Source organism: Centropristis striata, chromosome 5, assembly GCF_030273125.1.
Source record: "Centropristis striata isolate RG_2023a ecotype Rhode Island chromosome 5, C.striata_1.0, whole genome shotgun sequence".
NCBI classification, from domain to species: Eukaryota; Metazoa; Chordata; class Actinopteri; order Perciformes; family Serranidae; genus Centropristis; species Centropristis striata.
Genome location: NC_081521.1, coordinates 16,907,293 through 17,043,408, shown reverse-complemented (window position 1 = coordinate 17,043,408; position 136,116 = coordinate 16,907,293). Strand labels below are relative to the sequence as shown.

General features: G+C 38.6%; 4 protein-coding genes and 2 non-coding genes across 14 annotated transcripts; 1 reads left to right on the top strand and 5 right to left on the bottom strand.

Annotated features, from left to right (window-relative positions):
* Positions 1 to 27,493: 27,493 nt before the first annotated feature.
* ppdpfb (pancreatic progenitor cell differentiation and proliferation factor b) lies at positions 27,494 to 34,452 on the bottom strand. The gene is made up of 5 exons (XM_059333267.1): positions 34,288 to 34,452; positions 32,575 to 32,670; positions 31,596 to 31,673; positions 29,244 to 29,337; positions 27,494 to 28,038 (listed from the first exon to the last, which is right to left on the bottom strand). Exons 2-5 carry the CDS (start codon positions 32,627 to 32,629, stop codon positions 27,924 to 27,926), a joined length of 342 nt encoding a protein of 113 aa, XP_059189250.1. The 5' UTR covers positions 32,630 to 32,670; positions 34,288 to 34,452; the 3' UTR covers positions 27,494 to 27,923.
* Positions 34,453 to 35,446: 994 nt separating this feature from the next.
* trnas-aga (transfer RNA serine (anticodon AGA)) lies at positions 35,447 to 35,528 on the bottom strand. Its single transcript has one exon. It is a non-coding gene; the product is annotated as a tRNA-Ser (tRNA).
* Positions 35,529 to 36,449: 921 nt separating this feature from the next.
* Positions 36,450 to 36,521, top strand: trnae-cuc (transfer RNA glutamic acid (anticodon CUC)). Its single transcript has one exon. It is a non-coding gene; the product is annotated as a tRNA-Glu (tRNA).
* A 939-nt stretch (positions 36,522 to 37,460) lies between these two features.
* On the bottom strand, positions 37,461 to 76,200 carry tpd52l2b (tpd52 like 2b). 9 transcript variants are annotated; one of them, XM_059332361.1, is made up of 10 exons: positions 75,977 to 76,200; positions 68,940 to 69,106; positions 65,692 to 65,840; positions 63,033 to 63,092; positions 54,560 to 54,607; positions 49,093 to 49,194; positions 43,970 to 43,996; positions 43,104 to 43,148; positions 42,273 to 42,321; positions 37,461 to 41,708 (listed from the first exon to the last, which is right to left on the bottom strand). In XM_059332361.1, exons 1-10 carry the CDS (start codon positions 75,993 to 75,995, stop codon positions 41,622 to 41,624), a joined length of 753 nt encoding a protein of 250 aa, XP_059188344.1. In that variant the 5' UTR covers positions 75,996 to 76,200; the 3' UTR covers positions 37,461 to 41,621. The 9 variants fall into 9 exon arrangements, with proteins under 9 accessions (XP_059188344.1, XP_059188345.1, XP_059188346.1 ...); XM_059332362.1 differs by lacking the exon at positions 63,033 to 63,092 and having other exon boundaries at positions 75,977 to 76,197; XM_059332363.1 differs by lacking the exon at positions 63,033 to 63,092 and having other exon boundaries at positions 43,104 to 43,145; positions 75,977 to 76,197.
* A 1,928-nt stretch (positions 76,201 to 78,128) lies between these two features.
* LOC131971233 (uncharacterized) lies at positions 78,129 to 96,765 on the bottom strand. The gene is made up of 12 exons (XM_059332560.1): positions 96,757 to 96,765; positions 96,294 to 96,500; positions 91,836 to 92,017; positions 91,578 to 91,755; positions 88,058 to 88,153; positions 87,454 to 87,531; positions 87,191 to 87,346; positions 86,597 to 86,619; positions 86,394 to 86,518; positions 84,889 to 85,328; positions 83,152 to 84,045; positions 78,129 to 79,493 (listed from the first exon to the last, which is right to left on the bottom strand). Exons 1-12 carry the CDS (start codon positions 96,763 to 96,765, stop codon positions 79,350 to 79,352), a joined length of 2,532 nt encoding a protein of 843 aa, XP_059188543.1. The 3' UTR covers positions 78,129 to 79,349.
* Positions 96,766 to 103,593: 6,828 nt separating this feature from the next.
* dnajc5ab (DnaJ (Hsp40) homolog, subfamily C, member 5ab) lies at positions 103,594 to 135,883 on the bottom strand. The gene is made up of 5 exons (XM_059333957.1): positions 135,672 to 135,883; positions 109,243 to 109,409; positions 107,147 to 107,360; positions 105,937 to 106,108; positions 103,594 to 105,126 (listed from the first exon to the last, which is right to left on the bottom strand). The coding sequence occupies exons 2-5, from the start codon at positions 109,347 to 109,349 to the stop codon at positions 105,029 to 105,031; spliced, it is 591 nt and encodes a 196-aa protein (XP_059189940.1). The 5' UTR covers positions 109,350 to 109,409; positions 135,672 to 135,883; the 3' UTR covers positions 103,594 to 105,028.
* Positions 135,884 to 136,116: the final 233 nt, after the last annotated feature.

Below are 136,116 nucleotides of genomic sequence, written 5' to 3'. Positions count from 1 at the left end.
TACGCATAGGGACTGAGCCCACAGCTTCGTGCCCGACGTGGCCTGCGCTGACATCGCCTCCCCCGACGGCTCCACTCGGCTCGGTCCCGTTCAGTCCTGTTTACAGGCCTAGTTAGGGACCGAGCACTGAAGGTGCGAGGACCCTATTGTTATTGGTCCGTTTATTAGGGACCGAGCACTAACGGTGCAAGGACCCTATTGTAATTGGTCTGTTTTTTATTATACTTTTTCTTCCTCAAAGTAAATCGCCTTTTTGGGGGCTTTATCATATTCAAAAAGTCACCATTTTTGGAATGTACATAAATCTCCACTTAAATTTACATATTCTAGTGGTCGTGGGAATGGGCGTGGCAAAATGACTCAACAGCGCCCCCTTGAATGTCAAGAAAATTCAGCCCCTCGCACAGGAATGTCGTATTGGCATGAAATTTGGTACATACATGTATCATGCCCAGACGCACCAAAAAGTCTCAAGAACCCATACCCTAAAACGTACAGGAAGTTGGCTATCTTGGATCGAAAATGACGTTTCCTGTTGTTTTTGCCCATTTCCATGCCGCATACTTTAACGAACTCCTCCTACAGATTTCATCCAATTCTCTTCAAACTTGGTCAGTAGCATCACAAGGCCTTTGGGATCAAAAGTTATTGAAAGCTTTACCGACGCTCACACTATGTGGGCGTGGCATGGCGGCAAAATATGGCGTCTCGCCAAAAAACAACTGATGTTGATAACTTTTACATACTTTGTCCGATCTGCTCCAAACTTCTCATGCTTCATCAGACTCCAGCCCTTAACACTTCAAAATTACAATATTTCATAAAGCCCCGCCACTTATGCCTTAGACACGCCCCCTTTCATAAAATGACCACGTTGCGTACTTTACATAACTCCTCCAACAGATTTCATCCCATTTACTTCAAACTTGGTCAGTATCATCGGAAGGCCTTGTAGAACACAACTTATCAACACCTTTACTGACCTTCACACTATGTGGGCGTGACATGGCAGCAAAATATGGCGTCTCACCATCTAACACCAGACTGGATAACTTCACCATACATTGTCCAATCTGTCCCAAATTTCTCACACGTGCTGAGGGGCCAGCCCTGAACACACCTACGTGTCAATATTGACACACAGCCATAGCGCCCCCCACTGGCAACAGGAAGTCACATGTTCTACACCTAGCCCCAGCAGTAGGTTTCAGGTAGAGACAGAAAATTTGCTATACATATGAATCATGTGGAGACGCACCAAAAAGCCTCTTGGAGCCATACCTCAAACGCAACAGGACGTCCGCCATCTTGGTTTGAATACTGCACTTGTCATCGTTTTTGCCCATTTCCAGGTCGCATACTTTAACGAACTCCTCCTACAGATTTCACCCGCTTTACTTCAAACTTGGTCAGTAGCATCACGAGGCCTTTGGGATCAAAATTTATTGAAAGCTTTACCGACGGTCACACTATGTGGGCGTGGCATGCCGGCTAAATATGCCGACTTGCCATCTAACACCAGACTGGATAACTTGACCATACATTGTCCAATCTGTCCCAAATTTCACACATGTGATTAGGGGCCAGCCCACAACACACCCGCATGTCAATATTGACACACAGTCATAGCGCCCCCTGCTGGCAACAGCAAGTAACATGTTTTACCCCTACCCCGAGCGCCGTCGTAGGAGACACACCATTTGGTACGCATAGGGACTGAGCCCACAGCTTCGTGCCCGACGTGGCCTGCGCTGACATCGCCTCCCCCGACGGCTCCACTCGGCTCGGTCCCGTTCAGTCCTGCTTGCAGGCCTAGTTAGGGACCGAGCACCGAAGGTGCATGAGAAGTTTGGAGCAGATGTAATTTTGAAGTGTTAAGGGCTGGAGTCTGATGAAGCATGAGAAGTTTGGAGCAGATCGGACAAAGTATGTAAAAGTTATCAACATCAGTTGTTTTTTGGCGAGACGCCATATTTTGCCGCCATGCCACGGCCACATAGTGTGACCGGCGGTAAAGCTTTCAATAACTTTTGATCCCAAATGCCTTGTGATGCTATGTACCAAGTTTGAAGAGAATTGGGTGAAATCTGTAGGAGGAGTTCGTTCAAGTATGCGGCATGGAAAGGGCAAAAACAGCAGGAAACGCCATGTTTGACTCAAAATAGCCGACTTCCTGTATGTTTTAGGGTATGGGTTCTTGTTACATTCCACTCAGAGACACTATGAAATGGCTACAACAGCATCACTCAAAACTCTTAAAGATATACATTGGGTTCTGTCCCCCATGGTTGAGATAATCCGCCGGCTGCAGGAAGAAATAACTTCTTGTAGCCTTAAGCTACACAGTGTCTATGAGGAGGTTACTGCAGTAAGATAACCACTCTACATGATTTTACTTCAATCCAATCCACTTTATTTGTATAGCACATTTAAACAACAAAAACGTCTCCAAAGTGCTGTACATAGAATCAACAATAAAACAAACATTTCCATATAACAATCAGCAATAAATAATAAGTGTATTACTCTAAAATTATGCTATAAATAAAACAATAAAATCAAACAGATAGTGAAATAAATAAAAGACGTAGTTTGAAGTAGTAAAAGAAATAGAAGACACAGAGGACCACAAAACTCACGCAAAGTTAAAAAGCCAGGGAATAAAAATGGGTCTTAAGACGAGACTTAAAGCACTCCACCGTGGGGGCTGTTGGGACATGGAGGGGGAGGGCATGCCAAAGTCTGGGGCCCACCACAGAGAAAGCCCTGTCCCCCCTGGTTTTAAATCTCGCTCTAGGCACAACGGGCTGGAGCTGGCCCTTGGACCTCAATTTGAGCGCTGGAGTATAGATTTGGATGAGGTCCTTGATGTACTATGGGGTCAGTCCATTCAAAGCTTTAAAAACAAACAACAAAATCTTAAGATCAATACGAAAATGAACAGGGAGCCAGTGCAAAGACGCGAGGATTGGGGTATTTACTTACAGATATCGGTCACTTTGTCGGCGCTGGAAGTCAGATATCACAGAAGGCAAAGAAGCCTCTTTCATGGGGGCGTTCCCGGTGGCACACCTGGTAGAGCGCGTACCACAGAAGCCCAGTTCTCGTAAGCGGGCGGCCCGGGTTCGAATCCGGCTCAGAGCCCTTTACCGCATGTCTTCCCCTCTGTCTCCCCTTTCACTCTCAATATCTCTCTCTCAATAAAGCTACAAAATGCCCCAAAAATATCTTAAAAAAAAGAAGCCTCTTTCATAGTGCTGCCTGCAAATGTCCCGCTATATTACCGGAAAGATCTGTCCCAGCTTTTCGATGTGCTTTCTGTTCAAGGACAGAAAATTGCAGTCTGTCCACCTCTGCTGTCACTGGAACAGGTGTCAGTTAATTCTGTTGATTGCTTTGATCTGATTGCCTTTGATCTTTGATGTGATTACAGTTACAGATACACACACACACATGCGTGTAAGCACGCACACTCCTCACACATGCATACACATGCTTCAAACGCACGCACGCGCACGCACACACGCGCACACACACACACACACACACATTCACACATTAACTTTATGTGATTTTAATTACACACACACACACACACACACATTTTGAGGTTAAAAGGCATAGTTTGAAATCTCAGAAGAATCTCATCATAGTGTATACACACCGGCAGTAGCCCCCGTGGCCCTTTCAAAATTTCCCCAGAGGAAATTTTCTAGTTAAAATTATTGTTCCATTAAGACATCACATTTTTTTTCACTAGTATAGTAGTGTCTTGATAGTCCAGTGGTGAAGTAAACTGCCATCTGTTGCATTTTAAACCATGGGACGCCAATTCGCATCCCGTCCGCCGCATTTTTGCTGCATGTCTTATTATGATTTCAAATTTAAATTGATAAATAATGTAACAGTAATACAATCCTCGTAACCAGCTGATTCTCTTATTGAAACGTTTAACAAGAGATGATGGGTAAATAGACTTGGCTACGTGATTAAAAAGGTATAATGAATAACATGCGCGCGTGTAATGCAGTGTATCACCGTGCTATTTACGCGGTCAAAGCCAGGGGGCGCATAATCAGGCTAATGTTGGTAATGCTTTTGTAGTGGAAATTTTCTCTGCTGCTGGTGAAGAATGAAATGGAGAACTTCTGCCGGCCGACAATATTTTATTTCTTTGCAAAGAAAGGTCATTCAACACACGAGCGGTCAAAATGGAGAAGGACCCTGAACAGAGGAGAGACTGCCCAATTTATACATGGAGAACGCCCACTAGGGTGTGGGGCATCTCACAATATACAACATAAAGAGGACCTTGCCAGGTGTGAGAACTTCATCTGGACATCCCATTTGAAATACAAAGGGGACCTTTTCAGGTGTAAAATCTCATCTGCATATCAAATTTGAGACACAAAAGGGGACAAAGTGTTGGCAGGAAAGGGGGAAGGGAGTCTTGCATTTCAAACGGGCTGAGATAAAAATCACTATTACACTTTCACAAGAAGAAGACTTTGAGCAGGATTCGGAGCGCGTCAGCGAATGGTGGGAGACGAAATGGATGGCCAAAGACCTCAAGTAAGTTCATTCCTAAATCTTGCTACAACTCAAAACACTCGTACTTATCAACATATATAGTGGGCCTTTGTCGGCAAGGTCGGCACTAGGGACAGCAACTCATTATGAATTAAGTGACGTCAGCGGGGATTCCCTTCAGCTCGCGCATCATTATGCGTGCCTACCTGCCGCTGGTTAGATCATACGTTGCCAATTATTGTACTTTCGTTGTACATGTTACAATGAAGGCCCGCTATATATGTTGATAAGTACGAGTGTCAAAATGATTACTGTACTGTTATTGAAACTACTGTATATGATCGATGTGTTTTGAGTTGTAGCAACATTTAGCAATGAACTTACTTGAGGTCTTTGGCCATCCATCTTCTTCTTGTGAAAGCATTACCAACATTAGCCTAATTATGCGCCCCCTGGCTTTGACCGCGTAAATAGGACGGTGATACACTGCATTACACGCACCAATGTTATCCTCAAATCATTATCATCATCATAGGGTATTTTTCATTATACCTTTTTAATCATGTAGCCAAGTCTATTTACCCATCATCTCTTGTTAAACGTTTCAATAAGAGAAGCAGCTGGTTACACGGATTGTATTACTGTTACATTAATTTATCAATTAAAATTTTAAATCATAATAAGACATGCAGCAAGAGTGCGGCGGACGGGATGCGAACCGGCGTCCCATGGTTTAAAATGCAACAGATGGTAGTGTCCTTTACCACTGGACTATCATGACACCACTGTACATATGAAAAATAAAAAATAAAAAATAAATATATATATAATAATACAAAAAAAATATATATATATATATAATATATATATATATATATAAATAATCTTATATATATATATATACAATAATATAATCTTTTTTAGGACTACTTAAGATTAATTCTACATAAATATGCTGCGTCTTAAATAGGTGAAGATTCAAATAGCTGGCTAATATGGTAAATTGGTGTATTTTAAGAAAGAAGCAGTTTTACAAACAGACCATATACCCGCCCCGACGGAGCGCTCAAAAAGGCGAGGGAGCGCACCTAAGACGGGGCCACAATCTAGCTGTCTCCCTATTGGCTGGTGAAACACACTATTTTAAGCACAGGGCGGGACCACGTTCAGTCTGAGCAGACACCTCAACCTGAGAGGACGTGCGTGTTCTGGGTGCGAGCACAAAAGTTTTGAGATCGCAGAGTTGAGATCTGAGCGCATAGACTTTAGATTTGAGCGAGCACAGGACATATTTGAGTGCGAGCGAAATGTTTGTGTCCAAGAAGAAGAAATGTGAGCACAAGCATGTGATTTTTAAGTGCACGCACACATTTTGAAAGAAAGCAGCAGAAATCTGAGTGCGAGCGCAAAATGTGAGCATGAGGAGAACAAATCTGAGCACGAGAAAGACAAATTATGCTCTCAAACTGAAAATCTACGCTCACTCCGATGACACAGATTTACTTCCATATTTATTTAAGTAATTGAAAACACAAAGAACCTTAATTATGTTAGTCAGTAAATCAGTGGTGAGGTGTGTGCATGCATGCGTTGTGACTGGATTTAGATGTGCTTCTCCAGCCTCCTCCAGCCTCTGCAGATTCATAAGAAAGGAGACCAAACAGGTACTCTAAAATATTTCCATAACATACATGAAATACTTCAACACTGTATTTTCTCACTCCCCAATATACATCTTATCAGGGTATTTCAGTCAGACTGAAAAACATAATAGTAAGGCTACCTTTAACACACACACACACAAACCCCTACAATACACCCCCCCCACACACACACACCCCTACAATACACCCCCCCCACACACACACACCCCTACAATACACCCCGCCCCACACACACACCCCTACAATACACCCCCACACACACCTACAATACACCCCACACACACACACACACACCCCAACAATACACCCCCCCACACACACACACCCCTACAATACTCCCCAAACACCCCTACAATACACCCCCCCACACACACACCCCTACAATACACCCCCCCACACACACCCCAACAATACACCCCACACACACACACACACACACACACACCCCTACAATACACCCCACACACACACACACCCCTACAATACACCCCCACACACGCACACCCCAACAATACACCCCCCCACACACACACCCCAACAATACACCCCCCCCACACACACACCCCTACAATACTCCCCAAACACACACAAACACCCCTACAATACACCCCACACACACACACCCCTACAATACACCCCCCCCCACACACACACCCCTACAATACACCCCCCCACGCACACACCGCTACAATACACCCCCCACACACACACCCCTACAATACACCCATCACACCCCTACAATACACCCCAAACACACACACATACACCCCACATACACACCCCACATACACCCCCATACACAGATACACCCCCACACACACACCCCTACAATACACCCCCCACACACACACCCCTACAATACATCCCCCACACACACACACACACCGCTACAACACACCCCACACACACACACCCCTACAATACACCCCCCACACACACGCCTACAATACATCCCGCACACACACACACACCCCTACAATACACCCCTCCCTCCCCACACACACCTACAATACACCCCCCACACACACACACCCCTACAATACACCCCACTCATACACACACACACCCCTACAATACACCCCCCACACACACACCCCTACAATACGCCCCCCACACACACACCCCTACAATACACCCCCCCCACACACACACACACACACCCCACACACACCACACACCACACACCACACTTTGAGGTTAAAGGTCATAGGTTGAAATCTCTGAAGAATCTCATCATAGTGAACACACATCGGTAGTAGCCCCCGTGGCCCTTTCAGAATTTCACCAGAGGAAATTTTCTAGTTGAACACTACTATTTCATAACTATTAAAACAAACTTTAGATTTTTATTTCCAATTCGAAACAGAGACTGCTGTAAACTGCTGCGACAGGAAGTAGAACAAATCAGGTTTCCATGACGGATTGGGTAGTGACAAACCAATGTACTCTTGCTAATTCTTGCTAATCTTGCATTTTTCATTTTCATTGGAATAAATTAATGCATGTGGAAGTGAAACTGCACTTCCTGGGAGCACAGCACCAAAAACAGTAAAGGGATGGTCACACACATACATGCACGCACACATGCACACAAGCACACAAGCACACACACACATACACACACACACACACACACACAGTATCTAATAATAGCAGCAGTGACAGGTTGAACAAACTGTTCCTGCGTTCATCTGAATAACTGTTTGCTCTGTTTGGTCATTCAACTCAGCTCAGTATCGACCATCTTTCTTTCCTGCACGTCCTCTCTCTTTTTTCTCGCTCTGATATTCTTATCATCACTACTACCATCCGTCAACTTTGTGTCCACAGAGAGTCCAGAAATAAGACTACTGACACCACTGAGTACAAACTGTTATGTGTACAAGGTTCAGTGTAATCGTTATTGTACAATACAGGACTGCATAATGAAATGCAGCCGTGGTTCCCTTAATGCTACTTACAGAAAAAATGCATAACATTTTTATGAATTATTAGAGAGTAAACCAATAATATAAAACAAATTATATAAAAGCAGCACCAAACTTCAGCAGGAAATATATGAGAAGCAAATATAGACAGACAGACAGACAGACAGACAGACAGACAGACAGACAGACTCTAGCTGAAACAATTAATCACTGGGAAAAAAACAGCAATATTTAGTGTTTACATTTTTCACGCTGGCAAACAGAAAAGCTTTCCTTTTTCTAAAATTTGTTCACATACAACTGAAGTCCAGCTGATTAAAATATAGAAAGGAGGGATCCTGAGTCATCTTTTTAACTTTAGTTTTGACACAAGAGTGACGATATCAGACTGCAATAATGTTTCCTTTTTTTCTGTGTCTGTCTCTGCAGCATGCTGACCCTGTAGGTCAGCCACACCTCACATCCAACAAACCATGACCAGCGTCAACTCTCCAGCCTGTCTGCTCGCCCGCAACCACTTTTACAGAAGTATGCACACACACACACACACAAAGCCTGAAGCAAATATTTAAGTGTATGCACGTGTTGCCTTCCTGCGGGGGTGAAGGTAGTAACTGCAGGATCACACACGCTGCCTTCTGAACCTTTGACCTCATTATGTCTCAACTGGGGTGCTTTCCAGGAGTTTACTGAACATACTCCTTCTGTTGTATAACTAATAAGTTTGATCTGACAGAGAGTTGACTGAATCTGTGCAGAGTTATTTACATGATATTTACATTAAAAAAATCACTTCATGGACACAATCAGGATCGTTTTTGATGTGGAACCAAGCAAAAACCATCATCAGAACTTATCATAAAAACAAGAAAAACTAGGACTGCGCGCAGTACTGAACGGGCCCTCGCAGTACACGCGTGTTGGGGCATGCTGCTGTCGGGGTGTGTGCGTTACAGGGGACAGTCTATACCACCCCTATGAATTTCATTGCCTTAAGTCTTATGGTCTGGGCACAGTGGCACTTATTAAATTAAACTGCCGCCAGAGCGCCACCTAGGGGCCGATCAATAAAACCTTCAAAGGTTATCCTCAGGAGGGCATTGACAATAAGTATACCAAGTTTGGTGTTAATCCGATCAACCGATTTGGAGATATAAAATACTTCAATTTAAAGAGCGCCACCTAGTGGTCATCGGCCAAAATTTTGCAGCGAGCCTCAGGGGCTCATGGGGAAGTAGTAACCTGAGTTTCATGTCATTCAGACACACCAATGTGGAGATATGCAACACTTCGTGTTTTGTGCTGAAAATAGCGCCACCTGCAGGAAGTTGTTATTTAATAACTTGAGTATTCTTTGGGTAATCAAAATTCTTTTAATAACTTTTTGTCATGAGGGTCCATAGATGCTGTGTGCAAAGTTTGGTGCAAAACGATGAAATTGCCTAGGAGGAGTTCGAAAAAGTAGGTTTGCGACATTTGTCGAATTTGCGAAAAAAAACGGTAGGCGAAAATGGGAGTGGCCTATATCACGAGATTCAGCACAACTCAGTGAACGCGTGGATATAAGTTTTTTGAATGTGCGATGAAGTATGTGGGAGTTATTAGCCAAAACGCACTTTCCTTTATTATAGCGCCACCTAGTGGTGAAAATTCAGGATGACAATAGATTATAAAATTTTTCGCCAGGTGTGACTTATATTTAAAGTTTCATGAGTTTTGGGGTATGTTCAGGCAGTGAAATATGCGATCATTTGGGTACGAGAAAAATAATAAAAAGAACTAGGACTGCGCGCAGTACTGAACGGGCCCTCGCAGTACACGCATGTCGGGGCATGCAGCCGTCAGGGTTTGTGCGTTACAGGGGCCAGTCTATACCACCTCTATGAATTTCATTGCCTTAAGTCTTATGGTCTGGGCACAGTGGCACTCATTAAATTAAACTGCCGCCAGAGCGCCACCTAGGGGCCGGTCAATAAAATCTTCAAGAGTTATCCTCAGGAGGGCATTGACAATGAGTATACCAAGTTTGGTGTTAATCCGACCAACCGATTTGGAGATATAAAATACTTCAATTTAAAGAGCGCCACCTAGTGTTCATCGGCCAAAATTTTGCAGCAAGCCTCAGGGGCTCATGGGGAAGTAGGAACCTGAGTTTCATGACATTCAGACACACCAATGTGGAGATATGCAACACTTCGTGTTTTGTGTTGAAAATAGCGCCACCTGCAGGAAGTTGTTATTTAATAACTTGAGTATTCTTTGGGTAATCAAAATTCTTTTAATAACTTTTTGTCATGAGGGTCCATAGATGGTGTGTGCAAAGTTTGGTGCAAAACGATGAAATTGCCTCGGAGGAGTTCGAAAAAGTAGGTTTGCGACATTTCGCGCATTTGCGAAAAAAAACTCCAGGCGAAAATGGGCGTGGCTTATATCACGAGATTCAGCACAACTAAGTGAACGCGTGGATATAAGTTTTTTGAATGTACGATAAAGTATGTGGGAGTTATTAGCCAAAACGCACTTTCCTTTATTATAGCGCCACCTAGTGGTGGAAATTCAGGATTACAATAGATTCTAAAATTTCTCGCCAGGTCTGACTTATATTTGAAGTTTCATGACTTTTGGGGTATGTTCAGGCAGTGAAATATGCGATCATTTGGGGGGAAGAAAAATAATAAAAAGAATAATCATTAGAAATACAATAGGGACCTCGCAGGTCGTTGCCTGCTCGGGCCCTAATAAAAAAAAAAGAATAATCATTCGAAATACAATAGGGACCTAGATTATAAAATTTTTCGCCAGGTATGACTTATATTTAAAGTTTCGTGAGTTTTGGGGTATGTTCAGGCATTGAAATATGTGATCATTTGGGGGGAATAAAAATAAAAATAATACTAGGACTGCGCGCAGTACTGAACGGGCCCTCGCAGTACACGCGTGTCGGGGCATGCTGCCGTCGGGGTTTGTGCATAACAGGGGCCAGTCTATACCACCCCTATGAATTTCATTGCCTTAAGTCTTATGGTCTGGGCACAGTGGCACTTATTAAAATAAACTGCCGCCAGAGCGCCACCTAGGGGCCGATCAATAAAACCTTCAAGGGTTATCCTCAGGAGGGCATTGACAATAAGTATACCAAGTTTGGTGTTAATCCGACCAACCGATGTAGAGATATAAAATACTTCAATTTAAAGAGCGCCACCTAGTGGTAATCGGCCAAAATTTTGCAGCGAGCCTCAGGGGTTCATGGTGAAGTAGGAACCTGAGTTTCATGTCATTCAGACACACCAATGTGGAGATATGCAACACTTGTGTTGATAATAGCGCCACCTGCAGGAAGTTGTTATTTAATAACTTGAGTATTCTTTGGGTAATCAAAATTCTTTTAATAACTTTTTGTCATGAGGGTCCATAGATGCTCTGTGCAAAGTTTGGTGCAAAACGATGAAATTGCCTAGGAGGAGTTCGAAAAAGTAGGTTTGCGACATTTCGCGAATTTGCGAAAAAAAACTCCAGGCGAAAATGGGCGTGGCTTATATCACGAGATTCAGCACGACTCAGTGAACGCGTGGATATAAGTTTTTTGAATGAGCGATAAAGTATGTGGGAGTTATTTGCCTAAACGCGCTTTCCTTTATTATAGCGCCACCTAGTGGTGGAAATTCAGGATGACAATAGATTATAAAATTTTTCACCATGTGTGATTTATATTTAAAGTTTCATGAGTTTTGGGGTATGTTCAGGCAGTGAAATATGCGATCATTTGGGACAAAGAATAATAAAAATAACTAGGACTGCGCGCAGTACTGAACGGGCCCTCGCAGAGTGGAGCCGTCGGGGGAGGGCACGTCGGGGGAGGCCACATCGGGTACGGCACTGTGGGCTCAGTCCCTATGCGTCCCAAATGGCGTGTCTCCTACCACTGTGCTCGGGGTAGGTGTAAAACATAATACTTGCTGTAGCCAGCAGGGGGCGCTATGACTGTGTGTCAATATTGACATGTGGGTGTGTCCAGGGCTGGCCTCTCATCATGTGTGAGAAATTTGGGACAGATTGGACAATGTATGGTCAAGTTATACAGTCTCGTGTTTCATGGCGAGACGCCATATTTTGCCGCCTTGCCACACCCACATAGTGTGACCGTCAGTAAAGCTTTATACAACTTTTGATCCCAAAGTCGTTGTGATGGTACTGACCAAGTTTGAAGTCAATTGGATAAAATCTGTAGGAGGAGTTCGTAAAAGTATGCGACCTGGAAATGGCGAAAAACGATGACAAGTGCGATATTCAATCCAAGATGGCCGACTTCCTGTACGTGTGAGGGTATGGGTCCAAGAGGCTTTTTGGTGTGTCTCCACATGAAGCACGTGTGTACCAAATTTCGTGTGTCTATGTGAAACCTACTGCTGGGGCTAGGTGAAAAACATGTTACTTGCTGTTGCCTGCAGGGGGCGCTATGACTGTGTGTCAATATTGACATGTGGATGTGTTTATGGCTGGACCCTTATCACGTGTGTGAAATTTGGGACGGATTGGACAATGTATGGTCAAGTTATGCAGTGTGGTGTTAGATGGCGAGACGCCATATTTTGCCGCCATGCCACGCCCACGTAGTGTGACCGTCGGGTAAGATTTACACAACTTTTGATCCCTAAGGCCTTGTGATTGTACTGACCAAGTTTGAAGTCCATGGGGTGAAATCTGTCTGAGGAGTTATGTAAAGTATGCAACGTGGTCATTTTATGAAAGGGGGCGGGGATAAAGCATAAGGGGCGGGGCTTCATGAAATATTGTTATGTAGAAGTGTTAAGGACTGGACTCTGATGAAGCATGAGAAGTTTGGACACGATGGGACAAAGAATGGAGAAGTTATAACAATCTCGTGTTTTATGGCGAGACGCCATATTTTGCCGCCATGCCACGCCCACATAGTGTGACCGACGGTAAAGATTTATACAATTTTTGATCCCAAAGGCCTTGTGAGGCTACTGTCCAAGTTTGAAGTCAATTGGATAAAATCTGTAGGAGGAGTTCGTTAAAGTATGCGACCTGGAAATGGCCAAAAACGATGACAAGTGCAATATTCAATCCAAGATGGCCGACTTCCTGTACGTTTTCGAGTATGGGTTCTTGAGGCTTTTTGGTGCGTCTTCCCATGATACACGTATGTACCAAATTTCGTGTGTCTACGTGAAAAAAACCTATATTGTGAGGATGTTTTCAAAATTTCAAGGGGGCGCTAGTGAGTCATTTTGCAAGGTCCATTCCCGCGAATACCAGAATACGTAAATTTCAAATCTGATTTATGTATATTCCAAATTTGGTGAGTTTTTGAATATGATAAAGCCCCCAAAAAGGCAATTCATTTGGGAGAAGAATAATAATAATAATAACTAGGACTGCGCGCAGTACTGAACGGGCCCTCGCAGAGTGGAGCCGTCGGGGGAGGCGCCATCAGGGGAGGGCACATCAGACGCGGCGCTGTTGGCTCAGTCCCTATGCGTACCGAATTGCGTGTCTCCTACCACTGTGCTTGTGGTAGGTGTAAGACATGTTACTTCCTGTAGCCAGCAGGGGGCGCTATGACTGTGTGTCACGATTGACACGTGGGTGTGTCCTGGGCTGGACCCTAATCACGTGTGTGAAATTTGGGAGAGATTGGACAATTTATGGGCAAGTTATACAGTCTTGTGTGTTATGGCGAGACGCCATATTTTGCCGCCATGCCACGCCCACATAGTGTGACCGTCGGTAAAGATTTATACAACTTTTGATCCCAAAGGCTTTGTGATGGTGCTGACCAAGTTTGAAGAGAATTGGATGAAATCTGTAGGAGGAGTTCGTTAAAGTATGTTACCTGGAAATGGCCAAAATCGATGACAAGTGCAATATTCAAACCAAGATGGCGGACTTCCTGTTGGGTTTGAGGTATGGGTCCAAGAGGCTTTTTGGTGCGTCTCCACATGAAACACGTGTGTACCAAATTTCGTGTCTCTACGTGAAACCTACTGCTGGGGCTAGGCGTAAAAGATGTTACTTGCTGTTGCCAGCAGGGGGCGCTATGACTGTGTGTCAATATTGACACGTGGGTGTGTTCCGGGCTGGACCCTAATCACGTGTGTGAAATTTGGGACAGATTGGACAATGTATGGTCAAGTTACCCAGTCTCGTGTGTTATGGCGAGATGCCATATTTTGCCGCCATGCCACGCCCACATAGTGTGACAAGTGATAAAGATTTATACAACTTTTTATCCCAAAGGCCTTGTGATGGTACTGACCACGTTTGAAGTCCATGGGGTGAAATCTGTCCGAGGAGTTATGTAAAGTATGCAACGTGGTCATTTTATGAAAGGGGGCGTGGATAAAGCATAAGGGGCGGGGCTTTATGAAATATTCTGATTTAGAAGTGTTAAGGGCTGGACTCTGATGAAGCATGAGAAGTTTGGACCAGATGGGACAAAGTATGTGGAAGTTATAACGATCTCGTGTTTTATGGCGAGACGCCATATTTTGCCGCCATGCCACGCCCACATAGTGTGACCGGCGGTAAAGCTTTATACAACTTTTGATCCCAAAGGCCTTGTGATGGTACTGACCAAATGTAAAGTCGATCGGGTGAAATCTGTAGGACAAGTTCGTTAAAGTATGCGGCATGGAAATGGGCAAAAAAAGCAGGAAACGCCATTTTCGATCCAAGATGGCCAACTTCCTGTACGTTTTCGGGTATGGGTTCTTGAGACTTTTTGGTGCGTCTGCCCATGATACATGTATGTACCAAATTTCGTGTCTCTACGACATTCCTGTGCGAGGGGCTGAATTTTCTTGACTTTCAAGGGGGCGCTGTAGAGTCATTTTGCCACGCCCATTCCCGCGACCACTAGAATATGTAAATTTCAGCTGAGATTTATGTATATTCCAAAAATGGTGAGTTTTTGAATATGATAAAGCCCCCAAAAAGGCGATTTACTATTAGGAAGAAAAAGTATAATAATAACTAGGACTGCGCGCAGTACTGAACGGGCCCTCGCAGAGTGGAGCCGTCGGGGGAGGCGCCATCAGGGGAGGGCACATAGGACGCGGCGCTTTTGGCTCACTCCCTATGCGTACCAAATTGCGTGTCTCCTACCACTGTGCTTGTGGTAGGTGTAAAACATGTTACTTCCTGTAGCCAGCAGGGGGCGCTATGACTGTCTGTGAAAATGGACACGTGGGTGTGTTCAGGACTGGACTCTAATCACGTGTGTGAAATTTGGGACAGATTGGACAATGTATTGTCAAGTTATACAGTCTCGTGTGTTATGGGGAGACGCCATATTTTGCCGCTATGCCACGCCCACATAGTGTGACCGTCGGTAAAGATTTATACAACGTTTGATCCCAAAGGCCTTGTGATGGTACTGACCAAGTTTGAAGTCAATTGGATAAAATCTGTAGGAGGAGTTCGTTAAAGTATGCGACCTGGAAATGGCCAAAAATGATGACAAGTGCGATAGGCAATCCAAGATGGCGGACTTCCTGTTGGGTTTGAGGTATGTGTCCAAGAGGCTTTTTGGTGCGTCTCCACATGAAGCACGTGTGTACCAAATTTCGTGTGTCTACGTGAAACCTACTGCTGGGGCTAGGCAAAAAAGTTGTTACTTCCTGTTGCCAGCGGGGGGCGCTATGACTGTGTGTCAATATTGACATGTGGATGTGTTTATGGCTGGACCCTTATCACGTGTGTGAAATTTGGGACGGATTGGACAATGTATGGTCAAGTTATGCAGTCTGGTGTTAGATGGCGAGACGCCATATTTTGCCGCCATGCCACGCCCACGTAGTGTGACCATCGGGTAAGATTTATACAACTTTTGATCCCTAAGGCCTTGTGATTGTACTGACCAAGTTTGAAGTCCATGGGGTGAAATCTGTCTGAGGAGTTATGTAAAGTATGCAACGTGGTCATTTTATGAAAGGGGGCGGGTATAAAGCATAAGGGGCGGGGCTTTATGAAATATTGTTATGTAGAAGTGTTAAGGACTGGACTCTGATGAAGCATGAGAAGTTTGGACACAATAGGACAAAGAATGGAGAAGTTATAACAATCTCGTGTTTTATGGCGAGACGCCATATTTTGCCGCCATGCCACGCCCACATAGTGTGACCGACGGTAAAGATTTATACAATTTTTGATCCCAAAGTCCTTGTGATGGTACTGACCAAGTTTGAAGTCAATTGGATAAAATCTGTAGGAGGAGTTCGTAAAAGTATGCGACCTGGAAATGGCCAAAAACGATGACAAGTGCAATATTCAATCCAAGATGGCCGACTTCCTGTACGTTTTCGAGTATGGGTTCTTGAGGCTTTTTGGTGCGTCTTCCCATGATACACGTATGTACCAAATTTCGTGTGTCTACGTGAAAAAAACCTATATTGTGAGGATGTTTTGAAAATTTCAAGGGGGCGCTAGTGAGTCATTTTGCAAGGTCCATTCCCGCGAATACCAGAATACGTAAATTTCAAATCTGATTTATGTATATTCCAAATTTGGTGAGTTTTTGAATATGATAAAGCCCCCAAAAAGGCAATTCATTTGGGAGAAGAATAATAATAACTAGGACTGCGCGCAGTACTGAACGGGCCCTCGCAGAGTGGAGCCGTCGGGGGAGGCGCCGTCAGGGGAGGGCACATCGGACGCGGCGCTGTTGGCTCAGTCCCTATGCGTACCAAATTGCATGTCTCCTACCACTGTGCTCGGGGTTGGTGCATAACATGTGACTTCCTGTAGCCAGCAGGGGGCGCTATGACTGTGTGTCAGTATTGACACGTGGGTGTGTTCCGGGCTGGACCCTAATCACGTGTGTGAAATTTGGGACAGATTGGACAATGTATGGTCAAGTTATACAGTCTTGTGTGTTATGGCGAGACGCCATATTTTGCCGCCATGCCACGCCCACATAGTGTGACCGTCGGTAAAGCTTTATACAACTTTTGATCCCAAAGGCCTTGTGATGCTACTGACCAAGTTTGAAGTCAATGGGATGAAATTTGTTGGAGGAGTTATGTAAAATACGCAACGTGCTCATTTTGTGAAAGGGGGCGTGGATAAAGCATAAGGGGCGTGGCTTTATGAAATATTGTTATGTCGAAGTGTTAAGGGCTGGACTCTGATGAAGCATGAGAAGTTTGGACCAGATGGGACAAAGAATGGGAAAGTTATAACGATCTCGTGTTTTATGGCGAGACGCCATATTTTGCCGCCATGCCACGCCCACATAGTGTGACCGGCGGTAAAGCTTTATACAACTTTTGATCCCAAAGGCCTTGTGATGGTACTGACCAAATGTAAAGTCGATCGGGTGAAATCTGTAGGACAAGTTCGTTAAAGTATGCGGCATGGAAATGGGCAAAAAAAGCAGGAAACGCCATTTTCGATCCAAGATGGCCAACTTCCTGTACGTTTTCGGGTATGGGTTCTTGAGACTTTTTGGTGCGTCTGCCCATGATACATGTACATACCAAATTTCGTATCTCTACGACATTCCTGTGCGAGGGGCTGAATTTTCTTGACTTTCAAGGGGGCGCTGTAGAGTCATTTTGCCACGCCCATTCCCGCGACCACTAGAATATGTAAATTTCAGCTGAGATTTATGTATATTCCAAAAATGGTGAGTTTTTGAATATGATAAAGCCCCCAAAAAGGCGATTTACTATTAGGAAGAAAAAGTATAATAATAATAATAAAAAACGGACCAATTTCAATAGGGTCCTCGCACCGTTAGTGCTCGGTCCCTAATAATAAAAAACGGACCAATTTCAATAGGGTCCTCGCACCGTTAGTGCTCGGTCCCTAATAAAAACTAGGACTGCGCGCAGTACTGAACGGGCCCTCGCAGAGTGGAGCCGTCGGGGGAGGCGCCGTCAGGGGAGGGCACATCGGACGCGGCGCTGTTGGCTCAGTCCCTATGCGTACCAAATTGCATGTCTCCTACCACTGTGCTCGGGGTTGGTGCATAACATGTGACTTCCTGTAGCCAGCAGGGGGCGCTATGACTGTGTGTCAGTATTGACACGTGGGTGTGTTCCGGGCTGGACCCTAATCACGTGTGTGAAATTTGGGACAGATTGGACAATGTATGGTCAAGTTATACAGTCTTGTGTGTTATGGCGAGACGCCATATTTTGCCGCCATGCCACGCCCACATAGTGTGACCGTCGGTAAAGCTTTATACAACTTTTGATCCCAAAGGCCTTGTGATGCTACTGACCAAGTTTGAAGTCAATGGGATGAAATTTGTTGGAGGAGTTATGTAAAATACGCAACGTGCTCATTTTGTGAAAGGGGGCGTGGATAAAGCATAAGGGGCGTGGCTTTATGAAATATTGTTATGTCGAAGTGTTAAGGGCTGGACTCTGATGAAGCATGAGAAGTTTGGACCAGATGGGACAAAGAATGGGAAAGTTATAACGATCTCGTGTTTTATGGCGAGACGCCATATTTTGCCGCCATGCCACGCCCACATAGTGTGACCGGCGGTAAAGCTTTATACAACTTTTGATCCCAAAGGCCTTGTGATGGTACTGACCAAATGTAAAGTCGATCGGGTGAAATCTGTAGGACAAGTTCGTTAAAGTATGCGGCATGGAAATGGGCAAAAAAAGCAGGAAACGCCATTTTCGATCCAAGATGGCCAACTTCCTGTACGTTTTCGGGTATGGGTTCTTGAGACTTTTTGGTGCGTCTGCCCATGATACATGTATGTACCAAATTTCGTGTCTCTACGACATTCCTGTGCGAGGGGCTGAATTTTCTTGACTTTCAAGGGGGCGCTGTAGAGTCATTTTGCCACGCCCATTCCCGTGACCACTAGAATATGTAAATTTCAGCTGAGATTTATGTATATTCCAAAAATGGTGAGTTTTTGAATATGATAAAGCCCCCAAAAAGGCGATTTACTATTAGGAAGAAAAAGTATAATAATAATAATAAAAAACGGACCAATTTCAATAGGGTCCTCGCACCGTTAGTGCTCGGTCCCTAATAAATAATCATTCGAAATACAATAGGGACCTCGCAGGTCGTTGCCTGCTCGGGCCCTAATAATCATTAGAAATACAATAGGGACCTCGCAGGTCGTTGCCTGCTCGGGCCCTAATTATTATCAAACCACTGATTTATTTGGTTTTAGTCCATTATTTAATTTTAAATATAACGTTTCAGTTCAACATCTTGCTGAATATAGTTTTCCAGAGCTTAAAGAAATAGTTGATTAATCAATTATTAGAGCTATAATTTTGGTACCTTTTTTATTGGCCTTATTCTCCTGGAGCTTCTGTGTCACAGTGAAACTGAACACTACATGTGTGTGTGTGTCTCTCTCTCAGACTTGCCCTCCAGTCCGGAGCAGATGAAGCCCGTGTTCAGCTGTCAGAACGACTCCGTCAGACACAAACAGAGACAGGTCACCCTCTGGGTCACCATGGCAACACCTCCTGGTAAAATTATACACAGTACAGTACACTCTTAAACCCTTTTTTTTCTAGATTGTAACAGACTGTTTTGTAACTACACAGAAGGTATAGATGTCATATGTACTTAGAAGATGGAAGGTAGGAAGGAATTGATACCAACCAAGCCATCATATCTTTTTGGAAAGGGGTGAAATAACATTACATTTTGGGGGTTTTTGGCACCAAAAAAGGCTGCAGTATTGTTCAGTTTAGGCTTCAAAACTACTTCTGGTGAAGCGTCAAAAAGTTCTTGATTAGGCATTGTAAAAGAAAGTTTAAAAAGTTCAAATTACATTGGGTTTTTTTTTGGTTTCACATGGACACAAACGATGGTCTGCTGGATGAAAGTCCTGGGTTCATTTGACACATCCACGTCCACCTCCTCCACCAGGGCCAAGAGCAACTTTTCGTGCTTTGTACTCCCTGCATCCCCTTTGATTTCACAAGTCACTTCTACAGTGGCGATCTCGTTTATAATTACTAAAGTTGGCAGAGGGTGAACTTGAATAACAAGTAAACATGCTTTATTGGGATCTTTATCAAGATATATGAAATAACCTATATCGGGGTAGAACATTTTGGCTTTATTGTCCAGTGGAACCAAAAAAAGGGTGGCGAAATGGATGAAAACAGTATTTGTTATCGAGTTTGACCTATTTTAAAGGCATTTCCTCAAGTTTAAATGACTCCTGTGGTCCTGGTGTGTAAATAGGTTAGTAGATCTACAAGCAGGTTAACATACAAGCTACAGCTGTGCTCCTGCTATACATACACAGAGACGGCAAACCTCAGTAAGTAGGTCAATATACAGTACTCACACACATGTTCACACACGCAGTCTTACATGTAGCTCCAGCTGAAAGTGACCTTTTTTAAAACCAGGTCAAGTCCAACTTTATTTTTCCACAAGCTGACTCAGGGTGTGTATTTTTCTATAATTTATTGTATTAAACAGAATAATGTTTGAATATGCAAAAGAGGCATTATCTCATGCTAACATTTGGCGAATTTCTGAGAAATCTACAGATGCAAATAGAGAAAGTTTAGACTTTGAAAGAAAGTGGAAGTGAAATAAACGTACATCAAAACAATTACCAGTGTGTTGACTTTATTCAGCAAGAAATGCAGCATAAAGTGCTCTATAGTGACTTTTATGACTCAATAATTTCTTGTTCTTCCCAGGATTCCCAGGTGGAACTGGCCCAAAAGGATTATGGGTCAACATTGTCCTGGGCTCTTCTTCTTCTCCCCTCTTCTCCACCTCCAAACCAACCAACCCTGCAGACCGGGGCGTCAAGTAGAAGGAAACAAGTGCACCTCATTGGTTCATAGACTGAAAGGAAGTTAAGAAATCAGGAGCCCTTAACTTCCCCGTCTCAAAGCACTGCTGGCTGCTCAGGATTTGACAGCCGGGGTCAAATGAGCAAGCACAGACAAAGAAATGGAATTCCACGTAAAAAGACACTTAAATATCACTGTGGCTAAAGTGCCTTAATGTTAAATATCCAAAACTGTTGATGCAGTGAAACAGTTTGATTGCATATTTGCAATTTTAGGAAATTCAGGGACTCAAGTGGTGTCAGAAGTTGCCAAATATACCTCCAAAAAGTTTGTTTTTGACAACTTCTATTTTCAACCACTTGCATCTCTGAGGTCAAGTGAATATAAATGTAATGTAGAAACTGGTCCTCTCAAAGTGATCATCTTAGTGGGCTGGTACTTTGTAAATTGTTTTGTAAGATTGTTTGCAGCAGCTCATTTAACTCCAGTCTCAAGTTAAATGTACAGGAACTGAAAACAGTAAAATGTTATGATTCCCTGCCCCGATACACAGACATGTGCATTAAAATTTGACTTTTTTTAGTTGGTCTTGTTTTTTAATACAGAGGAGGAAAGCCTGGACTGAACCTGCAAGATATAGGATAAAGAGGAAGTAGCTGCAGATAAATTTCAGACGAATTGTTGCAGCTCTAATCAATTATGAATCATTTAAAAAGCAAAAACAGGAGAAATCTGCTGTTTTCTGCTTTGTATGATTGAAATTGAAAACTTTGGTTTTGCAATGTTGCAAGCAAAGTGAAGAAATCTACTTTTTTAACTTTTACAAACTAATCAATATCAACAAATGAACACCTGTTTTGATGGTTATCACACAACTGAATGGATTTATCATTCAAGTAGGGGTATGCTCCACATCCTGGCAGGTTGAGAAGGTTCAGCCCATTTAGTGGGTGCTTGTTGAAAACGAAGCAGTTACATTTAGTTAAACGGCCGCAGTTTTCTTACAATTACACAACAAAACTACTTCTCTAAAGGTTAGGGTGAAATTCCTCTTGTCAAGGCCGGGTTTGGTGGACTCAGGAGCAGGGAAGGAGGCAGAGGCAGAGGTCAGGTAACAAGAGTGTTTATTGTAAATGGTTAGGCGGGGAGACTGGCGTCGGCAGATGCAGGTGGGTAGGAAGCTAGGCAGGGAATGGGATCAGGCTGGAGGTGCAGGCTGGCGTCCGGGCAGAGGATGTTGCTGGGGTGCAAAAAGGAAAAAGGGTTAGGTCTCAAAAGGCAGGACAAAAACAGGAATACAGGCAGGTAATGTTTAGCGAGCTAGAGACTAACTGTGAGTAGAGTCTATAATCCAGCGCTGACTGATTGTGGCCCAGTATCTTAAATAGTGTTGGTGATGATCAGATGAGCAGCAGCTGAGAGGCCCCGGCTCCAGCACAGCAGTCTCCCATCTGCAATCAGGCTTGCACACACAGACTAGGGAGCAGGGGGAGGAGGCATGACACCTCTGTTCGCTTGATCCCTCTACCTCATCTCCCACTCGCCCTTAAAACAACTTTTCGTCTTTATACTCCGTTTCCTTTGCTTGGCACTGCTCTCCTACTTCATACCGCCACTTGTGTCATTCATAATTATGACCAGGGCACCACCAAACAACTCATGTTAATATAGCTGCCCATTCATTGAGATAATAAAGACCTACTGGTGTAGCAGGCTCTTTCTTGCCCATACTTATGGAAAGATAACTGCTAATAAATGCCCATTAAATCATCTGATAACATTTGAAATCGGGTGAAATGAATCTGTATTGAAATAATCATCAGATAAAGCTTAATTCTTAATACTAATTCCAACAACATGCAGCACAACAAGCAGGGAGGCAGGGAGAAGGAAGAACAGATGTTGAGAAAAAGAGGAGGGGAGAATGAGAACAGCGAAAAGTGAAAATCGCCTCCTTCACTCCCACTTTTGGTTGACCCTCAGAGCACCCATTGACCTGGAAAAACTGCAGCGTAGGAGGACGAACAGCGGCAGCGTGGAACAAACCCCCTTTTCAACCTTTCACACTGTCATGCAGAGGGGCCACTTTGCAGCATTGTTTGTCTTTCCTCTGTCTCATAGAGACACAGAGGGTGAACAGGGGACAGCGCTGCTTACACAAACCCATTTTACTGTCAAATGGGAAAATCTGTGCATCAGGTTTTGTGCTGAGCTGCAGTCAGCAGGGAGATTTTTCTCCGCATGTCAGGATAACTTGGATAAAGGGAGTTTGTGGAACTGTAATTTTGGGGGTTTTGGCAGTGTCATCAACCCACTGTGTGCGTGGAGCAGGTGGGCCTCTTTATTTAGTCTGCAGCTTTATTATACCCACAAAGTGAACTACATACACTAGGAATTAAACAATACTTTGCAAGACTGACAATCCACGATACAAAAAAATCTCACGATTCAAAACTGTTAGATGATAACAGAATTGCAAAACTCTTTTTAAACATCCTACGTTACTCACGTCAGTAACTATATCAAGGCAGAAAGACATGGTGGCCATAAGTGAAGATTTCAAAACAGAGGATGCACCATCCTGTTTAAAATCAAAAATAAATCTAACGCAGAAATAAAAAATCTTCCCCTAAAAATCCACAAAATCCCACCACCAACAACTGTATCATGATACGTATTGTATTGCCAATTTCTCAGAAATACATATCCCTATTATGTACACTTTAGTTATGCACTTGATTTAGAAAGATTAAAAAAAATGAGAAAAATAATTTCAGTTTAAGAAATGTTATGTAACACATGAATAAGAAACAGTACAAGAGTATAAACTTAATGTTGCCAATGCAGCAGCATACATGGACAATACTCAGAGATTTAAAATGCACAATGTGAAAATGTTACAAAATTGATATATTTAAGATATTTCAGGAAAGGTAGTGGTAGTTAAGAAGGTGTTTTTTAAAACATGGGAATGAGGCGCTTAGCATCAGCAGCAGGTGAGCTACAAACAAACGGACAAACCGAACCGGTGATGCGTTTAAATATCCTGCCTTGTTACCAAGGTGACTCGGTTTAGGCAGCGGGGGCGGGGACTTAAATCAAAATAATGAATCTTTATTTATGTCCAAATGATGAGGAAATATTTCTACTTTTTTCCCCCTCAAAATAATGGCGTTGGCTACTTATCTCAACGTGATACTGAGTCATTATAATAACTAGAAAATTTCCTCTGGGGAAATCCTGGAGGAGTGTGCGTGCTTATGTGCGCGCGTGTGTGTGAGCTATGTGTATCTGTATGAGGGGTATTTTATGCCAGCACACTATACTTAAACGCCTAGAATGCGTCGCCTGTGCCAGCATAAAGTCTGATTAATAGGCGTGCTTACAGACACGCGTATTGCGAGTACACCAGATGACATGGGTGACGGGTGAAAAGTGCCACGAGCGAACGTAGTGGACGCCTGTGTGTGTGTGTAACGCGTGTACGTTAACAGTGTGTTACTCTGTGTAACAGTTCAGCTGTTACACAGAGTCTCAGCTTCATATGGTATTGTTTATAAGAAAGCACAACTTACAGATGAACTCCAAGCCCCCACAGAGCTGTCAGGATATTTCTATTATTTTCAGGCCAGTTTTTATTTTCTTGTTAACGAAATCTCTCTCTCTCTCTCTCTCTCTCTCTCTCTCTCTAGGTTTGAATGATATCGAATTGATATTTAATGATAGCAAGGGTGAAAGGGATAATTAAAATAATTTCAGCTACTTAAAAATAGTAGGCTAATAGTAAAGTGCAACGCTCACAGCCAGTTCCCAGCTTCGCGCGCGGACACACAGTTCATTACACACCAGCTGTAATTAGGTAGGTTTACCTGCCTGCAGAAGCCGTAATCGCTGTCACCCCTGAATATTAAGTAGCCATGCGGACCTATCTAATGAATATTCAGTAGCCATGTGGACAGCAGTTCACAATATGATTCCATCGGACCTTATATCTACACTGTTTAACCCAATTCGGCACTTATGCACAGTCCCATTATGTTTTACAGACATTCGTAGTTAACTAATGAGGTAAAACATTTTGTTTAAGCTGCATTTTGCTGACTTTCACTCCTAAAACAGGCTAATTAAGCCTCCGGTTTTGGTCGGAAAAACGTTAAGTTTATCTGGTAAGTACGAGATAGTCTTTCTCTTCATCTATAAGTTGTGCTTTCTTATAAACAATACCATATGAAGCTGAGACTCTGTGTAACAGCTGAACTGTTATAGGCGTACACGCGTTACACACACACACACAGGCGTCCGCTCGCGGCACTTTTCACCCGTCACCCATGTTATCTGGTGTACTCGCAATACGCGTGTCTGTACGCCTATGTAGAATTGTACTTAACAGTCACGCGGGTCTTCATGTCACGTATTTGAGGCATAGTTCACCCGTCACGCAGCCGTCACGTAGGCGTATGCGCAACAACGCGTGTACAGCGTCTGCGTGACGCCTACGTGACGCCTGTCTGTCCATTGAAAGTGAATGGAATTTACACGCGCACGTTAGACGTTTGATGTCATCGCATAGGCGCTGTACACGCGTTTTAGTATAGTGTGCTGGCATAAAATGCCCCTCATATATCTGGAGGAGTTTGCCTGCTTACGCGCGCATGTGTGTGTGCGTGTGTATCTGTAACTGTAATCACATCAAAGGATCAAAAGTGTTGGGGCTCGACCAATCAGACCAGAGCAATCAACAGAATTAAAAAAACGGTGGATTGCCCCCTCTGGGTGGGGAGAGAGGTACTGCCTCAAGCGAAGGAGTTCAAGTATCTCGGGGTCTTGTTCACGAGTGAGGGTAGAACGGAGTGTGAGATGGACAGGCGGTTTGGTGCAGCGTCAGCAGTGATGCGGGCGTTGTACCGGACCGTCGTGGTGAAGAAGGAGCTGAGCCGGAAGGCAAAGCTCTCGATTTACCGGTCCATCTACGTTCCAACCCTCACCTATGGTCACGAACTTTGGGTAGTGACCGAAAGAGCAAGATCGCGGATACAAGCGGCTGAAATGAGCTTCCTCCGTAGGGTGGCTGGGATCAGCCTTAGAGATAGGGTGAGGAGCTCAGACATCCGGAGGGAGCTCGGAGTAGAGTCGCTGCTCCTTCGCGTCGAAAGGAGTCAGCTGATGGTTGGTGGTTTGGGCATCTGGTAAGGATGCCTCCCGGGCGCCTCCCGTTAGAGGTGTTCCGGGCACGTCCAACTGGTAGGAGGCCCCGGGGAAGACCCAGAACACGGTGGAGGGATTATATCTCTCTCCTGGCCTGGGAACGCCTCGGGGTCCCCCAGGAGGAGCTGGACGTTGTGGCTGGGGAGAGGGACGTCTGGAATGCCCTGCTTAGCCTGCTGCCCCCCGCGACCCGGCCCCGGATAAGCGGAAGAAAATGGATGGATGGATGGATAAATACAACTCATGAAGGCCTGTAGTGATGTTCATAGGTGTCTCATACACATGAAGAAACAGAGGAACCTCCGTACCTCAGACGGAGATCAAATTAAGTTTTTTCCATTCAAAGTTCACTTAGCCATTTTATTTGTTCATTTATATTTTGTTATTTATCTGAATCTTCTAAAGCTGTCAAATTCACTACAAGTATACTACAAAATAAAAGCACTGTAATTAAATTCAAATGTTTATGTACTTTCACTTTATTGAAAAGACTTTTACTTGTAACAAAGCAGTTCTACAGATTATTATCATTACTTTTATTAAATTTAAAAGATATTTTGATCTCTTTTACCCTGGACAATCAGAATTTGAACTCAGATCTCACAGATGAGTTGGATTCTAAGGTTATTTTTTCTAGTTTGCTTAAGCAGCAGTGCCCACTTTGTCAACACTTCTTTTCCAATTCAGGTCAAACATAATTGAACAGATTGAACAATAGTTCTACATCTGCTTTGTCTGCAGTGCACTGTGGGAGAGGGGTTACCTGTGTGACACTGAAAGCAGGCATACCTTACATTATTAATAATTTATGTATTTTTCTAACACAAGGAAAGCAAGATATTAAACACATTTTAAAGTAAATTATGAGTCATAGTTAATTCCTAAAATGTGAGAGCTGTTAGAAATGTGTTGATTTTAGAAGAAAAAACAGGTCTGTTTGAACTTCAGGAGCTAAAATTTGAAAGTCTGAGCAGGGAGTTTGCGCAGGACTGTTTTTTATGAAACCCTGGAGACGGCTGAACTCAGCCTCCAGATGTAGTGGGTGTTTTAGACACTGAGCAAACAGTTACACAACTCCAGAGATCAGCAGCAGCAGTTGGAGGACATGAAGTGCTGTTTTCGATGTTTACTCTGTTCCTGGAATAGCCCTTTACAAAACCAGTCAACCACTCCCTAGCAAACACCACACTTTAACCTTGTTTACCTTGTAGGAATTTTTACACAGGATAGAAAAAAAATCATGTTCTTAAAACCACAGAAAAAGCTGTTGTTGCACTGGAATAAATACTGATTTCAAACTAAACTTCTCTTTTCACAGTTAATTGTTGGGAGTTTAAAGGGATATTTCTGCTTTAAATGTACACCAGAAGAACAAAAAGAGGAACACAGAACATTTAGGCTGCAAGAGTCTACTTTATTGCATTTGCAATCACAGGGTGACAAAAGTGAAAAATGTTTAACAAAGGCATGTGGATGTGAATGCACCACAGTGTGTCTAAGCAACACAGTATAACAAACACAGTACAAATGTTAAAAAACACAAAAGGAGTTCATCAGTTGCATCATCGTCTTGTTTTTTTTTTTTTTTACATTTTATTTTAACTTCTTGTTTTTTTTTGTTGTCAATAAAAAAAAAGAAAGAAAAAAGGTTACAGAAACAAAAAAACAGGTAAGGCAGCCTGTAACTACGATGAATAATAATATAAAAAGAAACTAATAAGGTTGTAAACGGGATTTCCTCCCGTCACCTAGCGTTGGTCGTTGGTTCGATACCCCCCTCCGGTCCCCCCGAGGCGCGGCGAGGTCAGGGTGAGGCTGCGGGATCAGGAGGAGGTGGGGCTTCCTGCGTCGCTGCTCTCACTCACCTGGCGCTGCATCACCATCTCCCTAGCAACGCAGGTGATCTGACCGTTCGTCACTACACCTTGGACCCCCGCCCTGAGACAGACGGAGAGAGAAAACATTCCTGATTCTGTACAATAGAAAAGGTGCCCGAGTGTGATGGATTTACACAGAGACAGAGTGATACTCAACTTCTTTTGTCAGTTTTGAAACATAACAGGATTCTAGTGGCCAGTTAATTAAAAAATATATAATAATTGGGGTTCCTCGGTGGAACACTGGTAAAGCACATACCACTAAGGCAGAGTCCTCGTAAGCCACCCTGGCTCTAAACCGGCTCGAAGCCCTTTCCTTTCACTCTGTATCTCTCAATATCAAAATGAAGCCCAAAAAAAGAACTAAAATCAAAACCTACTAATATTTACCCGACAAAATTAATTAACAGACATACTTAAAACCATCAAACTCATCTTTTTAAATTATTTTCTAGATTTTTTAGAATTAATGGACTCAAATGAAAGTAGATAAATTATCACATTGAATTATCACCCAGCCTTAAATGTAAAAACACCCAAAGGTTGCTCTGCTAGATCACATAGTCGCTGGTACAATGATTTATTGATTTTTAATCTTTAACAGATTGTACTAGTTTTTCTTACAGTTTTAAGTAGTTTTTACCTGTTTGAGGGCGACATAAAATAAAACCCAGAACTAGAGATAAGCAGTATGACGCAGCTTTGTATATTATTATGGACATGCTCTGCTGCAGGCATGCTGCAGAACAACATTCTCCATGTATTTCAGCCACTGCAGCCAATTTGTCCCAGTGGCCACATGAGGTATTGTTATAAGCATTTCCCCCTTAGAGGTTTTAAATGCGGAAAAACAACAATTTCCCACAGCCTAGAAAAGCATCATCCAAACAGCAACCCCAGAAGTTATAGAACTATTTTTGGTGTATGTGGTCTTTGAGTAATACATGCATGATCTACACTGTCATGCTTGGTTCGCTTTATTTAACAAAATTTACAGAACTGTCCTGGACTCCTCTGCCAGTAAAATACTTGAGAAGCAAAATATCAAATTGCCCTCTCCTCGATATTGAAAAATTCCCCAAAGAAACATTATGCAGCTCCAAATTTGAGAGAGCAGAAACTGGGCATTTTTACAAACTGTAAGGATTATGGCCCAGATTAGAAAAACACTGAAGCTGCAGCAGCATGAGGGGATGAGTCAGCAGTGTGAGTGTGTGAGTGTGTGTGTGTGTGTGTGTGTGTGTGTGTGTGTGTGCTGATACCTACTTCTGCTGTGCCTCCTCAGTCAGTGGGGTCATCCCAGGCTGCTTCCCAAAGAAGAAACTGGACCACCAATGTCCAGAGTCCTGCTTGGGGAGTCCTGCGGAGGAAGACAATGACAGCATGAGTTTAAGGTTAACACAGAACACACAGAGCATTTCATCTAGACTCCTGTCTGTCAGTTTGTATATCTTTAATTCAACATGTAAACACTCCAGTACGGCAAGTTTTGGTTTTTAAATTCCTCATCAGATTAAAGCTGCTCAGCTTTTCATTGTGAGCTGAGGAACAGTTCAACCACTGAAGTGAGACAGCAGCCTGACCATTACAGAGACCAAATGTTAATATGGGAATGTGTGTGTCTGAGTTGAGTGTGTGTTTCATCAGCCAAGGCTCAGGTTTCCCCTCTCGCATTTGTTTCTGTGACGCCTGTAGCAGCTGCATTAACATACAGGCAGTTACATTTACAGTAGCACTGCTGCGTGCTGTAATTAGCTTCTAGGTCAGGCCGGTTCTTAAAGTGGTGCCAGTCAGAGAATAACTGACCCGACTCTACCAAAACTGTTCCAGTGCAAAATGTGGTTTCATTTCATTGAATTAAAAAGAAACTTGTGACTTGAATAAAAACTGTCTAGCCACTTATGACCAGTCCTATTTTGATTCCCTGACATATTATGATTCATTATTTTTCCACAGTATATCAGTTATCCTGACATTTTCTCCCCTTCCAATATCCCACATTAGTCTCGCTCCGGTTATAACACAGAGCAAACAATGTAAACCCTAAAACTAAGTTTAGTCTGACATCTTTTACCAGTGTTTTTTTGTGGCTAAATAAAGCCATTTTACCACCAGTTATCTTTCTGCACTGTCTAACACACACATTTCCCCTTTCACCTACTTTAATTTCCAGCAGCGTCTCCTGTGTGTGTGTGTGTGTGTGTGTGTGTGTGTGTGTGTGCTGAAAATATCAGCCCCCTGACAACAAAAAGCTGAGCCAGCAGTTATAAACCGGCACGGTGACAGCACTTATCTGTCGGCCCAGATGGTTTTTTACGTAAAGCTGCACTGAGACGCTGATCCAGGATTACTGGTGAACTCAGCAGATCCTAACTGGTGCTGAGAGTTATATTGGTATACCAGGAGCTGGCTGAACGCAAGTGTAGTCAGAGACAGAGTGAGTCAGAACTGAAAACACGCGACTGACAACTTTTCTGCCAGATTAGAGAGAGCAGGATCAGATGTGAGCGAGGTGTATTCCCAGATGACTCGACCTGTGTAGCGGTTTGCGTTCGGAGGTAACCGCTGACTCAACCACCGCAATCAGAGACTACAGTTCTGTTTGCAATATTACTGAGTAACAGAGTAATGGGAGGGATGATGACGATGGAGAGCAATGTCATCATGTTTTTTCAGACTGTTGTCCACACTGCACACAGGATGTGGCCGAGCGACGGACAGAAACATCTGGATCTGGTGTAGAGACACGCTCCTGTGGCTGTTACTTCTCTTGAGCAGAACACGCTGTTCCTTCCAAGACCACAGCAGTTGTTTTTTTTAGCAGTGCACGTCAGTTGTCTTGCATTATTTCCTCATGTGATTACTACGAACACGCAAATCCTGAGCAGCAGCTCTGAGTTAGTCAACTCTCTGACCTTTAAATAAAACCCCTGTTGGGTTTTCTTTGATAGAAGAAACTCACTTTATCATAGAAAGAAAATGTAAAAACAGGCATTATCGCCAAGTAATGGCGATCGCCAACAACCAAAAACTGTGGTATTTTTTCAGAAGCAGTTCATTTGGTTAGACTAAAAATTAAAGCGTTTGAACTGACTAGATCTTGTTAAAAATGTTCAATTCTGCTCCTCAGCAATTCAATTCACGCTTTTCTCTTTTGTGTAATTTGTGGCATTATAACGGTTATTCTGCACAAGACATTTTACAGGTCTCCCTTCTCCTAGCCATGATTGTGCCGTTTCAGTAGAGCTGGAGGACTTATGGATGTATATAGATTTTGTATACTGCAGTGAAAATTGAGGCCACAGTGAGTAAAATGTGACAGGAGCTTGGGGGTTTAGAGGGAATTTGGAGTATTAGTGTAAAGTTATTATCTTTTTATTGGTTCAATACAAAGAGACAGGATAGATAGATCCATTTTTAATCAGTTTGTGAATATTGTTCTATGAAAAGTGTGTTTGTCAGCCCATCTTCTCTTTAAACTTTTATTAAAACAGGTTTAAAACAACAAGTTTTTACTTCCCTCCACTAAGAGTCAAAAGTCCTTTTAGAGACTTTTTCATAATGACACACATTTAATTTGCAGTGAAGCCATGAGTTTCTGGACAGATGGACACACACCTGGATGGTGAGGGATGACCTCTCCACTGTACTCCGAACTGCCGCAAGAGCTGCTACTGGACGTAGAGCCAATGCGCCCTGCACGAGAGAGAACAGGCAGAGAAAGAGTTAAAGACTTGGTCGTTTAATCAGCAGAACTGAAAAGGAGAAACGTGACAAGTACAGAGGTACATTTTATCTGGAGGACATTGAGGAGTTAAATATTTCACCTAATGCTTTAAAAGCGTTATGTTCTGGCATAATATCTACCTGTTCCCTTAAAATCAAAATTCTGTTTCAGTCAATCAAGTTATGTAACCACCGGCTGAGGGGCGAGCCAGAGCACGCTTCAGATTTAATTTGATGAGACAGGTTACAAGACTATTTGGCTCTTTGAGAAACCCCCCCCCACACACACACACCACACCAGCAGCACATACTCCTGAAGCCACATATGTAATCTCTTACGACTTTGGAGTCTAGTTTGAAGCTATTCTGGATATACAAGAACAAAAAAAGAAATCAGGAAGGGCGTTGTCTTGAAGAAGCTTACTGTCATTTCCTCGCTTCTTCTCATCCTCTACTAAAAAAAACAACAAAAAAAAAAAACTGGCTGTACACTTACAACATTACTACTTTAAAAAGGGAAATGCATCACTTGCAGCAACCATAAGTGTATATTTTTGCCGTTTTTAACTCTAAATCTTGTGTTACACAGGACACGACAGGTCAGTATTAAAATCAAATAGTACTGGATTCAATCTTGCTAAGATTAAATTTATACAAACAATGAATGTTATGAGATAAATGACTCATCCTGAGACCCAAATTCTTCCACCCTGGCCTACATACTCGTCATCTTTTACTCAGAGAAGGTGATTTACTATATCTACACTTTAATGAGGCTTTATCTGTAGTTTAGGAGTAGGTCAGCGGAGAGGACGAGTGTGAGTTTGCTGTGATCTGTGTAATAAAGGAGTAAGAAAGGAGAGAGACTCACTTCGGTAGTAGTCAGTGGTCGCCACGAGAGATCCACCTGCTGGAATAGCTGCCATTCTACTGTAGTTGGTCGTTGTGCAATGTGCTTGATGGAAACCTGGTGAGGTGAGAAAAAAAAAAAAGTATGGTTAAAACCAGACTGGGACTCATAACTCAGAGGATCAAGTTATAGTTAGGTTTATAAAATGCCAGAAAATAGTGAAAGCGTTCTGTTGCCCTATTCAAATGTCTTGTTTTGTCCAAAATCTAAAGTTATCCACTTTATTATTATAGAAATATTGACATTAATAAAAGCTGGAAGCAATTCCTTTTGGGCATTTTTGCTTTAAGAAACAATTATTTAACCATTAAAATAGATTTTTCTGACAATGTACTGGCTGTTTAATCAGATCTGATTCAAATCATAATGCATTATAAATCAATTGGTTGTTCTTCTGTGTTAAGTGTCGACTTTGATTGTTGACATGACAAATAAATTAACCTTCAGTTAACCCTTAGGGCCAAACTAAGGACTGTTTACAGACTTAATTAGTCTATCATTTAATAGTGTAATCTACAACATTGAGTTTCAAACTGGAGTCTGTCACGCCAGGGGTTTAGATTCATTTAAATTGTCACCATACACATTTATTTAATCTTTTTTTTACCTATTATTTTAATTAATTCTAATGCATTTACAAAATTTCATGGATTATGTTCTAAACGAACAAATTTTGTTTAATAGAGGACTAGAGAAATTAAGAATTTAGAAGTTTAAAATATATATATGCACATGAGGGGTGTATTCTCCATCTTGTCCTTTGTTAAACAAAAGATTAAAAACCCTTGGGCTATAACGTCAATAAACAACAACCACAGGGACATGTTGGGCTGTTTTACTTGATTAATGCCTTAGACAATTGATTTTTAATCAAAACTGTTGGTGATTATTCGATGATTAATCAATTGATCCACTAATCCTCTCAGCAGTGATGGTATGCAGGAAAACGTGACAAGTTAAACGTGAGGAAAAACATGCTGGACTCCAGCTGCAGAAAACAAACAAACCCGAAGAAATGTGGAAAACACAAATAATCTGAATATTTAATGCACATAAACTGGTCGCGTCTCACGTGCAAAATACATCCGAAATAAATAATTTAAAAATCAGAAAGATTTAGGTTTTGTTTTTCGTGTTCACATCTACAATACAATGACGTCAGCCCACGGTTTGCAGGGGTGTTGTTTACATCAAGTTATCACTGCACCAAACCGACATGTTGACGTTATTCTGTACATATGAAGAAATAGGTGAATAAAATCATATTTTAAGGAGCCGATGAGTGTTAAATAAAGCCTGTCATAGAGGGGATCAGGGATAAATCGTCAAGCTTCACCTCAGTTGCAAAGAGGAAATTTAGTCTCAAACAAACACAATAACAACATCATCAACATCTAACGGGATCTACTGTAACAATCTGTTGACATTTAAACTGTCAGTTTGTCTTTGTCACCGGAAATATTACCGTTAGTATTCTGTGAATTAAAAAAAACGAGCAAAACGAGAGGTAACTATCTTACATAGCAATTATTATTCTGAAACTCAAAACAAAGACTGCCACAGCTGCCATTATCACAGGCTAGCTGTTAGCATCGTTAGCTCGCCCACCACCCATCATCGAGAAGAAACCCCACCATTTTATTTAAAGCCCCAGTATAAAAGCCCCTATTTTACCTTTCAGGGACCCGGACGTGCTCGATGTTCGGTAGCACCCAATTCAACTCAGTCGGCGAGGCTGGGGGAGTAAACGCTAGGCGACGGGGCCCATTTGAAAATAAGTTTTGGGTAAATGTAACCCTCCAAGGTCCGAGCGGAGATTAACGAGACTTCTTCCAACGCCAACGGCCGGCTCCAGCTTTTTATAGAGGAGAGGGCTGTGACGTAGGCAGCAGTCAGGGGGCGGGGCGTAGAGATGACCGCTCATGTCATCATGCTGGAGTCAACCGATTGTTAACTGACGGACGTCTTAACGTTCATAATGATCCGTAAAAATAAATTAAAGAAACTACTGTCTGTACGTTTATAATACTCCGTAAAACTGATAAATAAAATTAAATAAATAACTGCTTCTTTTTAACCGACTAATGTCTGAACGTGCATATTGTTCGAAAGAATTAAAAAATTAAATAAATAAATATTTTTTTTAACTGACTAGTCTGTACGTTCATAATGTTCCATAAAAAAAATCAAGATTTAAAGTAATTAATTAAATAAATGTTTCTTTTTAACCGACTAATGTCTGCAAGTTTATAATGTTCCATAAAAATTAAAATTAAAAATGAAATAATTTAATGTTTCTTTTTAACTGAATGATATAATGTTCCACAAAATTATATATATATATATATAGGCCAGTTTGTCTTTATTGTTAAACATCGCTTTAAAAAAACCCACAGATGGCTCACAGATAAAAGCTTCGGTTGTTCTGTTGTCTTTATATAGCCTACTTTAAGTGTATCTTTAATTAACATTTCTTAAAATATAAGTGGTCCGAATCCGAATTAGTTAACATATGTTGTATTTCAGTGACTTTCACGCTGTCAATTTCTGCACCACATCACTACAGCTGACCGATCACAAGCATAGTGCACAGAGCGCCTTCCTGTGGTAAAATGTCTAAATTACATCCGACTTAAAATTCAATGCGTGAGATCTATCCAATAGTATGTGTCTGTAGACGTGCCTTTTGTTCGTTCGTTTGTATTTATTATCATATTCACATTGGAGAATAAATTGTTCCTAAGCCACACCTATTGATAATCATTATAATTATATATTTTACACCAATGCTTTATTTGAGTTTAGAGTGAAAGAGAAAAAAAAAAGTTTTTTCCGTTGTCGGCAGGATTCGGACCTGCGCGGGGAGACCCCAATGGATTTCTAGTCCATCGCCTTAACCACTCGGCCACGACAACTTGTAAAAATATTTTCATGATGTTAACTAGACAAATCTCGCGATACCGAGCGAAGGTATCGCGAAATGTTTCCCCTGGAGAAATTCTGAAAGGGCCACGGGGGCTACTGCCGGTGTGTGTACACTATGTAGAGATTCTTCAGAGATTTCAAACAATTAATACTAGTAATGTTATGATAGTATATTATAAACAAGGAGCACACCTACAACAACTATTCCTTTTCAAGTATTTATTTATACAGCAACTGTTAGAGAACTGCATTGAGGAAACCTTTAAAATGATGATGATCAGGAGACGTCCAAGTTCTTAATTTTTACATTTTATTACAATACGTCAAGGAATTTCTGGCCTCAAACAGAAAGCATTTTTGGCAAAACCATAAAACCTATCACGAACATTCCATGCAATACACACCCATTATAATCTCAGAATTTCTCCAAAAATGATCATGGTCATTGAACAGGGATTGATAAAAAAAAACCGATATGACCTATCGAAACGTGTATTAATAGACCAATACACAAGACTTGTGTCAACTGTTTAAATCGTCTCTAGGTGAAATTATGCCGGAGGAGTAGACGTTTGAAAATCTCCAATTATTGTTGTTTTTTGCTCTCTTTTTTTTCGGCCGTCCCATTCACTTCAATGCAAAAATGTTGTGCAGTTTTTCGCGAAAAGTTCGTATTCCGTAGAGAAAAGTAATAGCACACCGATCCCGATCAAACGTTTTGATATATACTTGATATATATAGGACGAATTGCGGGACGAAAGAAGAAAAAATCCACAGTATAACAACAGTGCTCGGTGCGATTGCCCCGTGGCCCTAATAAGCAGCATTGCGTTGCTGAAATAGCACGACTAACTGAATAAATGACGCGTTTTAAGTATATGGCAAATTAAGAAATTCGGTTACTCAGCCTTCCCTGGTGGTCTAGTGGTTAGGATTCGGCGCTCTCACCGCCGCGGCCCGGGTTCGATTCCCGGTCAGGGAACTACGTTTTCTTTTCTGAAGTAAATTTTCCTGATCACAGATTAAACACGTCACCACTCTATTGACTTGCTTAAAATACAAAAATCTGCAGAACTAAGATACACTGATCTCTTACAAGATCATCTTACAATGGACCAACTAAATTAACACAGATACACAAGTCCATTCCTCATTAAGTCTTGTAGAGGTACTAAACACATAAAGGAGCTTTTTTTTTTAACACTGTTTCTCTATACAAGGCCAATATAGCAAAATAGTTTCTTGTACCTGACAAGTTTCGGGTACCTTGCCTCTGTAGCCTTCATCAGAGGTGTCATTTGATGTTGGTGTGACATTGTCTGTGATGTGTTGCTGGCGCGTTGTGTGAATTGCTGGCGCGTTGTGTGAATTGCTGGTGTGTTTTGCACTTCAGGGCCACCGTAAATAATAAAATATATATATAATTTTAGCAATTCAAGATTGCTAATTTTTTATTGAAAAAGTACCAAAATAATGAAATGTAACGTTTGGCTGACTAATACCTGTACGTTCATAATATTCAATTTAAAAAAATAAATAATGTTTTTTTAACCGACCAAAAAATTTTTATTTGCAGACTAATTTCTGGACGTTCATAGTTTTCAATTTGAATAAACAAATTGATTTTTTACTGACTAAAGCCTGTATGTTCATAGTGTTCAATAAAAATAAATAAATACATAGAGGTTTTTAGAAGTCATATTTTTAAATGTTTTCTTGAAAAAGTACCTAAATCATTAAATGCAATTTTTAACCAATTTGACTAAAATCTAATACATATTTTCTGCTTTTTTAGTGCAAAAAATTAGTTTTTTAGTTTTTGATCATAGTATTGATATACAGAATTTAAAAAAAAAGTTTAATATGTTACATCTGGCAAATTTCAGGAAAATACAGATTAAAAATACTGGCCGGACACTCATTCATTTAAAGGAATGCTTTATTGATATCCAAACATATACAACAAAACCCAAAAAAAAAATGTTTTGTTTCTTTATTCATTCACCATAATCTTCCAAATCTGATCCCTTTTGATATTCTACATCAACTAAGCCCGGACCTAAATAAAGCTATAAGTATCTTCTGTCCTCCAGTCTGTCGTGTGCTGCACTTCCCCATTAGCACCAAAAACAAAGTTACATCACATCCTTCTTCTATTTATAGTCTCCCTCTAAACTGACTGCAGCTTTTAGAAAAAGTCCACTTTAACAAGTCATTAAATCCAGAATTTAGACATATATTTTTCTTGTGCAGAGTGAGATCAATGCCCTGCAAAAAGCATCACCTCTGAGCAAGAAAAATAAACTTTTTCCAAGTTAATTCTGAATGAAACAAGTTGTACATTTCTTGTAGTGTGCATCTAGGCGAAGCAGAAAGTCTCAGAGGCAGAAAGAGAGATTTCGTTTGTAACATTTGACATTTAAATATTGGCATCTTGTTTTTGTTATTTTCTTAAATTGATGGCAATATTTTTTGTACATTAACTTCTCTAAAAGTCCACCTCTGCTAACAGAAAGAAATGCCAAAAGAAAACAACAATTCACCTAACAGGAATAATATATTAACTACCAAAATGATCAACACAAACAAAAACAAAAACAAAAACAAGAAAATACACGTATGATGACACACTGGCAGCAGATTCTGATGGTTTTCAGTTTTTGTTCTTTGAAGCCCAGCGGATTTTAAATCATTTTTGTTAATTTTCTGCTTTTCTGTTGGTCGACAACTCCTGGAAAGTTTTGGCTTTAATTATTTTACGATTTTAGCTATACTGCCTCCAGAAAACGCGACGATGCAGGGTGCAAGAGCAACGTTTCGGAGTTTTAATGGGCGAAAAAAAACATTTTTTGCAACATTGAAACAGCTTCAGTGTCTAAAGATTTTCAGTACGTTTGCTGTGATGTTTCATAAACAGTAGTGTCACATATGTCAAACCAGCGGATACGATGTTCCACCAAAGTGATTAGGATCTTAAATCATGACTTCATATCGCAACATGTTTTTAAAATGTTAACACATTGTTTTAAGAAAAGTCTGTTATCATGTTGAGACACCAAGTCCTTTTTCTGAAGAAGTTTCTCATCATTTTGCACTTTAATTATTTGGCAACAGTAAGTCATTATTTTGAGAAAACTGTTCACTTTCAAAAAGGTTCTCCTCAATTTGAGATATTAAGTAATTATTTCTAAAAATATTTCTCATTATTTTTTGCTGTATTAAAGGATTATTTTGACATACTTAGTTACTATTTGGGAGTTATTGTGCAGAACGATTTAATTATTATGAAAATGTTCTCTTGATTCACTATTGCAAAATAATTAGAAATATTTTCAAAACAATATCTTAATATTGCAAAAGTGATTTTGAAAGATTTTCCCATTTTTTGCAATATTGATTATTTTGAGATTCTTAGTTACTATTTGTGTTTTTTTATTACTTTGCTATTGCAACATTGTAAAGTGTCATTATCTTGCAGAACGATTTAATTATTCTGAAAAATGTTCTCTTGATTATTTATTCATAATTTTGGCTAATTCTAATTATTTTTGCAATGTTGTATAATAATTTAAAAAAAGGTCACATTATTTTCCAATATTATGTAATTATTTTTGAAAATGTTTCTAATAATTTTTGCCATAGTCAGTTATTTTGAGAGAAGACATTTTGAGAAAGTCTCTCATTTTAATAACTTACAGGACTTTTTTTTTTTTTTTAAACACAAGGCTCATTTTAAACCTCTTTTCTTTCTGGCACAAATGGGCTTATGTACAAAGTTGTTCTTCTATCTTCAACTTTAGGGAAAAAGGTAAACAACCTTTTAATTTTTCATGTTGAGCAGAAAAGTGACGGTGCGTTCAGGTTCGTGGTCACCTTCAGTTTCTGAGGCCTTTTAGTTTGAAAGAGCTTCTAATAATTATCACGACAGGTGAACAACGATAAGAACAACAGTGAGTCGTTATAAAAAGTGTGTTAATTTGGCCTCATGCAGTTTGAGTGTGTGTGCGCGTGTGTGTTAGCAGGAGTGCATTAAGGGGTTTGTTGGCAGCGAGATGTTTTTAATGACGCGTTCTCTAAATCTATCACGCGACATCCCCGTCCTTCAATCCAACCAGTCTGTACAAGTCTAAACAACAAAACAAGAGAACATGAAGGAAAGGAAAACAACTATTTCTTCTTTTCTACCAGCTAAATCATAACAACAAGTGAAGCATTAAAGTGAGTAAGGCCGATAGAGAAGCGTTGACATTCACCAGGTGGTTACACAGCAAAGCGTCGTCACAGCATCAACAGGAAGCTGCAGCTGCAGAGGACAAACGCTGCTGAAATACACAAATAAACAACTCTAAATAATGACAATTAATGTGCCAACAATGTTAACAATACAACTAGGCATTAGTTTATTGATAGAATGTGACAGAAACTAATATTTCTGTTTAAATTTGCCTTTTAAATATTTATTTTGCATCTGTATTAATTTCCCCAATTCTTTTAAATTAAAGTTTCCCTTTAATTTATTTCTTTTTAATGTCTTTTTAATGCATTTTTGCTTTTATTAATTATTCATTTTAAATGTAATTATTTATGTAGAATTTTCCCTTTGCATTTCTTCCCAAAACTTATTTTTGTGTTATTTTCTGTATTCATTTCATCATTATGCAAAAAAGGCTGTAATCTAAATAAATAAATGGGAAATTTAAATAGGAGAATTAATACAACAGGGTTAGGGTTTATTTAATTAATGCACATTTACTTTTAATATTAGTTTAGTACTTTTTATGGCAAATTAAACATTTATCAAGCCATTTATTTATTTTGTTTTTTATTTTTACTTTTGGCAGCTTCGGTCCTCCACAGCAATCACACCAGGTGAAGAGAAACAGTCAAAGTGGTTTCAAATCTTTTTTTATTCCTCTGGAGGTTTTAGTTTGACTTGCAGCTTCAGATCCAGTCTGTCAGATAATACCAGTCTGATTACGTTTCTCCTCACCTGCCTGCAGCTTGCTGATGAATCAGTTCCACAAACTTTTAGTTTCAGGACCTCAGAATTTCTTTAAACAGACGAGACAGTCTGTGGAACTGACCCACAGCGTTTTATTTTTTTGTGTTTTTTTCGCCTCCTCCTGCTTTTTTTTTTCTTAAACTCCCAACTTGATCACCACCATCCGGCAGCATCAGTGACAATAGATTTATTCATATATATTTATACATATCGATAAAAGTTATGTAAAAACATTATGCAAAGCAGTGTAAAATAGTTTGTAATACAAAATGGTTTAAGGTTTATTTTTTTCTGTTTTTACATCCTGGTGTAGGGTCCGTCTTTAAATCTTTGCATGTTTTTTATGGTACAACTGAGATGAGATATGCACATGCATGTAGCAGTAGAAGGTCTGAAGATGCCCCCCCCCCCCCGCCCAGTCTAACCACTAACCTGCAGGTGGAGCCTGTGAATTAAGGTGTGCAGCCTGTGGTGCTCACAGTGAGAATGTATGATTAAAGAACATGATAGAAGTGAGAAAAAAGAAAACGTAGCAGTAGAACCACCCGTAAAACGCTCCTCCACCCTCATCCTGCAGATAAACTCTGATTTTGGGGTGTAAAAATGCACATGCAGAGTTTTGATGCAGCTGCACCTTAACAAACCCTCAATAACAAGTTTAATCCCTCATTTAGAGCCTCTTAATAATGCCTTTTTTTAGTCGTTTTTAGCCAGGTAAAACAGGAATTCCCTGCAGGAGACACAGAGTCTAAGGTCAGGGTCTAACGAAACATGATCTGTAAATTATTCATGTTTAGACATCAAAAAAACATTTTCCTTTTCCTCGACAGCGAGGCAGAAGAACCGCGGGACCAGCAGCGATGGGAACGCTCGTCCCACCTCAAAAACCCACGAGTCCTTCACCTCCGCCCGTCTGCAGACACACAGACCTTCTGGAGCAAAGAGAGTGGCGGCGAGTCGGTGAGGTGGAGGGTCAGAAGGTCATCGGGCTGGCATTGCGATGTGAGGTGATAATAGTACAGTCTCAGGTCGTGAGGAGAGGTGGCAGCGAGGAGGAAGAGGAGGAGGAGGGGGGTGCGTTCAGAAAGGCGGGTTCTCCTGAGTCGGGGTGGTGTCGGTCGGGGAGCTGGCGGTTTCTCCGTTCCCTCTGGGCCCAACGACTTTATACTGAGAGGGAGAGAGAGAGAGAGAGAGAAGAGACAGATCAGAGATATTGATCGGCAGCGATAATAAACTGACTAATCACAGATTCTGTTTCCTGTCAGGAAGAAAATCACTTTGACCTCATTTTAAAAACATCAGTGTGTTCCTGAAGTGCAGAATAACAGTTAGAATGACAGAAACCTGAAAAAAAGTGATAATTGATAACTGATAATTCTGACTCTCTGAGGAGCAGAATTTAATGTTTTTAACAGGATCTAGTAAGTGCAAACGCTTTATTTTAAATGACACATGTAGAATAAAGAGATTGACACGAATATCAACATTTTAACACAAGTTTTGGTCACTTTTTCTTACTCTTACAATGCCTGTTTTACAGTTTCTTTTGACAATAAATGTGTATTTTTGCAGAAAACATATTTAAATCTGGTGTTTAGAGAGAAATTAACTCTGGGTTTTTACCTTCAGGTTTTGTTTACGGCTCAGATTGTTTGCTGTTTGTCAGCAGTATTACAGAAAGAAGAAAGCCTATAAACCGAACATAACATAGTATTTTCTGCATTCTCTCACCTTCAGGTTCCCCACTTTATCCTCAAATGACTTGAAGGTTGCAGAGTTCCTGCAGAACAAAGACACAACATTATAGTCACAATAAAACAAGTTTACATCACATCCACTGAAAGCAGCATGAATAAAAACTCCAGCTGGTGACGGCAGAAAAAAAGAACCTTAATAAAACTTTTATTATAACAAAGAACAATTAAAGAAAAAGCTGCATTACTTATAAACCTCCATACAAATACCATCCTAAACTGTGAAATCATATTATCTCCTCTAAATATGTTTAGAGAAGAGAATAGGATTTCCATTCATTATAAAAAATACTGTTAATGTCACGTCAACTGACGACACTACAACAGAACTTTCCTAAAATATGAAACTATACAGAAGACAACAAAAATAAAAATGGTCAACATATGATCGGAAAATAAAAAAAACAAAAACACATACATTTTCATGCCTATACAGACAAATATTCAATAAATTATCTCTCCAGCTGCCTATGAATGAAAAAGTTTTAACCTGAATAATGAGTAGAGTAACTTCTCACTGATAATGAACTACCAACAGGTTTAAAAGAAACAGAAACATTGTTTTCCTCCACAGTGTGAGGAGGAAAGTGAACCAAATATTGTGTCTACTCAGTATTTTATTTAACTTTTACTCTATAAAAGATCTTATTATAAATCTGTTTGAGAAAGCAGAATTATAACAGAAACACAGACATCAACGGATAAACAGCAGCTGTGCAGTATTATATTATTATTATTACAATTATAAAGATGTGATGTAATAACAGTGTGATGTGAGTGCAGCAGCAGAGACAGAAAGTTTCTTTACCTCATGGCTGGCATACTTATCGAGTGGCGAATGGAATAGTTGCTACTTTGAAAGCGTTAAAGAGAGGAGACAGAAGTGCACGTGTTAGAGAGCAAGCAAGCACACACACACACACACCACACAACACACACACACACAATATAATGCAGTTAATTCAGCAGTTACGGTGCTGTTGTTGTTTTTTTAATTAAGTCTTGTCAGTAAAACATTATTAAATAGTCAAATTAATAGCACCAAGTATGGAAGACAGAAGCTGCCAAACTTAAAAAATAAATAAAATAAAATAAATGACTATGATAAATGAATGCCATTAAATGTACCAAAAATAATGTAAAAAATAAATATATATATTTTTTATTTGATATTATATTTTAATCTGTCTTTATTCGACTTTCCACTTTCATTTATTTTTATCTATTTTTGCTTTAATTTTTTATATTATTTTGAAATGCATGAAAATATACTTAAAATAATAATAATGATAATGATAATGATAATAATAATAATAATAATAATAATAATAATAATAATAATAATACAGAAATAATTAAGTTAAGAGTAAAATAACAAGAGAAATGTGACAATGACCCAGATGATTTATAGCTTTTTGTGTGGAGCCAATTCATCAGGAAACTATTTATTTTATGGCTCAGATAGTTTCCTACAAGTTTAACATTCTTTTCATAGCATACATACTCAAAACTAACTGTGCCGAGGACAAAATACATTAAACCAGCTGATATAAAATCAAATTAAAGAGGTTTATAATAAAGCAACAAGCAAAAGTATCAACAGCAGGAACAGCAGCAGCTAAACCTCCAGGATTTAATTTGTCCGTTTGTCCTAACCGGACAAGTCCGTCTTACCTAAAGGAATTAGAGAAAGGTAGAGCTCTGCAGGTCAAACCAAGGCAGCGAGTAAAAAAACAAGGAGGAGAGAGAGAGCGTGAGCGAGAAGCATCAGGACACAAACACAAACACACAGGAGACACAAACACAGACACACAGGAGAGACAGCAGCATTATCAGCAGCAGGGGAGCAGGGTCACAGCAGGAGGTGTTACTCTGTCACTGAGGACACCACGGCCCAGAAACTGTCTTCATCTACACAATTATTAAACCCTCAGCCTCACCCTTAGATGTCCTAACAAGCTGAAAAATATATATGCTTTTTACAGTGAAACATACAAATGGAAGGAGTGAAGCTGTAATGTGCTCACGGTGGAAATGTGGGAAATAAAGGTGTTTTTGCTGTCTATTATTTTACTACCTGCAAAAGTATATATGCAACGTATAACCTTTCAGCGAGACAGTCATGGAAAAAATGATTAGACCCTTGTTTTCCCCTTGCTTTCTTGTTCATTCTTGTTTCTTGTTCAACTAAAGGTATATTTGTTTGGACAAATATATTGATAAGAACAAAAACAGTTTAATTTAAGAGCTGATATCTAGACATGTTCCATGGTTTTCTTGATAACCAAAATCATTATGAAGAAAACCATGTTAAATGTTAGATATCAGCTCTTAAATTAAACTCTTATCAGGCATTTGAGTTGTTATCATTATATTTGTCCAAACAAATGTACCTTTAGTTGTACCAGGCATTAAAATGAACAAGAAATTGAAGAAAAAGGGTGGTCTAATAATGTTTTCCATGACTGTATATATTTTTTATTGTGAAAGGTAAAAAATGGAATTAGTGAAGCTGTAATGTGCTGCCGGTCGAAATGTGGAAAATAAAGATGTTTTTGCTGTCTTTTATTTCACTACCTGCAAAAGTATATATGCAACTTATAACCTTTCAGCTATACGATCATTCAGCCTCAGTCACTTGAATGTAAGCAGGATAGCTCAGCTTTCTCAGTCAATACTGAGGAATTTATTGCTTTAATTACCACCAACACTGATTGGATATCAACGTAAAAGGTGGCAATTTCTTTCTTTAAGGACTCATTTGTGCTAGTGGCGGACAGATCAGAAATCTGAAAAACGTGTTTTCATGCCAAAGTATCTCTATTTGAGTAACCCTGCTAGTATTTCTGAGTTTCTAAAAAAAAAAAAAAAACCTGGTTTATTCAGGTTTCTGACCTCAAAACATGACTGATATCACATCATCTCACCACATTTTCAAAGGTTTAAAATCCACCTACTTAAGCCTGTTAGAAGAATAAATATGTATATTTTGCAAGATGTTGCAGATTTTTTCCTCATCTAGCTGTGAAATAAAGTTAAATCAAATAAGCATAATTTCAAATATAAAAAGTGAGGAAAACAACAGCAGCTCACTCACTAAATTTATAATTATGTTAGTTTCTTCAGAAAAGTTGCATATTATATTATCATATTATATATGCCTCTCTGATGCTTTCTGTTTAACAGAAGTTATGTTTTATTACTGTAACTCAGTGGTGGAACAAGTATTCAGATCAGTAGAAGTACTGTGAAATTACTCCACTACAAGTAGAAGTGCTGTATTTTAAAAAAGGTAGTTATTATGCAGGTTTTTATATAAATTCCAGATTTATCATTATATTATTAATGATGCATTTATGTAGCTGTGAATGTAGGACTCATTTTTTTATTTTATTAAAAAAATTCACGTTTTTATGATAAATCTTGACCTGAAAAGTAACTAAAGCTGTCAGAAAAGTAAAATATTATACTTCTACTCCAATACATTTAGATAACTACCTCAAATTAGTACTTGAGTAAATGTACTGAGTTACATTTCATCACTGCTCTGATTAATTCCAGGTGCTTCTCCTTATTAAGCCACAGTAAACAGTAAATGTCTTCATGTTTTTTCACAATAAAAGCCTGAAATAGTATTAGAGCCTGGTTGATACTAAATACTGTTTATGTTAATAGGAGAATTATCTTGTGTGCAGACTATTTCATTATTTATTTTTATCTTTTACATATTCTTCTGTCCTGCAACTATTTTGTTTGTCTGAATGTGCATGCTTTGGTTAACTTTTCGCATTAAAAGCTGGCCTATAAAAAGGTAAGGCAATAACTCTGACGGAAGTATTGAGTTTAGCATCACTTGGGGATGAAAGTAAATTTTAATTTGAGACCTGGTTCTATGTGTTGCTGAGGTAACACATTTTGCCGTTTGGGGATTTATGTGAATTCAAGTCACAGATATCCTTATTCTTTATATTTGGTACAGTTTGAGCTGAATAAATGTGAAGTTCCAGCACCAAATATCCACTCCTCCTCACCCCCACAGCAGTTATATGCACCATGTAAGTGTAGTTAAAGCAGATGCAACACAATCTGCACTCAAGGAACAAAATGGGACATTTTTATAACAAGAGAAATGAAATATGAAAGTAAAACTTCTGCAGCTACATCATGCAACATGCAGGGACACACAAAGAGTAAAAACAGCTGAAATATGAAGTTCATGAGACAAACTGTATGAAAACCCAACGATCACAAGACACACTCACACTCTCACCGAGCAAATATCAGAGTGGGCGGTGAAATGGAAACATTAATATAATTACAGTGAGTCAACAAGGAGCCAGCAGAGACGTGAAGTGCATCTTCACTCCCTTTGATTTCCCATTAGTAAAAGTTTTCTCTCTCTTTCTCTCACCCATCAATCAATCACACGGATGAATTGTGCTTTTGTCGCTTAACTAAACGAATATAATAATAATGTTTTTCTCTCCAATGTTTGATGTACTGAACAGTTCTCTTGCAAAGGAGTCTGCAAGCAGTTTTAAGCAAAATTAAAAAGTGAGATTTCAGGGTGAAAGAGTCGTCTACATTAAAGGGATGGTCCAACTATTTTAGAACTATTTCAAAATAAACCAACAAAGACAAATTTAAATATTCAACCAGCTCAACATCTGGAGTTTTAGCTCCAAGCCAGCCTACAAACCAGCAAAGCTTCACTTTGTTGATGCCAAAAGAAAAAACTGTTCATGTTTACTTTGCAAAGACAGAATTCCCTCATGTTGAACCACCCCTCGAGTTAGTAAAGTGACCAAAAAGCTGTTAAATAAGTAAAACAACAGACAGAAGAAGTGTTAGAGTCAGTTATGCAGATTTTCTACATCTATGGTTTAGGTTAGAGAAGAGAAAGATTAACAAGTTTATCTTAATCAGCACGAGGAGATAATTTCAGAACAAAAAAAGCAGTGGACAGTGACACAGCTGGTTTCATACTGATAACTGATTTCTATGAGCCTTAACCTGTTTTTTTTAATCATATTTGAGGTGTGAAGTTCACATGGAGGACAGAGTAACATGATCATTCAGGTCCTTAAATACATGATTTTGACATCATCCAGGTTTCTGTTTTTGTCTCACTTTCAGCTGTTTCTCACCAGCAACATGCTATAAAATTCCATCCTCCATATTACTGCTGCTGCCATCCAGTGCATCTTTACTAAATAATTTAATAAAGGACCTGAATATCCAACTACTCTGATATTCATTCACTGAGTGGGTATCCAGTTTTCAATTTTGGGAATGGTTTATCTGTTTTTTCCAATACTTTAGAAAAACAGAATCTCTAGAACTTAATCCATTTAAAGTAAGAGATGCGTTGCAGTGTTTACATTGCTACAGCATTTTGAGTCATTTATGGTGCACAAACCTGCTGCAAAATAAAAAGTTCAAGCAGGCTGAAATTCAACCGTAGTGATCTGTCAGGATTCAGATTTGAGCAGCTTATTTTATTGAGTTGCATTTAAATGTAGATAAATTTAAGTTGAGCTTTTTACTGTGAAATGTACAAATGGAAGGAATGAAGCTATTATGTGTATATTTTATATTTACCTATAGCACTTCCTTATTTTTTTTAAAATTCTATTTCATTTTATAAGACAAGTGATAAGATGGAACTTTATTAATCCTGAAGGAAATTATTGTTCCTGAATGCTCCAAGTTACAAAAACAATCACAATCTAGGATAATATAAGAAAAACAATTAATAGGTTACAATAACAATATATAAAATAAATATGACTATAAATATAATATAAAAAATGCTATAATATAAAAAAAATGATCTATTTTTTATGTTCCTGTGTCTGATTCAGTTTATGCTGCTGTTGGACTAAAATCTCCCCTTGTGGATTAATAAATCTGTCTATCTATAGATGAACTTATTACCCTCCAGCTACACCATGCAGCCTCCTGGTATGTGTAGGCACGTCCAGGAGGCTCTGCAAGCAGTAAAACCCAACTTTCAAATGTATTTTCTCCAAAGATGCACCTGTGTTTGTTGCAGACAGAAAATCTGGATAATGTGAACACATGCTAGAATATCCTGACGTTTCCCAGCTTACATATCATAGTTTTCCCAAAACAGGATTTAGTCAGGTGATCTGAAGTGAGAATATTCTGTAGGCCTGTCACGATAATTACTGTATCGTCTTATCGATCAATATATAAAAATAGAGCCAAAGCAGCCATTCCAGCTGTTTATATGTTATTTTAATAATAAAATGATATAATACATAATGATTATCTCAGTGCAATTTTTGTTAGCAGAGCATGAAAGTCTATTTTATTTGTTTTGGTTGTAGTTTATTTATTTATGTTTTATTATCTAGGATATTTTAATATTTCTTTTCCACATTTCAATTCCAATGTTTAATATTCTCGAGATTTAAAAATTAATTGCTGTGAAAACGGATGTACTTATTGTGCTCTAATATTGTTATAAAACTAAAACAACATCGATACGATCGTTTACTGTAATAGTTTCTGGGAAAATATATCGTCCTAAAAATGTGTTATTGTGACAGGGCTAATATTCTGTTTAACATTCACAGGAAACTCCAAAAACATGACAGAGATATTATTTTATCTCGCCATGAGTTCTGAAGTTTAAGATCTGCTTCAGCTTGTTGTTCCAGAATAAAGGTTATCTTTCATATCATGTCCCAAATTTCTGTTTGAACACTGTCCACTGACTTTTCTGTTCTTGTAGCCTAACTAAGAGTCGTTTTGTCTCTGCTGCATCATACCTCATGTCGCCAAGTCTCTTGCTGAGCACCGTGCCCACTGTGGTGAAAGCTGCGCTGGTCTTCTGTCCCGCCTGGGAAAGAGTCTCCTGAGTCTTCTTGTATCTGTAGGGAGGGAGGGAGGAATAGAGAGAGAGGGAGAGAGGGAAAGATAACAATGGAGAAAGGAAAGGAGGAATGATGAGGAGGACAGATGGGTGGAGTGGAATGAAAAGAAGATGTGGGAGAGCAGCAAAAGGACAGAAAAGAAAGAAAAAGGACAGGAAGAACAGGGAAGAAGGGAGGAGGATGGATAGAGGAAAGAAAAGACGACAGACAGCAAGCAGAAAGAAACAAAATGGAAAAAATAAAAGGGGCCAGTGGATGGGAGGAGGGACGGGAGGGTGAAAAGATGGAGGTAAATTAGCCCCAAACAACTGACAACAGCAAACAGGAACACAAAGCCAACAGTGATTTAAGTCTCTGCTCCGCCGCCAGTGAAAAAGTGTCGTGTTCACCACCGACGGTTAGAAACAGGAATGTAGGACAGACTTGGTGCCAAAACCTCCCCAGCAGCTTCCTGTTTACCTGTTCTGTTTGCTTTGTTACACATTACAACAATTTACAAAACAAACAGAAGAGAGTTTCCTTGTTTCAGGATCTATTGTACAAAAGAAGAGTTAGTGAATGTCATATTTTCCTGCAGTAACAGCCCAAGGTACAGAAGCACAGAGAGAAGCATCAGGATAAATGGCAGCGATGATTCAGCAGCATGTCCCTGCAGCCTCAGAGCTCATGATGCTGAGCGTCTGTTTGGTTCAGAGCGATGGAAGAAGAGAGCATGACGGCAAAACCAAACACTCACACTGACAGACCATCTCTGAGGATCACCACACAAACTGGATGTCTATTATGCACTATATGTGTTAAACAATGTTAAAACTCCTTTTATCTGAAACCTACAGTGGCCCTAAGAGCTCACAGCGCTGCAACTTAAGTAAATATATAAAAAAATAAATGAATGAATGATACACGTTTTAGTTGGTCTCTCTCAACAGCACCGAGTTCTTGCTAGCCCGCAATCGATCGCCGGCTAACGTTAGCATGCTATCAATATGTCGCTATGATTGTTATTCGTTATAATGAGAAATTATCATTATCTTGAAATAACTTGATAATATCACAAGCGTGTCCAGATGTGTGCATCACTTTTAAGTGTCCTCTGGAAACACTATTTGTGTTGGTTAATAACAGCGTGTGTTTTCTAAATGCTGCGCTTGTGTTGTCAAATTGATTAAGATGTTTTTTCAATTTGCATGTGTTTTCTTAAGTTGCCTTTGCTGTGAGCTCTCAGGGCCATTGTGGAAACCCTCTTTATACTATATTTTTCCCTTCATTTCTTCAGAGAACAACAACTACAGAACAGTAATTAATTTGAAGCATACCAGTGGTTATTAGTTCAGACAACATCGTCGTCTAAAGGCAAAAGTGTTAGAGCAGTCTTAAAAAAGGGACAAGCCGGAGAGAATAAATGTCTCCACAACTTTCCACACAGCCCTGCTTGTGGTGCAGCTCTTTTATTATTAATGCTCCACTGTCTTGCACATGAAGCCCTAAAAATATAGTTGAATCACGCCTTAGTGTTGGGCTGATGTATAATGCCATCGTCTGAGCCCAACATGGTGATTTAAAACAGTCTCAGTCCTGACAGGTGTGCTACTATAATGCATGAAGTTGGCAGTTTAGAGGCAGTTGGCAGGTTGAGGACGAGCTGTGAATGGGCTCAAAAGTGAAAAAAAAAAAAATCAAATATGCATACCAGGGTTTTCCCCTGGGATTTTAGAGGTCTTAGGGGGGTGGGCAGCTGAAGCAGCGGGGTTAGCGTTCCTCGGCCTTACATTTTTTTAAAAAAGCTTTTCTGTTTTTTTTTTTAAACCAAAAACTGTGCAATTTCACATAATTTTGACCACTATCATTACTATAGGTAACTAAAAATCAGACTCAATTTGCTTTAGTTGTAATTTACACTTTATTTGCACAATTCACAGCCCCCTTTTGAACATTTAATTCTTCTGGCTGAATTGGTCCTGTAGAACCGCTGAACAAACTTCTCCATGGCAGAAGTTCCTGGCTGAGGTTAACCTTAAAAATCAGCATCTTAATTTGTGAAAATAATTATATTTTCATATAAAATCTCTTACTGGCTTGAGGGCTGAGAAGAGCCTCTCCATTTAAACCATTTTCATTTGTTCCATTTGCAACAATGAAATCAAATTTTTTATCTTTAAATCTTTAAAATAAAAGTTACCGAAAAAATACAAAATAACCTTCATCTCTTGTAAATAAATCCTTAAATATTGCCATGTGAACAGTAGAAAAATATATTGACTCTTCCATTTGCCAGAGATTTTATGTTTTATTATTTTAAATATAATACGAAAAGTAAATAAACCATTGTTAAACTGCTAATTCCTTTTGACCAGGAAAAAAGAAAAAAAATTGTATTTAAATTAATTTAAACTAAATTACTATTCCAATTCAAATAATAATTAATTCTTTGGTAGATTATTTTCACTTGGTATATTTGTATTGCCCTTTACAGTAACATAACGGGTGTAGCTGCCAGGTCACCTCCAGTTCTACCTGCTTTTCTGTGTGACATATCGCCCTTTAAGAGATCATAATATTGCTGCTGTGCTTTAAACATCACTGTTTCAGATTGAGAGGTCTAATGTGGAGTTATAGAGTTGGGTGGAGGTGTGTGGGCAAATCTATGCTTTCTGTCACGCTCCCCCACTTCACTAGCTCCCTACCTCACTCGACCATAGCTATGCTAGCTAAAGTAACAGCATACTATAGAAACTTACTAACGCAGCAACGCCTTCTTATATTTTAACATTTCACATTGCATTTACATTTTTCATAACTAACAGTAAAGCAGAATAAAGCTATAGTAGTGCCCCATCGAAAGGATCAAGCAGTAGCTGACGTTAGCAGCCTGTTCCTCTCCTCAGCGGTGGAGCTGCTGCTGTCAGAGACACAGGTAGCAGGGGAAAGTAATAACCATAACCCAGTGATCCTCACTATTTTTTTCACAAGAGCCACATTGGCAGTGCAAAATCAAAAGGAGAGCCACTTTTACGACAACATACTAAGTCACCCACCTCATCCACTCCACTATTCGTTACAACACTGTGTGTCTGTCCGTCTGCTTTTTGAGCTCATTTCGGTCCCTTTTTTTTTTTTAATTAAAAAACGGTCCATTTTGTGTTTCACGCTGGCTAGCGGAGCCTACCTGCTAATGTGCGCTGCGGTCAAGTGTTGTAAACAATGCCACATGGCATGCGGGCTGCGTTGCCAGGTTTGACAATGCCCCCTTTAGGAAGCACCATTATGGCTTGAAATACTTCCTTTCACCTTCATTACTTGAGTGAAGGGAGAAGTACAATTCAGATGTTTGCGTTTTTGCAGTGTTGTATGTTTATGTAGCACATTTGAAAAAATGTATTGGCTGTGTTACCACATACGAAGCTACCATGCGAGCCATCAATTATAGCTTGAGGAGCCGCATGTGGCTCGCCAGCCGGGCAATGAGTAACTGTGCCATAACCGATGGTTTCGGTATATTTGCCCGGCCTTAAGTGTAAGCTTGGCTAATGTTACTCACCAGGACTTCCTTGGTGGTATTCTGATGACAGACGTTTTCTGGTACTCCGTTAAATGATTTTCACTCCGTGTTGTTGTGGCTCGCACTGGCGCGCGTGCATTCGCCTCCCTCCGTCCCGCCCACTCACACACACACACACACACCGACACACACCGACACACGCACACACACACGCCGGGTGAACGAAAACTTTTCTAAAAGCAGATAGGTGTAAGCTGGGGGGTTTTTTAACAGAGAAGGTGAAATGTCCGTTTTTGGAAATATCTGGCAACGTGTAAAGATAGGACGCAATGCGGCTCTTATTTATTTTTGCACACCTGCTCTATTTTTTCTCTTAGGCGGGAGGCAAAAATGCTTGGGCGTCGCGCCTGTATAATGGCAGGGAAAACCCTGCATACATATAAAATCATTTTTAAAAAGGATACAAACAACAGTGATAGCATCACCAATCACAATGTTTCATCGTGGACATTGTGATATTGGTTCATATCACCCAACTCTACTTGATCGTAATTTCTTTGGAAACCAAAAGAAAGCAAACTATAGTCATGAAAAAATTATTAGACCACCCTTGTTTTGTTCAATTTATTGTTCGTTTGAATGAGCTGCAGATATCTTTTCAACTTGGTATGAAGCTACTACTGCACTTGACAGCTGGATTCTCGCGATATCACGTAAGAATCACAGGTTGCTCATAGGTTGCTCAAGTAACAACAACAACAACAAAAAAAAATCCACCGACTGAAGCAGGAGGAACAGCTCGCCTGGTCCTCTCCAGTCCTTACGCCAGTCTCAGATGGACCAAGTATTATAAGTAGGTCTGTCGTTCAATACATAAATATGGACACAGTTTTTTTTCTGGGCTTAATATATTTACTTTTTGTGATTTTTTGTGTTGTGTTTAAAGTAATGCTGCAAAGACAGTACAAATTGCAAAAAAAACACCCATTTTTCTCAAGCAGCCATTCCAGCTGTTTATATGTTATTTTAATAATAAAATACGTAATGTTTATCTCCGTGCAATGTTTTGTTAACTGAGCCTAAAATTTTATTGGTTTTGGTTGTAGTTAATTTATTTATGTTTTATTCATCTAGGATATTTTAATATTTCTTTTCCACATTTCAATTTCAATGTTTAATATTGTCGAGATTAAAAAAATAATTGCTGGGAAATATGATGAATTAATTATGCTCTAATTTCATTATAAAAGTAAAACAACATCGATAATATAGTTTATCGTGGTAGTTTTCGGGGAAATATATCGTCCTAAAAACTGTATTATCGTGAGAGGCCTAATTATAAGTATTTCCCCAAATGTTGTACTTTTCCTTTTGATAGCTGTGAACACACACACACACACACACACACACACACACACACTCGTAAAAGCCAACTTCCCGATCAGCTGATCCATTCAAACACACATCTAGCCTAAGCAGCAGATGGTTCACAGAGGCAGAGCAAACACGATTCTGGAGATAAGCTGGTGTGGCTGACTACCAAACGCACACAACTGTGTCCATCAACATCACTGACCTTTCACACTTAAAAAACTAATTACTTTAAATCTGCCAAATCTAAAGGATCCAGTACTCATAAAATGAATATAAGTATGAAATGTAAAAGATTTAAAAGCATGTATAGGAGTCATAAAACAGCCACTAACACAAGAACAACCTCACCACCACAACAGCAGAAGGAAAACAGAAGAGAAAAGGATGGATATTAAAATAAATAAGAGAAAAACTCCCAAACCAAACTTAAAGAAACCTTATCTAACAAGACAAAACAAGAACACAAAAGAGAAAGGGGGGTCAACTCACACTTCAGAGCGGGAAATGTCATCCAAAGTGGCTGAGGCAGACAGATATCTGAAGACACAACGGCAGGATCGTGACACAGGGCAGGAGACACTCACAGTACAGTACAGAAAATTATACAGTTACAATTGCTGACGTGTCTTTTTACTGACTGGGTTTGATTCTTCCCAGGGAATGTGCAGGAGAAATAACAGCATTAACAACACGACACAATGTAACATCACAGGAGTAATGCAACCAAACATGATGGAAAAAAGACAAAAAATTATTATCTGACATCTGATGTTTTGCCACTGAATGAGAAGGACATAACTCATTTAAACTGAAAGAAAATGATTAGGAAATTTGGTTTTGTACTACACAATACCCAAACAAAATTAGGTCAAGGTTCTGGGAAATCAAAGAGTATAAGATTAGTGCTGGTTTATGGAGCAAACAGGCATTCAGATTTTCTTTTCAGAACTTAATATTCTGAAAAGAAACTTATCTAGAAATGAAGAGAGTGTACGATCACAACCCATATTCCTTCACTACAATTGTAACAGTCATTAATTTATGTGTCTGCATCTTAAGCTGCTGTGACAACTAAATTTCCACACACACGCACAACACACAACACACACAGGGATAAATAAAGTCATATCTTATATTATTGACTCACACGGTTTCCTTTGCAGAAGACCCAGTGTTAATAACACTAATAACAGTATATAAAGTTTATTATTTCAGTTGTTTTTAAGGGAACTCAAACACCAACATGTCCTCTAAAACTCATACACCAACCTAAATAAACTTTTCATCCTACACGTCAGTCTTTACAGGCAACCACGGATCAATAAACATGGACGGCTGAGTTAACATTAGGTCAGACTTCTATGGTATGGGGAAACTTTCTTATATCATGCTTCCTCCTTCAGCTCAACATTAGATAAGAGGTTAAATAACTGAAATAGGATTACATGACATCAGGTAAATGTTACAAACGAAAGATTTTAAATCCATATTACTCTGTCCCATGGTTTTATCCTCATAGCCAATTCTCGCTTATCTCCAATTTGGCACATACATTTGTAATCTGAATCAAAATCAGTATATCAAGACCCTCACAAGAAAGTAGAAAAAATGGTTTGTGCTAAACAAAAGACTTTCCTACCTTTTCTTTAATATACATTTTTTTAATAAAAACATTTTTGGATATAGAATCATTCAGGAACCTGTATCAAAGTCAAGTTATCGACACCAGCATTGAACATACTCTATATGCTATACATCCATTCTCCCCTGTCCTCTCTTCTGTGCTCTGTGTAAACAGCCACTCCTGTCCTCTCCTCTCTGCTCTGTGTAAACAGCCTCTCCTGTCCTATCCTCTCTGCTCCGTGTAAACAGATTTTCAGTGAATATTTGTCACGTGACCACTGGTCTCAGCAGAATTAATCATGCCTTCACAGTGTCTGAGGAGCAGAATTTAATGTTTTTAACAGGACCTGGTTAGTGCAAAAGCTTTATTTTAAATGACGCATGTAGAATAAAAAGATTCTGACACAAATATCAACATTTTAACACAAGTTTTGGTCACTTTTTATAATAGAAACCGTCCTAAGTGATGATCCATTCAAGACATTTACATTGGAAAGTTCAAACTTTGACGATAATGCCTGTTTTCAGAGTTTATTTCTATGATAAACAATGCATTTTTGGCAAATCTTTAAAGAAAACAAAGGGGTTCCGAAGGTTAAATAATACCTGCCTAGCACAAGCTAAACACCAACTTTCTGACACCTTTTTGACTTAATGCTACAAGTGTGCATACACCCGTGTCCAGCTTATTGTGTGTTTACTTCAGTGTGATTAAAGAGCATTCAATCAGTCCAGTTCCACTCAACAGGAAGTCGTCAGGGCAAAGCGACACACGCACATGGTTAGTGGAAAAGCTGAAAAACTTGATGCCTTAGTGCTGAAAACACCCATACCATAGTAACTCAGGTTAACAGACCAAACAACCTTTTCACAATTAGCAACACAACAAGCTTAATCACACTCTCACACACAACACACACAGAGTGCTGGCTAGAAAAAGACAGGAACTGTGTTTGTTCCGACTCTCTGTAACACAATGGCAGAGCAGATAAGGAAGTCAACACAACAGGAGAACTAACTTTCATCTAGAGGCTGTGAACACAAGACGTCTGATCCAAACATTCAACACAGCAGCAGAGTAAACAACTTAAATAATATTTGTATATTTAAGTTATACACAGCTTTACATAAGAAGATATCCTACTGAAGGAGAAGAGTGGTTCGACCACATTCCTGACATGTGAAATTGCTTCTCAGCTCTCGTGCAGTAAAGTCAGAGGACACAGAAGGCTCATCATGACACTGCAGAATATTTGTGCATGACAATGCTGCACAATTTATCTAATTACAGTCACAATATGGTCTAGTGCAATATCCAAATTGTAGGAAGGCATAGTCTAAATACCTTCTGAATTAAGTATTGTTGTGCTGCAAGATGTTCCAGCCTACAAATCTTTTACTACGGACGTTAAAATAAAATCTTTGTTCAGTGGAGATCACACCATGATCATTTGGTTATATTTTTCAATGAAAACTAGAAAAATGATCAATTCCCTTCAGTATTGTGAACCATATCTCCATGGTAGTATCAGTAAAAAGAATTGCATTAATATATTATTTTACAAATTGGCACCTTTACCAAAATTTTATTTTTTGGTTCCACTTAAGAGTAGAGTTGGGTAACAAAGCCAAACATTTATCCCGATAAAGGTTATTTCATATCTCGATAAGGATATATATTCCAGTATAGAATGTTTTCCTGCTATTCAATAAATAATCTATATGGAATAACGCTGATGAAATTTATTACACTTTATGTTACGGTTGTGGACTACAAACACACAGCAGAGGTCACAGCATGATCATTTTAATATATTTTTCAATAAAAATTAGAAAAATGATGAAAGAAAATATAATTCCCTCTAATGTCATGAATCAAATCACAATCACATATCCCAATATCAGTAAAAATAAGTGTCTTCAACATGTTATCTGAATACAAGTTGTGATGCTTAAAGTAAAAAAAACAACAATGATTTTTCAATAAACTCACAATATCAGTATCAAAATTCTGAACTTTAGACCGTAAAAATGTTTTCCAAAATGCTCAATTAAATGATGAATTATTAAGCAGTGCAAAGGGGTTTTGCACTTTGGGAGTAATGTGGTTTTTATCGGTCTAAAGCTGCAGCCATTAAAGTCTTTGATCAACAAAACTGCTGTGCATTTAGTCCTAAAAAAGGATGTGATGAAGTGGTTCTGATGTGGGCAAAACATAAATATTGATCACAAACCAAACTCCAAACATTGGTCGTGTAATGATATATTAATGAGGTTGGTGGTGCAAGCTAAAAGATGATTATCAATGTGACTATTGGAAGATGTATAAAGGCGAGTTTGGACGAAGATCACACAGAAATGGGATATATTGGCCCAGATAAAACAGATGTAAGGTGTAAGGTCTGTCTTTGAGAAGTGAAGAATGGAGAAAATAGTCGGGTTGATATCCGTTTTAGCCCGTCCGGTCCCACGTACGAGCTTAGACCGGTTTGATTCTAGTCTAACTCCACCTGCTGCATTATCTGAAGGAGCTGCTCACACTGAGTGATTGGTGCGATTCTACAGTATCTCAGTATTTAACATGCTGAATAACAAGGCTTCAGAGAGAAGCATACACACACAACACATAGAACACATTCACTCCTCTACTACACAATATTGCATCTGACACATTGATATATTGTTGTTGTCTTTATTTACTATTTGTACTTACTGAATTGTATATTTGTCATTGACTTGTCTCTCACATATATTTTATGAAATGTATCCATTTTGTTTTATTGATTCTTATATCTTACTGTTATTGTGTATTGTCCAAATATTTGAAAAAAGTTGTACTTTTGCTTTGGCAATATTGTTTTTTTAACATTCGTGCCAATAGAGCCTTATTGAATTGAAAAATTGAGAGGAGGTAGAGAGATTAAAATAATCATGATTTGGTGTGATCTCCACTAAATAAAAAAAGTTTTTCTTAAGTCTGTAGTAAATGATTTGTAAGCTGGGGAAATCTTGCAGCACAACAATACTTAATTCAGAAGCCATAACTATGATTTGTATATTGCATTATTGTAATTCAATTAATTGTGTAGTCCTGTTGATTAATCTAAAAATACAACAGTGCTGTTCCACTCACATGGCGACAGCTCTCCTTGCAGACAGCTCTGCCCTGAACAAGGCCGCTCTCTATATCAGGACTGACATCAGCACAATGCTGCTTACTGTACAGCACCGTGACTTCACACACAGCAGATCGTCACATTACAGCCGTCCATTCAACATTTCACTGTAACTGCTGGGTTTGTTTCACAGCTGAGAATGAGTTACTTTGAATATAAACTGGCTTTCTGTGTACTTTACATCTTGATGTTTCTTGGTCTCTACCGGCTTTCTCAAGCCACAGGCTGATGCACAAAAGTGTGCCTAATTATGTATAAAAAGAGAACTCAGAGTGTGATATTAGTGGAAAGTAATTTCTGCTAGGTTTACCTGACATTCTGAGGAATAAAATGTGGTTTGATTTTTACTGTCGTGCCAATAAAGCACACTTAACTGAGTTGAAAATTGGAGTCCAACAGCTGACTGACTCTCTCCACCCACTCCAGTTTTCATGGCAACCTACTCAGAGTCTTTGCACTACCAACGTATTCATAATTCATAAACCATTTGTTTCTTTGTTTAGCTCAGTGTGCACCTCATAACTCATCTCTCTCTCTTTCTCTTTGGACATCACATATCATGTGACTAAGCAAAACACCATCTCGGTCTCTTCCCCTTCCTCCCCTCCTTCCCTCCCTTCCTCTCTCTCACATTCCTTTCCTCTCCTCCCACTTGTTTCTGCAGCAGCAAGCAGCGAGTCGGAGCTGCCCATCTGGTCGCCAGGCACGACCAGGGTGCATGCGTGTGTGCGTGTGCGTGTGTGTGTATAAGAGACACAAACACATACTTTTCCTCTATTGTACTGTACTTGGCAGTGTGTGTGTGTGTGTGTGTGTGTGTTGGCCTGAATAAGACAAATCTGCTGCCTGCTTCTGTTTCTGATATTCTGGGCAAATATGGGAAATAATCCACATTAAAATCCAAGATTACGAGTGCACAGAATGTGTAAGAAGAATGTTTCTATGTGCAGAAGTCGGACAAACACTGCAACCCTCAGAACAGTCCAGTGCTCCTGCTGCTGGATATGAAGGTGTGCAAGTAGTAGTAAGTCAAGAGCAGCGTCAGTGTCAGCAGTCACGTTAGGCTAACTAGCTGAGTGAGCTTGGCAATCCAGTTCACATCAGAAGCAGCCATATGGAAAATTCCATTAGCTACAGACCTCAGAGTAGCAGCAGCAGCAGAAAACTCACTGATTTCATGCTTTCCTTGCCGACTAGTCTGGATTCTTTAAGCAGAAGTATAGAAACATAAACGTAAATATCTCCTCCTCAAACCAACTCCTAGGCAAACTCACTTATAGGACTAAAAGGTGAGACAATAATACACAGGTGATAGTGCTGGGGAAAAAATCGATACAGCATAGTATCGCAGTATTTTGCGTGGCAATATTATATCGATTCATGGCTGCCAAGTTTCGTATGAAACTAGAAGATCTAAGGAGGCCCCATGTGTGTCAGGATATCGTGTTTCATTAAAAAAAATTCAGAGCAGTGAAACTTAAGGTTGAGGAAAGTTTAAGAAAATGCTGTAATAGTTGTCATCCATACATGTTTGATATCAGTTCAGTTTGACTGAATACTTTGTTGGTCAGTCTGTGGGTTTTCACGCTCATTGTGGAGAAATAAAAAGACTTAAGTGAGATGAATACACTGAGAATTTTCTGATTTAACAAAACAATTCTTGATTGAATGTAATTTTGTGGACACAAGATGCAGTTAAACAGTTCAATCACAATATATTGTATCAATACTCACCATATCACAAAATGATTAAAATCACAATAATATCGTATCATGACTCAAGTATCAGGATGAAATCGTATCGCGGGGTCTGGGGGATTCACACCTATGGTGATATCATTTGCTTTGTTTACTTTGTTTGCAAACTTGTTCAGCTATAACCTGCAGAATACAGATCATAAAGCTGTCATTTGGTGACATCAACATGGGAAAGGAAGGATTACTGAAAAGGCCTATAGACAAATATTATAATTTCTTTGTATATCAAATAGAAGGTCCAGGTTATATTTTCTGTTACAGAATAGAGTCCAAACTGGCTGAACCGACATTTCAAATTGTGACACATTCTGGTAAATTAAACAAGTAACCAACATTAGCAATATGTGTCGACTACGCAGTCAGTGCTAAATCCAATTTGTACTGCATTAGTAATCAGCATTAGCCTAGTCAATAACATAAATATTCAGGATGTTTGGAAATCTTTTTAACAAAGGTTAACATGTCACAGGAATCTGTCTACTTATTGGTATTCTTTGGCTGCAATTCACAAAAAAAAGTTAAACTATTTCTAATTAGTTCAGCTGCAGAATGAAACATCCACAGCTCGCTGAGCTTAGAGCGGTCGCTGCAGCTTTCCATAGACATTGGATATCAGCACGCTGCAGGACGCACTTCACCACTGGTTTGTGTGTTTTTAGCATTCGTCTTAAAGAAATCTAAAACTGTGAGAAGTTGAGAACTAGGATATTTTATTCATGGCAGAAATGCTCAACTTCAGGAAAATATAACCTGATTTTCTATCATTTTAAATTTTGTCTAAATGTTTTATATTTATGGCACTGCTAAAATGAATTGGACAAACTCTTTATCTCCAACAAAACTTAACACTCAGGTTCAGACATCAACCAACGTTGCAGCACTTTGCATGTGAGTGGCATCCCATTGTCTCATTATCCATCTATCAGCACGGCTAATTACTAATGGGCATCACAAGGTTATTATATAATTACATCACTGATGGTTTCCATTGTGTGCCAATTGATTTTACTTAGTCAATCTGCCCTCAGGCTGGAATCATTTTGTATTGGGCAACTGTTAGCAGCGTTGGAGTCAGATTTTTGACCCATAAATGGAAATTATGTGCCTTTTAAAACCTCCCAAAACTCCTGGAATGCGATTTTCTCATTGTGTAGTAAACTCAATGCAGAATCAGACACAATAAGGTCAGTTTTCAGGCCAGCCACTGGCAATAAAAGCCGAGAGGAAGCATCTGAGAATGCTTAAAATAAGGGAAAATGTTGGTTTTGGAGAGGAAGTAAAGAGGACGTGTGTCATCACTTCTGGATGGAGGACGAGAGGACACCTGACCTCTGGGGGAGGAAGTAGAAACAGATGAAAGATACTGATAGGAGGGATTTAAGGGGAAAAAACTGGACAGAAAGAAAGAAAACTAAAGGATAAGGGATATAAATAGAGAATAATATGTGTGTAGTGAGACGTCAGTCCTGTAGCTCTACTTCTGTCAGCACTGACATCCGTTAAAGAAAACCTGCCACGTCTCCGCCTTAAAAAGTCTGATTATCAAACAACACTACGAGGTGAGTCACAGTGGACAAACACAGATTCAGGTGAATAAGTTATGCAACCCAGGCTTCAGTGGTTAGAACAGAGACACACCAAATCCCACATACGCGCTACAAGTCTAGCCATATATGCAACAGGTTCCTGCAGATAAATATTAAATACAGTCATGGAAAAAATGATTAGACCCTTGTTTTCTTCAATTTCTTGTTCATTTTAACGCCTGGTACAACTAAAGGTACATTTGTTTGGACAAATATAACGATAAAAACAAAAATAGCTGATAAGAGTTTAATTTAAGAGCTGATATCTAGACATTTTCCATGTTTTTTTCATAATGACTTTGGTTATTATCAAGAAAACCATGGAAAATGTCCAGATATCAGCTCTTAAATTAAACTCTTATCAGCTGTTTTTGTTTTTATCATTATATTTGTCAAAACAAATGTACCTTTCGTTGTACCAGGCATTAAAATGAAGATAAGGAAGAAAACAAAGGTGGTCTAATAATTTTTTCTATGATTATAAATCAAAGAAGGTTCTTCATGCCCAGAAAAGCTCCTAAACAGAACATCTCTGAAAATGTGCCCAAGAAAGAATTACAATTACAATAAATTCTGCTTTTTTACAAAACGTTGAGCAATAAAGAATAAACACAGCACAGATAAAGGTTTGTCCTCCTAACTGACACAAAGTCAAACACCGAATGTTGAACTGTACGTGTTCTCAAACATGGTTAGAAGGTGAGAGCGGAGAGGGATCGAGTGTGAGTAAAAGTCAGAGCGTGAGAGAGCGTGAGAGAGCAAACACCAAAGAAGCCCAAACGTCCCCGCTGAGCGAGCAGCAAACAGTGCACGACTCACAGATCCAAGCTGGCCACGCTCTTATTCCACTCGCCCAGTTTCTCAGAGGTTCTCACATAGCTAGAAACAGAGACAGGACGGTGTTATGCTGCAGAGGTTCAGCAAGAACTCGGAGAGGGAGCCACGGAGAGAAAATACCAAATCACTGTGGTTTGGTTCATAATTAACTCTCAACATTAAAAAAGTTGAAAGATAAATGCTCAGTTAACCCCAACAAGCTGCTTCGGGAAGTTGCTTTCTCTTTTTAAATCATAAAAAAAAAGAAGCTGAATATCTATTGGCAAATTATTTTTTTTAAATGCGAAAACAGAATTTATATATTTAAACACTTTTCCAAGTGCCCACAAGTGTCCTGAATGTTGTAAAAAAAAATTCTCCACATATTGTACATTTAAATGACACATGTAGAATAGAGTGATTCTGACAGAAATATCACTATTTTAAGCTTTATTTTGGTCACTTTGTCTAACGAAAACTTTGGTAATCTATGATCCGTTGGACAGTTCAAACTTTGGCGATTATGCCCGTTTTTACAGTTTCTTTCTACCACAAAATGTATTTTTGGATGATCTTCAAAACAAAACAAACATTTCAGTTGGTTAAACTGTTAAAATATGTTATCACATTTTCAAAAAAAGCACAATGCAAAGTTTGTTGCGTGGTGAAAGAAAAACAGTCTTTACAGTCCATCTGTAGTCCAGAAGACGAGCCGTCTGTACTGAGGATTGGCCTGTTTATTATAGTTCAGGGCTATTTGAGGTCTCAAAAAAAAAAAAAAGAAAAAACATTGCATAGGCGTGACTGTGACAGGCATGAAATAGTCGTGGTCATACAATTGGGTTTTTAGATGCCAAATAAGCCTCTAATGATATTAATGATCACACAAGCATTCGGTATTTAGTTGGGTGAGTTTGTCCAACAGAGTAAAATGTATTTTACTGTTGTGTTGATGCCAGCAGGTTGTTGGGTTTTCCACTGTCATATTTTGTCCAATTTTCTGCTGTATACACTGAGATTTTGGGTGATTTTGGGGGTATTGGCTTATGTAAGAGCATCAACAATATACCGTATTGCAAATTTTGTTCAAATAATGTGTAATGAATTTAAGGAATCAATAATTTGTCCAGTATTCTTCAGATAATGAGAGTTAGTTACCTAAAGAAAAGGTAGAGAAATAAAAGTTAAACCCACTGAAGAGTTTGCATAACCACCAAATGAAATGCTAATAATAAAGCTAAACAGGGTTTAGAGATGGTAAATTATTCCCTGTGAACGGATACATGGATTGATCTTCATAATGAGTTAAGATAAAGTGCAGTAATGACTTTTTTCCTGCAAAAACTCAATGACTTTCTTCGTGAATAGGAGACGTTTACTTTGTGCTTATTAAGACTCTTCTCTGAGTAAACACCTCCTGCTGAGGTTAATAACCGCGGCTGCTCAATTAATCATGTCTAATCAACTCGTAGCACTTTAGTGACTCTAATTAACAGGCAGAGTCTGAAGATGTTAGAGCATTAAATGTAATATCAAACAGAGCAGCTGCTGTGTATAAAAAGAGCCGTTACCAGAAGGTAAAAACTGCAGATAAATATTCGCTCTCCAACTGGGAAGCTTGTTAAAAACATGATTGTTGTGTATGATACTGCAGCACTTTGTTTCTGCTGTGTTTCATCTGTTCAAAAGGTTTACAGTGATCCTGTATAATATCAGAAGACTTTAGAGCCTGGGATGCGTCACCACAGGCTGAGTCACTTTGTGATAAAAATGTTATTATCAGAGGAAGTGCTGATTCATCACCTTGGTCAATGTCATTTGGGCTAAAATTTGGTTTTAAAAATGTGTAAAAATATGTTAACACCTAAAAAATCCTAAAAACCTAACTACATTTGTAAAAATCTACTGTCCTTGTTTAATTTTTCATTTTTATGTGTGCATAAATGGTTGATTCTCTTTAAATGCAGCCTTTTTTAAAGCTGGCCTCGTTTCCTGCAGACAAACATCTTTCTATAGATATTATACTAATTGGTTGATGAAAATTCTATGTACCGAATCGTATTTTCAACTAATAAAAAAAAAAAAAGCCATGGACACAAAACGATCCAGCAAAAATACATAAATAAATATATAATGCTATGTCATCTGGCATCCCACTGTTCCTAATGATTACTTTGCACCATGCGTGGGTTAATTCCACTGTTTACATCACCAAAAAAAAGGAAATCAAGTCTTTTTTCATAGTATTATACTCTAAAACACAGCGCAATGCTTTCTTCAAACTCTATTACTTAAACAGGACTTTTTGAAGTGTATCTTCTGATAGCTGAAGAACAATGCCCAGACTAACGCAAAAAGATTATACGAAATAAACGTTGGATAAGACTGTGGTTACCTGTAGTGAACTAATTAATGACTTTATTTTCTTTTATGGTTAAAACACAAAGACACTCAAATCATAAAGATCAAAATAGCAGCTTTTAGTAAGAGCATGCTGCTAAAATAAAAAATATATTATTTGATTTATTTCTCTTGGAGCAGAAGCTAACCCTGGAGCTGCACAGGTCATCAACTTTTTGTGTTACTGACTGCTCAAAACTCAACTTGCAGAGCTGTGATTTAGTCGTCTGTGCATTTTTAAAATATTTTTAACAATACATACGCGTTGGAGGTCTGGACGTCTTGCCAGCTCTTGGTGAGGTTCTGCTTGAGTTCGTTGAGCGGGCTGAGGCCGAGCTTCCTCTTCAGCTCTGTGGCGTGTCTCTCTTTGGCTGACAAAACCTGACGCAGGGTGTTGATCTCCTCCTCCACCTAGAAACACAACAAGGACACCAGAGAGAATTAAACCTGGGCTTCCTTCTGCACGCATGGTGCTCTACCTGGCTAGATTCCATAAAAAACATAAAATTCTGCAGTCCTCAGCTAAAACCAACAGCCACGTAACAAATATTCAGTAAAACTTGGGAACTGGGAAGTGCAGGCTATTTACACAGAGCAGAGTAGAAAGGACATAGTGGAGCGGCTAAGTGATATAATTGTTCAGTTCATGATACATGCATGAAAATTGGCATGAACACTCCATGGGTCACTTGACAAGAAAATTGTCCAAGACATTTGAAATTTTAAGATGGCGGCCATTTTTCAGGATGGCCGACACCTTAGTGGAGCAATTGAATGATATAATGGTTTATTTGGTGATACAAGCATACAAATTGGCAAGAGCAGTCTCCATTGGTCACTTAACAAGAAAATTGTCCGGGACATTTGAAATTTTAAGATAGTGGCCATTTTTCAGGATAGCCAACACCTTAGTGGAGCATTTAAATTATATAATGGTTTATTTGGTGATACAAGCATAAAAACTGGCTTTAGTTCTGGATTTCTCTCTGTCTGAATCTGCATTAGTGGAGCGGCTAAGTGCTAATTTTTGGCAGAATCGTTCAGTTTTTGATACAAACGTGAAAATTGGCATGAACACTCTCCATGGGTCAATTAACAAGAAAATTGTCCAAGACATTTGAAATTTTAAGATGGCTGCCATTTTTCAAGATGGCCAACACCTTAGTGGAGCAGTTAAGTTATACAATGGTTTATTGGGTGATACACGCATAAAAACTGGCATGAGCAGTCTCTGTTGGTCACTTGACAATAAGCCACCCACAGTCACTTGAAATTTCAAGGCGGCAATTTTTTTTTTGACTGTCGCCTGCCATGTGGATCTTTAAATTATGAATTTTCTCATATAAATGTATTGGGTTCCTCAAGAGAGGTTGTTTGACTGTGCTTTGTCTGACTCCTTGCCCACGACCTGTCCAGTTTTGTAAAACCTGTCAGGAGTTCCCTCCAACCGGCATAGCTGTCAGGGTTCACCGAGGTACACAAGCTCCCTTACCATGAGGGCTTTTAATACTTTTTAAAATTACTTTTTTGAAAACTAACTGCCATTAAACATGCCAAATAAATACTCAGGGGGTGGGGAAACACAGTTGTGGTGCTGAACGGACAGTGCTCCAAAATAATAATTGAGCAATGGTTAATACTGAATGGCAATAATGACAGATCCAGAGGCAACAGCAGCTCTGGCTGACACGGAACCATGACAAACAGTATCTGAAACTATACTAGGGAACCAAACTGAAAATGTGAAAGCAATGTTACAAAGTAACATCTGAACATGTCATAATAATAGGCTGGTGACAAAGTAGAACATAATGCGAAGATGTGGCGAGGGGAGGCCGAGCCATAGGCCTACACTTGAAAACACAAAGGACAACAGGGAATAACACTGGCAAAAGAAACAAGCAAATAAGTTCTAGCAGGGGCAACTACATAAGCATGTGCAACTGAGTCCATATCTGTAGCACTTACACTTTACAGTACATGCCTTGGTGCACCTACATTTTGTCAACTCCCAACAACTCTCCGCAATAGGTGGAAGTGGAGACCAACTGTTATGATGGCTTCTGCAATGTCTGCAGCAAATGCATAGGCAGAGGCAGAGGGTTTATCCTTTTACCACCTTTTAATAAGCACTTTGATGTATGGGATACAACCAAGTTCATGCCTTAACCCTACACTTAGTCCGATCGTTCATCCAATGCATTTTTACCCTGTACGATCTGTACACCACCCGGTTAACTAAAACTCAGAGTTGTCATCTCTTCTTTGACTAACTTTACAATTAGCTTTACAATTTACAATTAGCTGACATTTGTTAAAACTTGTTCTTTAGAATAATCTAAAACCCAATACATTTCTATGAGAAAATTGATCTTTTGAGGATCCAGGGGGCGGCCATCTTGAAAATAGAAATTTCAAGTGGCTGGGAGTGTTTTTTAGTCAACCCAAGTAACTGTGGGTGGCTTATTGTCAAATGACCCATGCATGCCAGTTTTTATGCTTGTATCACCAAGTAAACCATTATATAATTTAATTGCTCCACTAAGGTATCGGCCATCTTGAAAAATGGCCGCCATCTTGGAATTTCAAGTAACTGTGGGTGGGTTATTGTCAAGTGACCAACAGAGACTGCTCATGCCAATTTGTATGCTTGTATCACCAAATAAACCATTATATCACTTAACTGCTCCACTAAGGTATTGGCCATCTTGAAAAATGGCCGCCATCTTGGAATTTCAAGTAACTGTGGGTGGGCTATTGTCAAGTGACCAACAGAGACTGCTCATGCCAATTTGTATGCTTGTATCACCAAATAAACCATTATATCACTTAACTGCTCCACTTAGGTGTCGGCCATCTTGAAAAATGGCCACCATCTTAAAATTTCAAATGTCTCGGACAATTTTCTTGTTAAGTGACCCATGGAGAGTGTTCATGCCAATTTTCACGCTTGTATCATAAACTGAACGATTCTGCCAAAAATGAGCACTTAGCCGCTCCACTACAGGAGAGAAGAGGTTGGAGGAAGAGGTTGTAAAAATGAAAATAGTTCAATTTGTATATTAAGTAGAGAAAACTTTTTTTACCCACTTTTTTACATTGGTGACACTTGGAAAAATGTTGTATATAAAAATTCCATTTCATTTAAATTTTTTTGACAAATTCAACATACGCCTCTTCTCATTTAATTATTCATGAAATTATAACTGTTATTCTTCACAAAAGACATGTTTGAGCTCTCTCTACTTCTAGCCATGATTGCTATGTTTCCATAGAGCTGCAGGATTTATAGATTAGGGTTAAAAATTTGGTCACAGTGAATAAAAGGTGACAGGAGCAAAATAGCGTCTTCCTCAGACCTGAAAAAAATCTGTGTTGGGTCACTAGTAAAAACTTAAGGGACTTCTGATTCTAGTGTGTGGATATTTTCCAACAGCTTTCACAAAACAGACTATTGTGGCCTACAGTTGACATGTAAACAGCTGGTGATGTGGAACATCTGGGCCGTACCTTGGTGAGCTCTGTGCGGAGCTCCTCAGCCTCCTCTTCTGTGAGGCCGGGTGGCAGCGGGTTGGCTACGTTCCCCACGTTCCCCACCGCTCCCTCCACTGGCACGTCGGACAGGCTGTCGGAGTTATCCACGACAAGGCCCTTGTTAGGAGAGTTCAGGTTGATATCTGGAACAAGAGAGCGATAATAATTAGAATGTATCAGATATTTTATTCTGCTAAAAGCTGGGGCTGGGCGATAAGGACCAGAAGTCACATCCCGATATATTTAGGCTGAATATCGATAAATATATCCCGATATTTTTATCGCAAAGTGAGAGCAAATGTTCAAAGTCAAATTTGACATGTCACAAGTAGTTTTATTGAAAACGTTTATTTAAGTGAATATACATACTTACTGTATAACAGGAGCACTTTTTTTTGTGAAATCAAAGCTCCATAAAGTGGACATATAAAAATATATCTTAGATAAAAATGGCCTATGAAATAAAAACAGACCGATTTTTTTCTGAAATAAATATATTTATATGAGAAAAGAATAACGAACATCACAAAATAACCAAATATGACAAACCCTTGTAAGGGCAGCATTTATATATAAAGAAAACAAAAAAAATTAACTATATCGATATATGGTCTAATTCCATATCACATTTAAAAACAGATCGATATTTTTTATATCACCCAGCCCTACTAAAAGCACACGTACATATTCACAAAGTTATTTTAGCGGAATTAAGGCTGCAACTAATTATACTTTTAATTCTCAAATTAATCTGCCAATTATTTTCTTGAGTAATTTATTAATTGTCAAAAAAATGTGAAACATGTCGATCCCCAGTTTCCAAAATCCCGATGACGTCTTTAAATGTCTTGTTTTGTCAGTCAAAACACAAAAAATATCCACATTAATATCATATATTTTATTTATCTTCATATATGCGAGGCTGAAAGGAGCATTTTTGCCATTTTCCCATTTTAACATTAATCGATTATCAAAACGTTGATGGAATGAAGGGAAGAAGACAGAAAACTTAATGGGAGAGGCAGCAGAAGGGTAAACACACACACACACACTTGGATGAGCTGAAGATCTAAAAGCCTTGAGTGGTTTACTAAGATGATCCATCTCTCGGTATCCATTTCACACAGAAAGTGAGGCCAGGAAAAGGCTCGTGTTGCCAGTAGGAGACATCCGACAGGAAGAGAAAGTGGCAATTAGCGGAGCCAGGAGCTGAATTGCACTCTGGGAGAGAAACTTTAGACCCTTCTGTCTGTCTGAGAACTATTAAACCTTTTGCTTTCTGAAAACAGGACCGCCACGATACAGTGGACCAGAAATAATTAACACAAACAAACAGTTCAGAAACCGTTCCCAAAAAGAACAAAACACAGCCACTATCTATTCTATGCAAACTCTAATTTATCCAGATAGCTGACCGATCAAAAAAACATTACTTTGAACACTGGAGGTTCACTGTGTCAGCATTTCTATAACAATGAACATTTTTCTCAATCCACCTGAGGACACAGGCAGAACTCTGGCAGCTGAAGCAGCTTGGCTCAGTCAGAGGAGGCATGGAGGACAAACAGCGGGGCACAAAAACAAACACTACACAAGTAAAAATAGAATATATGCAGTTATCAGGTTCGTCCAGCTCCAGAGAGCAAAATTCAAGCACTTTTCATGCACTTTCAAGGTACTGAAACCAAACATTTCAAGGGTCTCACGTCCTTTATCAACACATCATCAAATTGTTATGACAATTGCTATAAATACAAAGTTTACAGAATCCATTCACACCCACCCAGCAAAATATATAGACACTTTTAAAACTATTTCCAGTTTTTCAATCATTCACAATCACAGATTGTATGTTATGAACCTGATTATTTAATGCTTGCTAATTTAAGGGATCAATGAAGAGATAGTATGACAGGGATTTTTTTAGGCCAATACGATACCAATTTGATGGAGGAAAAAATTATCCAATTACACAATAAAACAAATTTTTGAGCTGGAAACAAAATAGACCATTTTCAGATCTGGGGCCTCATGTATCAACGCTGCGTACGCACAAAAACATTGCGTACGATGTTTTTTCTGCACACGACTTTATGAAAAGTGAACTTGCCGTGAGAATGTGCGGACCGCTGCGCAACCTTTCAAGGTGCCGTGAGAATTTACGATGGCACCGCAAACTTTTGTTTGGCAGAAACTACTGACTTTTATGCTCTATTCAAAACGTGTTTCATGTCTAAACTCATACTACACACAACTGTCATTACTTTACACCATCAATAACCCGTTCTAAATATAAGGGGATAGATGATTTTCTTTAATCTATTTCATATTTTAGACTTCACCTGCGTACTGCTGCTGACTTGTGCAATGATAGTATGTTGAAGTCTATATGTTTTGATGTTAAGATTGTATATTTTCTTAAGTCTATATATTCTGCTATTTCCACTATTTTTTTATATATACCGAATTTCCAATAAAGTACTTGTGATTCTGATTATGGAGCGCACACATTTTTCACAGTTAACCTGCCTTAATTACTGTGTTAAAGTGTCGATCACCGACTGTTTCCCCTTTGGTTTAACATGGAGATGTTAACGCCGCAGGTCACAGCGATCCATGACGCACAGATCCCTCCCCTCAGAGAAAAAACATGTATTGGAAATCCTGTCAGAATAAGTCAGGTGTGGTGCATATTTGATCCCGTATGTGATGTTTAATTGGAACAACAAGTTAAGTGTGGCTTATAAACTGATGCGTAAAAACGATTTTGGCAGCATTACGCATTGGCAGCTCTGACGGCTCTGACAATAACCAATAACGGTGACGTTTAGAAGGAGCGTGTGTGGAGGGACCCTTCTGCCATGGTGCAGGTCTCTGAACGGCTGGTTAACAGCCACAGTGACATCTTGTTACTCGTGCGCAGTGGCAGTAAGTTGATTTGCCGTTGTTTTGTCGATAATCAGCAGGCATGCCGGCGATTTATAGTCATTTGCATGTCATTTGCGTATTCATTTTCGGAAGGGGCCAGGGCGTGGGTGGTGGCTTGTGCATGTGCGCTCAGTTCCACGCTGGTTGGGATGTATCAAGGAAAGGTGCGCTGAACCTGGCGTAAGAACAGTTTGATACATGTGGAGGTGAATGTACTTTCCTAGTTTTGGGAGTACGCCATCTTTCAGTATGAAAGCTACGCACTGTTTGATACATGAGGCCCCTGGAATTTAAACTGATATGCCTCTGCAAATGTATGCAGAAGGCTTCTTTTCAAACAAATTAACTTTATTAAGGAATATTTAACATTGTTATACAACTACATCACCATCTTTTGAGAAATACAACAACACTTTACTGCCTGTTCTCTGTTGGTTTTTAGCCCTTTTTTTTTTTGCTAAAAAGGAACAAAAAAAGCAACATTTGTCTTTATTTTGTCTGTAAATTATTTTTTTCAGTACAATTTGGACAGATATATCTGATGCTGTGGCAATGCTGCAAAGGACAGGACTGCTTTTTGGATAAATGTGATGAAATATTTAGATTTTTCAGGGTTTTTTATTATGCTAAAACACTTATTTTACCAAGTTATTCTATCGGCAAAATGGACTGCAGCTAACAATTGTGTTCCTTAACAATTAATTTGCCAATTATTTTTTGCAGTTAACTGCTGGACAAACTACGTGATGTGGCACCACTTCTAGAAGTGTTTAATCGATTCAACATATAGGCCAATATCAATACAGATAGGTCTAAAATCAGCCGATACATCTGTCTTGCTCCATAAAATAGTTTACATCTGGTGTATGAAGTGTCTGAGTGTTTGCACACATTTTGAGAGCAACTTGACAGTCTCCGGTCTCATCTTCTTCACGTCTGGTCTGAGGCAGCAGGGGTCAACAAATAAACCTGACAACGGGATGATTTGATTTTAAAATACTAAAAAGATTTTTTTTTTTTTACAAGATTTACATATTAAATGATGAAACATCAAATCAAGCATATTCCTGACCTTGAACATATAACCGTTACAATTAAGCATTTACCAAACTTTCAAGAGTTGAATAAAGCCAGAGTTATGGTCCAATATTCACACAGTATATGTTCAGTGGAAGAACCTCTTATAAAAGCTGAACTTACACCTTATATTGGGTACAAACAAATCCTAACCAAACCAGCAAACAGATTTCACATTTCTGAAGCGTGGAGCTGCCAGCCTTGGTCTCACTTTAAGAGCTTTTTCTCATTGTATAAATCTCAACTGTTGCATGAAAGAAGTTGTGAATGTATCACTGAGTTCACCATCACTTCTTATCCAGCATCAGCGTCTATATTGCACAACACGGCAGACAAACACATTATCACCTTGCAAAAGACCGAGATTAGCATTATCTGCAGGTAGCTCTGCTGACGCCGTGTGATCCAGAGTCTCAACAACAACATCCGCATACAAGCTCAGTAGAGATATGACTGCTCCACCCTCAAGGTGTATTGATTCAGCCAAGAATGATTCAGAGCAGCCCACAGAAACAACGGCAGCGAGGTTAAAGCGACACAATGACAAGGCTCACACGAGAACAGGAAAAGTGGATGAGTGACTACAATTTCTTTGGGTTCTTCCTGGGAGTTCAATCTCAGATTGTCTCAGATTTGATGTGTTGTGCTGCATATAGAGGTTGTTTGCTTCAAATCACTCTCTTTTTGAAGGCAGTCCAACTAGTCTGTAAACACTGAGGTGTGCATGTGATCACAGCCACACCCATCATGTCAAACCTTGCTGCTGCATTGCATCCTGGTCCATTTCCTGCTCATTTGGATGCCAAAATTATTCTTTATGGTACTGTGATTAAGAATCCTCTTTGATTTAACCTGGTACCAAATCTTACACCTTTTGTTGGTGTTTCTTGGCTGCGTTTGTCCAATTATTCGCAAGAAAACAACTTAATTATCACCCAAAAAGCAAGCAAAGGTCACATCCCAGACACCTGTTAATGTGGACTTAAACACTGACAGCTGTGTCATGTGAGGATGTATCATGTTGGGGAAAAGTCCCCGGCTCTGCATGAAAGAAAAATCCTATTCTCAGGTTTTGCGGCATCATTTAGGAAACAGTAGGAGGAGGATTTTATTTGGACAGACAAGTCCTAGTTCGCTCCAGTTTTTCATACTTGGAGACGGACAAATGAATACAACCTTAATCACTTCCTAGTGGCGCTCGTGCTGAAGCTCAGGAAGCAGGATACAACATGACCTGTCTATCCTGGCCGCTCATTATCACAACATACAGGGTACAAGAAGACTCATTAGGATGATCCCTGGGGGGTTTAATTGCCACAATAACCTGGAGATATCGAAAGTAAAACAAAAACTGTGATTTTATTTCATTTATAGTTATTGTAATATCAGAAAGCATCAACACAGCTTTCAGCTGTACAGTCTATATACAGAAATCCCACCAAGACCAATACTAGTTTGCTCAATTAAAATAATTCTTCTTCCAGCACTGGCTAAAGATTGCCAATAGTGATGAGACCGTCAAACACGTACAAATAAGGCAAATAAGAGGAAAAGACAAGCCGGTGGTTTGCTCAGAGGCAGTTAGAGATAGTGGTGGGAACTAATTCTATTTCCATTTTATGCTACTTTATTCTTCTACAGAGGCCAATATTATACTATTCGCTCCTCTCCATTTATCTGAGAGCTGCAATTACTTTAATACATACAAAAATATGTTCAGTTGATAAAATATGATGGATTATAGGTACAACAGCAGTAAAGTAGATTAGAAGATTAAAGTTTGTAGATTGGTTCATATCAGACAACATAAACAATACCGATATATACTGATATGTCTACGATAGTTTAACCTCAGCTGATAATATCAGCAAAAATAAATAGGTTACATCTGGTGTTTGAGGGTAGATGGTCGCCCTCTTTACATGAAATTAACGTCACCTTTCTTTCTGTTTCAGCACCCATATTCATTCCTCATTCTGATGTCTAATGAATTCTTTTAAATTACATTTTGCTTGTAGTGGAGTCATTTCACCTTGAAATAATATTTTTACTTAAGTGAAAGACTGAAAAACTTCCTCCAGCAAGATAAGTCAATATCGTCCAGAGTAACAATGATAAAGCAACAACAAGGCAGTCATCAATGTTCAATTAGTCAACAAACCTGTCTGCTGTTGCCTAACAAAGAGTGATTAATATTGACCAGACTGAAACATACTTACGGTACATACACAGTATGCATAAACAAATAATCAACAATGTATACAGTCACACTAAAAACGAATCAATCTGCTTAACTTTAAGACTTTTAAGTGTAGTGGAGTCATTTCCCCCTGAAGTAATGTCATTTCTACTTTAGTAACAGACTGGAAAGCTTCTCCCAGCACTGGCTTAAGGTGAGGTCAATATCTGTCAATAAAGTCAATAATGATAATGATAAAGCAGCAGCTAGCATGCTAGCAACAACAGGGATGTCATCACTGCTCAGTTAGTCAGCAAATCTGTCTGTTGATGCCTAATAATGTGTGATTAATACTGACAAACATGTATTAAGGAGAATAAAAGGCGAAGACAAGCAGGTGTTTCGCTTTGAGAACCAGTTTTAGCTCACATTAGTCCTTTTGTTTACAAGATTTAAGGTAGAATTCAAACCCCTATTTCCTTCACAGATAAAGATGAAACTTTTTACTTGTTAGCTGAGTTAATATCAGTCATATTATATTAAATTAAGTGGGGAAGTTGGTGGCATTAGTAACACGATCCTCTTCACTTTCTGCTCCTGTCATTTACAGCAACGGGCCCGTCCTGCCCTCACCTCCTTTATTAGCCTTTATTGGCTCAAAACTAATTAAAACTTCCAACTAATCACACCAGTAAAGAGTCAAAGTTGGTGACTACTTTAAGTTTTATTTATTTATTACAACGGTTTGCTGTCTGCTTAGCTAAACCTATTCGTGAAGCTAAGCTAAACGCTAGCTAAGTTGCCCTGCTAAGCTAACAATTAACGTTACCTTGACTGGCGGGATCCATTTCAGCGTTGATTTCAAAGAGTTAAAACTCCCGTTTTTTAAACTCGACTGGTGTGAAATGAGGATAGCAGACTGGTTCAGTGCGGCGAGTAAAAAATCTTCCTGGTTCTCAGCGACTGCTCCCACTCAGAGAAAGTCGTCGACAGAAGCCCAAAACAGCCCGACAGCCAGCTCAGCTTAAAGGGCTCTGCGTGAAGCTAACCGGGCTAACAATGCTACATCCGGCTAGGACTTTCAAAATAAAAAGATAAGATGGAAATAAATAAGATAAGATAAGATACTAAGATGGGAATAAATATAGCAACACAAAGACAGAAGTTAGTACAGATAACTATGGAAAGTAGATAAGTAAAAAAAAAAATACAAACAAACAATAGTAATAAATATAATAAGAGTAGAAATAATGATTAATATCAATAATAATGATTATAATAATAATAATAATAATGATAATAATAATAATAATAAGAAGAAGAAGAAGAACTCTATTTGTATAGCACCTTTAATACATAAAATGCAGCTCAATATGCTTGACAGTATGGCATTAAAAGCAAAACAATAAAAAATAAACAGCAAAAATAAAAAAATAAAAAGATCAAATAAATAAATGAGAACACCAAAAAAAACAATAAAACATATGTGTGGTAGAATATGGAAGTAGTAGAAATGGAAGTAGAAAAATATATTTTTTACTGTCTAAAATATATGGTGATGGTGACCCTATTTGTGACAGATGTCGCCAGTTCCCAGCTACATATTTTCATATGCTTTGGGTGTGCCCTTCCCTGAATACCTTTTGGTTGGATATTTTAATACTATTTCACACACCTCAGTCTCTTTCACACCATCTGCGGTCAATGCCCTATTTGGAGTCACCCTCATACCTGCTATACCTAATTATAAGGAGAACCTGATAGCTTTTGTAACCCTCTTAGCTCGATGTCTCATTCTTATGAAGTGGAAATCCCAGACTCCACCAACCTGCTATGAATGGATAAAGGATATTTTTACTTTATTAACATGGAGAAAATCCGTTGCGCACTGAAGGGATCATCTGGTACTTTCAGGAAAACATGGGGGCCATTCTTTGAGTATGCAAATAAGTTGACTATTCCTAACATCCCAAACTGACAAACAACCCCTGTACATGGTCTGATCTGTTTTAATGACACGCTTTGTACAGATGTATGTGGTTGTACACATCAATGTGACTTTAAAAATTGTCATCTGTGTAACAGTCTAATTCTTAATTCTTATTATTCTTTTGTTTGTTTATATATTTATCTACTAAGTGTCTTGTATATTGCTTGTCTTTATTTGAGTTTTGTGATAATAATAATAATGTAAAACTTGATACTTGCTTTCTTGTAACTGTCATTTATGTGATGAAAATTCAATCCAACAAAGTTGGAGAAAAAAATTATATATTTTTTAAAAACTACAATAATGATAATATGAATAATACATATATAAAATGTATAAAATATATTTTAAAAAAGTATTGATACTTTGTTTTCTGTATTAATAAAGCAACATAATGGAAATATAGTATATATGTATATGTAAATAATTCAGTAAGACAGTATAAGATAATCCAGATACTGAAAATATACAATAAAATACTCAATTATAAGTGCCTGCATATATACAGCACTTGTGTATATATACTTGAATACTTTTCACTACTTGTGTTATTGTGTATGAACATACAGTATTTTATGTCTCATACGGAGTGATTATACATTGAATTTAGCGTTAAAAAAATCTGCATTTCTCATAAATTATATTTCAAAGTAAACTACCGTAAGTGTGCAGTGACCCGAATGTTTAAGATTTTGTTTCCATGCTTTTATTTTTAAGGCGTGTCCTCTGAACACGAAGTTCATCTCGGTTTACGGATGTTTGTGTTTCTGACGATTCCTTTTCCGGCGTGGTCGAACGACGTCACAAAGACAGCTGTTAGAGGAATATTTTGGTTTGAGACTTTTTTCTCTGTGGGACTTACCAAATATGTGACTTCTGTGTTGCAGAATGGGCATTTTGATATAAACATAAACACATTTTTTAAAGCATTTGCATGAGAGTGAGTAAATGTCCTTGCAGCCACCTCTACAGACAAACAAAGAAACTCAAGTGAGTAAAATCAGATTTATTTAATCTCTACATGTTATTAAAACCAGCATCTCATCTGAACCACTCTGTCCCACTTTGTCACCACTTTACAAAACAACACTCAACAAACACTGAGTTCTCACTCACAAACTCACATACAAATCTGCTGCAAAAAGAAAATAAATCAGAAAATGTTTTTAATACCAAACCAAACAATCTGCTTCACATGTGACATCCAGAATCACCAGTTCAAAGTGGCTCAAACTGCACATACAAGTCTTCTAGTATTCATTATTTATTGTTAAAACACTTTTGAATTAAGAACTTTTGTTTTTTTCATGTCTAATGTCAAGCTAAAACTCGTAACAAGTGTAAAGTCAAAATCTTGTGAATTTAAAGGTACTATGTGTAACTTTCAGAAAATCCTTGTTATTCATGACTTCGGTGGCCTTTAAGTGACCTACAGTCACATAACACAGATGAACAATAACTGCATTATTGCACAAGTTTAAATTTTTAAACTCAAACAAGAAATTTGCAAGGTTGTTTGCAGACGAACCGAGCATGAAGTCAGACTTTCTTCACATCAGCATTATGATGTTGTTATTTCTGCATTATTTTGATCAGTTTATCATAATTAAATCGGAGCTAAATAAATCAGAGTTTATTTGGGTTCATGTTGCTGTAGTTGCACTGTGCTGGCAAATGCAAATAAAAACAGAATGCATCAAATTCAGAATGAGTGCCTATTTGCAAAAAAAAACAAAAAACTTATCTTGTCTTTTAACTGTATTCAACTGAATGTATTTAACACAAATAATTCTGTTTTTATTAATTTTTTTACAGCATATCAACTTTTTTTTAGAATCAGTATTACATTATTATACTATTCCACATAACAATACCAATACTAAATACTTCTATGACTCCTCTGCTAATGCCACTTCAAATCACAAACTTCACATTTGTGATGACCTTCCTTCAATAAAAAAAAATACTTCTCCATTCATTCTCAAGGAGTTTTTTAAAAATAAGAGTCCAACAGTGTCAGAGCACACATCCAGAGCAGATAGGTTCCTGTTTTGTTCAAATATGTTTTAAAGAGAACAAAACAGAGACTGCTGATGAAACTTCTGTTTTATCAAACATGTTTTCAGTCTCTGTGCAGCACTGAGCTGAACAAACTGACTCTGGAGTGAATCTTTCTTTCTTTCTCTCCTCTCCAAACGCTTTTCTCTTTCCTCTACTTCTTCTTGTTGTTCAGGGGGTTCAGCCAGGAGAAGCAGAAACTGGGTCGACGAGGCGCCTCACTGAGGCTGAAAGAGGAGGAAAAGGAGGAGAGAGGAGGAGGACCAGTCAGAGCAGGACTCCTGGTCTCAGTCTCCATCTGGAGAAAAAATGGACAGATATGATCATCCAAGACTCAAAATAAATATAAAACATCTTTGTTTTGTGCTTTCACCTCTGGTATAGAAGCTATTTAGGTAAAGAAAACACTTAATATAACTCTAGCATGTTCAGCAGGTGCAGGATAAACCTTAAAATAATTTTAAAATGTTTTAAAAAATCAAAGTTCGAGCACATACCACACTAAAAAAAACGATTGCTCCATTTTGTTAGGATTCCTCATTTCAATTACATATAAAATGTCCATCCAATTAAGTAAAGTAATTAGCATGAACCAAAAAAAAGTACCATAAATCCAGTAAAACTGAGATAAATACACTAAAATAATGTAGAGTGCTAAGGATGTTAAAGATTCTCTTTATGTATTTCACAGAGCAAATAAAAGTTATTTTTAATAAAAATGCATTCACATTATACAAATGACTGTGTGTAATGTGAATATGTAAAGATGCAACTAAAGAAGTAACTCAATGCATATTCATGAAAAGTTTCATGCAAACAACTTATCATGCAGCAAACAGCAGAAGGGTTTGATGTTAGTGTTGCTTTAGCATAAAAACAACAACAATAACATGATATTCATCTAAAAAAAACAGTAAAAATGTGTTAAAGTATTAATGTCAGATTCTTAATCTGTCATTGTAGTTTTTAGTTGGTTAGTTTAACTTGATTTATAATTGAAATAAACTTTTTACAGACTTCCTGTAATTACACAGTTCTCCCACCAGGTGTCAGCAGAGCCCAGAGGAAACTGAACTGAATGCTGCTGTCCAAGCTGAAGAGGTCACTTTTTTACAATTTAAAGTGCAATTATTTAGTTTATAAGATATATCAATGAAACACTTAGTTGGTACTTAACCTTTGGTAAGTACAAAGGAAGAGGATAACAGGTATGGGGAAATAATTCTAACATAAAATATACAATAATATTATTTTGGGGATATTACTTAATAAAAAATATTTTTAAAATACAACAAAACATACAAAAAATAGTACTTCTTAATAATAATAAAATTATGAATATTGTTATAATTATAAATAATAATAATGATTGTTGTTATTATTATCATTGTTATCATTATATAATAATAATAATAATATTAAATATAAAAAACAAATTGATAATTAGTAAACACCAGCCATTAGTCTGCATCACTTTGATGCCAGCATCAAAAATAAAATAATATTTAAACTGGGTTCTCTTGTTGTAACCTGCAGATAGAAGTCTGTGATGGTGCAGCAGGTGTGTGTGTGTGTGTGTGTGTGTGTGTGTGTGTGTGTGTGTGTGTGTGTGTGTGTGTGTGTGTGTGTGTGTGTGTGTGTACCTGAGCTGTAGCAGTGAGGGTGCAGCAGGTGTGTGTGTGTGTGTGTGTGTGTGTGTGTGTGTGTGTATGTACCTGAGCTGTCAGGTGTTGTGCAGCAGGTGTGTGTGTACCTGAACTGTCAGTGAGGGTGCAGAAGGTGTGTGTGTGTGTGTGTGTGTGTGTGTGTGTGTGTGTGTGTGTGTGTGTGTGTGTGTACCTGAGCTGTAGCAGTGAGGGTGCAGCAGTTGTGTGTGCAGCAGGTGTGTGTGTACCTGAACTGTCAGTGAGGGTGCAGCAGGTGTGTGTGTGTGTGTGTGTGTGTGTGTGTGTGTGTGTGTGTGTGTGTACCTGAGCTGTAGCAGTGAGGGTGCAACAATTGTGTGTGTACCTGAGCTGTAGCAGTGAGGGTGCAGCAGGTGTGTGTGTACCTGAACTGTCAGTGAGGATGCAGCAGGTGTGTGTGTACCTGAACTGTAGCAGTGAGGGTGCAACAATTGTGTGTGTACCTGGGCTGTAGCAGTGAGGGTGCAGCAGGTGTGTGTGTGCCTAAGCTGTAGCAGTGAGGGTGCAGCAGGTGTGTGTGTACCTGAACTGTAGCAGTGAGGGTGCAACAATTGTGTGTGTACCTGGGCTATAGCAGTGAGGGTGCAGCAGGTGTGTGTGTACCTGAGCTGTAGCAGTGAGGGTGCAGAGCTCTCCTGATGGTGTTTATGTGCATATGAAGCAGCCGATGTAAGCCCAGACCCTCTGCAGGATGACCAGGAAGGCCAACAGGTAGAACAGCAGAGTGATGGCCTGAAGGAGGGATGGCAACAGAGAGAGAGAGAGATGGATGAAGGAGGAGGTAAATGATGACAAACATACAGGAGAAACATGGTCACAGTGAGGAGAAGATCTGCAGTGAAGGAGGAGGAAGGAGCGAGAGAGAGATGGAGGGATGATGCTGCAACAAGATGACTGTTGTGTGAAGAAGGAGGGAGGAAAAATAGGACTGGAGCCAGAGCTGGGAAGAAACTAAGTACATCTACTCAGTAACTGGACTAAAGCACAAATCTGAGCTACTTTAATCAAGTATTTTCTTCCTGTGACACTTTATGCATCACTTTAATTCAGAGGGAAATATTGTGTTTTTTACTCCACTGCATTTATCTTTTTTACTGTAGAATTTCTGCACAAAAAAAACATGAAAATGTTTGAATCCAGCTGAAATAATATTAACAGGCATTAGTTTATATTAATTTATAAATCCCTGATTTAATGCAACTTGACATCATATATGACTTCCTTATTAAATTAATTCTATAATCATTATTTGTACGTAAGTTTTTTGGCTAATAAGTCTGACGTGCAAACACTATTTCACTAAACATTCAAACTCACCACAGTACCTTTAGGTCCTATTTTACTGTGTGTATAAATTTATTCAGCTTTAACTGTTCTCTCAACATAACTGACAATTAGTTCATGCCCTCCATGAGTCCTGATTCATTTATTTGTTAGTTTATTTATGTATTTTTTTTTCTTTTACCCTCACTTAAAACCAGTGGTATTCGGCGTATGTATGATAATGTAATCAGTCACAGGGGATATTTTTCTGCAGAATCAGAACTAGTTTTAATACTCATTTTGATGACAATTTTGATTTTGAATGCTGAACTTATGTCTAGTGGAGGATATTATTTGTATGTACTTATATGTAAATCTGAATATTTAAGATAAGACAAGACAAGAGTCAAGAGAGTTAATTGAGTAATTAACTGAATGAAACAGATGGTAAAAAAAAGCTGTATTTTTATTTTTAATATTATTATTAATTTATTATTAATTGTAATTAACTAATTAATTATTATAAATATTATTATTTATTTAATTTATCTATATCTATTATAATATATATATATATTACTTTTTTTATTTTTCCTCACAGAAATACTATTATTTGATATATTTAAGGATTACATTATAAAATGTTCTTTGTCTTGTTTTATTTTACATCATGTGACGAAATAAGTAAAAACATAAAAAGTAATAAAAGCTAAACAAAACAAAAAGTTTGTTTGCTTTCGTTAAAACGAGGCTTACTTCTAATTTGAGGATAAAATATATTATTAAATTATTCTCTTTGTTCCTTCCTCCTTTCTTTCTTTCTTTCTTTTCCGTCAGACTGAAGTAGTGAAGCAGCCGAGTTGCAAAAGTGACTCTGCAAAACATAAACAACCGAGGAAGAGAAAGAGAGAAGGTGAAGAAGAGTGTGGAGCGGCGTCAGCAGGTGTGCAGCAGCAGCCGGGTCGATGATGATGAAGATGGTGATGAAGGTAAAGCAGCGACACTGACCTGCAGAGAGACAGACGGGGTAATTGTCTCTTCAGCTGCAGAGACGCGTGTTTCTGTGTTTACGTCTTCAGGCTGCTCGCTGCTCGCTCCATCTTTCTTTCTCGTTAACTCTCCGTCTGTCAGACTCTCTAACCCTCCGTCTCCTGCAGCCCAGCCGTCACAATCTGTCTTCTCTTTCCCTTCTTCAGACTTTCCTTCCTCCAGCTCTTCAGTAATCGTCTCAGCATCAGAGCCGCCGTCCCCTGAGCGTTTCTCTTTCTGCTCTGAAGCACATTTTACATCTAAATCCTCCTCTTTCTCCTCTTTCACCTCTGCTCTTCCATCTCTGAGCTCACAGTCGTCTTTATCTGTCTCTGAGCTTCGTCTCTCAGCAGAAACAGTCTCCTCTGGTGGACGATCATTAATATCAGACAAACCTTCTCCAAGGTCAAAACTGCCCTTATCTACGGCCCCGGGGACGCAAACCCAGCCCTGCATGTCCTCCTCCTCCTCCTCCTCCTCCTGAAGAGACTGAGGAGTAGTCGGAGGTTTGGTTTCTGACTCCTGAGGGAGAGGAGGGAGGAGCTCAGCGGGAGCAGGTGGAGGCTGGTTGGGGAGGTGCACCTCCTCCTGCACCTCCTCCTCCTCTTGCTCCTCCAGACTCCATGACTGTGTTTGTATTTGGGGCTCAGACTCGATCTGGTCTCCTTCAGCCTCAGTCTGGATCCCGCCCTCTGAATCTTCAGCTGCAGCATCATGGCCGACTCTGCACCAGCTGCTGTGTTTGTACCAGCCGGGGTAGAAGGTTGCATCCATTCCCTCCTTCTCCATCTGCATTTCTTCTTCTTCTTCTTCCTGTCTGTCCTCTGTCTCAGTGTGAGTCGTCCAGTCACCTGCATCACTCACTGTCTCACACTGATATGTGAAGGAACACGGTTAAACAAAACATTTTGCATTTCTTTTAGCTGATTAACAGCAACGACTGAACGTCCTCTGTCTTAATTCTGTAATCATTATTTAAAGTGTTGAAGTTTTTGGCTAATAAGTCAGATGTGCAAACACTAAATTAAAAACATCTGGAACATTTTACTAAACATTCAAACTCATCACAATTGTACCAATAGGTCCATTTAAAAAAAATGTAATTTATTCAGCTTTAATTGTTCTCTCAACATCACTGAAAACTAGTTCATGCCCTCAATTAGTCCTGATTTATATATTTTGTTTTCTCGCTTTAGTTTTTGTTTTTTAAAAAGTATTATTTATTCATTTTTATTTTTTTAACCCTTACTTAAAACCACTGGTATTTAAGGGGACATTTTTCTGCAGAAGCAGAACTAGTTTTAATGATCATATTGTTGATTAAGCTGCTTTTGAAAGCTGAACTTTAATGTTTATTGGAGTACAATATTTTCATACATTTATATATAAATCTAAATATTTCTTCACAACAAGACAAGATTTTGAGTAAATAAAACAGACGGTATAAAAGCTGTATTTTTATTTTTAATATCATTATTAGTTCATTTTAATTTTAATTTCTTTTTTTTAACGTTTTTTTATTTTCCCTCATGTGACAGAACGTGTCTGAAAGATTTGTTTTGTCATTTTCTAACATTTAACAGTTCATTTAACAGCAGAAACTAATTCCCAATCAGCACCTGTCAGCTCAGAATACCTTTTATGTAATTATCACATAGATAACTGCAGATAAATAGCTGCCTGGTCTCTCTCTGTCTCCTGCAGGAGGTCTGTTACCTGAGTGGTGCTCATCCCATCATGCTCCTCACATACGCTTCCCTCCTTCAGCGGATCTGGAGCTGCACATCTCTGCTCCACCTCCTCCTCCTCTGTTCTGTTCTTCATCGGATCAGATCCTCCTCCGTCTCTCAGGTCCAGGTCTTCAATCTCTGGCTGCAGGTTGAAAACCGCCCCTGCAGGCTCCACAAAGTCCAGAACCAGAACCGGAGGAGGAGCTGGAGGAGCTGGTTCCACTGGAGAAGATGTGAGCTCTTTAACTGGTTCTGGAACAGACTCCAGGCTCTGGGCCGAGGGTTCCTGGGGAGGTTTAGGTTCTATGATCAGGACTGCAGGCTCTTTGGGTTCTTTGGGTTCTTTTGGTTCTTTTGGTTCTTTTGGTTCTTTGGGTTCTTCTGGCTCTGTTTCCACCTCCGGTTCTGCAGGACTGTCTTCCACCACTGCAACAAGATGACCACAACAACAACAACAGCTGCTGAGACTGGATGTATGTTTGCATTTTTACTTTAAGTGACATAAAGTAAAACAAGACTGTGGAACAATAGTGCAATATGTGGAATATCTCCCAGGGTTATAGGGTTTATATTTTTTTATTACGTTTAAATTATTTTTATCTGTTTGCACTAAAACAAGAACTGCTCTTTTTTAAATTTCGCTCTACTTCTGTACAATGACAACAAAAACTATTCTGATTCTGATTTAAAAATGTAATTTAAATAAGTCTTGAGTTATTATTTAGAATAATAATCTAAACTATTTCATTTAAAAGGTCTAAAAAAAGACTAGAGCAATGGTTAAAATGGGTCTTCTCAATATTAAAAATGAATAAATGTGATATTTTATTGGTAAAATTATCAGGTTAATGATCATTTAAATACATTTAATTCATTCATTTATTTGAAAGAGATTTTTATTAACATTTAAAAAAAATCTGCCATAAAATGTCAATTTTAAATTTATTCTCCACTTTCCCTCAGTTAAATCTTTGAACAAACTTCAGTCCTAATCATAACTACCAAATATTAATTTAAATTCAAGTTCACTCAAGTTCATTTTCAGATTTTTAACCCTTTGAAAGCCAGTTTGTTTACATCATGCCACAGTTATTACTATAATAATCCTTTATAATTAATAATAACATTAATAATCCTTCCTATATTTTGGTTATTTTGTGCATTCCAGTGCAAAAGATCTCTCTCATTCTGATCTTAAATAATTGTAAAAACCTTGAGCAGAGAGTGTTATTACATACATTATATCCAGTCTGGCAGCTTTAATATATATATATATATATATATATATATATATATATATATATATATATATATATATATTATATCCAGTCTGGCAGCTTTACAGTTCAGTCTTTACCAGCTCAGTGAGCATTTTATTTGTTTAATATGTTCCTTTTCTCTTATTTTCTGCATTTATTTCTGTGCTGCAGACGTAGAAAACATAAAGTGGAAATAATGTATCTTGCTGCTGCAGAGTGTTTCTCTCCTCACCTCTGAGGAAGTCGAGGTTCCGCAGAGCTTTCTCTTGTCGGCTGAAGTTAAATCTGTAGCGGCTTAAACTCTCATATTCTGGTTTCAGCGTCTCAGTGGGACACGAGACGCTTGCTGCCAGAACTCTGACCAGAGAGAGAGAAAATATAACTAAGGCAGCTAACAAAATGTTTGATCACATGATGAAAATATAAAACACTCACTTTGTGATCAGCTCTCGAGAATTCTGAAGGAAAAATAATAATTTTAGAGAAAGTTAGTTTAAATCATTTACATTTTTAGCCAAAGCACAAAGAAACACGTAAGTCATTTAAGTCAATATTAAAAAAATACATGAACTGGCCTAATAAATAAATAGGGCAATGAAATAAATAAATGAATAAATACATGCAATATTATAAAGTAAAAGTCTATTGAAAAACTTGAAATAATTTAGAATTATGAAATAAAAGTCCCCTGAAATAGTCAATTTAAAAAAATGTCATAGTAAAATAAAGGCCCCTTAAATAAATAAATAAATAAAATGTGACATTCTGAATCAAAGAATCAAAGTCCAGTGAAATAAATAAATTTGGCATTATCAATAAAAATCCCTTGAAACAAAAAAACAAATGTGCGATTAAAATAAAAGTATACTAAAATAATTAAAATAATTTGGAATTCTGAAATAAAACTCCCCTTTAATAAATAAAAAATGAATAAAATGTAAAATTCTGAAATAAAATTCTGAAAAATTAATAACTATTCCAATCTAGAATTAAAGTCCCCTGAACTAACTAACTAAATATTTCTCGTACCTGTACGAATGCAGCCATGTCCGGCTCATCCATGCTGCTCTTTGCTCTCTCCATCAGTTTGCTGTTGGACTCCACCCTGTCTCCATAGCAATGCAACAGCACCTGGGCATGGCCAGTCTTCTCGTCCTGCTCCGAGCTGATCTGCTGCGTCATCACCTGACATGACGATAAGTAAATCCCCAGAAAAAGGAGTTCTCGACTGGGAAAATTCATCTGAACAAATAATAAATAATAAATGTGTGCAGAGAAAAAAATAAACCAACCCTTCGTCTCTCCTCCAGGACAGAAAACACACGACTGAACTTGTCACACACGATCTGTTTCTGAGTCTGACAGTTATCCTGCACAGAGAACAAAACAGAGTTTTCACATTATATTTCATCCAAAAACTTGTGAAATAATATTCATTGACTTGGATAAAACCATTATATTAATAGTACAAAAAAAACATATTTTTCAAAGCTGGATTTGTTTGCACAATGTATACTTTTACTTCTTCATTTGTTTGTTATTTATACTCTTGAATAAGTAAATTCATTACTGTATATTATTGAACAGGCTTCCATCGATAAGAAGGCCAAATAAATAAATAATTACATAATCAACTATTACTAATTATGGAGAAGGGTTGGGATTAAATAAATTGTACTTCCCTCTCGTTTTCAAAAATGTAAATAGAATTAATTAATGTTCCTTTTTCTTTTTGCTTTAATATTTTGCATGTAATTCTTTGTCTGTATGAAAATGTACGATAATTTGCTTTTCTTTTTATTCATTATTATTATTATTGTTTTTTTATTGTCATATATATGAAAATAAACATTTAAATCCCTTAATCAATAATAAAAAGAACACACACACACACACCTGGATGCTCCTGCAGCTCTCCTCCAGTCCGTCGATCAGAGTCTGAACTTTGTCGTTGAATGTCAGCAGAGACGAGATGCCTTCACTCAGCTCATCCTGACAAACACAAAGAAAAATAAAATGTGAGTTAGATTCATTTTTATGAGCTATTTAAAGCTTTTAATCTTTAAAACAAAACATGCTAAAATAACACAAGGAGATAATTTACATAATACTTTACAGACTTTATTGTTTATTAGAAGTTTATTAAATGATCGAAACAGTCAAATCTATTTTTTTTAAAACAACTAAAAGTGAACAATGGCATACTTTGAATATTCAAATTATTTTGGTATTTTGGAAAGCCATATTATTTAACATAGGTTATAATTGTTTATCATGTTTAAAAATGTTTGTTTATATAATTTTTATTTTAATTTTATTTTAACTATATTATATAATTTAACATTGTTTATTAATGTTTTTATTGTTTAACACTGTCTAATCTTGTCTCTTTCACAGTAAATAAATAAATGCAATAAAAAATATAAAAATGTAATATATATACATTTAAATAAATTAAATAAAAATAATAAATTAAACTAGAAAATTTCCTCTGGGGAAATTCTGAAAGGGCCACGGGGGCTACTGCCGGTGTGTGTACACTATGATGAGATTCTTCAGAGATTTCAAACTATGCCCTTTACCCTCAAAATATGTGTGTGTGTGTGTGTGTGTGTAATTAAAATCACATAAAGTTACGTGTGTGTGTGTGTGTGTGTGTGTGTGTGTGTGTGTGTGTTTGAAGCATGTGTATGCATGTGTGAGGAGTGTGCGCGCTTACGCGCATTTGTGTGTGTGTTTATCTGTAACTGTAATCACATCAAAGATCAAAGGCAATCAGATCAAAGCAATCAACAGAATTAACTGACACCTGTTAATGAAAGAGTGACAGCAGCCAGAGGTGGACTGGAATTTCTGGCCTTGAACAAAAAGCATTTTTGGCAAAACCATAATACCTATCATTGATCCAACTTCACTTTGAGCGTCCCGAGTTCTTCCTGAACGTCTACATATGTTTTTTTTTAAGAAAAATGAAAAAATAGCTTTGTTAGAGCGATCTAAAAAAACTGTTACATCTCCCTTCTTTTAGAAATCTCCCTGCGTTTTTAATATGGGAGCCAATGAGGCTGTTGGTGCATGTTGGTGGCGCATCTGTGCATCCTACGCCCAAACTATAACTCTGACAGCTTTACCAGAGGATTGTGAGTGAGAAGACAAATTTTCCTACGTTTCTATGTATAAATTATTTCTGTAGAGTGAAATTTGCGGCCTGGAGCGCAGTTTTCAAATTTATTTTTTGACAGTTTTTTCTCTCCCTCTACACTCTGGCGATGATGTCACACACTTTGGCACGAACATTCCGTGCAATACACACCCATTATAATCTCAGAATTTCTCCAAAAATGATCATGGTCATTAAACAGGGATTGATAAAAAACTATATGACCTATCGAAACAAGGATTAATACACTGATACACAAGACTTGTGTCTAAGTTTAAATGGAGTCTCTAGGTGAAATTATGCCGGAGAAGTAGACGTTTAAATATCTCCAATTATTGTTATTTTTCGTTCATTTTTTGTCGGCTGTCCCATTCATTTCAATGCAAAATTTTGGGCAGTTTTTCGCGACTTACGTCGCGAAAAATTCATATTCTGTAGAGAAAAGTAATAGCACACCGATCCCGATCAAACCGCACGTTTTGATATATAATTTGTCCTGCAACTCTTCAAGTTGTAGGACTAGTAGCGGGATGAAATTGCGTCCGGAAGAGGAAGAAGAAAAAATCCACAGTATAACAGTAGTGCTCGGTGCGATTGCCCCGAGGCCCTAATAATCATTGGAAGCCAAAAAACATTTGAAATATAAACTAAAAAAAAAATTCACAAAGCCTTTCTCTACATCATAAACCTTATCATTTTACTCTATTTGACTCTAAATGAATCATAATTTACTAAATGAACATCACAATGTGATGAAAACTAATGACTGAGACCATAAATTCATCATGAGAATGTTTAATGAGCTCATAAATCAGGTCATATTTCTATTGACTCATTAGACTGACTTCTTTCTGCAGCCAGTGGAGTCACCCCCTGCAGGCGACTCCACTGCAGGAGAGAATCAGGTTTAAGGCACTCCTGCAGGTTGCTGCTTGCTCCACACACCCGCACACGCACACACACACACACACACACACACACACACATATAAACACACTCTCAGTGTTATATAAAAAATTAGTTCATGCTTTTGTTACTTCAAGGTTAGATTACTGCAATTCCTTACTGTCAGGCTGCTCCAATAAATCCCTTAAAACTCAGTTAGTCCAAAATGCTGTGGCTCGTGTACTAACAAGAACCAAGAAAAGAGATCATATTTCTCCTGTTCTAGCTTCGCTGCACTGGCTCCCTGTAAAATCCAGAATTGAGTTCAAAATCCTTCTTCTTACTTACAAAGCTCTAAATGGTCAGGCACCATCATATCTCAAAGACCTCATAATGCCATATTACCCTTCTAGAGCACTACGCTCCCAAAATTCTATGTTACTTGTGGTTCCTAAAGTCCTTAAAACTAGATTGGGAGCCAGAGCCTTCAGTTATCAAGCTCCTCTCTTGTGGAATCATCTCCCAGTCTCAGTACAGGAGGCAGACACCCTCTCTTTATTCAAGAGTAAACTTAAAACTTTCCTCTTTGACAAAGCCTATAGTTAGGGCTGGCCGAGGCCTGCCTTGGACCAGCCCCTAGTTATGCCGCTATAGGCCCAATGTGTCGGGGGACACGGTACACCGGGGCCCTCTTTCTCTCTGTCCCAATAATACATGACACAAGTTTTTATTTTCCCAGAATACTCGCACTTTTCTCTGCTCTCTCTTCACAGGGTGTGGAGCTGTGGTCCTCCTCCATCACTCCTGCTGGTCTCACTGCTGTGGATTAATGTGGATAAAATTGATTTGATTTGATTTGATATATTACACTCCATTCATTACATATACACTGACGCTCTCTACAAAAAGGGGCAGAGCCGCCTCTTTTTCTTAAGGAAGCTCAGATCTCTGTAGTAAGATGCTACAGATGTTTTATCAGTCTGTGGTGGCAAGTGTGTTGTTTTATGCTGCATTCTGCTGGGGAGGCAGACACAGAGATGCAAGGCGGTTGGACAGACTGGTCAAAAAAGCTAGTTCTGTGGTTGGAGCCAGGTTGGACACACTGGAGGAGGTGGTGGAGAGATGCACTGTCAAGATGTTCGAGGCCATCCTGAAATACCCAGATCATCCACTACATAAAACCTTTATGGACCAAAAAAACAGCAGTCGACGGCTCCTCTCTCCGTTGCAGGATGGAGAGATTCAAAAGATCCTTCGCTCCTACATCATCAGGCTGCCTCATTCTTCAAGAGATTCTACCAGACTAACTGAATTTCCCCTCGGGGATGAATAAAGTTATTTTGATTGATTGATTGATTTGATATAAGGTACCTTCTGCTGCTGGTAGACGTCGGTCAGAGGAGCCACCTGACAGGACTGATGAGCCCCGAACACTTTACACAGAGAGCAGGTGGGGACCTGACAGGTGAGGCAGTAGATGTTCACCTTCTCACCCTCGTGGTCCGGACAGGTGAGGTGAGCCGGAGGAGGAGGGAGGAGAGGGAGAGGGCTGCAGGGAGAGCACACATCAAGTCTTTAGATATAGAGGTTTATTTTATATGATAGTTCTCCTGTAGTTCTCTCTTTCACCTCTTGGTGCTGCTGCTGTTGCTGACTTCCTGTTTGTAGACATCGATGATGTTCTCCACCAGCAGGTTGCGCTGCAGGCCGTACACGCCGTGGCGATCCAGCACCACCTCATGTCTGCAGGATGGGCAGCGGAAACGGCCGCTGTTCACCTGCATCGTGGTGCGAGCCTGGAACAGAGATGGCTGCACACAGAGAGGGAAGAGATAATACAATGTTTTAATTATTAACCCTCGAAAACATGTGTTATTTAAAAGATCTCCAAAAACACAGAGACAGAAACTGTAAAAACAGACTTTAAAAACAGACTTTATCATCAGAATTTTAACTTTCTGACAGTCCTTGAACACATCATAGGTTACATTAGAAAAAGTTACCAAAACTAAGCTTAAAATTGGGATATTTCTTATCATATACTTTATTCTACATCATTTAAAATGTCGGCAAAAATAAACTGTTTGGAATAATTAGATCCTGTAAAAAACATGAAATTCTGCTCCTGAGTGACACAGAGCAGAGAGGAGAGGACAGGAGAGGCTGTTTACACAGATCCGAGAGGAGAGGACAGGAGAGCTTAGCAACATGACAATACTTCAATATGTACAATATGAAAAACACTTGTGGGCACTTGGAAAAGTGTTTATGTATACATTCCACTTGATTCAAATTTTTGAGAAATAATGTATCAGAGAAATTCAACTTTTGTTTTTCGTTTTTTCTGATTTCTGTCATTCTAACTGTGTTTTTCAGCACAAAGACATGTTGTTTCCATGATTGTGCTGATTCCAGCTGCATGACTTATATGTTTATATATGGATTATTATATATATTACAATGAGAAAAATGTAAAATGAGCAAAAAAAACGCCCTGAAACATCTCGTTGGGGTTCAGAGGTTACAAGAATCAGCTTCTCTCCCCGCTGCCTGTCAACACCCAACAGTTGGAGTTTGCTGTCATACAACACAGCTGCATGCTGGGATTTCAGTAATTAGCAACAGTTTTAGCATCAGTCGGGTCACCGGTTGACTAAAACCCTCGAAACATCTCCCTGGGTGAAGTCAGAGCTGGTTCAGGGTAAAAACAAGATCAGAAAATCCCCTGATCAACATCCACGTAAACACTCACACACTCATCATGTTCCTTATGTTTACTGTCTGGAGAGGAAGTAAAAATAACTGGAGTCTCTGTTGCAAAATGAGCAAGGACTTTCCGACAGTCCTCGAACAGATCATCAGTTAGGAATGTTTTCGTGATAAAAAGTGACCAAAACTTGTACTAAAATGTTGATATTTGTGTCAGAATCTCTTTATTCTACATGTGTCATTTAAAATAAAGCGTTTGCACTAACCTGTTAAAAACATTAAATTCTGCTCCTCAGAGACACTGTGAAAACATGATTGATTGACATTCACTGAAAATCTGTTTACACAGAGCAGAGAGGAGAGGACAGGAGAGGCTGTTTACACAAAGCAAAGAGGAGAGGACAGGAGGGGCTGTTTACACAAATCTGAGAGGAGAGGTGAGGAGAGGCTGTTTACACAGAGCTGAGATGAGAGGACAGGAGAGGCTGTTTACACAGAGCCGAGAGAAGAGGACAGGAGAGGCTGTTTACACAGAGCAGAGAGGAGAGGACAGGAGAGGCTGGAAACATGACAATACTTTAATATGTATAATATGTGGAGAAAATGTTTTTGTTTGTGACAATATTCTTTACTCTTGTGGGCAGGAACAGAGAGAAGAGGAGTTTTTATGAACATTTTCTTTGACTGTGAAATATTTTCTCTGTTGATGATATATAATCAAGCCGTTATAAACACATTATCTCTCTCTCTCTCTCTCTCTCTCTCTCTCTCTCTCTCTCTCTCTCTCTCTCTCTCTCTCCCTCCAGCAGCTGATCTCTCGGTCAGACCCACTGCAGCAGCTGAAGCTTATTAAAGGCCACTATTTCAGGACTTGCTACACCTCTCACCTTCCCTCCGTCTCTCTGCTCATCTGTCCCTTTCTTCACTTGTCTTCCTGTTTTCCCCTCTGACTCTCAATTCTCTGATCGCTTTCCACTTCTGCTCCTTTTATGTTACCCACTTTAAGTTTTGAACTATCACTCCATTTTTCTGTCTTTTTAGGGAAATATGGGACACTTTTCAGAGGCAAATGTATCAAAATGTACCGGTTTTCTCTTGTACTTTATAGCAATAATTAATAATGATAAATATGTATTTTAATTAGCAACCAAAAAAAGGGGAATGAGGGAGGATGAGCTGGTAAAAGAGGTTGTTTGTAACAGACTGAGTTGTGTTTTAGTTGCTTAATAAACATAAACATATAAACAATAGAGATCTTTGTCTTTCTTTTGCATGTATCAGTACAATATTGTGTGTGTTTTTAATAACTTATTTCTTATTTAATATTTATTACGCATTTCAGACTATAGAAATAAAAATACAATAAAATAACAATTAAAATTATAATACACCTTCTTTCAGTTTTCTTAAATGTTAAAGACATGGATGATCAAAAATAAATACATAAATAAAATAAATAAATCCAAATAAAGATAAATAACTGAGCTGGACAAATAAAGATAAATAACTGAGCTGGGTTGAGTAAAAAATAAATTGAAAAAGCTTAAATGTGTTAATGTCAGCTGGACTCTGACTGAGCCTCAGTGTGTGTGTGTGTGTGTGTGTGTGTGTGTGTGTCAGAGGTCATGAACATGATCATGACAGTGAGGGCAGAGTCTGTTCAGTTTCCATCTCACACACCACACACCAAATACACACATGAACACACGTGTACGTACCAGTTCACACACACAGGAAACACACGTGTTGGTGAGTTTGTGTGTTTGTGAGTTCATGTGGAGGCAAAATGTTCCTGAACCTAAACACAACATAGAAACACAGCTGAGCAGAAATGTGACCATCTGAAGGCTGAACATCATCAACTCACTGCAGTAAACTAATCAACTAATGAGAGAAAAAACAAAAACAAAAAAATGAATCAGATTTCTGTCTGCTGCTGGTGTCCTCTACAGAGCGTCCTCACACACTGTCTGTGGATGAGGACTCTGTGTGTGCTTCTCCTATCCTAGTACTTCTATCTTTGTGAAGATATCCCTCACTGACATGATGCCTGATTCCCTGAGCCCTAACCCGAACCTGAACCATCACAAATGCAGACTGAATTTAGAAGTCAGCCTTTTGTTTTAACGCCCTGGCCTGAATAATCTTCAACTCACACAGAGGATCAATACACCCACAAAGTTTTGTGAATTTCTTAGCCTGAATGCAGACTTTCCTGCAACAGTTTGTAACTGTTTTTTAGCTTGGGTAATTTTCTTAACATTTTCACTTATTGATCTATTTTGTCTGCTATCTGTATGTTGAATTTGTATTTCTGTGCTTTTTGTAAATGTACTCGATGTCACTGTTAATGAGAGAACCCTCAGAGCCTTACAAGTTTAAATAAAGTGTATTTATTAGTTTTAGTGTTAGTTTTTGTTTTTTGTAACGGGGTATTTGTTGGGTGCAAGAATCAAAGAGGTCACAATAAATTTTGCCTTTATTTCCTTTGGTTTATCCATCTTAGCCCCAATAAGGGGCTAAAGTGAAGTGCTGAACGTTTTAAATAACGACTGTTGCAGAAATGTCTAACACTACACATGTGACTCACATAGTTGCATAGACATCCCAGTCTCAATAAACATATTTACCAACGTTTTCCTGCATGTTCACTAACCAGCAGCTTTTTAGCTGGAGCTAAATAAATATATTTCATATCAAGCAAAAAGGTTTATGCAGTGTTTCCCCTATATATATTCTGCTGCTGCTGGATTTTCAGCGCTGCTCCAAAAAATGTGATTTGTCAGCGAATTGAAGACTTGCACACAGTGAAAACACAACATTATAAATTTACCCTTTAATATTGAGTGTTGTGCCGGCAACATGTTTGCGAAAGCACACTTTAGATTACCGTAATAACTGATTTTCTTAAAGCTGAGAAGTTGCTCTTTACAGCCAAGCCCACAGAGCAGTAATACACACACTCAATGGTGGAGAAATACAAACACTGGATTATGTATGAAAAAAATGGACTAAAAAAATACACCGGTCTGGGTAGGAAGTACACGCACGCACGCACACATACACACACACACACACACACACACACACACACACACACACACACTATCTGAACAATAGCACTACATATAGGTCACGACAGCAGCTGATTTTCGTGGTCATGAGCTAACAAGTTAAACATCCACAGGTCCTGTTTTAGACGCTGATAATCCACTGCTTACACTCACACACACACACACACACACACACACACACCTGACACGGCTTTAAGTATGTGTGTGTGCCCTGCGACATAAAAAGTGTGTGATGAAAGATGACTTTGCACACAGAGAGCACAGGTGTGTGTGTGTGTGTGTGTGTGTGTGTGTGTGTACAGACCTGGTAGAGCTCGTTGGCGCACCTCCTGCAGAGGTTGTGCTGGCAGGGCAGGATGACCACGGGCTTGTTGAAGAGCTCCAGGCAGATAGGGCAGATCAGCTGCTTCTCCAGCGTCTCCAGCGCCGCCTCGCCCTCCGCGCCGCCGGCCTGCAGGCAGCTGAGGTCGGCCGGCAGCGACACGGCCGCTCCGCCGAGCTTCACCTGCTGCTGACAGCGGAGCAGACAGGTCAACAGCTGACCTGCTGTCTGCCCGCAGCAGTGTTTGTTCTGCAGCAACTATAGTGATGACTTCACACGTTTAGACCAAAAAAACTACAAACTACTAAACTGTTTGTAGTTTCACTTCCATCCAGGCAAACATTTGTTTTGAATCAGTTCCACCAAAAACACATTTCAACTTTAAATTTGTTTGAGATAAATGACCTGAAGATTGGAGTTTCCAAATTCACATAATTGTTTTCACGTTGTTCATGTGTTCTTATCTTTTAACATCTTCTTTTTTTTTTTTTTACAATTTTTAGGGACCGAGCACTGAAGGTGAGAGGGGCCGGTAAAGCTTTCAATAACTTTTGATCCCAAAGGCCTTGTGATGGTACTGACCAAGTTTGAAGTTGATCGGGTAAAATCTGTTGGAGGAGTTTGTTAAAGTATGCAAGCTAGAAATGGCAGAAAACACTGAATAGTGCGATATTCAAACCAAGATGGCACACTTCCTGTTGGGTTTGAGGTATGGCTCCAAGAGGCTTTTTGGTGCGTCTCCACATGATTCATATGTGTACCAAATTCTGTGTCTCTACGTGAAACCTACTGCTTGGGCTAGGCGTAAAACATGTTACTTCCTGTTGCCAGCGGGGGGCGCTATGACTGTGTGTCAATATTGACACGTGGGTGTGTTCAGGGCTGGCCCCTCATCACGTGTGAGAAATTTGGGACAGATTGGACAATGTATAGTGAAGTTATCCAGTCTGGTGTTTTATGGCGAGACGCCATATTTTGCCGCCATGCCACGCCCACATCTTGTGAAGGTCAGTAAAGGTGTTGATAAGTTGTGTTCCCCAAAGCCTTGTGATGGTACTGACCAAGTTTGAAGTCAATGGGATTAAATCTGTTGGAGAAGTTATGTAAAGTATGCAACGTGGTCATTTTATGAAAGGGGGCGTGGATAAAGCATAAGGGGCGGGGCTTTATGAAAAAATTGTGATGTAGGAGTGTTAAGGGCTGTACTCTGATGAAGCATGAGAAATTTGGAGCAGATGGGACAAAGAATGGAAAAGTTATAATGATCTCGTGTTTTATGGCGAGACGCCATATTTTGGCGCCATGCCACGCCCACATTGTCGGTAAAGATTTGAATAACTTTTGATGCCAAAGGCCTTGTGATGGTACTGACCAAGTTTGAAGTGAACAAACCCTAGCACTAACCCTAACCCTAACCCTGACCCTAACCCTAACCCTAATTAGGGTTAGGGTTAGGGTTAGTGCTAGGGTTAGTTCACTTCAAACTTGGTCAGTACTAGCGCTAACCCTAACCCTAACCCTGACCCTAACCCTAACCCTAATTAGGGTTAGGGTTAGGGTTAGTGCTAGGGTTAGTTTACTTCAAACTTGGTCAGTACCATCACAAGGCCTTTGGCATCAAAAGTTATTCAAATCTTTACCGACAGTTACACTATGTGGGCGTGGCATGGCGCCAAAATATAGCGTCTCACCATAAAACACAAGATCGTTATAACTTTTCCATTCTTTGTCCCATCTGCTCCAAATTTCTCATGCTTCATCAGAGTACAGCCCTTAACACTCCTACATCACAATTTTTTCATAAAGCCCCGCCCCTTATGCTACATCCACGCCCCCTTTCATTAAATGACCACATTTCATATTTTAATGAACTCCTCCTACAGATTTAACCTGATTGACTTCAAAGTTGGTCAGTACCATCACAAGGCCTTTGGAATCAAAAGTTATTCAAATCTTTACCAACAGTCACACTATGTTGGCGTGGCATGGCGGCAAAATATGGCGTCTCACCATAAAACACGAGATCGTTATAACTTCTCCATTCTTTGTCCGATCTGCTCCAAACTTCTCATGCTTCATCAGAGTCCAGCCCTTAACACTTCTAAATCATAATATTTCATCAAGCCCCGCCCCTTATGCTATATCCACGCCCCCTTTCATTAAATGACCACATTTCATATTTTAATGAACTCCTCCTACAGATTTAACCTGATTGACTTCAAAGTTGGTCAGGACCATCCCAAGGCCTTTGGGATCAAAAGTTATTCAAATCTTTACCGACAGTCACACTATGTGGGCGTGGCATGGCGCCAAAATATGGCATCTCGCCACAAAACACGAGATCGTTATAACTTCTCCATTCTTTGTCCAATCTGCTCCAACCTTCTCATGCTTCATCAGAGTCCAGCCCTTAACACTTCTAAATCAAAAATAATTCATAAAGCCCTGCCCCTTGAGCTATATCCACGCCCACCTTCATTAAATGACCACATTTAATATTTTAATGAACTCCTCCTACAGATTTAACCCGATTGACTTCAAAGTTGGTCAGTACCATCATAAGGCCTTTGGGATCAAAAGTTATCAAAAGCTTTACTGACCGTCACACTATGTGGGCGTGGCATGGTGGCAAATTATGCCGTCTCGCCACAACACACAAGACCGTATAACTTGACCATACATTGTCCAATCTGTCCCAAATTTCTCATACGTGATGAGGGTCCAGCCCCGAACACACCCACATATCAATATTGACACTCAGTCAGAGGGCCCCCCGCTGCAACTAAAGGTACATTTGTTAGGACACATATAATGATAACAACAAAAATAGCTGATAAGAGTTTAATTTAAGAGCTGATATCTAGACATTTTCCATGGTTTTCTTGATAATAATTTTGGTTATTATCAAGAAAACCATGGAACATGTCTAGGTATCAGCTCTTAAATTAAACTCTTTTGATGAAACTGTTGTTGTTAGAGTTAGGGTTGTTGTTTGTCCAAACAAATGTACCTTTAGTTGCACCAGGCATTAAAATGAACAATAAATTGAAGAAAAAAATGATCTGATATTTTTTTCCCAATGTATTCCCCAATGAATAAATATACAGTTATACAACTGTATATTTATTCATTGGGGAAATGGGGCTGCTGGTTATTTCAGTTGTGGGCACAAAGAGTCTGAACTTTAAGTCTTGATTTGACCAAAAACACAGAAGATAACTCTTCAACAGTTCAACAGTGTCTGCTTACACTTCCATTATCAGAATAGTATCATGTTAATTTGTTAAAAAGTGTTAACTCAACATGCTTTATGTTTCAGCTTTTAAAATACAGTGTCAAGAGTGTAAACTCATAGTTAAAGTAAAGGACAAGGCAAAAGGAGAATGCAAAGAAACACAGGCAACATGAGAAAACACAAGAGAATAAAGAGAAAATGTTGTGGTTCCTCACCTTTCTTTCCATCTGCTGCTGCTGTAAATTAGTCAGTAGTTAGTTTCTCTCTGTCGCCTGCTGTTTCTCTTCCTGCTCGTCTCTACAGTCAAATAATATTTTTTTCCAAAATCACTGCAACTGAGAGCAAAACACTACCAGCCTGCAGGAGGAGCAGGGCTGGACTTCTACAAGTTTAGAGCTAAAAATAATGATTTATTGCAGTTTCTCAGTATTTCTTTAAATGCATTTGTGCAGGTTTTACATGCAGAGAACCCAGGATACTGCAGGTTCATTTATAGTATTTAATTTACTTTTAAACTCAGTTGTCGGGTGCATGAAGCTGCTGACTGCACAGAGGCAACACTGCCCGTCTCAGGTTCTGGAAATACCCAACTCACTCACTCCCTCAGTCTGTCTGTCAGTTTAGATTAGTCAGGGGTTTTCAGCCTTGGAGAAACTTTTCATGACCGGCTTGTGTTGTGAGAAAAATTGCCGGCAACATATTTAAAAGTTGAGCTCAAGAAGTAAAATCGAGGTCAATCAGTTGAAGAAAAATCTCAGATCCAGAATCAGTGTGTGATCGTTCCTCTCAGCTCCTGTGACACCAAACACGACACTGAATCTGCCGGGACGTTAAAGGCCGAGTCTCCTCCCAGCAGAACTCCTCGACCTCACACACACACTCTCAGTCCATTCCTGTTTTTCCACACACTGCTGTGATTGTTTGTTCGCAGCTTCCTCACCATCCACAGCTCCGTGTGTGTGTTGGAGTGAGGGGCTGATTTGAGTCGGGGGGGGGGGGTCAGGTTTCAGCCCCTGAAATTATCCCAACACACACACGCATGCGCGTGCACACACCATATGAGGGTGGTGGTATGTGGACAGATTAAGCCCGCGGCAGGCTGTGCTCTTTCTACTGTTACACTCACTCACTGTCCTCTTCAAGGTGCTAACTGCTGCCTTTTAATTTATATTAATAATCAACATAGTTCATCTCCAGGTACTTTTATTACTGGAAGTTAACCCTCTGATTAAAAAAGTATGTTTTTTTTAAAGGATTGGCAAAAAATACAGCATTTATTGTGGAAAGAAACTGTAAAAACAGGCTTTATCATCAAAATGTTGGCGGTTCTTGAATGGATTATACGTTATAAATGTTTCTGTTTTAAAAGGTGACCAACACTTGTGTTAAATGTTGATATTTGTGTCAGAATCTCCTTATTCTACATGTGTCATTTAAAATAAAGCATTTGCACTAACCAGATCCTGTTAAAAACATTAAATACTGCTCCTCAGAGACTGTGATTGATTCTGCTGAGACCAATGGTCACGTGACAAATATTCACTTAAAATCTGTTTACACAGAGCAGAAAGGAGAGGACAGGAGAGGCTGTTTACACAGAGCAGAGAGGAGAGGGCAGGAGAGGCTGAGAGGAGAGGACAGGAGAGGCTGTTTATGCAGAGCAGAGAGGAGAGGACAGGAGAGGCTGGAAACATGACAATACTTCAATATGTGGAGAAAACTGTTTTTTTTTCTCCATATATTCATGGCGCTTGTATATATAAATTCCATTTAATTCCAATTAAAAAAACAATTTATCAGAGAAATTAAACTTTTCCTGATTTCTGTCATTCTGTGTTATTCTGCACAAAGACATGTTTGAGTTGCGCTGATTGTGCTGATTCCATAGAGCTGCAGGACTTATAGATTTATATATATTTTATAAATTGCAGTGAAACTATTAGTTCTGAATCTATTTATTTATTGTCTTTTAATGTTTTAGTCTGGCTTTTTTTCTGTCCAATTATTTACTCTAATTATTTAACTTTTTTTTAGAATAGCATAGAATATCTTTGTCATTATGCAATGCATAACGAAATTAAATGCAATACTCAGTGCAGGAATATACAAATCTGTACTTTGTAAAAACACATAGTAAGAAACAAAAAAAGGGATAAAAAACCCCATGGAGAATTAAAAACAAGTCTAAGTCCACATACATACACCATTTAATGTAGTCTTTAGGTTTTATGACACAATATTTTTACTATTTTTATTATTAATTGATTTTAAAAAACTACTTATTGTTTTAGTTTATTTATATAATTAATCTGTTTTTACCTCAAGTGGCTGCCTCTGGTGTTTCCTCAATTCTTGTTTTTTCTTATGATGTTCTTAGTAACACAATTGTAAAGTCATTCATTGCTTGTTTTGTGTGTGTGTGTGTGTGTGTGTGTGTGTGTGTGTGTGTGTGTGTGTGTGTGTTTGTGTGTGTGTGTGTGTGTGTGTGTCTGATAAAGAAAGTCACGGAGAGATAAGTGGCTCTGAAGCAACAGAAACATTTATTTTACAACAGTACATGAGGTTGTTCTGCGGGACAGACGCAGACATGATCAGTCCATGCTAACAACAGAAAGCTACGTCTCTACGGTTCTGTCCACAGCGTGTTTATATACAGCACCATCTAAAACTCTATACATCCCCTCCACATCACCGGCTACTCAATTATAATAATAATTATTATTATTAAAAACATAAGAAAAATAAAATAAATAAAATAATGCTTCGATATCATCTGGTCGCTATATTCACACTTACATCAGTTATTTACTGTCGTTGTTTTAGGATCCAGAAGTTTCTTGACTTTTTATTTTCAGGCTGAACTCACTCACACTGCTGTTTGTTTGTTTGGTCAATAGAGGAAAAATTATGTCAAAGGAAAAGAGGGAACAGTTCGTGAAGCAGTGATGAGAAATCTGATGAAAAAGGAGCATCTGCAGGTTTCATACACTCACTTTGAAGGCTCAGAAGTCCAAATTAAAAGCTGGAAATTACACTTAAAACACATGAATAAACGATGAATAAAAAACATGCATGTCGTGTTAAGAGAAGAAACCTGTTTTAACTTGATTTAGCTCAATTCTTGTGGCCTCAAACTGAGTCACTTCAAATGATTTTCTCAGATTATTTATGAACCTGCTGATTCTCTGAAACAAGCTTTAAAAGTTTGAATTTGGAAACTGACAGTATTCAGCTCATATTGCAGTCTATTCTCATGATATGTATGAATACATAATGAACAAAGTGTTTGATTGGAAAGTGAACAAATTCGCCTGTTTGGTTCTAAAAATCCAACAAGCTGTAAATGGTGCTGAAGCAGAGCCGGAGTGCTACTCAGGTGCGACAAATAAAGAAAAAAAAATAGTGTTATTCTGATAAATTATGTCCTAAGTAATGCGTCTTATTGTTGTAAACTGATGATTATATAATCTACAAAACTGATGCCACACGAACAAATAAGACTTTGGATATCAACATCCTCCCTTCATTAACAACATAAATAACAAAACAAAACAAAACAAAACAAAACAGTGAAAAGCAAATCTACAGAAGAAAAGAAAAGTGTTCTGACCAACTCAAAGGAAATACAGTGAAGTAAAATCTAAACATATATACTTTACACGACTTGTACAGCATCTTTACTTTCTCACAAAACAAACCGGGAACTAAAAACAAACAAAAACAAAAAAATAAATAAAAAGGGGTGAGGGGTTCGATCAGTGTGTGCATGTGTGTGTTACTCCGGGTCAAGAGGTCACTAACGTGTCTACTGATGAAACACTGAAGTCTGCCACGACACACACACACACACACACACACACACACACACACACACACACACACACACACACACACACACACACACACACACACACACACACACACACACACACACACACACACACACACACACACACACACACACACACACACACACACACACACACACACACACACACACACACACACACACACACACACACACACACACACACACACACACACACACACACACACACACACACACACACACACACACACACACACACACACACACACACACACACACACACACATTTCAGTGTGAACACAGGGAGCTCTAGCCTTCATGTGTGGAAGAGAAAGTGGAATGAGGAAAGAAAAAACAGAGAGAAGAGAAGGAGGAGGAAGAACTCTACAATAGTGTTAACAACTTATGTGACTGATTGCTGCTGTGCCTAAAGAAACTCGACGACTTTCTCAAGACATAAAAAGAGTAAAATATAACTAGAGAACGTTTAATGTTTAGATATCAGCTCTTAAATGAAACTATTATCAGCTATTTTTGTTGTTGTCATTATATTTGTCCAAACAAATGTACCTTAGTTGTACCAGGCATTAAAATGAACAAGAAATTGAAGAAAAAGGGTGGTCTAATAATTTCTTCCATGACTGTATTGTTTGTGAGCTTGTAACTGAAACAAACAGTAATACCTGCTCTGATGTTGCAGTGTGAGTCCGCTCTGTGCTCAAGGTTTCACGTTTCTTTTTACGGCTTTTGATTTGCTTTTGAAGTCGTGACTAATAATCTACCTCCTCCTTCAGCAGCGGCACGTGAAAACAGCTCTCTAGTGTCAAACTCTGCACAGGTAGAGTCAAGCTCAGACATTTTTAGGGGACATTAACATAAAAAAAACACATTGTTTGAGTGGATAGAAGGATGGAGTCCCTCTGGGATGATAATTAGACCTTCTGACTTTCCTTTAGCCACAGCAAAACTGATAAAACTTACAAGAGGGGCAAAAAACCTTTAAGTCTGCAAACTATGTGCACCTGTTGTGTGACAGTGAGCTACACACGTATATAGACGTGATTCCCACAGAGCTCGAAGGGTTTTAATGCTGTTACTATTACTGTGTCTTTCTCTTGCAATCAAGCAGAAGAAGTCTGAGCAAAACTTTACATACTAGTAAAATAAATGTGTGAATAGAAATTCAAAAACAGTTTTGAATGCTTGAGAAAAAATATAAATTGTGACTTCCCTAAAACGTTGTTGTCGTCTTGCTTCAAAAACTCACAAAAAAACCTTATTGCAAACAGATTTAATCTCTAAGGTTTTCCCTGTTACTATTTTCTTCTTGTGCTGAGGTTTTTAATGCTTATTCTTACACAGAATTTAAAATAAAATGGGGGAAAATACATCACTTTGTTGTGCGTACCTCCTACAGGGAAACATGACATTGTAAGTTGTCTAACCAGTGTTAAAATTATTCATTTTTATTTATTAAATACTCCTTCATGTTTCCTCCTTCTCCTCCTCCTTCACTTCACATTAATCAGAATCAACGTGAACTAAAGGTAAGAGCTCAGTGATGGAGGCTGGGAGTGAAGGTATGCTGGTGTGTGTGTGTGTGTGATACTGAAGCCGTAGTTAACTGTGTGGTGTGTGTGTGTGTTTTTGTGTCTAGTATGCATCGGTCCTGTAGCTTTGGTGGGCATCAGAGGTGAGCTGAGTGGTTTCTGAGGCTGAGGACGGCTGCATCACAATCGGCTCACCGCCATCTGAGGAACACACACACACACACACACACACACACACACACACACACACACACACACACAGATTACAGTGTTTTACAACAACACAAGTCAAACATTTCTTTGTGCAGAATAACACAGTTATAATGACAGAAATCAGAAAAAAATTAATTTCTCTGACAAATATTTTTTAAAAAGTGAATAAAATTGAATTTATATATAAACACTTTTCTAAGTGCCCACAAGTGTCTTGTATGTGGTAAAACCAGTTTTCTCCACATATTGTACATATTGTTATATATATATATATATATATACACTCTGTGTTCTGTGTAAACAGCCTCTCCTGTCCCCTCCTCTCTGCTCTGTGTAAACAGTCTCTCCTGTCCTCTCTGCTCTGTGTAAACAGATTTTCAAGAAAAACCTGTAATAATGTCCAAGAGCCTAAACTGTCTTGTTTTGTCCGACCTGCATTCCCAAACCCCAAAATATGAAATTTACTACAACGTAAGACGAAGACGAGCAGAAAATCCTCACATCGAGAACCTGGAAATATCAAATTTTAGCATTTTTGCTTGAAAAAATCACCCAGTGAAAATGTTGTTGTTGTTTGCACTATTCTGTTTGAATACATTAGAAAAATACTGTAGTAGCTAGAGGATTTATTCTTTTTTCAGTGTAATTCTATGTATGGGATAACATTGTTTCATTATGTGCAGTGTAAAACATTGAGATAAAGCATTGTGGTACCACAGTATCACGACAAAGAGTGTAAAAGAGTATCACAGTGGACCTGCTGTCAGTGAACTCTGAGGTCAGATGTTCGAGTCTCACCTCTCTCGTCAGCGGTCATCTGGGCCTCCAGGTCCTCGGGGGACACGTAGAACTCGGGCTCCTGGTCCATGGGCGGTCGAGGTTTACACTTACCGCAGCAACAGTTACAGCAGCAGCACAGGCAACAGCAGCAGTAACAGCCGGTGGATATGCAGCAGAAGACGAACAAGGCCTGAGGGACGCAGGGGAGACAGACATTAGGAGTTAAGAATAACAGAGCGGGTCATAGAGAAACACACAGAGATAAAATCCTGATTACACACCGGAGCAGCAGACGAAAAGAATCATGTTTTATCCAAACGTATGGAGCCGGGGTGAAACTAATAAACACATTGCAAGAACATGAAGGATTTACTTACACTTCAGATTGTTGTTTTTTTTTTACTAAAAATGCACCAATCGGTCTACCACTAATTAACAATTCTTATAAATAATTTGATCGGGGGTCTCTATAAAAAAAAGACTGATCAGACGAACCGATCACATGACTTAATACATGTTCCAAAATATCACTAAGTGCTGCTAAAATGGCTTTATTGATCTGACAGCTCTTCAGGTGTCTGAAAAAGAGAATAAATATGCAATTTTAAAGGTGTTTGCCACCAAGGAAGGTCTGCTGCTGTCATTCTGCAGAAAAAGTAACCATGTGCTTCTGTTTCAGTGTGAAAAATCAACAGATGAAGAAATAAATTTCCCTTTAAAAGGTAGATTCATTTCATTGTAATTATTAATTTGAATGTTTAAATTGTAGTTAACCTGATTTATTAAATGGTGACACTTAATAACAATCTGAGCACAAAAGGATGTGATTAATTTTATTGAATTTGTTTAGAAATGTCCTTATTATTTATTAACTTTTTCTGATTATCTCATAAATTGTAAAAGATTTGATAATATTATTGGGTGATGGAGGATGGAGGCAGATTTCCATTTGGTCAATTATATTGCCAATAAATAAATAATTCTACATGATATAGAATAATATAATAGAAGGCTTCCCTGTGTTTAATGATCGGCCCCAGCATCCTGATCAGAGCACTCTTGGTTTTAATGTTGGTCACTTTTCTTGGTAAAACTACTTAATAGACACAGAAATGTTCCAAACAAATCTTTAAGAAGTAACGTGACGCTGGAACAAACTCTAAGGTCCAGAGGATCCCTCAGAGTTCACCTGAAGTTACCGAATAAACAAATTAACATATGTTTGTACCTTGGCCCACCAGCTGGACAGAACAAAGTAGGTGTTGACGTTCTCCTCTCCGAACTGCTCGGCGACATAGAGTCCCAGCGAGCCGTATTTGTCGTAGATGTTCTTCTTGGTGGCGTCGCTCAGGATGGCGTGGGCGTTGTTGATCTCCTTAAACTTATCGGCCGCATCCGGGTTGTCTGGGTTCTTGTCTGGGTGGAACTTCAGCGCCAATTTCCTGAAAAAACAAAACAAAAATAATAACAAGAAGGTAATATTTTCTCTTCTTTTCAGGCTTTATATCATTAAAAAAAGACATTTTACTGCCCCCGAAAGAAAAAAAAAAATACAAAAATGTAGCTTTCAGAATGTTAAAACACACCTTTGAATCAATGTAATTATTGCACTAAAACAGAATTATTGCAATAGAATAAATGTTATTTATTTAGTATGAATGTAATTATTGAGCTGGGATGTCAGGTTTCATGGGCTTTTTTTGTGTGAATGTAGAAACTTGATATTAAAGAAAACTCCACCACAACACATTATAACAACCTGCTATCCCCCGCTGAAGACCCATAATACAAAAATTGTTCTATGTGGCTTTCATAGGTTGAAAAAGTCACCTTTTAAATACAATAAATTATGTATTAAAAGAGCTTAATGCATCAATATGAAAGAGAGGAAACTTTTGGACGGGACAACCTGCAACACAGTTCACTTCTACTTATTTCAAGATCCATCTGAAGAGTCTGTCACAGACCTCTGACTCCCTCTAGTGGTTCATAACAGAACACATTGTTATCAAAGATGCACTATGTAGTACATTTATACACATACATACAAATAAAGGAAATCAAATTTTTTAAAATGTATTTTGTGTAGAATAACAGTTATAATGACATACATCATTAAAAACATCGAATTTCGAGAGTAGCGGACCATTCAACTCCCGACGAGGTTTGAGTAATTAATTTATACATCGTGATATATAAAGCCTAAAAATCTATATAATATCCAAATACTGTTGTTATTATTATGATGGAGATATATTATTCACCTCTTTACATTCACTAACAATGATGCCCTAGTCAGAGGAGCGTATGGCAGCGCAGATTGGAAATGTTTCTATTGGTTCAGAACCGCTGGTGAAGGAGGCACTGATGCTCCGATGTCCAGCAGGATGATAATAATAATAATAATAATAATAATAATGGTAAATAACAAAAGAAAACAACATTTAATAACCTTGGCGCTTATTCTGATTAAAGAATATCACGGTCGTAGGGTGTATTTATCTTAAATTATGTTTTAATGATAAATTATGTATCCTAAACATGGTTTGCTTTGTCACCATTAAAAAACAAAACACCAAAGAGTTTTATCAGCTCCAGGAATCGATACTATAGTCTCAGATCTCTACACTGTCAATCAATATGTGCTGTGTGTGAGTCTGAGTGTGTGTTTGTGTGCATGTATGTGTATGTGTACATACAGATGTGTATGTGGGGAAGGAAGGGGTGGGTTTTGTCAATTTTATTGTCTGTTTTTATTCTTATTTTTTGTAAAGCACTTTGTGTTGCATTTATATGTATGAAAAGCGCTATATAAATAAAGTTTGGTTGATTGATTGATTGAAGATAAATTCTCCGACTGAGACGTGTGGACTTCACGATGACTCCAGACTTCACGCTGCTCTCAGCTCCACGAGCTGAGAGCAGACTGAGATCTGATCGTACCCTCCGCTCACGTCCAAACTGATAAATGGCGAGCCTTGCGTAGAAATGATCTTACGCCCACTTTAAGCTCACTTTCTGTCGTATGCTCGTTTGACAAATGAGGGCCAGTGTCTCTGAAGGCAGAATTCAAATTTTTGTAAACTATGATCTGTTCAAGGACCGTCAGTAAGTTCAAGTTTTTTTCTATGATAAATGTGCATTTTTAGTGATTTTTTAAAGAAAGTGAACATTTCGATCCTGCTGGTGGGATAATGGGGTATACAAATGTCAATTAGATGGCAATGAGGATGACAAACAAAGAAAAAGAAAATAAATTGGTTCTAATAATAATCAGCTTGCAGTGGTCAGTTTTCTCTGCAGTGTGTAAATATAAAAGGGTACCTGTAACATTTCTTGATGTCCTCTGGCGTGGCGCTCTTGTCGACTCCCAGCACAGCGTACAGCGATTCTCCTGATGTGGAGAGAGATCTCTGTCTCTGCTGCTCCATGGCCTCTCTCTCTCTCTTGTTCCTTCTCTCACTCGCTCCCTCTTTCACTCAGCCTCTCACCTGTCAGGTAGGTGGAAAAACAGGAAAGGAGCACAAAGAAGCTGATGAGCTAAAGGTTGAAATCAAAACAAATCTTGTTCTTTTGTTCCTGAATAACGAATGGATCCTGCATTAGGATAAAATTAAAACTACCAGTTTTAATTAATCTACAAAAATGTCAGGGGAACTGTGTAACTGTGTGACTTACAGAAACCATTTCTCTTCTCTTCAAACCCCATTCTAAACTTTTCAGGTACAGGATGACCACTTAGGTCTCCCTGCAGCTGATAGAATTACACTACAGAGTGTCTTTCTCGGCTTTTACAGAAGCTCAAACGGAAACAAAACCAGACCTAAGTGTTTTTCACAGAGACATGAGGAGAGAGGAGACTCCAGAAACAGAAACAGCTTTTAGTCATAAGTATTTACAGAGTAGAGTAGAATAGAATAGAAAGTCTTTACTGTCTTTGTACAGAAGACAATGGAATTAAAAGTGCTGCTCCTGATAAGTGCAATAAACACACACAGGACAGCATACAACACATATAATACAGATAGAAAATAAGTTGAATAAATAAATATAATACATTTTTGCACTAGAATAAATATATTTATTGCACTAGTATAAATGTAATTATTGAGATAGTATACATTTAATTATTGCAATGGATTAGATGTAATTTGTGCAATAAAATACATTTAATGAATGCACTATAATAAATTACATTTCTGCAATAAAAATAAATGTAATTATTGCACGAGAATAAAGGCAACTTTTGCAATAGATTAAATGTTATTATTGTACTAGTATGGATGTAATTTTTGTACTAGGATAAAATTATTTTTGCAGTAAAATAAACTAAATGACTGCATTGGACTAAATGCCATTTTGCAATAAAATAAATTTAATTATTGCACTAGCATTAATGTAGCATTATTTAGCTAGGATGAATGTAATTATTGCATTAGAACAAATGAAATCATTGCATTCAAATAAAAGGAATTATTGCACTAGTATGACTGTAATTATTGAGCTAGGATGAATATAATTACTGCACTCGTATGACTATGACTATGTAATTATTAAGCGGGGATGTCATGATTCATGAGCTCTTATTATGTAAATGTAGAAACTTCAAATAAAACACTGACTCCACCGTTTACCCTGAATGTAAAGCTTCATGTTAATATTGTGTTGAGGGATCTGAGGGTGTGATGTGTGGTGGAAGAGAAAGGAATAAATGAGATAACGCGGGGCTACCTGAGTTCATGTCACGCAGCCAGGCAGGTGTATCAGGCACAGAGATTTATAATCTGTGTCCTGAATGAACCTCTCGTTTCCAGTTAGTCAACTGTCAGAGAGCTGCAGTAAACAAGACGCTGACCAGAGCAACAACAGCAGCAGGAGGAGGAGCTGTACTGGGGCTCCGACAGAAACACAGCGGCTATCGGTCTGATGATGATTTACCCTCTGGGGGAAACAACTACAATATATCCTTTTTTAAACTGTCATTGTGATGTCAACTCACTGTTTGAGTATCAGAAGAAAACTGCACTAAAACATAACTATTATTCTTTTATATTGGTGCTTTTTGTGTACAATTCAACGTTTTAGTTTACTGTTATTGCCGTATTCAACAACCTTAATGCATATTGCATAATTTCCTCACATTGTCAGACCCTAATGAATATCTGCATAACAAATATCTGGGCCAAGACTTTCTCTTCCGTTTGCCGGTCATTGTTTACAGTGCAATAGTTTACTCTATCACAACCTTTTGTTGCCATTTTAGGTCCTGACGACATTTTGGCTAATCTCTATAAAGATATGTGCATATGAATACAGATACATTTCAAAAAAGATAATAAAAAGCTGAATAAATGCTGATCTGTATGTCTGTTATGACTGTTTACCTGATACAACCAAAGCACAGTCAAACGTGATTTTTAAACGTGAAAATACCAAAATCTCGTCCGGTTGCCTACTGACTGAAGGTGAGTTAACTGACAGTTAACTTTCTGTTATTGGCATTCAGCTGAACTCTAACTTTGTGGTTTACCTGCCAAGTACCAGTAAACTGAAAGATAATGATCAATTTGTGCTGAAAGGTTTAACACTACAGCATCAGGTGATAGAAAACATATTCATGAAACTCTATTCAGAACTCTGCGTTTAAAAACAGCCTCATCTCAAACAAAAAACTGTAACACAAAAGCTAAAAATACTCATGCACAATAATGTCTAAACTTTAATTTATTTATTTATTTAATTTATTAATTTATGACTTTACGACGACAAATATACAATATCCGGTAAATTTCATGGAAAGTTTGACTTGGGAATTTTTTAATTTCTGCACAATTTCAATTAAAAAATCCTACCTTTTACTGACATAAAACAAAAAACAATACTAGGTTTTATGGTATGATTTGGTTAAAAGTCGCACATTTAATTGAATCATTAAAATGCACTGCTTTCAGCAGCACACTTCAATCACTTAGATAATCTGCCAGCTTCTCATTAAAATATTAATTCCTTAAAATGACAGGCCTCTGCATGCACAGTTACATTCTCTTCTTCCAAATGTGCAACCAACACTACTGCAGGCTGAGACAAATGACTACAGGCTTTCATGGAAGTTTTAATACATTACTGGAGTGATGATCATATCATAATCATAGCAGCCGAAGGCAAAGTACACTGTTTATAAGTTGTTAACACCTTCAGCTAGTATTTGCAACAAGCCGTCACAACATGAGCTGTAGCTTCACTGAGCGTGAGTTTAGAATAATTTATTTCCCTTTATTTTAATTTATTTTATAACTTAGTTGCACACAGCCCACCCAACAAGAATACATTACATCTAGCGTGGAAAATAACCATTCTGTACCCAAGCTGCTGTAGCTTTAGCACTCTTAAAATACTGGTGATTTCAGAGTTTAAACTGATGTTATGTAACATTAGCAAAAAAAATCATGTGGGAAAGTCTGATGAAATGCAAGTAAGAGTTGAAGGAGATCAGCAGGGTCAGGGAGGGTTACTGCAGGCCAGAGACACAATGAAAAACAACACTCGGTGGGGCTCCAAAGCTTTTGTGCTGCAGGGTTTATGATAAGCTAAAGCAACAGGAAAACAACACACTAACAAAACACATTACAGCCATTGATCACAACAATAAAAGTGGGCTAATAGCGCAACTTGAATATAAGCCAAGTGAATATTTGCAGAATAGGTTGCATAATAAATGTTGATTTATGGATTAGTTATTGTAGAATTTGAAGTTTTTAAAGTCATGAAGGAAATCCACTTCCTGACCCCTGAACCGAGTCCTACCCCGGCAGACAGCAGGTGTATCTGGGGGTTGGCAGGCTTAGAGACCACAGTAAGCCAATTCAGCCACACAGACACACTTGGACCAGACTGCCAGACTTAAATTAACAACAGGAAAATAAGCTGCATGCCTGGTGCCACACTGGACCTGCAGCTTTCTGATGAGCAATAAACACTCGATGATTCATGAACTTAATATTGTGACGAGAACACAGGTCCAATCAGTGGGATTTACACACTTCATGGTGTGATATTTACTCCTGGGAGGCTGAAATAATTAAACAAACTCCATAAAGCAGTTTCTGGTAAGGTGTTCCTACGTGTCCTCCTGGCAATATTAATATTTTTATTTCCTGCCAATAAAGATGCCACAAAATGATGTTGCAATAAAATGCTGTTAAAAGTAGCCATGTGCATTAAAACTACACATGCATATTGTTACTTTCATAAGATTTTAAGCAGTAACGTCACAATAAAATAATGATTTAATGCACAATATGTTTCTTCTGCAAGGGGTCTCATTAAGAAACATGGGATCATGGAGGTTGGTGTCTTCTCCACCAATACACTCAATTAAGTCAGTTTCTCCTGGTTAGGATTCCTTCAGTGTTCATTGTTTGCATGGATTATTTTTTGCAGAAGCCAAATTATCTGCAGAAACAAAATAACTTGTTGATTAAAACCGGTAAAAATACGTAATAAAGTGTTTTTCCTGACGCTGCTCGGAGGACACACGTTTAGATTTATATTTTAATTATTCTTATTCATTTTGAAAGTTATTTATATATTGATTTGTTGTTGTATAATCTTCACTTGCTTTGTCCCCTTATTTATTCCCAACAGTATTTACTTTACTGTATTATATTCTCTGTTTATTTTCTTTTATATTATGCAAATGAGGGGTAAAAAGCAGACTCAGTAACAGCCGTTTTCCTTCAACAGCTCTTCGCAGTTGTACCGACAACAGGATTGCTCAAGATGTGTTGCATTTCCTACACTGCAGATATCCAGTAAAACTTAGACATCACCTTCAGTCCATTGTTGCTGTTTTCTCCTGTATTTTTTGGTTATGAACTCTAGTTTGTGTTTTGTTGTTAACTTCTTGAATGCACTGCCGTTTGTTTTGTTTTTCTTGTGCAGCATAAAATTACTACATCTGCATTTCATTGTCAATAAATGTACCTTGATCCTATGTCGACATATAGGCTCTATCACTATGTGTGTTAAACTGAGGCGTTATCAGACTGTAACTGGCTCGTTAACTAAACACACGTGATAATCTTAAACACACACAGGTTGAGGGAAAGCAAGTATCAACTGAAAGAGAAACCATTAAAAACATGCGGTACATGAAAAGCTATATATGGACGTGTCCTGTTCACTGGCATATAAAGAAGCCAGAAACTCATCTGGGGCACAAACATATTTTCATTTTTGAAAGTCCTTATTTGTGTGTCAGCCATTAGTCTCTCTAAAGCCCCATGGCACCAGATGGCGGCTGCAGCAGCCCCACAATGCCTCAACACGCCTGACAAGACATCGATTTAACACCTCCCTAAGCCCCGCCCACTGGTGTGCCTCAGATTAACCAATCACAGCACAGATTCACCACCCACTTGACCAGGATTAACCAATGACTGCTTCTCATCCATGCTCCAGGGATTATCAACACTGGGAGACTGTGTGTGTGTGTGTGTGTGTGTGTGTGTGTGTGTGTGTGTGTGTGTGTGTGTGTGTGTGTGTGTGTGTGTGTGTGTGTGTGTGTGTGTGTGTGTGTGTGGTGAATAATCAGATCCAACCACCACAGTGAGCCTAAACCAAACACTCTGCCCACCTGAGCTGACAGCCAATGAGAGTGTGCCTTACTGAATGAGCTGTAAATTAAACTGGCCATTCACAGGAACAAACAGACCGGAAAGAATTAACACAGAGTAATGAGGCTGACAGCATATGGCCTGTGTTTTACAGTGGGACCGTGTGTGAGTGGGAGTGCTTCCACACCAGAGTCTCACTTTAAACATTTCTTTTTAATCCACTGAAGGAACGTCACTGAGCAGGTAATGTTTATAAATGCATTAAACTAAAATGATAATCTGATAACCACAGATTGTTTTATTTTGGTCTGAACTAGTGTGGAAGACTTTAATTACAGCATTATTTGTTTTATGTAGGTTCACATCATCCAAATTCAGACAAATCCGCCAAATGACTAGCAGGAGTGAGATAAAATCCTTTGTCATTATAGATGCTGAAGTGTAATTTCTTGCATTTCATTTTTTTTTCTTTTCTCCAAAACAATTTTGACATCATTACATTTTGGACAACATACTGATAGATACCTATGATAGATAAATCTATGCTAGGCAAATATCAATATAAATTAATCGACCATGTAAAAGTTAACATGTTTAATAATGATAGTATAATGATAGAGAGTAAAATTTGGCAAATTAAACCAATTCAACATATATATTGGAAAGAATTATATAAAACTTGGACCATGACCGTACATCTCATCACTATAACCAGATATCTTATTGACAATAATTTTGCCTTTTATTAGCTATTTTTGCATGCATCTGTATTCATATATCTCCCCATAAATACACCGGACCAATCACCTGCTACCTGTATATATTGTATATTTATTTAAATGTCCATTTTTGTTTGTTTATTTTTGCACTTTTTCTTGAAGAATAAGTCAGAATAAACTTGCTCAGTTTATTCTGTGTTGAACTATCTGTCTTTTTTCGATTTAAGTACCTGGGAGCACTGTGAAGAGTCAGATTCCTTGTATTTGTCACACATATTTGGCCAATAAAGCCAATACTGATCCTGATATCTGTCATAATGGCTACTTTTGAATCAATATGTTCGTAGTCAATTCTCAGGTCTTAAGTTGCTCATTGGATATATATACATATGCTGCATCTGTGCTTATAAAGACCACACCTCATTCTTCACGTCTCGTCAAGTGGCACAAGATGAAAACATGCAGAACTGCAGCCCCTCACACACACAAATCAAAACCATTCAAACCAATATTCTTCAATGGTCCAGCAACATTTTGATCATTCACTTGCAAAGTTTTAAAGGAAAAAGAAACTCGTAACTAGACCAATCAAGACGAGCAAAACCAGGTGCAAGCTCTTGTGTCCGAGAACAAAATCTGCATTCATTCCCTCCACATCTGCACAAATCCACAGCTAATTAATATAAACCAAAGCCCGACGGATATATGGGATTTTTTAAACAGATGGCGATACTGATTTTAGAGGGGAAAATGAATCAATAACTGATAAGGCAGCTGATAAAGTCATTTTTTTGAGTTGGAATGAAAATAGACCTTTTTTATGTGGATGGTGCACCGACTTTTCTATTTTCACAAACTTCATGAAATCATTGCTTTACATAATAATACATTATATGAACAATGCATTAAATTGTCAGCCAATTCTATAAATGATAACTGAGGAAATAAAGAATAAATAGGAATAAAATAGCTAAATAAACACCATTACTGTTCAGTTTCAGTCAATTGCTGAATATTTTTTAAAAATAATGAGGATTAAAAAATGTAAAACAATTTTAAATCACGCCAAGCATCATTTTCTGCATTATTAATTGTATAAAAAACACCATATACACACCGATACTTTAATAGGCCAATATCAGCAGATAATATCAGTCAACAAATATATCTGTCGGGCTCTAATAAAAACCAGAGAGATCTTTAGAGATTCCATGAAATAACCAGCATGGAAACATTTCTCACATTGCCCAACAGCTCAGAATAACAAGTTTTACTGCAGTAAGAAAGAGTCTGAGTGGTGTTTGAGCTTCACGCTGCTCTGCTTGGCTCTCCAAGGTTGTGAAACTGAACTGCAAGATGTTAACATCATCTCCATAACAAACAAAACATCATAAAAAGCCCTATGAGAGATTAAAATGCTAGTGCTGTCTGTATACTCACTGTGGCCTGATTTATCACACTGAACGAGACGAATAAGAAGCAGTCTGTGTTTATAATTCCCGTCTGCGCAGCTGTATACTACATAAATCCTCAAACAACATCAAGGAAAGAACACAATAAACGCAATTAAAAGAGAAACATGTGGCTAAAAGCACTGATGCAACAAATCATATACTATTATTAACAAACTGCAGGTTTTGGGTTGGAGGGGGAAGTCAATCGCTGTTTGAAGACATCAGACTGAGACAAACATTTTTAGGGCACGACCAATAAACTGGCACGACATATCAAACAATATCTTATTGCACTATAATGTTATCAATTTTCATGTCTGCAGATGAATAACAAGAAAACTGCAGTACAGAAATGCCAAAGATATGTTGGAGGCAGTGTAAAGAATGATTCCTTACATATTTATAACTATAAAATGTTTTACACAGAACATATCTAACATTTAGTATTCTTTAGTCAGATTCAAGGAATACTGGCAAAAAAGTTGCCCCCCCTTTTTCAGCCTGTTCTCCCGCCAAAAAAAAGTCAGGTCGGGGTGGATGGGTCGAACAAGAGGCGGCCTTATACTCAGGAGAGCGGGGTTCGCGTCCCGTGTGGAAACAAAGGTAAAGTATTTTTAAGTTTATGTTACTTGAATCACGTTTTTTACGTAACTTGCGGCAGTCACGTGACACTTATAACTACTTCATTTCCAGCATTTATGTACATTCATTTACTGTTTAAACTATATGTATGAGCTATTTTTAGAATGCGTCGGTATTCCGCGCCGCGATACGTACATATGTGCCCTGAAACACAAGTCGCGATACGTGCCAACATGCTGTATTTTGTGGTACTGACACACGACCTCTTCTGCTGTTTATGTTGGAGAACTTGTTGAAATTTTTCTGAGCTTTTACACCACAAATAAAGGCATCGACCAAAACAGACATGAGTTGCACCTATTGCACCTATAAGGATTACAAACCAACAACGACGACGACTATGTGGAGGTCACATAGTCTGAACCAAGACAGTAAAGTTTTATAACTTTCAAACAGCACATACCAGATCCACTGCTTCCATTTCTACCATTTCACAGATGACTATTTTGATTTTTGTTTTGTTTATTAGTCACGCCTTCAGTGTGTAAAGGTCTTAAGAGCACAGTTGCTCCAAAAAAAAAAGGCTGGAGGCAATACAGGTCCACCTGATATTTATGAAACTGCAACAAATGCCCCTGCTAGAATAACTCTACTTTGATATGTTTTAAATTATCTCCCATATTCTCAAAATCTCATTGTATTGATAGGATATGAGTGTTGCCTAGAAAATCAACTCGATGAGGCTATATTCACAAGTCAGGTTTCACTTATCTGCAGAAGATTTTCAGGTGATGACAAAGGAATTAAAAGGACGAGAAATGCAAAGAAACTAAACTAGTTTGAGTTCGAACAATGTCCTCCACATTTAATGTGAATCTACAGTCTCGACAACAGTTTAACATTCACAACAAGTGGGTTAGATTTAGACACAGGGTAGCTTGTTTGGAGAAGTCTGGATTTTTGGGTCTTGCTTAACACACAAATCAGCAGTTCTCCTGACATTAATTCATTTCAGCAGCCAAATGGTTGGAGAATATGGTAAATACATTACAGAGAAGTTCCAAGTATTGCTTTTATTTGTGCTCTTATTTACGGCTGTTTTTCTCTTTTATTCTTCTGTTGAGTGCTCTGTGTGTGTGTGTGTGTGTGTGTGTGTGTGTGAGCTAAATTGGGTAAAAATAGGCCAGGGTTCCTGTTGTCAGCTTGCATCAAAAGAAACTGTCACTCTGCTTACACACCAACATCGAGAAGACAGTAAACTGGAACACATATTTTAAACAAGAACGGATGAGAAATCTTTGATAAAAACTGTAGCTGTATCCCAATGTCAAGGAAGGGTCCTCAAACGGCTGAATTTGAAGGATACTACGTCATCGACATCCGCCGAAGGACTGTCCCAATGTCCAGGATCCTCCAGAGGACAGAGTCCCTCTTTTGCCCAAATTCCAAAGATGAATGTGTGTATCCTCCGCGCGCTCCGACCACCCATAATGCTTTGTGCACAATCTACTGGGGGATTTAAAAATGGCGAGTGTAGGAACAGCGACGCCGGCAGCGCAATATGCATTTAAATATGCAAGTATTTTCAGTTTACACTGAATGTTACCACATAACTTACAAAACGTGTGTTCAAAGTCAAGCAAAAACATATCCATAAACAAATGCCAGAATATTTAGCTAAAAGATAATAAATGTCATCTTGATACATTGCCGGTTAAGTTAATTAATGCCGCCTCAGTCACTAAAGTTATTGTTAATTAATTTATATGCGTCAGATGATGACGTACTATGTGCAAAGTATACAAAGCTATGCTATACATTTGTTTATTGTGTTAACAGTGACCAACAGTCCGCTATCATCCTTTATTGTTATTTTTAAATAACTGTTTTTAAACTGCAGCGCTGAATTTAAGCAGGACGTCCAATTACGCAATGACGCACACCTGCTGTTCCATTTGTGCGGTATTACAGTGAAAGGAAGGACTCTGGCTTAGTCTCTGGAGGACCCGAAGGAAGGATCCCACCAAGGAAGGATCCTTGACTTTGGGATACAGCCCCTGTTTTATCTGAAGAAGGTGCTTCCTCTTGCATTTCTCTGTCTCACTTCCTGTTGACAAGAAAGTGTCACTATCTCAAAATCTTCTGCAGATAGCTGTGACTTAACAGTGACTTGTGAAAAAAGGCCAACACATCTGTGGTGTTCGTGTCACGAGTCTCATGTGTGAAGCAAAATAAAACCACAGTTGACTGAACTCAGAAATGTTGTTTTGATGTTTAAATTGATTTTATAAGTTAAGTAGAGCAAGATATTTAAGTGGCTGTGATGTTACCAAACATAAATACTGTAAAAATTCCACTTGGCTGCCTCATCACTGAAGACTGAATCAACACAATGAGCAGTCACACTGCAGCGTACAGTTCAACCTCGGGTAAACAAGTAAACCCGCCTAAATCCCATTCCTGATGGGATAAGAGTGTGTGTGTGAGTGTGTGTCCTTACTTTCAGTCTGGTATTAAACCTGTGTTTATCCAGGGAAGGTTCACTGCACACCAAAGCTCTGTCCCAGCAACACCCAGACACACTCAGTGACACGTCCAGTACAGCGACTTTAACTTCAGTCAGTATTAGAGTGTGTGTGAGTTTTAAGGAACTGCTAAATAATGTGTCCTCCTTCTGTGGTTTAAACTGTGCACATGATTTTGAAAAACAACCAGGCAGCTTAAATTCTGTGTTTTTTTTCCTGTGATGCACACTTCATGCCCAGAATGTACAACCCGATCCCATAAAAAGTTGAGACGCTGTAAAAAAAATGAATAAAAAAAAATGAATGCAATGATGCATTTAATAGAATGTATACTACAAAGAGTCTATCCTCCTGTCAAAACGTCAGTATAGGTCGCGGTACAGGCAGCGAAAGACAAGCTATGTTTACAAATTTCACTGTCCACTGTAATGCGGCCGCTGCCATCTCGCTGACGTTATAGTGATCGATAGCCAAACGAAGTTTAAAAGGGCAAATTCCCGCGGTTGGCCGGTGGATGGGTTGAACAGGCAACAGACTTTCACCCAGAAGAGTGGGGTTCGTGTCCCGTGTTAAAACAAAAGTAAACCATATTTAACTTAAGTTATGTTGTTTACGTAAGTTACATGAGTCCCGTTTTTTAACGTAACCTACATTTTGTACGTAACTTTACGTGACCCTTGTAACTACTTCACTTCCGACATTTACATACATTTATTTACTGTTTAAACTGTCTTTTATAACGGCTTATCAGACATTTTTTGCCCTAAGACTAGGTCAGTGGTTTTACAACATAAATCCACAGAAACTGCAGTCTTTTTTACAACCACGGACTGTACATGTGTGCTATTTTTAGAACGTGCCGTGAGCTGCGCCGGGATAGCATATTAAGCTATCGCGGCCCTGAAACACTAGCAGGGATACGTGCCTGCTTGCCGTAATTTGCTGTACAGCCGACCTCTTCTGCAGCTTATGTTGGAGAACTTTTTGAGTACAAAGCAAAATATATAAGATTCAAACCGGAAAACTTTTTTTCTAAATATAGACACTCATTCTGAATTTGACGCATTCTGTTTTAATTTATGTTTCACACAGCCCCAACTTTTTGGGAATCAGATTTATTTTTTTTTACAAAATTCGCCAGTTTAGTTACAAAACAATTTAAAAACATTTACTTTGTCGTGTTGCTGCTGATGGACCCAGCATGTGCCTCTCAATATCTGGAACATTTCATCGCGTTGCGTGTGGCTTTTTTGGGAACCTTTAAGTTTTATTCTTTATTTTTTAATAATGGGTTATATATAACAGCATGTAAATGAAAAGCACAATACGGTTTGGTGACTGGATGAACATAATGGCTATCTGCAATTGGCTGGGAGTAACTCTACTTGGTTTTTAGGCTGAAAATGCAAGTAATCCTACTGATTTGAGACAAAAAACAAATTAAACGCAGCAGAAACCTGAAGTCACAGGAGTTCCTGAAACAGCTGACTACACAGATGCTCATTGTAATATATTAGAATAAAATAATAATCACAAATAATTCACACTTTTGGGAACCGGTGGGAATAACGTGATCCTCCCATGCGCTACGTCCTACCGGGGAATCTCCCCGTCAGGTGTCAAGAAGCGGTCTGCTAACTCTGCATGTATCGGAAGAAGCGTGTGGCCAGTTCAGGGCTCTCCCCAGGCAGACAGGGACGAGGTAGCGCCCAGGATCATGAAATAGGACAAAACTGGGTGATAAATAAAAGTGGGTTACAAAAATCGTGGGATAAAAATTTAATAAAAAAAAAAAAGAAAGTTTCAGGGTGAAATTTGCCTTTAAGCCAGTGCATTTTTAAGATCACTGAGATAATAAAACACAAACTTTGCTTTCATTTATTCTAAATTGTTCAGTTTCCCTCATTTATGCACAGTGGGGAAGACATGCACCATTCGTCAGTTTTATTGAGTCAGTATTTCACCTAGTGCAGGGCTTAGCCTGTGCTCACCTGCATACAGGAGAGGCAGGTAAAATGACAATAACATCAGTAAACATGCTTGGTAGTGAACGAAACATTAACTTACAGAAGGATTTGGTTTATTGTGTATTTTTAGCTGAACTACACCTTTGGTGTGGTGACACTGTTTTGCCCTCCTTTTTCTCTAAAAAGTTGTATGGATTTGATGTGATTTAAAGTAGCCTGGTGTGTTTTATGTGTGAGCACTGTGCCAGACTTTGTTTAAAAAATAGCCTTTTAAAAGCTACAGCATCTGGTCATACAGTAATTTAGGAGGCAATTTTGGTTAATTTGTGTGCTCTGAATAATTTGGCATCTAGTCAACACATCTGTCATATTTTTGTTAGAAACTCCTGGCATTTGCTTTTTGAGTTGTTCTCAGTTTTGGAAGAAGGAAATAACAGGAGTAACATGCTAAAAAAGTAACAGATTTTATTTTTAAAAAGGTGCTGTTTAATGGTTCATGTCGATTTTGAAAAGTAGGCCTAGCAAAAAAAAAAGAAAAGAAACTTTAAAGTGCTGAACAGAGTTTGGTGTGGTGGTAGAACAGGTGTTTAATTGGCTTGCACCTTCTCCATCACTGTCATTATCTTTCTCTCCTTTTGTCTTCCTTTACCTCCCTCATCACTCTTCCCATCATCACACTCTCCTCCACCCCTCCTTCTGCATCTCTCTGCTCTACACCTCTCTCATCACTTCTTCATTAACACATCAGCCCATTTCATCTTCTCTCTTCACTTTCTCAGGTGAAATTTTTCCTCCGTCCTCTCCTCCTCTTTTCACATCCTCTTCATTACTTTCAATTTCCCTTGCTTCATATCCTTTTCATCTCTTAACCCCATCACCTTTTCCATTTCCAAACTTATATTTCCTTGCTTACGCTTCACTCTCCCATTTCTCCTCATGTCAGCCTGTTTAGCCCTATTTGAATACATTACTATCACATGTTAATAACTTAATATTCAATTACTGCATTCCACAAATTTCCACACTCATTTAACATACAACACATTAAAAACATTCTCCTAAAAGCCTTTGGCAACAGAAGACAGACACTGTTTATTTAAATGGAAAAATGGCATTCAATTGACTATATTATGTAATATTAACAGGGGAAGGTTAGGTGCGGCATTTACACACTTAAATCCACTTCAGCTCCTCTCTCACTGCTCAGATATTAATCTGTAAGTGGCCTTCTGGGAATCTGACCACAGCTCCTGACTGCTGTTATCAACAGGGCTCTCATAACAGAGAGAAAATGCTCTGACAAACACCAGCCCAAATTATTTATCCACTCACACGGCTCATATCAGCTGCTTAATGATAACATTTATGATCTTTGAAGAGCGAGAGAGAGAAATAGAGAAGGGGCGGACAAGCACAAGCTAGTGTAATTAGTAAAATGCAATAACTCAACAATTAGTCACTGGATACCACAGATTTCTTGGTTTAAAATGTAAAGAATTTCTCGCTTTTGTTTCCAATCATTACCTACTAAATTAGCCATCTTCAGGGAATTAAAGAAATATATCTGTTGACATATCTGATGTGCAGCTGCCTTCATTTTTGCTCTTATAGACTAAACTGAAGTAACTAAAACTAAACGAAAAATACAAAGAGTTAAAGTTCTAAAAGTTCTAAAAGACATGGGTAAAAAAATCTGAAAATCTTGGCTTCCAAACTGTTCATAACTAACTGCATTATCACTAAACAATACTCATTATGGCACACAATATGCCACAAAAAGGAAGATGTCTGTCCGCCTATGTCTGTGCTCCGTGTTTTTCATCAGTAAGAGTGTGTGGGTCAGTTAATGAGATCAAGTTACAAACACACACACGCCATTCTGCCTGAAAATCAATGGATGGTAATGCAACCTCAATGCTGCGACAGACACAGTAAACACAGCTGCCACACAGCTGCATCCTGCATTCAGGCCAGGAAACCAACCAGTGACGCATCTCTGTCAATCGAATGATCTTAAATAGTTCTCTAAACTAATTTAGTCTCATTTTGTTTGGTTTCTTCCTGAGAACAATGACATTTTAAGTTGGAGTGAAGGCCGCAGGGGTGTCAAACTGATCCGTCAAAGGGCCGGTGTGCCTGCAGGAGCACACCTGACTAGAATCATGTTCATCACCTGAACTGTTTTCAATCAATTTTATATCAGGTGTGCTCTTGGTTGCTACAAAACCCTGCAGCCACATGACCCTGTCATGGATCAGTTTCACACCCCTGGAGTCAAGAATCTCCTCACTATTCAGAATAATAACTGAGCCCATCAGAGCTTTATGCAAGATTCAGAACAAAATTTGTCTCCTTCAAGTGCCAGAGCACAAAATAATGCAGATGGATGAGATAAAAGCAGCTTTGCAGGTTGTGCTTTATCACCTTACAGAAAAAATAATAATAATAAAAAAATAAAATGGTTATTTAAAACTTTGCCTGCCCTTTTTTTTCAACTGAATATAATATCGACTAGGCCTGGCACAATAACTATTTCTGTTACACGATATATTGTCCCAGAAATGATGCGATAAATTATATTATTGTAATATAAAAAGACCAATTTATGCTGCTGATATAATGATAACATGATTATAATGCAAATACACCCCTTCAAAGAACAATGAACTTTTAATTCTTAAGAATATTCAAATTGACAAGATGGATATGTGAGAAATATCCAACTGTGGTGTGATTTATGAGGAGTAAAACATCCCCTATGATCATGAAAAATCCAAAATGCAAAGTGTTATGGATAAATTTAAATTGCTTCTTGTCTGTAAAGATTCTCAGTCACTCAGGACAATCACTCGTGTATTTTATTTAATAAAAACCCTTACAAACCCATTGGTGGAGAACCCTCATTAACAATGGTGCTGAGTTACAGCACATACAATAACTGCAGACAGCTAAAATCAACTGATGAAGCCTCTTGTCTCAGTAGTGAAACATCTTTAAAGTGAAACTGCAAGTCAAGTTGCCTTTGACTTGGTGTTTATCAGGAGAAACTTGACAGTCAGCTCTTGGAAAGCTGAGCATAACAAAATGAAGCTGAGAGCCAACATTCCTCAGATACTTTTATACATCTCTGCAGCCTGTTCTCCCTTCAGTCTGAACATCTTGGCAAAGGGATGCTGTGATGCTAAAAGGCCCAATCCAATTTATTAGCTGATGTCCAATCAGCTGTCTGTCAGCAGTCGTGCGAGAGCTTTCTCAATGGAAACACACACACACGCTAAGAGTGCAGGAGGAGACATTACAGTAATGACCTGCAGTAACCTCACTGCACGTACTGTACCGTATACTACAATGACAGTAGAGCAGCCATCAGTCAGACAGTGTTCATCATTTCACTACTAAATGAATCTGTAAATGTTGATGTTTAAGTGATGAAAGAATTATTCAATTAATTTCTTGGACAGAAAATCACTAAAAGCTCTTTATATTAAGGTAAACATATTTACCATAATAATTTGTTTATTAGCATGCATATTCATAGCGTATTTTGGCTCTTTCATACTTATTATAAACTACTTAATATTGCCCTATTCTGCTATATTATATTCTACAGCTACTAGGCCAATCAACAAAACTATATGTGACGCGCTCCATCAAAATGAGTCGGAAGTCGCAGCCGCCCGTTCTTGTAAAAACACGTTTAAACATGAAAAAACTGATTTGGTGCTGTTTTGGGGTTTTATGCGTTTCTGAATAAATAAAGTATCAACTTTAAGACAATGTTAACATTAATATGAAATTCAAATGATAAGTATAGTTTTTAAGCTCTTAAACGTAACGTTGTCAGAAAGTTTTTCGTAGCACACAGCTGTTTACAGATAAGCTGGATGACGTGGTTCAGATAGTGTTGAAGATCGCTGGCTGAAATAGTTGGATTAATGTGAGGAGAACATTGTAAAACTTTTCAATTTAATCAGAGATAGATGTGCTACATGTGATGATAACGTGACAGCGTTAATTATGGACTATTTCACCGCAGCGTTAGGTGATGAGACGAGAGGAGAGACAGCGGGACCTCCGACTAGGACGCGGACGGTCCAGCTAACGTTAGCCAAGATAATGACGGAGAGATTGAGTTGGAGGAAGAAGAGGAGGAAGATATTGCGCTCATGGATGAGCCGATGGTAGCATGAAATGTCTCTGACTGTAGTTATCTAAACGAGGACAATGTTAAAGAGACCGTCGCTCGGGAGTACATTGGAGCCGCAAACTTCACAACGGCGGCGCCTGCTAGCTGCTATTTCCACCGGAGGAGACGTGAGAAGACGCGATCTGGTTAAATAGATGACATATGGTAAGTGTTTATACTTTTTCTACAAGATCCTCTTTTTCTCTGTTAGTAAGGGCTAATAAAATCACTAGAGCAGGCTAAGAAAGCAGCTAATCATGATGTGTGATAACATCAGTGTGTGTAACGTTAGCCCAGGTGTGGGTGTGTCTTAGGTGTCTATTGTCTCCTATAAATTACATTTATTAACATAATGAGGAAAATCAGTGTTTCATATTTCAAAATAGTGTTGTTTCTGAACATAATCCAGGCAGTGATTACCTTATCACCACATAACTGAGACTAATTATTAAACAGTAATATACAAACATAATTTGTAGGAGACAGGGTTGCTGTGAGACACAAAGGTGAGGAGATATTTAGGCTATAACAAAATAAACAGCCTTAAGTATGGTAAAAGTATAGTACAATTATTGTTTAAAATATCTGATATGGTGAATCATAAACTGTATGGTGAATATGTTATGTTTCTGAATATGGGGCTGTATTGAATCCTGTGCAGTCTGTCTATCAGTGAATGCACTGATCATATTGAAGCAATAATATGGAAATGATCAGGCCTCATTCAACAATGATTCAATATGATTTAGCCAGCCCAAAAGGTTTGTGATGACTGTATTTTTCATTTATGCTATCTTATTTTATAGATGAAAAACATTTGGTCCATCTTGTGAAGCTCCATACAACTCTGTCAGAGGATGCAGTGTGAAAAGCAGCAACACCAGAGGACTGCCTGCTTCCTTGATGCATGTGACAGTTTAATTATGAAATAATAATAAATACATATGAAATAATATAAAATATATTCTGTATTATTATATTAAAAGGGCCATTGTCTGTATATACAGTACAGGCCAAAAGTTTGGACACACCTTCTCATTCAATGCGTTTCCTTTATTTTCATGACTATTGACATTGTAAATTCATCAAAACTATTAATGAACACATGTGGAATTATGTACTTATTACGTGGTCACGTGCATGTGTATGGGTGACAGTATGAGTAGACTACACATACAGATGTGGGGTATCACCTTTGAACCAAAAATATTGTGTTCATTTGGAGTCTAGTCTTAATAAATGTGTTTTAATCCCTGTGAAACATGGCGGAATCTGTATCATTTTCTTTAAAGCCCTTTTTCTCAAAACTAATGTTTGATAACAGTCTAACTTTGGAGGAGCATATCTCATTGAATATTTGGCGTAGAAACATAATTTTGGTATTGACATGAAGTCTCTTTACATACATATCAAAATCTCAAAATGTGTTTCGGGGTCAATGTGACTCATATTGATGGAGCAGGTCACATATGTATTAAACGAAAGCAAATTAAGATAGCTTTGTTAATGCCCTAGAAATAGTAGAATATTGTAGTGCATAATAAGGCATTAATAAGTTTTGTACTGACTAGTAAAGAGCCAAAAAGCAGCTAGTTAATGGTCAATATGTGTACTTTAATATAAAGTGTTACCTGTTTATATCTTTTAAAATCATAGTCAATTGAATATTTGTTTGAAAAAACTAAATTTTTAAATAAAAACCTATTTATTTATTTAACTGTATTGACTGATTTATATATTTATATTTACATTTATCTTTATATAAACTGCCTCACTTATTTATTTCAGGATTTATACATTTATTTAATACAGGTTTATTTATAACTGAATAAAATGACAGTCCATACTGAGAAATTGTAATTTTTCATATTTTTTATAGATTTATAGGCAACACGAATAACCAATTAATCAGAGAAAATATTTAACAAATAATATAAATACTGGTTAGCTGCAGCCCTTGTATGTTTACAAGACAAATGGCTAAAACTATTATGTGATGATCACTCTGCAGAGTTTTTACATTTTCTAATTTTGTAATTGGTTAATCATCTTAAATGTATTTATCGTGTCTGTTCTTCACTTTAGTTGATCTGCACTTCAAGTTAACAATAAATATTTCATTAAAATGTACATTTGGAAGTTGTCATTTCAACAAGATCGTGAGGTTTAATAACCTATAATAATAAGAACAGAGAAATTAAATGATGAGATACTTTTGGGCAAGGCACTGCACGTTTGACTTGACAGAACACTCCACCTGTCAGCTCAGGTGTAGCTGTGAAACCAGCGCTGCTAAAAATACTTTTCTATTCTTATCTTGATAAAACACTCGCCAGACAAAATGTGTCAACACAATTAACATGTTTGCTGTGAAACTCACATCCCAGATTTGTTTGTCACACCATTAGTTACAGGACATACTCAGTCTATGTCGAATCATCGTCAAAGTTTAGAAAAGGAGGAGAGGAGTGACGGAAAAAAAAAAAACTGGGTGGGAGTGGGACTGATGAGGACTGAGCAACAGAGGTGCAGGCAGCTGGGTCACAGAGACAGAGACGAAGGGACAGAAAGAAAGACTGGATCAGTTCAGGCTAGGGCGAGAGAGAGAAAGAACAGTGTGAGGACGCAGGAGAAGTGAAAGTGAAGGTGAACATTTGACAGCCTCATGTGACCTGTGATCATAGGACTGTTACGCCATCCTGTCTGAAGACACGTTCATGACAAGACGCGTGACCTGAAGACATCAGCCGCCTCCATCTTATTCAGAACAAATCAGGTTTTCCCTTCAGGGAACCTGCAGGTTTCTCTGATTAGGATGGCGATACACATCTGTAGATAGTAAACTATAGGGGTAGTTTGAATATTCTGTCAGTTTATTGTGTCTCTACATGCAGTTTGACATGTGAAGGGACAATACTCCGCTTCAAAACCAGCATGATAGAGAAACGTGCCTACCTGTCTGTATCAGTCCTGCGCGAGCAGAACTAAATACTATCAACCTGGCCGGGCCATCAGAGGTCCAAACACACTGCTGCATACGCCGTTCGGTAGCCGTGAGCTAACATTAGCTAACAATTACAGTTGTTTTAATCACAAAAGAGCACAGTGTGTTAACAGAGTCCGCCACAGATTTCTCAAGAAGACTGTCAAAATAAGATGCCTTAAATAAAACATAAAATAACTCTTATTCTCCATTAAAATAATTCTTAAAATTTGCAATAATAAGATCAGTGTATATGATGGAATAGCGGCATTAGAATGCGTGAGAGGCAGGCGGCAATCTCCGTGCCTGAGCATGGAAGCCACCAGGAAGTGCATAAAGCCTGCAATTCACCGAAAATTCCAATAGGGGGTGCTAAGTTTGGCTGCAAAAGAAATCTGCCCATTCATTTCAGTGCTAAATTTGAAAACTTCTCACTTGATTTATTACCTCAGAAAAAATTTTCAGGGACAACATTATGGTCTCAATCGCTAGTAAAAAATCTTCTTCAAGACAATTTGATGTCAATAGTTCTAATAATGGCCCCATTTAGAAGAAAATAGAAGATAAAGAATCGTATGATTTGGGGCGTTTCTAGCTTTGATTGACAGGTCACTGACAAGGCGAGCCGGCACCAGGAGAGAAGCAGAGCGTATCCATGGCAACGTGTCAATAAAGTTATATATAACGTTATATAGATAGAAAAGAGGACGTTTAGCGGTTTGGTCTCATAACTTTGACCCTTTCACACTATATTTTCACTTAATGACAGTTCATTTGAAAGTTTTGTTCAGTAAAATGTCTTGTTCAGCGTTTGGTTGGACTAACAGACACTCCAAGGAGTCGCTGCTCAGTTTTCTGAGGTAAGAAAGATACATTTTGTTTTTGTTTTTTTGCTAGCCAAAACTAACATCCCAGTTAATGCTCCAGTTAATGCTAACATGAATTAGCAGCGGCTTCTCTCAGTCGGGTTGCCGGTGTAGAGAGGCTGTAGTCAGTGTCGTCAGATCCCTCGCGCTCCGCCACAGTCCAATTATGGTCTGCTCCGCGTATCGGAAACATGATGGCGACGCAAGATGGCGACGAGTGTAACGCTGAACTCGAGGCTTCCAACGGGCAGTCCACAAACCAATGGGTGACGTCACGGTGACTACGTCCATTATTTATATACAGTCTATGGTGAGAGGCACCAAATTTGGGCTTTTATGGAAAAAGATTATCCGGGGGCATGCCCCCAGACCCCCCTAGCACACTGGCTGGCTGCTCCGGGTCCTAGTGGAAAGCATGTTGACAGCAATTAAAAATGTCACAGTAGCAAAACAATAAAGATTCTATAATACAGTATCTCCCGACTGTGAAAAATGTTGTGAGGTGTTTGCTCTCATTTAGCTCTCAAAGTGCACGAGATTGATGCATTTTACTTATAAATGTACAAAACTCCCTGGGTGGGCATGCCCCCGGACCCCCTAGATGGTTTGCCAGAATCTCTTAAAATCCTGTGGGAAACACTGTATACTATTCATTAGGGCTGGGCGATACGGCCAAAAAATTCCATCATGGTATATAATGTTATATCAGAGTAATCTTATATATCAGAATAATGTAATCGCTCTGTTAATTCTTTAAAGAAATGGTTTAAAACAACTATACTGTTCTTCAAATTTAATTATTTTGGTGCTTAAAGCAAGCACTAAAATTTCTCCAACATGGAATCTTTAAGGGTCCCAACACAATGCCACCCAGGCTCTATTTGCAACTTCACTCTGTCCAAATTGCAAGATCACAAAAACGTGCGACAATTGCGAGATGTGATAATCGCAAAATCATGCGTGAATATGTGTATGCTGTCATATCGCTCAACCCTACTATTCATATTCATAAAGTCAATAACTTAAGTCAATAAAAAGAGATTAAAGATTATATCGAAGTGAAATTCACTGACAACTGCAATTTGATATATTTTCCAAATCGTGGAGCTCTATTTCCAGGGCCAAAGCTTTAGACTCAAATCAATTCAAAGCCAAATATTTGCAGTTCTTGTTATATCAATCAACATTTTTGTGGATTTCTTGATTAAGTGATTCAGCATTTCCGCTCTATTTAACTTGCATAAATGGTAGCTGATGACAATTTTACCCACCATGGTCTGATTTTTGATAGTTTGATTTCTGTTAATTTCCCAGCTCATTTTCACTTTCTTGAGCAGAGAGTTGAGCTGTTTCCTACGATTCAGGATACTAACTATGCAATGATTTAGTTGTGTTCCCTGGATCAAAACCAAGCAAGGTGAAGCTGCATTTAGTTTCACCTGTGAAAAAAGCTCCCTGAATACCTGAGGTTAGCTGGAAACATGACTATTTACTTCAGCTTTCTCACAAATTACACACAATAGATATCTTTTTTTAAATCATTTTAATTGCTCATCTAAAAACACTTTTATCCACTTATATTTTAATTCTGCTTTTAATGCAGCTTCTAATGTTTTCAATGTCTGTTTTCATGTATTTTTATGCCTCTGTAAAGCACTTGGAATGACTTTGCTTATGAATGGTACAACACAAATACAATTTGCCTTGCTGAAAGTCACTGTAGTAAAATCCAGCTGGCTTCAAGAAAATAAATATTTGCATTTTGGAACATACATCACCAAATTTGACAAACTACTACTGCGCCCATTCTGATCCAGTATCAGTCAAGCTTGACAAAAAGGAACTACTCTTATTGAAATACACTACAAATTAATTTACAGTGCAAGAAACGGGACTGCACTGTTGTCCGTGGATAAAAAATGTAATTAATGTTTCAAGTCTGGTCAGGTCACGCCTGCAGGCACTCTGCATTTTTACAGCATCAAATCCAGCTTTAAAAAGCACAAAAACCTCAAGAAAACAGCAAAGGAATGTAAGTTAATTACTGTATAATACAAATAAATGGACAGGTCTCTCACTAACTGGGTTGAAAAATGAGAATCAATCAATCGTGAATCACTCGTCTCTGTAAAACTTAGATCCTGCTGTTGTTTTCGACTCTTTTGAATCTAAAGTCAGAGACTGAATACGAACCCTGCCAGTCTTCTATATGGAGAAACAAATATTAATACCAGTGAACCAAAGTAGGAAACCCAGCTGGGGGATAATTTTAGGTTTTCAAGGGTCACAGCAGAGACACTCGGAAGCCTTCACACTGCACCACAGCCAATCATACTTACTCAGGTTTAGAATAGACACAATAAATAATAATAAGTAAATTATATATCTATCTTTTCCTTCTTCCAGGAGAAAAAGCTGACTTTTTAATATGCATTAAGCATAGATTTTGCACCAATAAGCTGCTTTTTAAACAAATATTTTTATTTAAAAATATTTAATATCATTATTCCATATTATGTACAATGTCTTACATTTTCAACCAATTCTAGAAATGATAACCAAGAAAATAAAGAATAAATTAAAATAAATAAATGGCTAACACCATTTCTAAATCACCTCAAGCATTGTTTTATGCATATTATATTGTGTAAAAACTTCAACCGATAAATTTGTCAGGCTCTAATTAATGTATCTAATTAAGCATAGAATAGAAACAAGTTGTTATTTAGTAGGACTTGCCCATTTGGCACACCATTGTTGGCGGCATTTTACATGCAAAACCCTGAAACTTTCATCTTCTTTGCTGCTTTTCTCTTGTTTCATGTCATTGCAAATACATTTTGCACAGAACAGAGCATTTGAAGACGTCACCATGGAGTCTGGGAAAGTGAAATGACACTTTTCACAATTTTCTGACGTGATACAGACAACACGACAAACCAGTTAATGGAAAAGTACCACAGCAGATTAATCAATAATGAAAATAAATAGAAGTTACAGCTCTAGTTCTTATAATAAATGACCAACTGAAGTGAAGCTCATTCAGTTCCCAGTGTGCTGTAGCTGCAGTGAGGCAGCAGCAGCGATAATCTCCCTCTCTGACCTACTACTGCTCTCTTATCTAGGTGTAACCTGATTTGATGCGACTGGCTTTTATATGAGTCAGTGGCTGATGACCAAATGACATCATCCACCATCACGCGTTCCCCTCACCCCTTACACAGACCAGCTGACTCATAAAAAATAATATGATTTGGTCAAATGTTTCCTGTAAAATAAAACTGACTCAGATGTGAATTGTTTCAGTGATAACTTGCTGGAAAAGAAAGAGCCACTCCTTCAAGTTGATGCAATTAATGCATAATTTAAGCACTTAATGAAAACAGATGATAACTGGTCACACCTCTGAATTCACAGCAGCCTGAGGCTGAACTGTTAAAACACTTTACTGTCTGGCTGTTTAGCTGAGATGCACAGACACGATAATATTTTCTCTAAAAAAGGTTTGTACGGTATCTAAACGGGAATAGCCACTGTGAGATGGTGCACTTGGGCATTTGAGTAAAGGTTCACCACCAGTACAGATACATACTTTTTCTGGTGATGACAATATTCAGTATTTTTTCCAGAAAAAAACAACAAACGTCAGTACTTTATGAAGTTATGCAGCTGCTGATCAGAGCATGTCATTCATTAGTTAAAGATGTAATCTCCGGTTGTAAAAACTCAAGAATGGGTGACACTACAGAGAGGCAGAAATAAAAATGTATCTTCAAAGACACAGCAAGAAATCTTCTTCACATTATTACCAAAAGCTTGTCTTAATCAAAGTGCTGGTCACAGTATCTAAAAATAGACAAATTACTTCTCAGTTGCCAAATGACTGTAGCACTGTATCTGCTCTGATACTGAGGATTGTGCTTTTTAAAATATTTTATTCTCCTGCTAGTTTGACAGTTAAATTAGAGGGCTGTACTCAACTAATACAGACATGATTTGTCAACAAATCAATAAAAATGATATCATCGAAAGATCAGCAAAACTGAGTTCATCAATTAAGAACCATGCAGCATTTATAATCTTGTTTCAGCCAGAGATGAGCTCATACATTTCTTGGAAATAACTCATTCAGCAAGAAAAAAAGAATACATTTGACTGATTAATTCATGTCAACTAATCGACTAAGAGAGAACAGCCCTAATGAAGTGACACACTCCCAGAAAATATCATCACATCAAACACTGCACAAATACAAAACATTTATAGCAACATCACCACAGTGGATTGTAGTGTGACTAAATATCATCAAACAATACAAAGTAGGCGACTTATATTCAGAATGAGCACAGATGCATTATATTTTAATAATTTCTGACAATAAATGTGTGTGCTAAGAGTCACATGTGGGAGAGTAAAGGTGAAAGAATCTATGTTTCCTGCTCAATGAAACATAGCAACAGGACGTAGGACTGGGCTGGATACAGCTGAAGTGGCTGACAAGGGCAAAAACTGCAACTGTACATAATAAAGTTCACAAGATCAAATGTTTATAACATCTTTTGCCATAAACATGCATGCACACTGTCACACACCCACACAGTCAGCCAGTTTGTGAAACCACCTGCCACTCCACATACACATCACGAGGACATAAAAAGACAGCAGCTCTGCTGCAGCTATTTCAGATCCGCTCCAATGCAAACCAATAATAGGAACTACCATATTAAGAACACAATGGAAGTCATCTAGACTATATAAGCTATATGTTCTTAAATAGCCTGGCTATTGTGTTGACATACTATTAATAAGAGCCCGACTGATTTAACGGTCGATATTGGCCTATCATCAGTATGGGCGTATACAACCCCAATTCCCCCCCAAATGGGACACAATCAGACAATATATCCTATGTCCAAACTGATAAACTGTGTTTTCTGTTGATATACATTTGTTTTTTATTTACATTTTACATAGCAGCCCCCCTTCTGGTATGTGCCACAATGAAAACCTTTTTTACAGAACAAATAATGCTGGAAAAAAAAGCTTGGGGCGAAGTTTAAATGTTGTTATACAGCAATTTTATTTTATTAATTTAAATGATCAGCAATTGACTGATACTGAACATACACTGATGTTTATTTAGCCATTCATTTTTATTCACTATTTATCTAAATAGACTAATACTGATTGTACACTGATGCTTCTTGAGCCCTTTATTTTTTATTTATTCAAAAGTTATTATTAAAGAGACTATAGTCATATCGTTGCAAAATGCAAAATAGAAAGGGTGTATGTTGCTTCCACCTCAAATAAATCATTATATCTGTCGCCAAATCGATAATCAGTCCGAAAAAAAATCTGTAATAATCAACTTGCAAGGGAAGTTGCACCTGTCTCTCCAACATCCCCAAACACAGACAGGCGAGATTTAAAAATAATAATAATAAAATAAACCCCACATTGTTGCCTCACTTGGCTGCAGACTACAAATCCGGATTTATGCTGTGATGTCTTTCTCAGTCTTTACTCCACACTGACTAAATCTGTCACTTTACAATAATCGATACGACGCTCCGGGATCTGGACCCACCAACATCCTGTAACGTAGCTACAGCTCCCGGTTCGTGACTGGCAACCCGAACTAGAAAATACTGGTCGGCTCGAGAATCAAACCGTGGTTAAAGCGGATAATCTCTGCATCAAAGGAACACACACACAGCATCCATGTTGGTTAGCCTAGCATGCTCCGACCTGCGCCTGGTTTGAATAAGCCAGCTAGCTTTTAGCTCGCTAACTAATCCAAGGGCAGCAAAGCTGACTAACGTTAGCCCTCTGGCTAACTGTGTCGTTTCTTACCTTGTCTCAGGGCGGCTCCTGTATTCTCTCACAAAAAGAAGCGTAACTCGATTTCTTATAACACTCGCATCCCAGTTGTGCTTCGCTTTCCGCCGCTAAACCATTCAAGAAGCCGGTAGTACAGCCAACCGAGCTAACGGCTACACCAGGAGGGAGCGAGCTGTCAATCCGGGCTGAGCGGAGCGGTCGCGCGGAAACCCACTCACTCACTTACTCACCCGCCCTCTTTCTCAGTGCGCGTTCACGGCGACAGAAAAGCGCGTCCACTATACGACAGGAAGTCTCTCGCTGGGTTGCCAAATCCGTTTATTATAAAGCTGGTTGCGGTTTTTGTGCTTGTTTCTACAGTGAAGTTGTTTATTTTAATTGACATAATATATGTTGTTATTTGGGTATTTGGATCATTAATATTTAACACTGAAACATGATTAAAAATCTCATAATC

What these genes read in the sequence shown, in the direction of transcription:
- ppdpfb (XM_059333267.1), bottom strand. Translation starts at nt 32,629, where the DNA reads ATGGCAGCTATTCCAGCAGGTGGATCTCTCGTGGCGACCACTGACTAC. An exon ending in GACCACTGACTACTACCGAA is followed by an intron (nt 31,674 to 32,574) that starts GTGAGTCTCTCT and finishes TCTCTCGTGCAG; the next exon opens with GGCGCATTGGCTCTACGTCC. An exon ending in GGTCATCCCTCACCATCCAG is followed by an intron (nt 29,338 to 31,595) that starts GTGTGTGTCCAT and finishes CTTCCTCCGCAG; the next exon opens with GACTCCCCAAGCAGGACTCT.
- tpd52l2b (XM_059332361.1), bottom strand. An exon ending in TCCGCACAGAGCTCACCAAG is followed by an intron (nt 65,841 to 68,939) that starts GTACGGCCCAGA and finishes TTGTGTTTCTAG; the next exon opens with GTGGAGGAGGAGATCAACAC. An exon ending in CCTTTCTCTAATTCCTTTAG is followed by an intron (nt 43,149 to 43,969) that starts GTAAGACGGACT and finishes ACGCTTTCAAAG; the next exon opens with TAGCAACTATTCCATTCGCC.
- LOC131971233 (XM_059332560.1), bottom strand. An exon ending in AGAGCTGCAGGAGCATCCAG is followed by an intron (nt 87,532 to 88,057) that starts GTGTGTGTGTGT and finishes TTCTCTGTGCAG; the next exon opens with GATAACTGTCAGACTCAGAA. An exon ending in ATGGGATGAGCACCACTCAG is followed by an intron (nt 84,046 to 84,888) that starts GTAACAGACCTC and finishes TTCACATATCAG; the next exon opens with TGTGAGACAGTGAGTGATGC.
- dnajc5ab (XM_059333957.1), bottom strand. Translation starts at nt 109,349, where the DNA reads ATGGAGCAGCAGAGACAGAGATCTCTCTCCACATCAGGAGAATCGCTG. An exon ending in TGTCCAGCTGGTGGGCCAAG is followed by an intron (nt 106,109 to 107,146) that starts GTACAAACATAT and finishes TGCGTCCCTCAG; the next exon opens with GCCTTGTTCGTCTTCTGCTG. An exon ending in GATGACCGCTGACGAGAGAG is followed by an intron (nt 105,127 to 105,936) that starts GTGAGACTCGAA and finishes TGTGTTCCTCAG; the next exon opens with ATGGCGGTGAGCCGATTGTG.